At 51.5% G+C, this 141850-nt stretch overlaps 1 protein-coding gene across 1 annotated transcript; it reads right to left on the bottom strand.

The window, feature by feature from the left end:
* Positions 1-23311: 23311 nt before the first annotated feature.
* On the bottom strand, positions 23312-112533 carry NECTIN1 (nectin cell adhesion molecule 1). Its single transcript, XM_062508743.1, has 10 exons — positions 112452-112533; positions 71144-71494; positions 70093-70395; positions 69514-69631; positions 67602-67753; positions 38070-38217; positions 36086-36173; positions 35514-35624; positions 28736-28780; positions 23312-24335 (listed from the first exon to the last, which is right to left on the bottom strand). Exons 1-10 carry the CDS (start codon positions 112531-112533, stop codon positions 24117-24119), a joined length of 1617 nt encoding a protein of 538 aa, XP_062364727.1. The 3' UTR covers positions 23312-24116.
* Positions 112534-141850: the final 29317 nt, after the last annotated feature.

Genomic DNA, 141850 nt, shown 5'->3' with positions numbered 1-141850 from the left:
GGGTGTTTTTCCAATGCCTGGTGTGCTTCCCGCGTGTGTTAACCCTGCAGTTTTGATCACAGAATTGTAGAATTGTGGCACAGATTGGGATTGGATTGGAAAGGAGTTTATGATCCAAGCCCCATTCTGGCCTTAGACACTTCCAGGGATGGGGCAATGCCTGGCCACCCTCACAACAAAGAATTTTCCCCTAATATCTCATCTAAACCTGCTGTCTCTCAGACTGATGCTGCCTTACACGCAACTCTACCCCTGGTGCACTCAGTGGTGATCAGCAGGGTGAGGAAAGGAGAGAAATGTGCAGCCCTCGGGCTCTTGCAGCTATGGATTCCTATCCTTTCCCCAGCCAGGGAAGGTCCCATCCCAGCTCCTGGCAGTGGCACAGAGTGGCAGACAGCTCCTGGCCCTGTGCTCACTGCTAATGGGAACAGAGCAGGGAACGAGCGGCCGCAGGGCTTGGGAACACTTGGGCTGGAGCAGCCCAGTGAAATCGGAGCAGATGGCAGCATTAGCCCTGCAAAAGAGCAGCCTCTCGCTCTCTCTGCTCATCACTGGACCCCCATCCAGTCTCAGCCTTCCAATTTTCCAGCGAGCCTCTGACAGCTGCTCCAGGGGAAATTGCCGGGGTGAGAGGAGCGGAGCCCTCACCTCCTTTCATTACCCGCGAGCACCAACTCCCTTTGTCTTCCGAAGCAATTTCATAGCGGGTGCACAAACACGGAGCCATCAAAGGAGCCTTTCACAGGGCTGGCACGGGAGACAATGGGAAGCAGATACACCTCCATCAACAAAGGGCCGCATTTCCATTTTGATAACAAACGTGCTGGCTCCCTGTCGAACACCCGCGTCTTGTTTTCCCTCTGTTTTTTTCTCTCCTTCCCCCAGCCAGCCCCAGGATGTGGTGTACAATAGCATTTCCCTTCCCTCCCCTTGCCACTTGTTGTGCTGACAGATCTGATAGTCCTGCGTGCCACGCTCTGCCTTTCCTTCCAAACAGCAGAGGCAGAGAACAGCAGGCCTTGTTTTCCTCCCTTCCAGTGTTATCTCCCTCTTTCATGTTCTCATCACGGTGCCACCGCAGAGATGGGGCAGCAGAGATTCAGGAGCTGCCAGAAGGGTGTTTTCCTGTGTGTGTGTGAGTCCTTCTCCTGGGTGTGTGCACTGGAGCATTCCCAGGCTTGCACCAGAGCTGAGTGGGGCCGCTCAGGGTTGTTATTTTAGTCAGGGTTGTTATTTTAGCAGGATGCAAGGAGGGGAGGAAGGAGAACTGACACGGGGGTCCCAACCAGCTGACACCTGCCAGGTACAGGGATGCTGTTCCTTTAGGATCCCTAAAGGTGGCCCTAACAAAGACAAGCACCCCCCTATTGTAATTAGGGCAGCCACCCATTTCTGAATTATTAGCCTGTTTTACCTCTTCCCTAAAGTGATTATCTCAGGCAGATCTCAGCCGTGTTGAGGAGGTGAGCAATGTGGTTCCTCTTGATTTGGTGAGACTGGGAGAACCAGGCACTGAGTTTCCACCCCTCTGCCCACCTTGCCCTGTTGCTGCTCTGTGCTTGAGGTGTCTCCACCAAGACCAGCACCTTGTGCCAGTGTGCACTGGTGATACTGGTGTTGGATGTTGTGTTAGAGGGGAATTTTCAGGGACAGCCCTCCTGGTTCAGTGCTGGCTCCCAGGCCCTGCAATATCCACGTCCTCATGGCCAGGGGAAGTGTGAGAGCAGCTCCCAGATGGGGTCTCCTGGCAGAGGGATCCACCAGAGAGAAACTCCAAGCCAGTGGGGACAGGAGGAGGAGAAGTGGGAGAAATCCTGCTCTGAGCACTCAGACCCCAATCCAGCCCTGCCCCGATATGGCTGTGGAACAGCCCAGTCCATCTCAGCCACTGGGAATCCCAGGAAAGGCAGGAGAGGAACAGAGAGCTCCAGCTCCTTGTCCTTAGGGGCTCTCTGTGACAAAGCGCTGGCTGAGCACAGCTGGGAGAGGATCCCGAAACGTGGCTGCACAGATGTGGCACAGGTTCCTCCCTTTGCTGCTATCCTGTGGCAATCCCGGGAAGGGCTGCAGTGCCAGGAGCTGTCCACAGCCCTGGGACTCCCTCTCCTGTGTCTCAGTCTTTAACAAAAGCAAGCAGTAGCAACTCCCTCTGGTGATGTTGAACACCACAGGCACTCGCTGCTGGTCCTCAGACGTGGGTGGGTTTTACTCCCCAGAGCTTTTTAGGGTCATGATTTCATCGGCCACCGAGTGACAAAATTTTCAGCCTCAGCAGAGGAGCAGTTTCCTTATCAGGCTGATCCTGGGAGGATGAGCAGACACCTGGATTGCAGGAACTCCTGGTGCCAAAGCACAGAGCCGGGACTGGGAGAGGAACAGAGGTGAGAGATGAGGCTGATCTGGAACAAAAAAAAAGAGAGAAAGGGTGAAAGACAACCCGAGGAAACACAAAGTGAGGTGTGAAGAGGGTGAGGAAATACACAGGAGACCTTTTGAAAGGAATGGGAAACAGAAAAGGAAAGAAGCCTTGCATAGAGTGGATTGTTCGCCCAGATCAAAATGCCAGCTAAATTAGGATATTATAGGTCACTGAACCGGGATTGCACAATGGCTGAGTCTATAACAAAGGTTAAAACACGGAACAAAGACAAATAATGACAGAACCCAGAGCCAGTGACCATAAACTCCAACCAGAAAGGAGGGCAGCACACAGAGGATGTGGAAGTAGAAGAAATTGTTGTTTGCAATCAGTGCTCAGTGGGTAAGAATGAAAATAAAATGGCTTTGCAGAGCCAGAATCCTAGATGGGGACACAGAGGCAGCTTTGACAAGGTCTTTCAATAAAATTAATACACTTCAAGATAGGAATGAGAAGCTGACATCAGCTCACAGACAGACAGGAACATGTTTAAAATGTGCAATATATGAATGTCAGAATGAAGGAAAGAAGCCCTGGTTTCTCTGAGCTGTTCTGTGCAGCTGTCTGGGAATTCTTCTATCAAATCTTTGGTTGGAAAAGCACTATTTAGCTAAATTGTGGCTATTTGCATTGAAAAGGGCAGTTTTGCTAAACTTCTGGGTTAGAAAACATTCACAGAAAAGCACTGAAATTGTTGGAGTGTGCCAGTTCTTGCCTGATTTTCCAAGGAAATGGAGGTATGGGCTCATGCCACGTGTGGCATCAGTGAGAAAAGGCTTTTCTGTCCCCCTCCTACAACTCCTGAACCCTCAGAGAGGTTTTATTCAACTGTGACAAAGGGACAGGGGCTCTCAGTGTCATTAAACTCTGCGTAAGAGGGACTCATGAAGGGAAAATGCTGGGGAAGCTGCTGGGTTGTGACATGAAACACCAGCACCCATTTTCAGAGCTGGTTCCTCTCTTCTGTCCCCCACTGTCCTGCTTTGGTCCCTGGGCTCCCACACCCTCCAGCTGGGCCCAGAATCCCAGAAATCTTGACTTCTCCCTGATCTCATACAGAAACCATCCCTGCTCTCCCAGACAGGCAGCCCTCTAGGTGACTTTTGGGGTTGCTATGGCAGCAAAATTGATAACTCCCATCTAAAAAGGCAATTCAGTGTTGCAGAGGATGATCAGCAGCATCCATCACGCCCATACCCCATAGGTGCTGGGGTAAATGACCATCACAGCTGCTCAGATGTATTTTTCTCAAGTCCTTGTGGCTCTGTGCTGTCACTTGGGCCATCCCAGAATGTGGAAAGTGAGTGAAAGACACAACATTTTTGCCTTGCCACAGATGTCTTACTTCTCCTCAGATAGATCTGGGGAGAGGGTGGCTGCTGCTCTTTGGGGGATGCTTTGGGTGCTGTGTGCTCTGATAGATGCTCCCTCAGCTCCATATCTTGTTCTGCTGTGAGGCTGAGATAGCAAAGTCTTTGCCAGATTTCTTTAGGATCCTCTTTTTAATACCTCAGATCTGCCTGGCAGCCAGGGAGGTTGTACAAATCGGAGGAATGTGGGGATGCAGAGGATGGAAAAGGCAGGGCTTGTGGTCTGTGACATCAAACCAGTCTGTTATCTCTGTCTCCAGACTGAGGGCAGAGCTGGGAGCAATCCATCCTGCAACTGTCTGCAGCAGCTGGCTTCAGATCTGAACCTGTCAGCTCTCCCTGCTCCTGCAGGGACACGGAATTTGTCCCCTCAGGCTGTTCCTTTTCCCTGGCCCTTCCCACAGCCCCGGATCTGGGAGGCAAAGGTATGAGCACATGGCAAAGCTGAGAGCACAACCTGGCTGTGAAACCTCCTGGCTCCAAGGAATTCAGGTGACAACAGCATGGGGAAGACCCCGTTACTGCTCCAGACATTTCCAGGGTCACCATATCCCACCTTTTTTTTTTTTTTTTTTTACACAATCTTATCCCTGTGAAATAATGTTCAAATGTTCATTTTTGACAAATATATTCCAAGCAAACACTGCTGCTTTCCCCTCTGAAATTCCAGGCAAAAGGACAAGGATGAGATCCAGCTGCTTGTACTGCAGCGCTTGATAAATGCTGCCATTTTTACAGGGAGCACCAAGTACTTTATTGGTGTTAGTATGATCTACACAGGGTTAACAGGACCCCCAAAATCCCTCCATCACCATGCAAATAAAGACAGATTTGTTCTTGCATCTTATTTTATTAATGATTGTATCTCACTTTTCCTTTGAGCCTGAGATGTTGCAACAGAGAAGGGACCAGCCTCTGCAGCCCCCAGACCTGGGGAGCCCCTGTCCCCCTCCCTGGCATCAGGGCAATCACAGCAGTGCTGCTGAGCCTTGCTCTCCCTCCAATTCCCTTTTGACCTGCCTTTTTTTCTTCTTCTTCTTTTTTTAAGGCTGTTTCTCAGGGCTCTCTGAGCCTCACATTTCCTCAGCTTTGATTGTAGTGGCTGAGGTAGCAATAACAAGTGCAATTTTCGAGCTGTGTTTCATGGATGGCTTAGAATAAAACCCTGCATTAGCCTGAGCAGGCTCCAGAATGCTCTCAAAGCCACTGCTTGTCACACACACCGTGCCCTGCCTTCTGTCCCCTGCTGACAGGAGTGACACCATCAGCAGCACTGCCCAGAGCTGCTGGCTCCCACCCCCATCATCTTCCTCACTGGCCCTCCAAAGTGAGAAAACAGTTGATTTGTTGCTCCAGTGATGGAGATGAAGGCTCCTGCTCTCTGGTCCTCCATCCCACGTGGGTGTCAAACCCCCAGGTCCCTGTGCCAGGTGCCACAGAGTCCCTCCAGCGAGGCCATGAGCTCTAAATCATCACTTATGCCTCCGAGGATTCGCCAGCCCTCCTTTCTGATGGAAGGATAAGTAACCAGGACAAGCCCCAGGATGTTAAAGGCAGGCTCTCCTTCCCTCCCAGGACTCATCCATGCAGCTGCTGTCACCTTGCCTGCATTAATCCCAGCACTGGGAAATCTCTGCCTGGCTCACAGCTGTTTCATTCCTGGTTGGAGCAGCTGGGATTTGCAGCTCCATAAAAATCTCTGAGCACCCCCGGGGCCCTGAGCACCCTCATGAATAACAGCATTCAGTATGGAAATGATCTGCCTGGGCAGGGGAGCAGGCACAGCCCCTGGGCTGCCACTGGTGCCTCCTGGCTGAGCCACCTCATCCTCCTGGTGTCCCTGTCACCCCCACCAGGCATTCCTGGATGGAAAACTTCACCCGGCCCACAAGGATGAAGAGCAGCGCCTGTGGCAAGTGTCCAGGTTCATGACAGGGTGCAGAGGGAGGGGATAACACAGCCCCCAGTCCCTACCTTCACTGCCTGCCCACAGCCAGGCACAGCCCGGAGAGATTTCTCTGCCAGCCCTGCCACTCTCCCGCTGTTCCCAACACATCCAGCACAGCTCGTGCTGTTCCCAGTGACTCACTACCAAGATATCTGGTAAATACACACACACAAAAAAAATACCCTCTTGTCTCCCTGTGTTACCCTGAACCTGGGGAAAAAGCTCTGGGACAGAGCAGGTTCCAGTCCATTCCTTCCAACATGTCCTTGCTTCAGCAACTCAGGTTTCCTCTTTGTTCTCGAGTGGGTGCGCAGGGAAGGATTTATCCAGGACTCTATCAGGATTTATCCAGGACTCCCTGTCCAGGAGTCAGGGAAGCAGTGAGGTCTGCACTGCATTAAATTGACTTAGGAGGTGTGATGGTGCTGCTGCACAGCTGTGTTCTGCAGAAGGAAAAGTCTTGGGAGCAGAGAGAGAAGGGCTTTGTGTGGAGGAGCAGCAACAAAACCCAGAAAAAAATCAAGGCCGGTTCTATCCATGGCTTGTAAAGATTTCTGTGAAATTGAGACAGCTGGAGACACTGGTCACAAAGCCATGGAGCTGTCCCAGAGGGCTGGTCCCAGTATCAGAATGGTTTATCCAGGAAATCTGCCCGCCTTGGGATCAGGCAGCTGAGCCTGAGATTAACTGGCCCCAGGGCTGCCCGTGCCCTTTGCAACAGCCCTGGCACCACACCTGGCAGCCTTGGCACCTGGGACAGCAGGACAGGCTGCTGCTGGTGCCACCAGGTCACCCATTCTGTGCAGGAGAGGACCCACCAGCTGGAGAGGGGGTTTGGGCCAGATGGTGGCCAGGATTAGGGGTTTTTCAGGATGCATCAGAAACCTCGATGATCTAATATTGCTCCAGATGTGAAACGCCTTAATCCACGGGGAGGAGGTCTTTTTTTTTTTTTTTTTTTTTTTTTGGCGGGGGGGGAAGGGACAGCCCCTGCCAAATGCCTTCCTGGAAAGGAATTCTCTTGCCTGGCAGGGGGTGGTGGTCTGGGAGTGTATTAAAAAATGACAGAACATAGCTGGCTCCCCACTCTTCTGTGGCGAGCCACACACAGAACATCCCTGCACAGCAGCTCCCATACCCCTCCACTCAGTCATTCGGGTTAAGGGATTTTTTTAAAAATGCCTTTATTACAGGGATTATTATCGTAAGTAGGTTAAACCATCACTGACAATGCCAGCTACCCTGAGGAGAAAAAAAAAAAAGGTGACTTGGAGGCTGGTGATTTCAAGCAGCTGCCCACCTCCCCTCCCAACCCCACTCTGACTAATTCAGACCTCAGGCAGATGCCTTTTGGCTATGATCTCCAATGCGCGAAAAAAGCCTTATAAATAACTACCATTGTCCCGAGATTGCCATCTCTGCCTCTCCTTTGTTGCCCTCTCCTCGAGGCTCCCATTTGTGCTGAGGAGAAGCAGGGCAGGGCTGCTCTGAGCTCTCCTCTCTGAGCTTTTTCTCCCTCTCCACTGGGGTTTTCTGCAGCACAGAAAAAGGGGCTCAGATTTTGGTGTCTTCACTTCCCTCCTGCATGAATTTTATAATAATTTAATAATTTTCCCATGCTGATTTCACACCTGGGTTGGGTTCATCTCTGTGTTCCTGAATGCTCCTGAGTGAAGGAGGATTTTCCCATTCAGGAAAACATGTTCCTGAGCAGGGTTTGTAAATAAAGACTGAGAGCTCCACTTTGGGTTCCCAGCTGCACCCCCAGAGGTTTTCCCTGGGCCCCCCTGTGCCTGACATGTCCCTGCAACCCTCGGGACATTCATGTCCCTTTTAAGGACAAAGTGCAGTGAAACACCAACCCCAAATTGTGGATGTTGAAGGAAACTAAATGTAAAATTCTGTACCTGATCAGGGTGACAGCCAAACCTCTCCCTCCCAGGTTATTTGTGAGAGATTAGGCTGGGACAACATCCCTGATACAGAGGATTTCCTCTCTTAGATAATACACCCAACCACATAATTATTCCAAATGAACTTCATCCCTTCTGGAGGGGTTTGACACAGATGGAGACCCTGATTCCCTGCTCCCCTCTGGATACCAAGGAGCTGGGAGGGAGGATGGAGCTGGAATCTCCCAGCCTGATGGGGAAACACCAATGCCAGGGGGTATTTTCCAAGAATAGATAAGGGAAGCAGAGCATTCCCTGGAGCTGGTTTATGGTAGTTTTCACACTTACCAGCTGTTTGCACATGAAATTGTTTCACACGATTAGGCAGGTAACAGCACCTCTAAGCCCTGTGTCAAATATTATTACGCAATAAAATAAAACCCTGAGGGAAATCGTCTTGACACACACCCCTGATTTACACCCTGCACCGTGAAGATAATTACATTTCAGTGTAATATATAAAAGGCAGCAGAGGAAGCTGGTGGGGAAGGTGCAGATCTCTGCAGTACCTGCTCAGTCAAAAGTGTCTTGTTAGTCATTGTTTTACAGGAATCACAAAACCAGCTGGAACAAAGAGGGACTAACAGGCCTGATCCCCAGGGTGGCTGTGAGGAGGGCTGGAATTAGGGCTGATTGGGGAAGACAGCTCTTGCTGAACAGGTAACAGGGAAGGGGACCTTTTCCTGCCTCTTCATTTCCTAAACAAGTGTAGAACTCTTATTATCACAATCTTCTCATCCTTGTTCCCAACAAGAACAAACACGCGGCTGAAGGTGAAGCTGAAAATATATTTGGAGATGTATGGAGCTGGTAGAGAGAAGGGCCTGGAAGGATGGGTTTGGGAGGGAGTTTAATATCAGTGAAAAGGGAATGTATCCCTATTGTCCATTCCCTATTCCAGGATAAGGGCACTGGAAGCTTTGTGCATGGGGAGAAGTATTACATTCAGTGGTCACTAGACCTTATCTGCAGTGCATCTTCACCTTGCCTGAGTGCAGACAGATTTTCCTTCTTTCCCGGTTCAGGGGAAGGCTGAATTTCATAGGGAAATCCCAGGAAGGAGTGGCATTTAACCTGCCTCATTGCCAAAGTGATTGTGCTGCGAGTTCAAGAATTTTAACTTCTTTTTTCCTTCTCTTTCTTGGAGGCTGGTGAGACCAATCCTTTCAGGGGGTGAAAAAGGGACCTGAAGTCTCAGTCCCCGCCACTGTTCCTAGTAAGATAAATTGTGGCCTGAAAGTGCAGCTCTGAAAGTCTGTGGAATTCCCAGCTGAAGCCTGGGATGGGGACATTGGATCAGTTGAGGGGAGCAGGCTGGAAACTGGGATTTACTGGACTTTGCAGCACTGAATTGAGTTCTGGCCCACCTTCACATCTTTGCCTTTCTGCTTGTCTGAGCATGGGTGAAATCAACACTCAGTGATTAGAAAAAGAAGAGAAGAGAAAGAAATTAATTACTCCTAACAAACTTTTAAGATCATGGGTTCTGTCTTCTGAAAAGTCTCCAAATCCCCCTGAAAAGCCAGGTCCGTGCAGTGCACTTTGCATGCGAGCAGAGTCGAATTCTCTGCCTGATAAAAGCAGAAGGAAAGATAAAAAAGCCGGCAGGCAAATAGGATTAATTGTGTGTCAGAGGTGCCTAATTAGAAAGAATGATGGACTGGAAGGCAACACACAGGAGGCACGAGCCAGCCCAAGCTGCTCTCAGTGGCCCCTTCTGTTTCCAGGAGCAGCAGCTCTGGGCAGTGTAAATGCCCCAGCATCAGCAAGTCCCTTGTTCCCATCTGTCCCCTCCATCAGGGGTCTGGGAAGCCCTTCCCTGGCACCTCTCGTGTGCCAGCATGACCCTGGGACAATTTCATCCATCCACATGTTTATTTACCCCATCTACCTTTCCCCCGAAAAATCGATGTGTTGAAGGACTTGTATTTTTTCTCCCGTCTCCATTTCACGGCTTGTCCTTCTGAGCCTTCTCTCCTGCAAGGATTTTGAGCATCTGGAATGTCTGAGGCAAGTGTTTCTCCTCACTTTCAACCTCAGGGAGCCCTCAGGGTCTCTGGACAGAGAGTTGGCTTCGTTAGGATTTCTCTGTGCCCAGAAATGGAGCCATCCTGAATGGAAATGAATGGCCAGCAGTGTTGCACTGGAATTTTCCATAAAGAAGAGCAGCTGGAGGGGATCTGGTTATTACACGTGATAGGAGGGTGCCAGTCTCCTCTCCTGCTTGGAGGCTCAGAGAGCTTGAGTGGGACTAATTTCATTTCACCTAAAGCATTCAGCGAATCCTTTTCACCATGTAAAATCCATTGCAGTTTTCTCATTAATCCTCCAAAGTACAGACACTTACTCCAGGCCTAATCCCGCTCTGCTATTGTGTTTCTCTACTGCAGCCTTCCCTCATCAGCTTAACAAATTCCCTGATTTCAATAGAAGATCCAAAGCTGAACATGCTGGGCATTAAACTGAAACCTTCTCCCAAGGGCTGCTGCACCTTCCTCATTCCCCAGCCTGAGCAGGGATGAATCCTGAAAGAAGGCAGGAGAGGTGGAGGTCATGAGCTGTGACATTTAAATATTGCTTCTCCGAGCCCTTGTCAGGTGAGACAAAAAAATGTAAAGTGTCCCAGGCAAATTAGAATTGATCACAGCCAGGTTTGGGGGCGAGATTCTCCTCTTCTCTTTGTGTCTCTTCTGGGAATGATCCCAATTCATGCAGGGGAAATAGATGGAGAGTCCATGCTGGTGATAAGGAGCTGGATCTAATTAACAAGTTTGTCAAAGGGCTTTGTTGCAGAGGCTGGGCTCCTGCTGCCAGCACCCCCATCCATCAGTGCTGAGCATCCCTATCTATGCACAGACTGTGAGCAGTGCTGAGGAGCTGCTGAGCCCCAGCCCTGCTGCTGGACCAGCCACCCCCTCACACAGAGCTGCTCTTCCTCCAGACACTTGAATTTCTTCTCACTTTTGTGCCTGCTTTCTCTCCTGTGTGTTCATTTTGCTTTCATTCCCTCTCTCCTCTCCCTCCTTTCCTTTTGCTATTGGTTCAGGACCAAGATATTCCTTTCCCTTTGTGCATTACCTCTAAAACAGGGAATGCTGACCCCTCCATCTGCTTGGGGCACCTAAAGGAAAGGCTGAAAGATGGTTATAATAATATTTTCATCTCCAACTGCTCTGCTTTGCTCACCAGTGTCACTTGAACAGCTGTTTCCTTAATTTACACCATGAAATCCTGTTGTTTTCTCCCAGTCCAGGCCTCTCTCCAGTGTGAGTTGTAGCAGGGAAGTATTGCTTTATCTCCTGGGTGATTCCCTGACTGGGGTGGGGTTACAAAGGATTTCCAGCTAGGAAGAGCTCAAAAATCTCCCTGCTCTGGGTGTCTGTCAAGTTTTAGGCTGCAAAAGGCCTTCTCATGGCTTTTTATCTACAAACAAGTGACTGCAAATAAACACCTGCTATTCCCACAAACGTGACCTTTCCCAGCAATTCACCCACTCACAGCCCATTCCCCATTCCCTGCAGAGCTCAGGTGACCTCCACAGCTCAGTTTTCCTCCTTCTTCTGGCCCTGATTTTGCTCTGAGGATGCACCTAACACCTAAATAAGTTCCTGAGACACATCTGCCCCTAGACCCCCTCGACACTAATCCAGGCTGATGCCATTTGCTCTCTTCCCATTTATAAGGTCTGATTCCCATGTAAATGTTTCATTTGCTTCCGAAATTACTTTGATCTCTTCTGAATTTTTTATCTCTTTTTATTGCATCCTGGGATCATAATCCTGCTTTATGTCCTGCTATCTTTCGGAGAGGCCAAATGCCTGCTCTGCATTTGTTTTTCAGCCTGGCATTTTCACTGTGCAATTGGCTACATGAGCACACTTCTGAGGGAGAGATTCACAGTGGAAATTAAGCATAAAAGACTAAATGCTCCTGTTGAGCTGTGAGCTGTTGCGTTGCTTTGTTAAATTTTTAAGAGTATTTGGATGGAAATGGTCCCTCTTTTTGGTTTAGTTTTAACAAATCTCCTCGGAGAAACCATAGCAGCCTTCTGGAATGCGCAGGGAAGTCTTGTCTGTTTTAATAAAAGTGAGAAGGGGAATCAAAATAAACCCAGAAACAGTGATAGATTCTCTAAAATTAGCAACCTCACAGGCATCCTAGGAGAACTAACTCGGGAATGATGGTGTGACATGCACAGAAATGGGGGAGAGGCTTTTTGATCTCCTCAGCCAAGCTCCAGGCACGATGTTGGGTGGGAAAGCAATGTTCTGACTCGAGTCAAAGGTGTGATCTCCATGGAGTACAACCTGCAGCTCCTGAAGGAGCTCCTGCAGGCTGGGGAAATGGGCACTGTTGGCACAGAGCTTCAACCACGAAGAAAAGAAGTACAAGGAGCAAGAGGGGTGGGAGGGGGAGTGTGGGTGAAAAGCAGGCTTGGAGGAGATGAGCAGGGTGCAGAAGGGAGGTTTTGTTGTGGAAGAACAAGGTTCTCCATCTCCAGCACATTCTGGTTTGCAAAGTGAGCTCACCCAGCTTCTGAACAAAAAGAAAACAACAAGACCTGTCCATAAAGCCTGAATTTCCCAGCATTAAGTTGTTGTTGCCTCACATTTCCATTCAGGATCTCCTGTGGTTTATTCTCTTCCATCAGTGAGCTCCTTCTGCTGCCTTGGGTTCAGGAGGGGCAGTGATGATGAGGTGGTGCCCCTTGAATTTCCACATCCAGCCTCTGCTCAGCTGGCACCGAGGCACTCCTGGAACACAAAGCACAGGCCAGGCCTGGGGAATCCTAAAAGCAAAAGCCTGGCTTGATCAAACCCTGTTACACTTTAATCCTGGCTGCCTGCAGATCTCCCAAAAAGCAAAGTGCGGCCAACAAGACAATCATGGCCTGAGACACACGAGGCTGTCCCTGAATCAAGAGTTGGATGCTGATGCAACATTTAAAGAGAAATCACTTTTCCTCAGCTGGATAAAAATTCACTGGCAGATGGGGCTTGGTGCAGCCCCCTTTATTCCCTTCACCCCCTCCTTATCACTGCAGCAAGTGAGGTGTTTTCACTGTGAGTCCCAGAGTTATGGCTGTTATTAAGTTGGAATATTTTTATAGACTTCTCCACTTAGAATATACAGGCATGTTTACACACACAGCCCTTTTGCTTTAATTTAGTCCTCTCCTTCCCTGCACCCCATCAAGTAACTTCTAATAAATGACCAAATAAATGCATTCAGATAGTGCTGTAATGGAGAAAAATTCAGTGTCTAATGAAGAGATTGTTCCTACCCCAGGACTGTAAAGATGAATGATGATGGCTGTGGTTTGAAAACTCCTTTTAGTTTAAAATATTACTCCTTCGTAAGGAAAAAAAAAGAAAGCACAAAGGGGAAAAAAAAAAAAGCAACAAACCAACAAAACAATTCTGTATAGTTTTTACCAGTCAGGATCTGCTTGCACACAGAACAGAAACTGTCGCAGCCAAAATTGCTTCATATATCATAGGCCAGCACCAGGCAGATAATGGCAAAGCCAGTTCTGATCAGGGAGTGATTATTGCTCCATGCTCCGAGCACTGATGTGCAGACAACTGACTGCAGCTTGATTTCCTTCAACTGGATTGATCTTTCCAGGCTGAAATTAAGAATGTGATCACCCTGATGAGGTGTTGACCTGAAGGAAAATTCCTAAAAGGAGCCAGTCCTTCCTCTGTCACACTTAAATTTTCTGTGTGAAATAGGATTGTCTCTTTTCTGTAGCTCTGGGTGCTTAAAGGGAGGAAAAAAAAGGCTTTTTTGTCTTCCTGACCTGTTACTGACAGACATCAAATTATCTCAAGATCATCCTGAACCTGATAGAAATCTGAGATCAGACCAGTTACCAGATTGCAGAAACAGGAAGCAGAACAGAGGGAATTGTGATGAGATCATTTAGTTTGGTGTCATTTTGCTCTCCCCCAGCTCATCCAGCATGATCCTGGAGCACCCACACTTTCCCAGGCTGGGCGTGTTTGCTGATCCCACAGAATGTCCCTTTTCCCAACATTTTTGTCATTAGGAGTTTCAAAACGGGGACATTTCCTACAGGTACAGCACCAGCCAGACAGGATCTGCAGGAAAAAAATCACAGCACCATCAGCGATAAGAGCAACAATTAAATTCTGTCCACTACAAGAGCTGTGGCCACCTCTCCTCCTTGTTTATTTTAGGGTCTCAGAGAGGACAGAAAGTTGGGAGGATCCCAGGTTTGCCCACATCTGGCAATTCTCATGTGCCTGCTATTAACATTTCACTGCTGCAGAACAAGCCCCAAGCTGGGAAAGGCATCCAGTGGCCAAAGGATCAGAGGAGACAGCAAATAACACAAAGAGAAAAGCCTTGCACTGATGAATCCCCTGCTGCTGAGACAACAACAAGTCAAACTCCCACCTTTCATGGCTAAAGCAGCACATTAAAATTAATTGAATGAGCCTCAACATCCATGAAAAGGATGTTCTGTGTCTGTTCATCTGAATCCTTGCTTCCCTCTGATTTTTTTTTTTTTTTTTGGTGTGTCATGAATCCAAATTCAGGCTGTAAATTCTCCTTGTTGTAAAGCACAGTGAGACACAGACCCAGGATGTGCCAGAGTTTGTTATTGAGTTTGTAATATGCAATTGTGGTGATGATTATAATATCAGCAACTGGATTTCATCTGTCCCCACACATTGAAACAGGCGAGCTGAAATGAGCAGTGACAGGAAAATGGTCTTGTTTGCACATAAATCCTTTAATAACCAGCAATTTCAGCAAGAGAATAGTAGGAGAAAGAAGAAGTTGAAGGACAAAGAACTCACATATTAAATCCTATATTGAAGTTAAGTCTTAAAAAGCGTATCATTAAGGCTTTCAACATGACTTGAAGAGTGGTAAAATCAACCAAAAAGGGTTAATTCTCCCCTAAATTTCTCATCCAGCCACCACTGTTTGCATGCCTTTTAAGGCAGCCAGGAAATTACATTAATTTCTCTAATGTGTTCGGTGCCATAAGTTCTTTTTTTAATTACAATGATCAAAATATTGCTTAAAATTAAAGGCAGCTGCATTTGTTTCTGACGGATATCATAATTGCAATTGTAAATTGGGAAATGTAATGTTTCCTGGCGCTGCTGTGAGCAATGGCTCTGAAATCATTATAGATAGGTAGATATAAATAAACCAGGAGATCTGTGAAAATAAAGCAAAAGCAAGCTAAAAGGGTAATTAGCTGAGCGAATGGGAACAGAGGAATCCGGTGCTCAAACAAAAAAAAAATCTAAATATTCAGAGGAGCTCCGTGACTGTATTCGTATCGTGTTAGGAAAAAAAAGAAAAAAAAATTCCAAAAAGGAAAAGAAAAAAAGAAAAAGAATGAATTTGAACTTTGAAGGTTTTACTTTTGCTGTCTTTATAAATTCCTCCCCATGAATGAGAGCCCAATTCCTTTGGGGTTTTTCCTACCCCTGGGCTTGACCCGGAGCACTGCTCGAATCTTGTGCTGATCCCTGAGGATCTGCAGGTGGGAAAGTGGATTGTCCTGGGGCTCTGAGGCTGCTGCTGATGAAAAACCAAGTCATATCTTTAAACCGGCCCAGGGGAGGATCAGCTCCCCCTTTTCAGGGGATGTGAAGCCGTTTTTTTTGGGCTCCTTGCCCCAGGGCTATCCCAACCCAGGATGCTGCTGCACTCCGGGAGAAGGATGGAGCTGTGCAAGAGCTGAAAATACCCAGAAAAAGCCCTGGAGCAGCCAGCAAGGTGCAGCTGAGCCCTTTTGGTGTGCCTGAAAGCCCTTCCAGAACAGGAGCCAGTTGGGGATGGGTGTAAATCCAAAGGAATGCACTGTGCATCCATTTAGGTGTTACAGGGAAAAGAAAAATGAAGTTTTTTGGATCTGGGACCCGGGCAGCTGGGAAATGGCCAGCTCAGCAGCAACATTTATCAACAGGCCCTGAGATATAACAAGCAATCACACTCCAGCTGGTTTCCCATCAATAGGCAGGGATGGAATATTAGTAACTATTCCGTGGGATTTGGAAGGCAAACACTGAAAAAAAAAAAGAAAAAAAAAAAAGAGCAGTTGCAAACTGGAGAGCTCAGCCTTGTTTCCCTGCTCTGCTAAATTCCCTTCTCCAACAGCTCCAGGTGGTGCTGCCATGCTGGGAATGGTGGAGTGGACAGATGAGTCAGGGAGGAGAGAAACAGATGGGAAAGGGGAGCAGTCAACAGCTGTACAAACCCCTGGAACTTCCCCAGATGGAGCAGCTGACCACGGGGCTGGAATTGTTCCTAGCACAGGCAGGACACAGACATCCAACACTGGCTGGAGGATACTTCCTAGAGATAAAATTAGAGGCAGAGGAAACAGAAAAAAAAAATAAATAAAAATTAATAATTATAATAAAAGAGATGTGGAGCTCTGGCACTGTAGGACTGAACTTGGCTTTCAGTGTTTTGCCCACAAAATCTGCAAGCACAAGTAGAGCTGAAATCATTGAACATGTGCTGAAGAAATGCAGGTCCTTGCATGTGTGAGAAGGTACTTTGAGCTTAATTGGAGCTAAACCAAGCACCAGAATTTGACTATCCAGGCAAAATTCTGAGAAAAGCCAGTCCATCCCATAAAATTACCAACAAACTCTTTCCCTCTGCTCTGGGCGAGAGCAGAAGCCTGGAGACTTCTCGGGCTTCATTAAAGACATGGGGATCATTATTTTCCTTTTTCAGCTGGTGGAATCACCTCCTGAAAGGATCTTTTGGCAGCCGGAAAGGAACCTAACGAGGACAGTGAGCGATGGGAGGGCCTTTGTGGGTTCTATAAACACTATTGATTTTCACATTCACCCAGAAATGAATTAGATGCCAATTGTGTACGAGCTGAGCCCCTGTCTCCTGGACTGTGAGAACAGAACTGCAAAACATTGGGTGCCCCCGAGGAAGGAAAAGGTTGGGGAGGGAGTGCAGGGATTGAAAAGGTTGTCTCCAGTTTAGTCCCCTGCTATTGTCAGCCAGTGCCTTAGGAAAGGCCATTTCCCAGCTAATCAGGTTGATGTTAATCCGTAAGGAAATGGGTTTGAACTCCATGATCATACCTGCTTACTGCCTAATCTAAGAATTCCTTCCTAAAGAGGACCAGAAGAGAGAGAAAATGGTGGGTACTGAGTGAGTAAAGTGAAAATGGGCTCTCTGCTCCACAGGACTTTGCACTCGCACAAATATTTATTTATATATTATATCACCATGCTTGACAGATGACAAAATAGACATGCAGACATCCCCTCTGTGCCGGCCACAAGGAGCTTACCCTTCCAGAGGTTCAGATCTATTGTTCCAAACAGTCCTGCACCTCTGGGCGCTGCAGGGATGTGGAGGTCGCAGGCAGTGACAGGATGCTGTGACCCCAGAGCCCTGACAAATGACACAGCCCCGTGTCACAGAGCTCTAACCCATCATCACCACCGTGGAGAAGAGCTCAGACCCTGCAGATGGGGGTGGTTTAATCTTCTGCAGGGCTGTAACGACTCTGAACCCTGTGTCTAACATCACTCAGCGTGACTGCTTAATTACAGTAATTAGGGAGCGTGGTAGGAACCTGTGCAGTGTGAGAAGGAGGGACTGCACTCAGGAAATGTATTCCCTGTGGGTCGGGTCCATTGGGAAGTGATCCTGCCCATCCCTTCCAGCTCTGGGCTCAGCGCTGGGACTGGGAGCTGCTGAGCAGCCCCAGGCAGGGCTCGTGCAGCTTCTCCTCCCTCCACTCCCAGCTCGGGTTTTACTCTCCAAAATCAGGGAAAGATTACTCCTGCTTGCTCTTTAGGAGAAGGGCAGGTGCTGGTTAATTGGAGAGGTGTCCCTGGGAGGGGAGGAGGTGACACCATCACCCAGGAAAGTGGAGGTGCTCATCACCTCCAGGTCTCAGGGAGTGCAGGTGGGGTCCCTCAGCTGGGTAAGCACTCCAGCCTGGCAAAGACCTGTGGAGAACTGGCACACACCACTGCTGCCGCCCCAAAGGCATGGCCAGGATGACCTTTCCAGCCCGTGGCACTCGGAGGGATGGTTGGACACCATCAAAATCTCTCTGGAGAGCATCTCTGTCCTATTTCAGCCCCCCGAGCGTGCTGCCTTAGCTCAGGCAGAAAATCCTCTGTGTCCTGTGCTGGGAGCAGCTTCCAGAGGCTCAGGGCAGCTCTGCAGCAGACGTGGAGCTGGATGTCCTGATGAACAAACCTCTTCCCACACCACCAGCACATCCTGCTGCGCCTTGGATCACTCTGCCTCAGGTACTCCCAGTGCTGCTCCTGCTCTGCTCCTCACACCTGATCTCCCCTGAGCTGGAACAAACCACATTTCCCACCAGCAGTGCTGACCTTTCCAGTCCTCCCGGGGCTCAGAGCCACCTCCCTGCCTGCTGTGACACCCCTGTGGTGGCACACACGACTTTGGTCACACTTTAGCGGGTGCTAAAGGGGGACACGGATTAGAACCTGCCCCCAGCCAGGACAGAAATAATCCTGACCCAACAACACTGCACCGAGGAAGAACCCTGGCTCTGACTTAATGAACCGTAAATTCCAGCTTAATGAGTTTTATGCTGAGGAGAATAATTAATGTAATTAGTACTGATATGAAAATGATGGCACTCGAGCCTGGATTATGAGGAGGAGGGGAGGCTGGGGGTGGGAGGGAGCTTGGAGAAAGTTGATTCCGTCTATGGTTCTGCCAGAGGAGCAGGGCTGGATGCATTCTTGGCAGCCTTTAAAACCTCACCTCCCATCTGCCATAAAGGGGAAGAAAATAGAGCATGACAGTAGAGCGAAAAAAAAAAAAGAAAAAAGGAAAGCTCAGCCTGCCCCGTTTGCAGGATGTGAAATCTTCAGTGCAGCCCTTTCCTGTGCTGGCCTTGAATTTGCAGCTTCCCCACCCCACTCTGAACATCCTCCACCCTCCATGGGGCCCATTTTTTAGTTCTAGGACAAAATACCTTTATAAAGGTAATTAGATGGTAAAACAACAGCTTTTCGCCTTACACTACATAAGTATCAATTTACTTATCCTATGTAAGTGTTTTGATAGGTTTGATATATTTAGTGCAGCCCAAGAGCTGTATTTTAGTTTTATATGTATGAATAGATGCATAAATTTCTACACAACCATAAAACGACCCAGCAGGAAGTTTTCTGTTCTGACTGTGGCACTGATCAGACATTCAGCACTGGAGAGAGGGACCACAAAACCCAGTGCTGGCCCTGACAGCCACGAGGAAATAAAAGAGGAGCTGGAATGGATGTGTTTCCCAGCACCTCTGTTGGAGTGGGCAGCTTTCACCTGTGCAAGGTGTTTCTGATGCCACACTGGGTCTTTGTGGGACTTTTCAGCTCACGTGGACCACGTTTAAATGGGCACTGGCAGCAGTCTGTGGGCAAATGTTCTAAAAACTGCCATGCAGGAGGAAAATCCAGATTCTTCTCCACTTTCTGGGAAGTAAACACAGTCCTGGAGGGAGATGCTGGGATCCAGAAATACAGGATAAACCTGTCTTTGTGCAGACTGAGGAGAGCATTGCCAGCTCTGCTCCCACCATCCTGTGTGATATCCTGGCCCTGAGGAGAATTGTGTCTCTCCTTGATATTTCTGAGAAGAAGCCCAGAGAAACACTGGAGTTCTCAGCAGAATTGTGTCAGCTTCTCTCCCACAACCCGATCAACCCTTTCCAGTAATGAGAGCTTTGGCTGCTGCTGGTAGAGCTGCATTCAGACCCTCCACCCTCCCTCCATGAACCCCCCTGCCCCATTCCTCTGCCCCAAATCTGTGGCTAAATTATTCCAAAAGGCCTTTGTCCTGAGGCAGAGCCTCCAACCTCGTGCAGTGCAGCTTTGCTGCTAAAAAATATCCTGGGGCTTTTTCATTCCCAGAGCTAGTGCTAAAAAGTGCCATCAATAAATGGTTTATTGATCAATTGTGTCTGATAGGGAACCTGCTGAGGAAGTTCTGAGTGTTCAGCTGGATTGGGCTCACACCCAGCAGTGCAGGTTCAGTGTTTCCCTGCCTCTGGAACCAGGACTGAGTGTGCCTGCAGAAGGAGATCAGGCCACTGGCATGAGAAGTGGGCTGGAGAGGAGGAGGAACTCCCCTTTTCTTTCCCTAAATAGCTGCTGGCCCCAAGGACTGGCTGTTTGTGGCTGATTCTGTCCCACCCACGTGCAGTGGGAGGCTGGGAGGAGGATTCCCAAAGGGAGTGAAGTGAGACTGGCATCCCTTGAGCACAGTAACTGCTCTGGGGGCAGAGCCAAGGCAGGAGAGTGCAGCAGACTTCGCCTTGGAGGGCACTGAACTCTGCTCCTCCGCTTACCTTTGAGTCCTGTGTCCCCCGTGCTGCAGGCAGGCAAGGATGCAACAGGAAAAGTGGGTTATTCCAGTCCTGGGGAGCCTCTGGAACAGGCAGGAACTCCTGGGAGAAGGCAGGAGTGCCTGTGGGTGCATTTTGGGGGGTGCAGTGCAAGGGATGAGGGATGTGGAGGAGAACTCAGCAAGAAGGCAGCCCTGGGAGCAAGGCAGACATCAAACACCCCACACAGGTCCCACAGGCAGGACAGAAGTTGCTGTAACTCTTCAGCTCACTTTTATTTAAGTTCTGTGATCAGTCTTTTCCATCTGCAAGAGCTCTGGTGTCAGTGCCACCAACACATGGAACAGAACCCGTGACATTTCACCCTGGTAACAGGAAGAACAGCTCCATCTTAGAGGTCCTTTCAACCTAAATGTCCCTCTATCCTACAATACCAGTTCCTCCCATGCACTGCCAGCCCACTGGATCCCACTCCACCAGTTTCCAGTTGGACTTGTTCAGCAATCTACGCCCAACAATGCTGCTGGATGGCTCAGTCTCCAGAGCAGGGATCTTTTAAAGTCGATTGGCACCATGTCAGCAGGAGAACACGTCCCCTTGGCCCTGATTTCAGCACCTGCAAGCTCCCCCCAGGCGTGGGCAGCCTTATGGTGGAGCAAAGTGACGATTAAACCCGTGGCAGCAGGTGCAGGGAAGTTTGGAAAGAGCCATCGGGCAGACTCTGGGTGACAGCAGGAAAGGGAGCGAGGAGCAAGAGCCCTGAATCAGAACCATTTCCAAGCACAGATCTGTGAAACCAAAACAGTGGACTCGCTGTTTCTTACTTCATGGTTTTCCTTCAGGGTTTTCCCCCTTTTCTTAGGGTGCAAAGGAGTTTGGTGGCGTGTGGCGAGTCCCTCTTACCATTTTTTTTGAGATCAACCCAGCTCTTCAGGAGAGGCAGAGAGAACCAAGACATTCCTAGGCTAAATACCTGTGCTGGCATAAGTCAAACTACTGCTTTGAACTGAGGCTTCTCCTGGCTTTTACCTTTTTCAGGAGGATTGAAATCCTTCTGCTTTGCTGCAAGCCCAGTAAAACCCTTTGTGGCAGACTTCTGTGGGCAGCTCAGATTCAAAGCTGTGCAAGGCAAGCAGAGTTCTGTAATGCTGCAGTTTGTATCCCTGCCTTCCCCTTCCTCATCAAAGGATCTTCATCCCAGACATGGGCAGCAGAGAAAAGCACCTGCAATGTGTTCTCTGCCTCCTCTGGCAAGCAATCATTTTGTCTGGCTTCTTTCCTCTTGTATCTGAAGACCTGAACATATTCCATTTCTCATTTAAATTCCTGGATCTGTCTGAAACCACATCAGGTGAAGGCTCCAAATCAAGCCACAGAACAGGCAGAGCTCTGAAATTCCAGGCATGCAGGCAGGGAAGTTTGCAATGGATTTTTGCTTGTTTTTTCCTCATTGTCAGTGGTGCTGTGTTGATTCCAGGACATCAGAAACCCGCGGGGCTTCCAGCACCTCCTCACCTTTCCAAAGAGAGGGAGCAAAGGCAGATTTGGCAGATTCAGTGTGAGGTGAATGTGGTGGCAGTGCTTTCAGTTCAGAGCACACCCCAGTTTCCAGCTCTGTGTTAACCAGAAAGTACCCAAGGTGTGTTGGGGAGAAAACCAGAGAGAAAAATACATTTTCTGAATTGAGACATGGAGCACTGGAGTCCTTTGATGTGAGGGAACGACCAGCTCAATCCTCTGGAGACTGGCAGAGGAAACCTGAATCCAAATGATCCCAGAAAGGTTTACATCCGTCAGGACTGCAGGATGGGATTGAAAAGTTGTGTGGAGTGCTCTAGGGCTGTGTCTTGATGATACTCCCCCGATCCTTTGGGAATGAGGGTGCTCCATGCACCAGCACATGGCAGAGCTGCTGCTGCCCATTCCACCTCGGCCAAAAAAATGCTTCAAAAATTCCCCTTCGTCCACTCCTCAGCCAGCCGGGCACCCCCAGGTCACTCAGCTGGTGCACCCACCTGTCATTTAGTGTGAGGCCACCTCCCAGCAGGAAAACACCTCTCCAGGTGCAGAAATCCCCCCACAAACCTTGTCCTGGTGACCTGCCACCATCCCGTCTCGAGCACAAAGTGGCAGCGTGCACTGGGGAAGGGCTGGGAAGAGCTGGGGGTGTCTTTTGCCATTCAGGGGCCCGGGGGGATCCATGCACTTGGTGTCATCCCCTACAGGGCTGTGTTGCCCGACTGAGCAGGGTGTAAACTCCTCTCCCACATCCAGATGTGTTTGTCAGCCTGCAGGGATTCCACGAGGCAGAGCGACCCAGATGTGCTGCTGTGGGGAGGAGGAGGAGGAGGAGGAGGAGGGATAGGCAGGATGAGGTGACAGGACACAGCGAGGACAGAGAACAAGCTGCTGAGATCCAGATGGACAGAAGAGAACGTGTGCCTCAGCGCAGGTGGCAGGGCAGGAGCTGGCCTGGGACATCGGTGTGGTCACACCTCCCGGGACAGGGGCTCTCACCTGCTGGGAGTTTCGTTTCTCACCTGCACGAGCAGCACTGACAGGTTTTGGGTGCCTGGGCAGCAGGATAAGGGTGTGGTGCCCACCTCGCCCTCCCACATGCCCTCCGCTCAAGAATCCTCACTTTTTCCAGAGGGATTTTAGTGTCTGCGAAATGCCAAATTCTCAAGATGAGCCAAAGCAAAGGAAATGCCCTCTGGCCACAAAGCTTTTATCCCCTTGTTCAGAACCATCCGGGCAGTCCCCTGTTCCATGCCATGGGTGAAACAGATGGAAGTTATCCCTGAAACCAAGGATGTTCATTCCTTGTCCTCCTCTTCCTCTTCTTTGCTTTTATATACATTGAAGTGTATATCGATTTTTTTTTTCTCTAATACGAGTGAACACAAGTGTGATGTGGAGATAAATTCCCTTTTCTAAAACATTTTGTAGTCACAGGAATGTACACATTTGGATTTACACACCCACACACATTCCAATATCAAAATAAAGGTGTAGTCCCAAAACTAAGATGCTTTTATAAAAGTTAAAAGGCCAGATTCCTCTATTGGCTTTTATCCTTCATTAAGAGCAAGGAGATTACCTGAAATCCTAATTTATTCTTTATATTCTGCCTGAGTTAATTTTAAAATTCCAATCAACAGATGTGAGGAAGGGGGGGGGGGGGAAAGCTCGTGGGGGGCCATGTTAGGCTTTGAAAGGAAAATTAGGGAGAATGTTTTCCTTTATAATTATTTTCTCCTTTGGGTTTCAGGTTATCCGACCTGTTATTTAAAGGATGCTTTCTCCAAATGTGTTGACTCCGAAATGTGTCCCCTTTAAAGGACAAAATCCAAGAGATTGGGAGTGGGAGCAGGAAGGGAAAAGGACAAAAACAGACCGCCTAAACCAAGTCCTGATCTCTATTTTTGGGTTGGTTTTGAGCATCTTTCATTATAAGCATCTTATGATTTGGTTCAGCAATCTTGGCTGTTCAGCTCTTCACAAATGGGGATTTGCTATCCCCACTTCCAAGAGGGAAAAGGAGCAGGGAAGAAAAAAAAAAAAAACAAACGCCACAGCCTCAGATCTGAACACTGGCTGTGCTGTAAAACCTCACACAAGCTGCAGCGAGGGCTGTGAATAATCCACACCCGGCTACTCCGGTGCTAAGAGTGCAGGAATTGACACAGGGAATAAACCTAGGGACACTGGACTGGGTTGGGCACATCCCATCCACCACAGGGCAGCTGTCACCCACAGGCACATGCACACACAGAGCCAGGAGGAGAAAAGAAAGATGCAGGTACTGGAGAGGACGTGGGAGAAGGCAGAGTGTTCCCTTGAGCATTAGCAAAGCCAGGCAGACACTTGGAACTAATCATGGCAATTGCACCTGGATTTAAAAACCAATCAATAAAACGAGCGATGGCGAAGGGAGGGGGGCTGGAAGGCCTTGGCTGTTGAGCGACAGGAGAGGTGAAAACCATGAGTTTCTTCCTTTTTTTTTTTTTTTTTTTTTCTTTTTTGTTGTTTTTGGTTTTTTGGGTTTTTTTTTTTTTGCCGTGTTGACACTTTAAACATACTGTTCCTTAGGACAGATGTAAGGAGCCCGGGAGCCGGGAGGTGGGCAGCAGAAGGAGATGTCGGGATGGTGAGGATAAAGATCTTGTGGGAGGTCTGACAAGGGGGCATAGACATGAGGGATCTTCTCCAGATATCGATCTTCATGTGAGTAACAGCGGGTCAGGTAATCACTCGCATTCGATATCTCTGAGTGACACTTTCCAAAGTTCTGCAAGTAGAGACAAAAGTCAACGGGTGAAAACTCTGGGATCTCCGGCCAGAAAACACACACAGCTCTTCAGTTCCTTGCTGAGACACACAGGCAGCAAGCAGGATGGAATAATAACTCGTTTACCAAGCTCGAAAATGGAAACCCAGGTGATAAATCCTCACGCTGCAAAGTTTTTGTCTCACTCCCTGAAATACCCAGCTCGTTGATGAATATGTATGGATTGGGCATGGTTTGTCCCTTGTCTGTAAATACTCTGCTCTCTGGACAAAACAAGCAGCCAGAAAAAACAAAGGGCAGTTTATTTTCACGATCTCTAACTCTTTCCACACCTGAGTTTTGGAAAAGCACTGCTTGAAGGCATCATTAATCTAAGCCAGGCCTGTGCTCTTCCATTTAAAGGGCACCACTGTCCTACCAGGGCTTGGGATGCAAAATAAACTTATTGTTCCTGATGTTTGCAGGGAGACAGGAGTGCTGGGTTTTACCTGTGCCATCAGCTCCCCGGGTAGCCTCGGGGCTGCTTTTGTGAGTCAAATCAACTGCAGAAAGCATAAACCCACTTTCAAACCCAAGGCTGCTGCTGGTCCTGTGTGTTTTCCTCTGCCGGGGTGGGTGGGGATGCTTTGCTCTCCTGGGGTTGAGGGAGCATCTCTCCCACAGCCCAGGGCTGTGGCTCCCCAGAGGGTGGCAGCAGATGGGAAGAATTCCTCCCTTCTCCAAGACCCTTTCCTGCTCTGGAAACACTGCAGGATGACCCAAGCAGGATGGACATTTAGCCAGGATGCTTTTAAAACCAACCTGCTCTCAGGGGTGCTCACCAGGAAATAATTTCTTCTCCAAGAGGGAGCAAACAGTGATGGGAAATGCTTTGATGCTTGTGGTTTGAAGCAAGCAACTTGTCCTTAAGTCTTTCCTTGTTCCCTTTCAAAATCCCAGGAACAGTCAGTTTAGTGGAAAGGACAAGGGTTTGACCGTCAGGAGAAAATGCCTGAAGGAACAGAACAATCCACTCGGCTCATCTGCTGCCAGCTCCTGGATGAATATTTTACCAGGATGTTAAAAAAAAAAATCCTATATAAAACAAGGTGTCTACAATAATTTATTGGTGGCTCAGACCACTGGGAAAGGCACAAAGGCAATTTTGGGAAAAGCCTGGCTGAGCCCACCGAGGGAAAATTTGCCTGAGCCCCAGGAAAGCAGCAGCAATGCTGAGGTCAACCTCATTTTCATTTCCCTTCCATTGGCAAAACTGTTTATCTTCGAGATTAAGCTTTTAAAAGTCAGTAGTGGAGTTGCTGTGCTGGGTTCCTAAGTTTGGGTGGGCCATTCCCCCAGTTTTGTCCACTTTAGCCTTTTAGTTGCCAAGTGAAAATGTGGACAAGTGCAGCATTGGAGCTCTTTAACCAGAGGAACCCAAGGCAGGGCCATGACAAAGTCTCACTAACTCAACTTTAAATAAATGTTTGCTGTTCTTCGGACAGCCCCAGCTGATAACAAGAGGCAAAAAGGGGCTCACAGATAGGGAAAATGGGGTTGCAAAGTCCTCTCCCTGTACAATCTACTCTTAAGAACAATCACACACAACTGCAAAGGGGGAAAATCTGTATTTAGCTGTGCTCTCCTCCTGCATTATAGAGATCATTAATTTTCTGGGTTAAGCTAACCTGAAAGGGAAGTTGTCTTAATTACAGAAATTTAGTGAGACAAAGCAGGCAAGGGGGTTTCTTGTAATTTGTTATCAATTAAGTGGGAGGGGAAGTTTGTGTGCTTTTTGGGGATTTGCTAGTGCTGTGTGCAGGTTTGATGGACAGAAAGGTTTCCTGGGAGAGATGCTCAGTTAACATAAGTGGAAGTTGAGCTGGGTGTGATCAGGTGGCAGCGAAAGGGGCTGTAAGACACTCTTTTATGGGCTGACTGTGACAATATACGGGGTCAGGAAAGCATTTTTATTCCTTCTTATCTCCCAGTTAATGTGGCCACGAGCCAGGTGCCCATGCAGCATTGCCAAAAATCACCAAGTGCAGTTTTGTCAGCACTTCTGTTTGCACGGGTGAGTGCAAACAAATCCTTCTCTTCTTGCTGTTTTGTGCTCACTCCTCAAAGGTGGGGTCAGGGCAGGGCCAAAGGAAGAGAATTCCCTGTCTCCTTCTACCTTTCCTCAGCACCTGAACCAGGAATTGCTTTGCTCCTGCTTTGTTCCTTGAACTCATTTAGAGAGTGGCAAAAGGGAGGAGAACAAAACCAGCCTGGTGTTTTTTAACATATTTAGCAGCCGGTGCCCTTTGACTTCCTTCCCCAGTCCCACTGTGACTTTTCCCCAATCTAATTTATCTTTAACGAAGTTTGAAATGAAATTAGGGATAATGAACTAATTAAATTGAACTGGCACATGATTCTACCACCTTCCCCCACCTGACTTCTCCCACTTGCCTTTGTCTCCAGCATGACTCCATGCAATTCTTCATTATCTGGGTTACATCCTCTCCTCTCAGTTTTATTTCCAAGAGCTTGATTAAAGGGGATGTCAGCAATCTATCCATTTCAGACAGCCTGGCAGATTACCTTTAAACAGGCTTTATTTGATTGAATTAGGGAGCTTTCATTTCTGCCATGACTTTAACTCAACCCTTCTCCATCCTTCCACATCCAATTCCATCTTTTCTTCTATTTGCAGAACATCTCTTTGGGTAGCAGGAGTTGTGAGGCAGCTGACCATGTCCTGTACTTTTAATCATCTTGGAATAATGAGTTCTTACTGGCCTGAAAGTGAAAAACTACTTCTCAATGACCTGAGGATTTCTCTGCTATGATTTTTGGGAAATCTGAAGATTTTACAGGTGAGAGTTGGATGGGTAATGCTTTGCTCTGCTTGGCCAAGCTCATGGCAAGCACAGTTTTGCACTTATGGAATGTGTTCACCTGGGTTTTCCTGGCTGGGAAAAGCCACTTCTGCTCAAAACTGAAATTTTGGGCTTCTACTACCCTGACCTTCCTCATGTCGGTTTTGAACTTTGGGCTGCAGCACAGGTTCATGGCCAGGAAGAAGCAGCTCTGTTGAGTGGCAGCTTCACAAACTACTGTCACACTGTGGAGCAGCCAGTGCAGAGGATGTGGGGGAGACAGAAAATACACTGGGAACCAAAAAAAGAAATATTTCCTCCTGCTGTTGGGAGCCTCACATCCTCTCCTCCCCTGGGTCTGAACTCCTTACTTGGGGTATCCAAACTGGTTTTCCACTTCCAAGTATGGCCATGATTTTAGGTATCTCTGAGCAGGTTCCTGCTCTGCTTGATGCTTTATCTGTGAGGGAGTTCTTGGATAATCCCTGTCCTGAGTGAAGAACAAGCATTGATGTGTCAGGGATGAGCAGGAACCAGTGGTCCTGAGCGTGGGCCTCTGTGAGGACAAAACTGAGGGCAAGTGGGACAGAGGGACTCGCCTCTGGGTTCAGGAAATAAAAGGATTGAGCTGAAATTCCCAAAATACAGAGCAAGGACCTATGGTGAGGGATGCATTCAGACACATGCAAGTATCAACTATGCAAAAAACTTGCTCAGAATGTTGCATTCCTTCTCACAGCATGCTTTTCTCTTCCCCTGCTGCCTCTGGTACCTACCTGGTCTGTGTTCCTACAGCACCTCACACCATCAGTCATCCCAAACATTTCCCTCCTTGCTGTTTCTCTCCCAAATCCTCCTCTCCACCTTTTTGGAGACAAGGCAGGGGTGACATCCTCATTTAAAAATGCCAAACTAATATGGAACTACCTCTTTGCTTTATTTCTCCTGCAATTTGAAAATGGGAATCTGAACCCTGGTCACTGATTTGGTGTGCTCTTGATCCAAGTCTGATGGCTTCCAGCTATTCTTGCTGCAACAGGGACAAGAAATTCCCAAGCAAAACTGAGAGCTGGAGTGTGTGTGGGGTGGGGAGGTGGGGGGGGGGTGAAGGGGGAGGAAATAATTAAAAAAGCATAAAAAAATATAAATTGCCCTGTTCTGTGGTGTGTCTTAACAGGGAGATTACACCTTCAAAGCGCCATATGACTGGCTTTATTTTTACTTCAGAGAGACTGGGAGGATTTCCAAATTTGGATTTGGAGGATTACTGTCCTTTTGCTGACAATAAAATTCCCCACCCTGGGGAGGACGAGGCGAGACCTCCCAAGATGGATTAGGGAGCTCTTGCCTTGTTTGGAACGGTGGGAGCAGCCCAAGAATCTGTTGGGAATGGGAGGTGAAGACACGAGGGAGAGTGGCTGGTTTCAACCACCCCTTCCTCAGGGCTGGAATTCTCATCCCAGAGAGGATGCAGGAGGCTGGAAGTGCCTGGGAGTCCAGAGACAAACAAGCAAATGGAGAAAAGGAAAAAAAAAATCAAACCCATCCAAAACTTACTGTCCACTCTCGCTCGTTACGTCTACGAAGACCTTGATCCTCATTCTGGGAGCAGGAGTGGGTGAGACACCGCAAGAGAGAGAGGTTATGGATCTGCCCCAGCCCTGCAGAAACTCACCTAGCAGGGCTTTTGCTACAGCAGGGGAACTACAGGGCTGCTTCCAGCACGGGAAAAACCAGGGAGCACAGGGATAATAGAGGCAAACTGGAGCACACCTAGCACCCAGGTGTGTGTGTGCTGCACCCTCACCCACTGAGCTCCTCACCTCAGCGAGACACTGAACAGCATTGTCCAGGGGGCCTTTATAAAAATGCCATTTTCCTCCTGCTTATCCCCCTTCCCTTCCTTCCCAATGTCCTTTATCCTCTCCAAACTGTCCTTTTCTGTCCCCAAGCTGCCACTTCTCTCGAGCCTGCTCTGATCTACCTGAGGTGACCAGGAGGGATTCAAGGATCTGCAAAGCACCTCTCCATTTGCTGTCTGCCTTTTCTCCTCTCCTCTCCCTTCTCGTTCTTTAAATCCACAGGTCCTTCCTGCTGATGGAAAGGCAGCAAAATAAAGGGGAAGGAGCTAGGCAGAACCTGGAGTCACCACAGCCTCAGGAATGCACAGGAGTGAGGGAGAGCCTGGAGCCAAGGAAAGGGACACCAGTGGCATCTCCTAGCCCAAAAGCTCTTGTAATAATCCAGAAAAGGTGGGAAAGGAGAGATCTCTCCTTTCAGGGAGCTGGTGGCTTTAATAACAAAGAAAAAGCCGTAATTATGGGGCAAAGAAACATAGGAAGAACTGAAGTCACCCCAGTTTTAGTGTTTTTCCACTAAAAATTCATTATTCAAAGGGTTACTGAAGACGGTCCAGAACAACCAACTGAGTCCAAATCACTCCCTGCCACAGGACCTGAGCTTGAAAGAGTTTGGTGACACTTGAAAACATCAGGAGAGCAGGGCTCAGTCTGTGTTGAGTTTTGAGAAGGAGAACACCAAGGAAAATAATCTCTCCCTCTCTCCCAAGAATCCAAACTTGCCACCTGCACCGACCTCATGCCACGCCAGCCCTGTCATTGTCACATGCACAGTTCCTCTCTGCCTGTCCCTTATCCACAGAGTCTTTCAGCTGCAGGAACCTTTAGGTGTTCCCATATTCTCTCACATCCTCTCCCACCTTGTTCTTTCACACATGCACATATGCTCCATCTTCTCTAGAGTTACTTCCACATGCACGCAAGCCCTTCCTTTTTAAAGTTTTCCTTTCAATCATTCCCTTTTCCTTTCCCTCCCCTTCTTGTCCTGCCCTGGAAAAGCCCTTTAGCATCCCTGACTCGTGATTCTAGGTGCTGCAGAAATTCCCTGAACCAGAGCAGGAACTTCAAACCCACCCCGAGCAGGGGCTAAACCCCGGCTGTGCCACGAAGCCGTGACCCCTCTCCCCCTCTCCCACATGCCTGGCTGCAGAAAGCAAAGGGTAAACACAGCAAGAAGAGCATGCAAGGCAAGGCAAAAGCATTGTGGGCAGCACCCCCAAAAACCAGGGCAGCAGAGAGACAGAGAGAGAGAGAGAGAGAGAGAGAGAGAGAGAGCAGGCAGGGAGGGACAGACGGACGCAGAGGGAGCGCTCCACGGGGAGGGGGGAATTCAGAGAGGGTGGAGCAGTGACTTTGAGGGGTGCAGTGAGGAAGGCAGAGTGCCGTGTGTACCTTGAGGCCAGAATCTGAGGGGAAAGGGCCTAGAGTGACATGCGCTAGCGTAAGTTGGGCTGGATGGTTGCATACTCGACTAGGTCTCCGCCAGCATGGATGGAGGTCCGAGGGCTGGGTGACACGGCCAGAGCCGACGTGTCCAGCTCTGCATACTGGACATCACAGTCCTTGTTGCCAGGGTTCTGGAGAGAAGAGAGCAGCAAGGCGGTGGGGGGGACATGAGGGAGGAGTGAGGATAGAGGGTCCGTGCAGATGGTGAGGGGTGAGACAGGACGTGGGGAGTGAAGGGGAAGAAAGAAGAGAAGGGTGAGGAGGGAGGGGAGGAGGAAGAAAAAACAGTTAAAAAGGGGGAGGTAGGGAGGTAATGAATAATCAGTCAGGTAAAATCCCAAATCAAAGCAAAAGTCCCAAATGTGCTGGTCCCCCAAATGCAGAGCTGAGCGACCCAGCCCTGGCTGGCAGCACTCCCAGCCACTGCCCCTTTCACTGGGGCTGCTCCCAGCAGCATCTCCCTGCTCTGATCTTCCACTGAACCCCTCTGGGATCAGCATTTTCCTCAGCTGGGGCTGCATCAGTGACTTCAAACCTTATCGTGCACCTGAGCTGTCTGTTTTAACCCAAGAATTTGGGATTCGTTGCAAACTCAGGTTTGGGGAACGGGAGTGAAAAATCATTGGTTTGAAATTTGGATTTTGGGAAGGAGATACCCGGAGGGAATGGATTTAAAGCCAAAACTCCAAAGGCATGGCCTCAGGGGAATGACAGTGCTTGGCCACCGCTCTTGTTTTGCCCCAGTGGGGACTGTGGAGTTCTGAAGGGCCTCGTTTAACTCAAGGCTTGGCTGCACAGCTTGGCACCGAAGATTAACTTTTGTCATTGCAACAGCGTGTAAGAGATGCTAAAAGCACCCTCCTTTGGCATGGAAATATTTATGGGTATTCCTTCGCTAAGCAAGCTTATCAGCAAGGGCTGCATGAATGGAATATCATCCAATTTGTCTGATCATTCCTTCCCAGACATCCTTCATGCAGATAACAATGGGAGAAGCCTGGAAGGCAGGATGGCCCAGAGCTTGTGGCTCAGCAGGGAATGTGGATCATCAGGAGGAGCCTTGGTGCCAGCCAGCACCCTGTGAGTGGGATCCTGCCTTCTTGCCCCGTGGAGTTTCCTTAATCCTCACTTTTTGGGGCTGATTTCAGTGCCAGCGTTAGGCAGGCAGCTGAATGTCTCTGAGAGCAGAGAGTTGCCTCTTCCAAACAAAACAGCTTCCCAGGCTCCCTCTCCCCTTTCCAAAATGGCCGCACTGCATGGCAATGATGCAAAAGGTGTTTAATTTGAAACTGTTCCTCTCCTCTCTGCTTGGAAATGTCCTCAGCCACCTACCAGCTGTGGCTGAGCCGTTTTTAGAAGTTTATAGCCCCGTACTGAGCTGGTTGAGTGCCTGTTGCTGGAAGGGGCTGTTTACTCAGTGATTATCTCTGCCTGCTGCGCTGGCCTGTGCCAGGGCTTGGCTCCCTGATCCTGCCCCTCAGCCACAGGGATGAGGGGAATGATGGGGAACGGGGCTGCAGAAGCATTTCCAGTGGTCAGCAAAGCTGGAGCAGCGGAGGGCTGGAGGTCACCTCTGTCCTGCCCTTGGTGGCCAGATGGCAGCGGCGAGTTGTTGGCATGAAAGCTGCGCATCCTGTGGAGCCTCTGCTCCGTGTCTGGACCCAGAGTTTTGGACATTTAGGAAAATTAGCAATGCCAACTCCAGTCTCAGACCTAAATCAAGGCCTTGCAGAGCTCTGTCCCCCTGAATTTGTGTTTCAGGACCTCCCCTACTCCTGGAGGAAGCCACACTAAATTTTACCTCCTCATTCCTATCCTGTCTACTTCACCTCACTCCTCTCCTGCTTCCTTCCCACAGGAGGTGTTTTCTCCATGGATTTCCTTTGCTTTCTCCCACTCCTGGGCTCGCTCCTGCTCCTTGCTGCCTGTTTGGAGCAGAATTTATTACAATATCAATAATGTTCCTTGTATACAAGGCCCAGCACTGCCTCACGCAAGCGCTCGGTGTAAATCATCACCATCGGCACCCCGGTAATTGCCCTGCAAACCCAGAGAAATTATTTTGCTGTCTGCAGCAATGAAACTTCCCCTTCTACCTGTGCAAATGGGCCCTGCTGACACGGGCACTAATCACAGCTCTGCTCCTGCACTCGCTCGTGCCTCCACCTCTCTCTGGCTCCCGCTGCCTCTCACACGCGCACGGAGCATCCACCTGACACAAAAGCACCGGCAGAGCACGCCTGCCTTCACCCACGCACCTGAAACACACTCTCCATCCCCTTCCTGCTTCGATGTCCTCACTGTTACCCCAAAATTGCTCAGAGAACACTGCAGGCAGCCCTCACACCCACCCCTGCAGCCTCAAGTGTCCACACCGCTGTCCCTGGGCATTTCGGGGCTGTCAGCTCTGTTGGCTTTCCCACAGCCTGCAATACCTAAAAATACATATTCATTCCTAGTTCTGCTCCCTCCTGCAGGTATCCTGGCCCTGCAGACATGCCCCAGCCTCTCCCCTTGTCCTGGTCCCCTGCCAGCACACGTCCACACACACACACGTCCCTGCACACCCTCTTGGAGGTTCCTCCTCCACCTGCCTCTTTTCTCCTGGCACCTCTCCCCTTCCCCCCTCCCTCACTCTTTGCCATCTCTAATCACTCCCTGATTCCCATTCTAGTGCTGTGAAATCGTCAACCCCAGGCAGTGGCTTTCATGCTGCCTTGTGATAAATCTGGTTTATCCCAAATTACGAAGTTTTGCACAATTCATTTAAAGCTGAATGCACCCACCCCATTTCCCTGCAGAATCCGCTCCCTTCCACTCTCATCTTCTTCACTCCCCTCCCAAGCCAAATCTGCAGATGAAGTACAGGCAGAACAAGAATATCCTGCCTTTCTGCTGAGCCTTTCCCTCTCAAGGATCCCAGATCCACACCTGCATCTGCATTTTGAGCACGGTGGGAACAGGGCTGTACCAAAGTCAGGTTGGCAGGGACCAGGGATGTGCTTCCTTCCTCATCCTCCTGGTGACCCAACCCTCAGGTGAAGGATTGGGCAGGTCTTACTCCATCCCACAGTGGTTTTGGTAACCACTGCTGCTCCCTGGGGGTTCCCACTCCTCAGAATCCCACTGTGACATGAAAAGGAAGCATCTGCAGTGCTTTAAGGGTGAAAAAAAGTGATGCAAGCCACTTTTTTTCCCTGCAGGGAGGAAGGCAAAGCTTGTTCCTCTGCAAAGCGAGGCCGGACAACACAACCCACCCCTGGCCTGGCTGTGGCAGCACGTCCTGCCTGTGTGATCTGGGAAGAATCCAGCAAAATCAGCACTCCTAGGCAGCCAAGGATGCCCTTCTCTCCCTTGCCAGTCCCAAACTCGAGCAGCCAGCTGCCTGCCTGAAGGATGCAGCGGTTTAGCAAGGAATGGGAGCAGGCTGCATCCTGCTGCTGGGGCAGAGAGCCAGAGCACGGCGCAGGTACGTGCTGGGTGAACCTGACGCCTCTCCCGGGGGCTGCCAGGAAAGCTGGCCAGGGACTGGGCTCATCCACAGCTGTGCCACACCCGTGCCAAGAGCTGTGGCAGCAGCTGGAGTCCCCCAGACACCACGTCCTTGCTGCAGAGCCAGTTCTTCATGGGCCAAGTGAAACCAGAGCTCCACAGTCCATCACCTCCTGGCTGAATCAACGGGCGAGGAGCAGCCGGTGCCAGGCGTGGGACATGGAAATGCATCTTCTCCGGCCAGGATTGAGAGCAGCAAACTCTGTTCCCATGGTTACGGAGCAGCAACCCATCAGGCCCCATCTCACATCACTAACTCTGCCACTTAATTAACTGACTGCTCGTTATTTCCCAAAATGAGCTCCTCCATCCTCCTGCTTGCCTGAAATTCAGCTTTCAGATGCTTTTCAAGCAGTGGTCTCGCTCCAACATCCTGTGTTTCATTTGAAACTCAGCAAGGATTAGAAAGAGCTGGGGACCAGCCCCAGGACTGAGGGAGGGCTCCAAGGGGAAGTTTTCCTTTAGGGATGAAGTAAATAGGATCACATCCACCCAGCTCTGCACAGAACTGTGGCTTTTGATTTCCAACGCCCTTGGCGTCTGCCTGACTCCAGACCTGTGCCAGCTAAAGGTCACTGGGCCCTGTCCTTCCATTATCTGCACAGGAACACACATGGCAGGGTCACACTGGGATAACTGGGTTATAATTAGTGGTGTTCATAAAAATTACTCCAGTCTGGACTGATATTTATCCACTTTTCTCCAGCCAGGGAGTTCACTCTGCTGAGCACCGGGCTGGGTGTGCAGTGCTCTGAATTTGTGAGGAAGACTTTGGAGAGACCTGAAGGACTGACTTTGGGATATCTTGTCTCCTATGGATAAAAAACCAGAGCATCCCTATGCCAGGAGGTGAGGGAGGGAAAGGATGCTGTCCAAGGCTGGTTTTCTGTTTTTTATCATGAAAACCCCACTCTAATCTTACCTGATTTCTGTTCCCTACACCTTCATATCTAACATTTCCTCACTCCTTGCAAACCAGCCTTTCCCATGTGACTGCCAGCATCTCTCCTGACCCTTAATCTCTCCCCGCTGCTGCTGCCTCACATTAACATCTCCCCATCTGAGGCTGAACAAATCCACACGCCAGAAAAAAATATAAAAAGGGTTTAAAGAACTTGTTGTTGTCAAGTGAGAGTCAAACTCTGGCATGCTCTGCCCTGCAGATAATTGCTTTGTGAAACTCTCACTGCTGCTTCCCTCCTCTAACAGGAGCTCCTTGCAGGAGGTGAGGGGTGGCCAGGGTGGGGTAGGGGGACTGCAGGTAGAGAATTTGGGATGGGCAGGGCATTCTACCCATAAAGGCACAGCTCTGGGACCTACGGACAGCTGAATTAGGGTGAGCTGAGATCAGAGTGTGGAGGCTGCTTTCCTCCAGGATGGAATAATCCCGGGCTGTGGATGGTGGGATCTTGCTTTGTGTGGCAGGTGAGGCTGGGCTGAGGTGCCAGGCAGTGCCACTGTCACCCTGTGCTCCTTACCAGTTTGTCACTGTAGGGAGAGGGCTCGGGGGCTGCCATGTCATAGTAGGGAGTCTGCAGAGGGAACTTCTGGATCTCCTCCTCGTGTTTCATGTTGTCCAAGTGAACAACCTGGAGTAGAGGGGAGAGAAGAGGGATGAGAAGAGCAAGGGTTATCCACTGGGATAGCCCTCGGGGCAAGCTCTGCTTCAGGTGACAGCACAACCAAACACCAGCTCCTTCAGACTTCAATATCCACCAAAGGGACAGAACAGAATCCAAATTACAGCTTTTAATTAGTGCCAGACTCTGGGCATTCTTGGGGGACAAGTCACAGAGTCATAGAATCATAGAGTCATAGAACAGTTGAGGTTGGAAGGGACCTTAAAGATAATTTAGTTCGAACCTCCCACTAGACCAAGTTGCTCAGAGCCCCATCCAACCTGGCCTTGGAAAATCCTTACTTTCTGTCCCTTAACTCAATGCCAGGAAGGTCTTTGCTCTTGCAACTCCCATTTCCCAAAATCCAGCTACTGTGGGCACTGCCTGGAATCAGTTTTCCATGCCACAGGCAGGAATTTGCAGGTTTTTACCTGGATGTCTTCTGGAGTCAGGTGGCTTTTCATGTCCTGTTTCCTCTTTGGTGGAGGGGCAGGTTTGTGGGATGGAGGGAGGTCAATCCTGCAGGGAAAGAAGAGGCTGCTGAGTAGAAAGAAGGAGAAAATGTTCCGCTGCTTTGATGTGCCCGAGGATTTGATTGTGTTTGTCACCAGACTGCCAATACAATCACATAGATTATCCTCAGGAACTCCCCGGTGCCCTTTGTCTCACCCCAATTAGAGCTGTTAATGGAAATAAACTCCCTCCTAGCATTCTGCCCTTACTCCAGGCAAATCCCGGTGTCAGACTGCAGATCCCGAGGGTGCAGCTGGGACACCTGCTTGGGAATGGCTGCAAATCATCCCTTGGGAGGTGCTTTGTGCTATGGCTGTGAGGTACCACAAAGTGATAACGAGGTACTGGCAGCTCCTCTGGGACTGTAGCCCTGCCACGTCTTCCCAGGAGGAATCGGAATCCTCCTCATGGACATGAGCTCTGCCAGACAGGGACACTTATCCCTGACCCTCACCAAGGATCAGCTTTTACCCCAGAGCATAGGGACTGGCAGCCACGATAATCCCAGCCTAGAGCCTGTCTCTGCACATTCTGTTCACATGCACAGATGTGTCTAATCCTTTTACAAAACTTATTAAAACTCTGATCCACTAATTAGCCGGCTCCCCTCTCCTTTCTCTCCGTGCAGACTCCACCAGATCTGACGGAGATGGGCGCCTTCCCTTGGATTCCAGCGTGGGACCGGAATGTGCTGGTGGCAGGGAGGGCAGGACAGGTCCTGGGGCTCTGTAAAACATTGACTTCATGGCTCTGTAGAAAAGAAATGCTATTACCTTGGGGATCAGCCTCCACAATAGAGGCAGCACCTCTGCAGAGCTGGGCACGGCTGTGTTTCTATTCTCAGCTAAAGTGGCTCTTCCCTGAGCCTGGTGGAGGGCCATTGTGGGAAGTGGATTGTCAGAATGCATCTCGATCACAGGCCCGCTGCTGTTGATGCAATTTCACCTTGTGGTGCTGTTTTTTTTTTTTGTTTTTGTTTGTGTGCCTTTCTGCCTCTCCTGCTGCTTCCCCTGCTCCTCTCCCCTGCCTCTCCCGCTATCGCTATCCTCCAGTGCCCTCTCTCAAATGGGATTAAATGGAGCACAAAATGTGCCCAAGGTGTAACAACAATGAGGTGGGGGTGGGTGAATATAAAAGCAACCTCTGGGTGCTGGGCTTTTCGTGCGTCCCCTGCGAGGTGGGAAGGGAAGGGAAGGAGGGGGTGAAGAGCTGTTCAAGATAGAGCTGTTCAGCAGAGCCCAGGGTAGATGATCCTGAAGAGCATTATGCAGCTCCTGCTGCATAAAGTGATCTTCGCACCACTCAGTTCCCTGCCTGGGATCTCTGCTTCCCTGTGCTGGGCAGAGCAAAGCAAGTCCTGCCCAAGAGGAGCCCCTGTTGTGGCCTCTGTCCCTGCTGTTGACAGAATTTATGTCACCCATAGGCCCAAAACTGCAATGCTGGTGGAAGTGAACCCTTTCCAGACTCTTTGGGATGCATTCAGAGGTGCTCAGGGTCTCTCAGAAACCCCTCTCTGATGTGATGTGATGGATTGATCCAGGATGTGATTCAGTCTCATTCAGGAGCCTGAAGCCATTGAGAAAGAAGGAATAGGATCCTCTTCTACCCATGGAGGGGGACAGTGACACTGATCCTCTGCCTCAGGGACGTGCCACAGCAAGCCCAGCACCTGGGGGAGCATCCCTGAGCTCCAGCTTCCATTACAGCCTTGTGCTAAGAGCTCAGAAGCAGGAGAGAGCAGGATGGGAAGCCCCAAGGAAAGGGAAGCGGATCAGAGGAACGGGACAGAAAGAGCAGGAAAACAATTTGCTGCCAAGTTCTCCCGTTGTGCAGGCGGAGGAAGGGCCAGAGGTGCTGTCCCCCATGCCCACAGCCCGGCTGGGCAGTGGTTTTGTTACTCACAGGTCGGTGTCGGTGTCGGAGCGGCTCTTCTGCTGCCGCCGGTAGACGATGATGACGGTGATGGCCACGCCGATGATGAAGACGGCGGCGATGACGCCTCCCACGATCCCAATGATGCCTCCCGGGGCACTCTGAAGTAGTGGCTTGTCTGCAACGCACAGGGAAGCATTAGGGGAGAGGGTTAGAACACCAAAAATGCAGCTGGGGAGGCGCTGGTACCACCAGGAGAAAAGGGTGAGGGTGAATTCCGAAGCTTTCCCGAGCGTCCCTGTCCAGCGGCTCCATGGAGGGAGCCAGATCCTATTGAAATGCAGACCTCAGAGCTCAAAAGGAACAGAAATTGTGGTTACTATTGTGTCTCCAAGAGTTAAACACTTCCTCACTCCGCTCTGCAATTTCATCTCCAGGTGTTTATTCCTGGATCCGCTTTTCTGCCTTTGTTCAGGCCTCAAAGGAAGAAGGGTTTAGGGAGTAAAGATGCTTCCAAGCATTCATGTGGACCTGCTGCTTGATACTGTTGAAGTATTTTGAAAGCCTTCTGCTGGGTTTTTTGTCCCAGCATCCTCACTGAATTCCTGGTGCTGCTGGAATGTTCTTACAAGGAGCTAAGGAGAAATGCTCAATTGATGGAGGTGGAGCACAGGTTTGTGCACCCCAAATCATCCACCACACCCCAAGGAAAAAAAAAAAAAAAAAAAAAAAATGTCCTGAGTGCAGGATTTAGGGGCAGGAGTGAGATAGACCCAATCTTGCATTTCATCCCTGCTCTGTGACCTGGGCCAGCTCCTTGGTGACAAACACGGGCCTCAGCCAAAGGAAACCCATCCCAATGGGAAAGTGCTTTGAAACCTGCGATAAAAGGATTTAATTTGCTCTACCTTCCAACCTAATTAAACTTGAAAACTAGCTAATTGGTACTTTGTACTTACAACTCTGGCAGTGATGAAAGGAGGAGATAATTGGGATGGAGGAAGAAGAAGGAGGAGGAGGAGGAGGAGGAAGAAGAAAAGATATTCAGGGGAGGGGAGCAAGACAGAGATGGGGGAACGAGGGGCTTTGTAGAATTTGTCTGTCACATCCAATTTTTACACTTTTCTTATTAGTACAGTATTTTCCTGGCTACTGGCTGCTCTTAGAGAGCAGATTGAGCTAATGGATCTCATTCTACAACAATTTTGGCTTTGGGTACCAAAATCTCCCCTAAACTACCCATCCCTAAGGCCTTGCAATTAGGCCCCGTGCAGAGTAATAAAACGAAATGTATGTGGCTATAAAACATCTGCACACATTCCCAAACCACACAGGACGACGAATCCAGGACTTTTCAGGGTGAAGAACCTGCCTTTTACCCCCACTTCACCTCCATGGATGCAGCACTTGCTTATCCTGCAACCCCACGTGGCAGGTGCAGTCACAAATGGGCTGTTCTGGATCATTTCCAGGAGAGAAATCCCACATCTCCCCTCCCAGCCAGCCTTCCCCAGCTCTTAGATTTGCTGCTGTCATCCAGGAGTGAACTGAGGTGTGCAAACATCTCCCTGGGAGCTCGCCCTGCTCTGGAGGATCCCAAATTGCACAAAGCACTCGAGCTCCCATCCCCATGCTGAGGAATTTGCTCTGGGAATTGTTCTGAAGCCGAAGCCCCATTCCCTTTCCCACAAAATCCTGCTTTTCTCCTGCCAAACTTTTCCACCCTGGGGCATCCATCGGTCACATCCCACCCTCCTCCTGCCTTCCCCTGCTCCCTAATGAAGAGCTCTGAGCTGTGTCCCTGGTGGCAGGATGCTGGAGTCACCAGAACCCATGGTGGCAGCCACTTTTCTTCCTCTTCCCTCCTCCGTAAGCCACAACAACTTGTAAATAATATTTGTGCCTCCAGACAGCTCTCTCACAGCTGACATCTCTGCCATCAGAACCCCCCCAGCCCAGCACTGGGAATTGTGGCCATAAAGAATGTCCTAGTCATTTTGGCTGGGGCATTTCTGTGATGAATTGGCCCCTAATGGCTCTGGGGATGGCAGGGACTGAGCAGAGAACGAGCAGAGAACATCAGCCTCTTGCTGCTGCTGTAAATCAGGTGTGTGTGTGGTGGGGAGAGGGTGGGAGGATAAAGAGGGAACCTAAATAAATAAATAAATAAATAAATAAAATGGATCTCCAGGAGCTCAGGTGAGTAATAGCAGGAAGGGGCTGAGAAAATTTAAAGAGAAGGAAAATAGAGCAGAAGGGGGAGAGATGAAGGCAGGGCAGTGGGTAAGGGAGAAGGGGAGTGACAGAATGAAGGAGAACAAGGAGAATTACAGATATTTGGGATGTTTATGGGAGTCCCTCCTCCTTCCCTGTATGAACATCCCAGTGTCAGAGCCCATCCCAGAGCACCAAACCACCACCCAGCCCTGTGACACCAAACCCTGCCCCTAGACTGCAGCTCTCCTTGCTGAGGACAACCTGAGCCACTCCAAAGGGTTGGTCAGGGCTACGCAGGGGCCCAGGCAGGGAGATGTCAGAGGAGACAGCACTGATTGCTGGCAAGAAGAGGAAACCCCAGGAGGTGAGGAATATAAATGAAAGAAGGTCCTGACAGAGCTGGAAGGTGCCCAGATAGAAGAAATTGAGAATTAGAGAGAAATCTTCCTTTATGCTTGCTTTTCCCTCTTACTATTTTTTTTCCCCCTTTTAAACCTATTTTTTCATGTATATCCACTGTTTATTTCCCCCTGGGGAAGAGTTGTGGTTAGTACAGTTTGGAGGGCACCAGCAGGGCTTTTCTGGAGGGGAGGGTGGCTGCAAAAAGGGGCATTTCAAAAGAGGAGAACACCAGAAGATCACCTCAGGAGATGCCCAGAAGTTCCAGATGAGGATTCAGTTCCAGATGAGGATTCAGTTCCAGATGAGGATTCAGTTCCACTGACAGGGCTTTTGGGCAGCCCTGGGAAGTTGTTTGCAAGGCTTGTGAATCAGGATCAGAATAAATTGTCAGGACAGCTCAGGGGCTTCCAGACGGGAGTGGGAAAAGGCTTTGCCAATTAAGAATGCAAACCCCTGTGCTCTGTGTCACGCTTGAACAATTTAAAATTCTCAAATAAATAAATAAATAATAATAAAAAAAAGTTTGTGTGAAGCAGTTGGCAGTGAGGCAGGTACCAGAGAACCCAGAGGGGCTCAACAAACAGCTCAGCCTTATCTGGATGTCTGAGGGCTGCTGGGAAACTCCTCGTTCCTGCTGGAAGCTGAATTAATTCACAGTATTACAATTAAGGAGAAAAGAAGGGCGTCCCACCCCCAGTCTGTTTCAGAGCTGTTTTGTTCATTACTTTGTTCTCCCACGGCTCTTCTGGAGATGGAGGCAGGCACAGGAAGGGAGGGAAGTGGTTATGTCTGCACAAAGCATCATTCCCAGTCACCCGATGGATGGCGTGTGTGTGCCTTCCCAAAAGGAGCCGCCAGCACAGGAAGATCTTTGCACCAACCAGGCCGATCCAAGCATTGTGAGAGGTGCTGATCCCACGATTCAGCAGCCCCAGGGCTCAGTTAAACCACATTCCACCGCTGCCAGGTGCTCCCAGGGCAGGGAGGGATGCCCGCTAGACATGGCTGTGTATCCCAGCGGGATCCCAGCTCACGTGGGAATGATTTTAAAGAAAAATGGACATGTAGAGAACAAGCCAGGACAGGGATATGAATGCTTTTATGAACCTAAGCTAGGCTTGTAGCTTTGCCCTTGAAAAAGAAATAAGAACAGCTGTGGCCTCACAAGAAAACAAGGAGTGAGACAAGAAGAGCTAAAGGTGATATAGGTGAATGCTGAGGAACTCTAAAACCAACGAAAAGTAGAAAAGTCCACATGTTTGCCTCGTGCAAGGAGACTTCTACTAATGCTAAGTTGTGTGACCACGTGCAGGGGGAGAGAAATTGTGTTTTAGGGTTAGAAGAGAACAATAAAGCGACATTTTCTTGATTCATACTGAACCCTGCAGATTCATATTGAACCCTGTGATCTTCTCGGGCTCGGTCACAGCCCTGAGCTCATGGCACTGGCTGTGACAAACCCTTTGTGCCAGCAGCCCAAACAGCCTCGGGGCTGGTGGCTCTGGCTGTGACTCGCTGCCAAGAGCCAGGCCAGCGTTTCCCAGCAGAGGGACAAAGGGACAGAGCCATCCCAGTGGTGACACAGCTCAGCTGCGGGGAGCAGCAGTCAATAATCACCGAGGCACAGCGGGACAAGCAGCTTGCAGGAGAGTGAGAAAGATGTTCCCCAGGGCAGCGTGCAGCCAGGCAGGGATGGATCCACTGGAAAGCATCCAGGGAAGGCTGGGGTAGAGCGGGAAGGACTCGCTGGCTCTTGGTGTGGAGGGATTTGTGAGAGGAATGGGGACATGGACGTCTGTCACACTTTGGGAAGTGAGGTCTCTTTCCTCAGAGCTACTGGAGTGGCTGGGATGCTTACTGGGACATTTACTGGGAAACTTGCTGGGACATTTACTGGGATATTTACTGGGACACTTGCTGGGACATTTCCTGGGTCATTTGGATCATAAAGCAGTCTGGCTGCTCTTGGGATCAGGAATTGAGAGTGGGATATGCTCATCCCCACCAAGGGCCTGTGCCTGAGTGGGATTTGCTTTGTAAAGCTGGGCTCCCACAGCTCGTTCTGCACTTTGTGCATCCACAGTGACATCCTGAGCAGGTGGGGAGGAGCAGAGATGTGGGATGGAGTCTGGGCAGGCAGGAAGGCTTCATCTGGGGAGACAACTGGGTCTCACAGTGGTATTTTTTCTGTTCTATCTGCCCTGAATTCAGCTGCCCCAAGGAGACCCTGAGCCCCATCTCACTGCTGAGGCACTGGCCTGCATCCCCAGGTGAATCTGGGAGCTGGGCCAGTCTCGGGGCTGGTTTACAGCAGCTCTGAGTGGAGCTAATTTGTCCCAAGAGAGCTGCACACCCTTCTGTCTTTGCCTCCTCCTAAATCCAACCTGATCCCTCTTTGCTTCCCAGCAAACCACCAGAACAACACACACCACCTCTGATAAACCCTCTGCTGTGAGATCTGCCTGCGCCCATAACCACTTCCAGAGCAGAGTTCCCTTTCCATTTATCACCTCCCCACAGTGAACAAATCCCCATCTATTTCATGGCTGGCTGGCCAAGGCACTCAGCACGGGGCTGAGTTGACGTTGCTCAGCCATGGGAAGGGATTGGGATCCTTCTTTTTTGTGCTGGCAGCTCTGAAGCTCCTGTAGCAGCCAGCCTTGCTGGAATTAATGCAACCTCAGTGCTCCAGCCATCCCTGCTCACAGCATTTACAGCAAGGCACCCAGCCCCCAGCCAGTGCCAGCCCAGACTAAGCCTGTCCCCAGCCTGGATTGTCACCATGACCTGGAGGAAGGAGACATTTGCTGGACTCTTGCTGCCTGCTGGTCCTTTGAGCAAGACAATGAGCTCAGATGATGCATATTTATAATACACCCCACCTGACACATTCCAGGGAGCCTGAGACAAGTTCACAGAGCTAAATTAAACCGAGCTGAAAAGCTTGGCAGAACAAATACTTCCCCGGTTTGGTTCTGAAGGCAGGAGCAGGATTGGCTAATTTGAGACACGCTCCAGTAGAACACACACCCCCAGGCACAAGCTGGTCCCCAGCCTTGTTTCGATGCCTTTTGTTTGCAAAGGGTTAATGGGAAGCTGTTCCCAGGAGAGCCTGAGCCCGAGCTGGTGGAGCTGACAGGGCAAAGGGGAGGATAAACAGCGGGGCTTGCGAGGCACTGGGGGTTTGACAGGGATCTGAGGGAGGAGAGGTGGGGAGGGTTTCTCTGGGGGCCTCTCTCTGGGCTCTGTGCACTCAGTGAATCCCTTCCAGGGACAGCCAAGCATCCAGAGGATGAAAGGGATTAAGGAGGGCAAGACACTGCTGGGAAAGCTGCACCAGTGGCACTGGAGCATGAGTGAGTGAGGTTGAAATGCCCTGAGCCCTTCATTCCCTGGGTCCAGAACCTTCACAGCCCCTGCTTTGATCCTGGTTTGAAGGAGAGAGGAGAAGGGGAACACAGCAGCTCATTCTGCTCCCACCCAGGCCCCTTCAGACCCTGCTCCAGCTCAGACCCTTCCCTCAGTGCAGGTGGAGGCGACCAGGCTGCACTTCACTGGGAAATTCTGTCCTATGCGAACACAAACCCACATAAAATTCATGGTTTGCAGCACCACTTAACCCCTGGCGGGATCCAGACCCAGCTCTGTCAGCAAGTGCCGCTCATCTGGTGGCAGAAAGAGGGGCAGCTGGACCTCAGCTCAGGGAACAGGAGTGATTTGGTTAGGAAAGGTGCCTGGCAGGGTTTTCTGAGCAGGATGAGTGTTTGGGCTTCACTTGGAGGCAAAAACATCATGTTAGTAGTTCCCATGGGAGTGGTGTAACCCCAGCAAACTTCCACACGTGCTCAGGGGAAGAGTTTTCACCTGGGCAGGGTCTTTTTGATGTGATTTTCAATCAGATAATGAAGATAGTTCAGCTACAGGATGCATAGACCTTGAATGTCTTGCCAAGTTAGCAATGTACACATAGACATCCATCAACATCTTGATTTAACACATCCTTAAGGCTTGTTAGTTCCAGGAGGTCCTGGAGTAAGGGATGCTAACTGCTGTCTGTTCCACTGATACACAACATCATCTTCATTTACCACATCCTTAAAATTTGCTAGCTCCAGGATGTCCTTGGCTGAGGGACGCTGTCTGTTCCCCTGATTAACTCTCCTTTCTTCCTGATTAGGCTTGAAAGCCTACAAAGATCTGACGGCAGGGAACATCCTGGCTCGAGATAATCTTGACCTATTCCACATTTTGCAGCACAGCCAGCTAAAGGTTAAACACCAAAATGAAGGCAGAGCTGCTCTTCTGCCTCCATGCCCTGATATAAGTCAGATGGAATTTTCAGAGCCATCACAGCCTCTCCCATCGGGGTGTTTGTTGATGTAACTCTCACTTACACAATCAGCCACCACACAGGCGAGTGCCAAGGCATGGCTGCAATCCTGACAATGCCTCATTTCCCTGGAAATCCCCCTCTGCACAGGCTGGGCCCCCAAAATGTGCTGTTCACCTCCCACACGGTGCTGCTGGTCCCTGCAAAGGGGTGCTGGGAGTGTCCTGGTTTTATTGTGCGTTCAATGGGGGCAAAACCAGTGTCCCCAAGGGTGGCTAAACAAACAAATGCCCGGACCCCTCTGCATCGTCCTTCCTCTCCCTGCCACAGGTAGGAATCCCTCTGTCCCCTCTCCAATTTCCCTGCACTGAGATCTGGATATCCCCTGGGTGCTCAGCTCATTCCCAGCATGGCCATCCCCCTGTCTGGGTACTGATCACAGCATCCCTTGAAGATCCCTGACCACTTTCCTTCCCTCTGTCATTTTTGTCAGCCCAACTGGCACTTTGAGGCTTCCCAAGCTGCTCCCCAGCCTCTAATGAGGTTTTGGGAGAGCCTGGAAGTGCAATGTGTGGATCCAGCTCTCCCTGGGGTGCCTACTTTGAAGTGGACACTGGGATGTGCTTTGCTTTAGTGGGGATTTCACACACATTCCAGCCAGGGAATGGCTTTGCCATGCAAGGCTCTCTCCAGTAATGACCAGTTTGTCCCTCTCCCCCCCTCCCCTGCAGGAAGCACCATCCTTGGTTAAATAACATCTGGTTAAAGGGCTGCTGTCCGCAAAAACATGTCTGGAATGTGGCCCTAGCCCTTGGTGACCTCCCTTTTTATGCTGCCAGTGGCCACTACCAAGGATGGGGTTTGGATGCAGCAGTGGGAGCAGGGTGTTAACCCCGTGGGATCCAGCAGGCACGAGGATTCTGCAGAACTCTGGTGGGAACTCCACCACAGATTCCTCTTCCTGGGCTGGTTTGTATTCTCCGTGCCACCCTAGCAAGGAGGGGGCAGACACGACCTTGCTGCCACTAATCCACCCCAAACTCACCTGCCCTCTCCCCACCTTGCTTGGCCAGACCCCTCCTGCCTCCCACAGCTTGCAGGATGGAGAGCACCTCAGCCTGTTTTGGGGAAGAAGATGAGCCCTGGAGAAGAAGGGAAATGTTCTCCAGCGTTTCCTCTGCCTCACAGCCCTTAATTTTAGTTCTGCTTCATTTCCTTGCAGCTTGGCAGAGTAATGAACAATCAAATCCCTTTAGTAATTTATTTCTTCTGCCGCACAGTTTCGAGGAGGTGATGACACTTGAAATTGCCTCTCCTGGAGGGCTGGAGGGGCCGGATCCTGCAGCCCATTACACCAGAGTGTGCCCGTCCTGCTCTCAGCAGCCTGCCCAGAGCACAGCATGCTCCCAAACCCATGTTCAGCCAGAGATACAGCCCTGCTCCCTTGATGAGTCCATTAAGGTCACGCTATTACAAGCAGCCACCAGATGAATTCTGTCAGATAGAAGGCACAGGAACCGCAGCTCAGACTCTCATCATTTGTGTTAATAGAGTTAATTTGCTCGACAACCCCCAGCAGCACTCCTGGGGACGGTCTCGCTCTGCCTGGCCGTGTGCCCCCGGGCTGTGTTTGTCTCCTGTTGCTGTGGGGATGTGTTCTGGATGTCTCCAAAGGATGAGCTCACCTCCCGTTTGCATCCAGGGACCCAAGCGATGCACGGCAGGGTGAGGAGGAGCTGTCACCTGGTCAGAAGTGGCTGGGCAGGGAAAGGGGGACAGTCTTCTGTCCCCGGGAAGCTGCAGCAGCAAGGAGAGCTCCAGGCTGCTCCTCACACCCCTTTCCTTCTCTCCTGTCCCAAAATTGCTGCTCTCCTGAGAGCTGCAGCAATCCGGACCAAAAAGTGACTCTCCAGTCTCCTGGGATAGGGAGGGAGCTGCCAGATGTGTGAAGATGGAGTTGCTGGATGTTCCTGTGGCTCTGGTGCTGCTGCCTCCCCTCCTGGCCCTCATACACCTTCCAGGACTGTCACTGTCCCTGTCCTGGTGTCCCCAGCTGCCCCCACCCAACCCTGCTCCAAGAGAGGGACTTGACACAAGAAACATCTCCGACTTCACATTCCGGACCCTTTTCCTGATTTCTCCCTCCTGCTGATGGCATTGAAAGGCTTCTCACACACCTTCCCAGCTCACCCAACTTCTGAAATGATGGAAGCACCAAGAATTAGCCATGCAGCCTCTTTCAGCCTCATTTTTCAGCTTGGACACAGGGACCTTCCCCCTTCTCCAGTATGGATCAAATGGAAAGGCAGGAAAGGGAGCAAGGACAGCAGGGCTGAAGGACAGGCCATGGAGACAAAAGCCAGGCTCACCCTGGGGATACAACAAGAATAAACAAGATCCCTGCACTGTTCCATAGGCACTCCAGCAGGTGGGTATGTCCAAGAGGGCTGTAATGATTCAGAAAAGGCAGAAGACTTGAAAAACTGCTCGTGATTTGTCTCTGGAGACTGGCACATGTTTGTTTGTGGCTTCTGAGATGACAAAATATTTTCCCTGTGTTTAAGGATGACAAGGCTGAGGAGCTTGCTGGACCCCATCTCCTTGAATACTCCACTTATTATAAGCAAACAGAGGGTTTGAAAGACTCAGCTGAGGAGATTCCTAACTCACTGCTCTTGGTTTTTTTACTATTTGTTAAAATAGTTAAATTTGAGAAGGTTACATTCCAGCAGAATGGAGGAGGGCACAGAGAACGACTTGAATCCTACAGGGTGATTTCCTGGCACCACAGAAAAAGCAAACACATGCTCCAGTTAATAAAGAATTAAAAGGCAGGAATATAATCAATGCCAGTCTGTGAGGTTCATGGGAAATGGGCCTTGTCAGTCAAACACAATGTCATTTTTTTGCCTACTAAACCAGTCATGTCATCAAAGCAAGTGTAGAGACAGGATGGAAAATAGATTTAGAATGACTGACAGGATTTGGGAGTTGAACACAGAGGCTGCCAGAGCCGGTCAGTCACAAGGTCACCCCCTAACCCAGGACAAACCCTCCCAAACCTCCAGATCTCCTTCTCCCCACCCCAATCCCCTGCTGGGTATCAGCCTCTGGGTGATGATGATGATGATGCCGGATGCCAGGAGAGGGGAGGTGACCCTTCTGTGACACAGGGCCTTGAGGAAAGGACATCCTAGGGGTGGGACAGGGGTCTCAGAGCCCCTGTGGAGAGTGCAGAGCTGCCTGTGCACATCCCTCCTTCTGGGCACAGGCTCCAACACCCTCCTCTTCGCCTCCCCCCGTTCTGTTGCTCAGGTAACACTTTCAAGGCAGGTCCTCCAAGCAAATTTTTAGGTCAGTTATAATTGGAGAAGCTCACATGGAGCTATAAAACATCAGTTAATATGCTGGAACTATCTAGTTAAATGGCAATTATAAAACCCCATAAGCTTCTCAACTCAAATATATTAATAACATAATTAAACATTTACTGCTTATGCAAATTAAAAGTTCAGTTAATCGGACGTCAACGAAACCCCAGGAAGTGACCATTTAAGTAACTAATTTCTATTTAATTATGATTCCTCCCCATTGCAAAGCCCCCCATGCCATTATTCCTGGGCAGTGTTTACTCGAGCCACTCTGACTTGGCATTCCCACCCCATTCCCATTCCATTCATAACCCCAGACAGCTGCAGCATTCAGAGCACAGCTGGCAGCAGCTGGACTGGGCACACTGGGGGAATTCTGTGGGATGAGCTTTTTGGGGTGGGATCAGCTCCCTGGGTGGACAGATCTGTGTGCCAGCAGAAAGCCAGTGTCCATTGTTACGGTGACATGGCCACTGGGAGGACTGGGAGCTGCAGCAGTGAGGTGAGGCAGGAAAGGAAGCATTTATTCCTCGAGGAATGGAGGAATTTCCCCTGGTGAGCAGAGCCGTAGGGATGGAGTGCCTCCTCCCCTTCCCTCCCTCTCTCCCTCCAAGCCACGGGCAATCAGTTAAACCTGACAGGTGTGAAGTTGGCAAATTTCTTTTCCAAACCGTGAGGAAAAAAGGCTGGCAGGGGTTTGGGGGAGACAGGGAGATGAGGGAGAGGTGGAAACATTCCCACAGCCTCTCTCCATGGGACAAGCAGTGGCTCAGGGTGGGTGGAGGGAGGGAAGGTGCACCTGGGACTCAGGGGTGAGGCTGGAAAAGGACTTGAAAACCAAGAAAATCAGAACCCCACTTCTCTCACAGCTCCCTTGGATCCCTTAGGATTTGATCCCTAATCGCAGCCCGAGATTTAGCCGGTGCTGAGCTCCCCAGCAAACCACAGGACAGTGTCTTCTGCACAGAGGCAGGAAAAGACCATTCACTGTTCACATTCAAACCGTTTTCCTTCCAAAATTCCCAACCATTCAGACAAAACCCTCTGCCTGCTTCCTACCAGGACCCGGGTTTGGTGCAGCAGTTGTGAAATCTGTGGAGGAGGGAGCATCCCTAACTCACCTTGAGCCTGGCTTAGTCAGATGAGGCTGCATTCACCTCAGCTGCCGAGGTGAAGGGAGCAGCTCGGATGGCAGGTATCCATAAATCACTGCCTTTCAATAATTCAGCCCCTGGAGGGTGATACAACATTTTTAACCTACATTTCAGGTGAAAATATCAGCCTGGCTCTCTGATTTCTGCTCGCTAGGATGTGAAATTCCAGCAGTGCAACACACATCCATTTTTTATTCCTTTCTTTTAAATTTTTTTTTTATTTATTTATTTTTTTTTTTACAGGCTGAGCCTTGTTCTGCAAATACTCTCTAAAGCAAGGCTGCATCTAAACACGTCTGGGAAGGCTGTGAAATGCCTTGTTTGGAGGAGGAGGAGGAGGAGGAGGAGGAGGAGGAGGAGGGGGAGGAGGAGGAGGAGAAGAAAACCAGCCCCCCCTTGCCTTCTGCCAGGCACCACTGAGGGCATCTGAGGCTCAACAGCACTTCTGGTGTCACAGGTCCCTCAGCTGGAATCCATTTGCATAAAGCAATTTCCTCCAACAAATATGTTCACACAAATCAAACTCGAGATTGCAAATAATTTGAAAGTGAAAAACAAAGAAAAAAAAAGGAAACAAACCCAACCCTAATCAAACATATTTGTTGCTACAAGTAATTCAGCCTGTGAGAAACTGTGAGTTTCTCTTGGTTCCATTTATCCAGCAGTAGCTGGAGGAGATTTAATGGGCTCTGTGTGACCTTGAGTGCTCTGAGCTGAACTGGAGCAGGACTTGCCTCTCACCTCACAAGGAATTTGGGATTGAAGGTCACATATTTCAGCGACCTGAGCTGTTTCCAGTGCCCCCTCACTGGTTTAACACCTCCCAGTCCCCACCTTCTCTTCTGTCTGCTGGAGCCCTTTGGCTCCTGCACTTCCAGTTCTGATTCCGAGGATCCCTGGGAGATCGCCCTGGTTTTGGGTGTTGTGCAAGGTGTTAATCCCTGTTCCAAGGACATCGGGCAGCTTCCCTGGAAATTCCCTGATTACCCTGGGCTCTGTCTCACCACAAATCCTACTCCAACTCATTTGCTTGGGTGGAAATAAAGCCCCATTGCAGCCAGGCAAGCTGATGGAATGCACAGGATGGGAACCTGGCTCTGCACCTCCACCAGGGACATTCCAGCCCCGAATTCCACGTGCATCTCCCAGTTCCAGGGAGGTGAATCCCACTCTGCTCTGGACCACGCTCAGCACTGTGCACACAAAACTCTGGCTCCTCTCTTGGTGCCCTGATGCAACTCCTGCCTCGTCCCTCTGCTGATCCTCAGGGCTCTGCAGCCCCTTTTTGGGGATCTCCTGCCTCTTTTTGGGGCTCCCCTGCCTCTTTTTGGGGCTCTCCTGCAGAGCTGTGCCTTGGAGAAGGCATCCAAGCCACTCTGCCATTTTTCCATGGGCTGCAGGCACTGCTGGCACTCCCACCCCCAACGTGTTTCTGTTTGGTTCCAAAGAAACCCAATCCTTGGGGGCACTGCATGGGGGGCTGCTCCTGCTGCCTTCACCCCTCTGCAACCCGAGCTGCTGGGGAGAGGCCCCAGCCATGGGTTTTATCCATCATCACTGAACTCTAAAGGCCTGGCTGGGAAACCGCAGCAGCATTTCCCAGGGGCTCATCCCAGGCGAGACAGCCCCTCCTGTCCTTCTTCCCATCTTAGCCCCAGCTCTCCAGTGCTCCTTTTGTTCCTTCCCACCCCCAGACTTGGCTGAAGCGGCTGAGGCAGCTGCTGGGAGCTGGTTCTGTAGGAGCCGTGGTCACTCCTGAAGGAAAGCTGCACTTCCAGAAGTTTCCATGGCTAACAGGGGGAAATGAGAGGGGGAAAATGGGTGCCGAGATAGACGCAGCCCAGAGAGTGGGCACAAGTGCCCTTGGTCACCTTGAAGCCTGGCTTTTCCTCCTCTTTCACAAGGAAAGCATTCCTGGGAACCTCTCTAATGGCTCCCAAAGCAGAACGACTGAGACCTGGCTCTGTGAGCAGCACAGGAGTTTGGGGCTCTCCTGCCAGGCTGCACACAGGGCACTGATCACCAGCCCCGTGCCAGCCTCCTGCTGCCCTGGCACAAGCCCCAGGGACCAAACCACTCCTTCCCAGCCTAGCCCTGAGCATTCCCCTCTCCCTCCAGCTCAGATCCAAATTTGGGTCAGCATCCCTGTCCCTCTGTGCTGGGGAGCACCGGGGTTTGGGTCAGATTCAGGGTCAGCACATCACTGGGTGCAAAATCCCTTTCCCAGGGAGAATCCCACACCCCAGAGGAATGGCAGAGGAATTCTGACAGCGGTGCAAGGACAGCACTGACCCCTCTGATCTCCTGCCTGCCTTGATCTTTGGGAACAATTCTTCCTTTGTAGCCTCCGTTCACAGGAGAGCGAAGTGTCCTTCCCAAGGCAGGGAGCAGTGACAGGGACATGGGGATGTGCCCCGGCTCAGCTCACCCTGAGCACCCCTGAGCCTGCACAGAGTTTTGAAGCACCATTGCCATGGCAGGCACGTGTGGCAATAGGAAACATCCTGCAGTGTCCCTGCATCCTGGCCCTGACACCAGGCAATTCCACATTTCTAGGGAAATATTGACATTTTTCCAATAGCCTGTCCCATCTGCTGCAGCCAGCACTGAGAACTTCCTCAGCCACGGACACTGGCTTTAACTTTTCACGGATTTTTTTTGGATGGATTTTTCTGCCCTATGTTTTTCTAGCCATTTATTTTGAAGCTCAGGTTAACTTTGGACCTCGGCCAAGGAATGTCACTGTTTACATCAACAAAGGGAAGCCCTTCCAGCCTCCTTTAGCCTGTACTGGCTCTGCTGTCCGAGAATTCCACACACAACCACTCTGCCAGTGGCAAACCCAGTCATTCCCAGTCCACCTTCTCCAGCCCATTGCTGTTTTGGAGATTTCTTAACCCTTAACCTTCAGCCTTCAAGCAGCTCCCCTTCCAAAATACAAATACAAATAATTGGAATTTCCAAAAAATATTGCATGTCCTGGGATATTTCCAACCCAAACCATTGGAAAGGAGGTGCCATTCCTGCTGCTGTGACTCCCCTCCCAGGTCCCAGTCACTGAGTGCATGACGACGCAGCCACGGATGCCCCAAAAAAAGAGAAGAACTCTTTTTTTAAAATTCTTTATTTATAAAAAAGTACATTTTTTTTTTTCCACAGCTCAGCCACTATTGGTTTTTTTATACAAGTAAAAGGAAGGGTGATGCAACACCCCACCCACACAAATTATAACCATGAAAATACTCCCCCCCCCACCCACCCCAGGACTCAAAATGAACAAATTACAAAGGATGGAAAACAAAACAAAGTAAAACAAAATTTAAAAAACAAAACAAACAAACAAAAAAAAAAAAAACAAAAGCAAAACCAGAAAAAACCCAAACCAAACCAAAATCATAGAAGTCCATTACATTATTATTATTATTATTATTTTTATTTTTTTATTTTTTACAAAAGCACTTACAACACAGAATGCATAATTAAAAAAAAGAAAAGAAAATAAAAAATGTGGGGTTGGGGTTGTTTGTTTGTCTGCCTGTAGTTTTGATTCCACAATGATCATTACAGCCAAAGGACGAAGAAAAAGAGAGATAAAATCACTGGAGCTGAGGAATCATGTTTTTTTAAAAAAAGGGAGAAAGGCCAAAGAAATGAAAATCCAGATCTTACACCACCAGCAGAGTCTGCCAGTGGAGGATCTGACTCCGTGTGCTGCTTACATTCACCGAGAGGGGAATCACACCTGGAAAATCCCCCTGGCCCCAAATCCAAGCTCAGCCTCCTCTCTGAGGTTTGGCTTTCCTTGCCTTGCTGATGGGCTGAGCCCCCTGCTCTCCCCCAGCCCCTCTGCCCTTGCCCCACTCCTCACTCCGGGGTGAGTTTGGGAGGGATGGGAAGGACCCAAGACCTTCACACCCTCCCCCGTCCCAGGATTCCTCTGCTCATCCCAAGGAAAAGCTGGAACTGCAGCAGATTTCCGTGGGGATGAAGGTGATGGATGGAGGGCGGGGTGGGGAGGGTGAGGGGCTGTTTCACTCCTCATCGGTAGAGAACAGGCAGCAGCCACACGGTGCTGGCACTGTCCCCTGTCCCCACAGACCCAAAACTTCAGTGCTACAACAGCAGAGCTTGAGGGAAACTCCAAAGTGGATTTTAACCCTCTGGCAACCTGGGATCCCCCGATTTCCACACTGGGAAACCTCAGAGCCTGCAAGAACGACGCATCTGACCCCCACAAGGGAAATGGGGCTTTTCCCTCCATCTCATCTGGTACCCAAACCCCAAAAATCTGCGTGTGCGTGCGCGTGCTTGTGCACAGCAAAGGGAAACAGCCGAGCGCAGCAGCAGCCCCGTTCCAATCACAGCCCCTTCTCCAATTCCCTCGAGATCAATCTTTGGAATCTCTCTCTCCCTAACCCTCCGTGCTTTTTGCTGAACTGTTGTTGTGTTTCTTTTTGACTCAACATCAGGAAAATGGCTCCCTTTGTCCCTCATGTATTTGCAATCAATTTGGTGCAACCAGCTCAGTTCGTTGATTTATTTCACTACGAAATCTTCAGGTTTTTTTTTTTTTATTATTATTATTATTTCCCCACCCCTGCTTGAATGAAAATGATTTAACAGGGGAAGAAAATAAAACAAATCAACAAACCTGGTAATTAAATAAGGGAAAATAACATCACAAGGGTGAATTGCAATGAATAATCCTAGAGAAAAGCCCCAGCAGGGAAACAGCTGGGGTGTCTTTGTACATAAAGCACAGGCTCGTTGTGGGTTGTGACACAGACCTGTTTGCTTCTACAGCTCCCTGAATCCACACCGGGAAGGAAATGGGGGATTGGCCCAAATTCACCTGAATTTTGGGTCACTGATCTCTCTCTCACTGCCTGCTCAGCCTCCCCACCCACCCTGAGGTACCACAGGCTTTGGCATCCAGGATGAGGGCTCGGGAAAGGGAAAAGCACCACGCTGCTGTCTGTGTTCCCTCCTGGAGCAGGATCCCTGCGCAGGGAGGTGATGGATGAGGCACTGACACCCAGCCCCGAGCAGGTGAAGGCATTCCCCAGGCAGAAACACAGCCCAGGCACAGCCAGGGGGGCCACACCAGTTCGGGACTGGTGTGAAATGGGGCATTTCCATGAGAGCAGCAGCTCCCTAGCACCGAGGTGGAGGGGAGGAAGCCCGTGAGCACTTTCCCTCTCCCAGCTGGAAGGTCCCACTTGCTCTTTGCCAGGTCCCACAGAGGCATTTTCCACCTCCTTAGCACCTCTGATGAAAGTTGGGGGTGGAGAAGCAGGGGATTTTTCACTGGAGGCAGCCTGGGAGTCCCAGAGAGATGATCCAGCCCAATCCAGCCTGGCAGAACCTGCCCACTGCGGGAAACTGGGGCACAAAGGGACAAGTGACACCATCACCGGAGCAAAGAACAGCCCAGGCTGGCCCTGCTGCTGAGCCCTGCACAGTTCCAGCACATTCCCTCCCTGCAGAAGCCCTCAGGAGCAGGATGCACCTGGCTTCTTCACTTTGGCCTCTCTCCTGGGCCCATCCCTGCACTCAGGTAGGAACAGGCATCACTTTCTGCTTGATGATGGTGGAAAAACTCATCTAATTCCCTTCAAAGGCCCCCTCAGAGCAATTGAACCCAGAGAAGGCAGTGATGCTATTACTAGACCAAAACAGCTCTCAGATGAAGCATCAATCTGATTTTCTTCCCCCACACTTCTTTTTTCTTCCACCTTGCTATGGATTAATGGCTAATCACTTGGCTAATTACCACCCCAAGAGTCTCTTGACCATCTAACTGACCTTGCAAGGGACAGCAAGAAGCAAATGACAGCACAGAGGTGGCATTTCTCCATGGCTGCGGTGATAATTGCACCAGGGGAGCAATGCTGAAGAGCTCAAGGATGAGAGAAATGCAGCACTGAACCTTGAACTCACAGGGTGCCTCACTGCTGTGCCAGGCAATGCTGTCTAAGGATCTTCCACTCCAGGTTCTGGATGAAAAATGATCATTTGACCCCTTTTCTGAACCACTATGAGGAGGTAAGTGGCTGAGCTGAGTCCTAAATTTTGGCTGGTGCAAAAAGGGGAAGGAAAAAGTGCGGCAGCACAAAGGGAACTGTGTACAGGAATTGGAAATTCCACATTGCTTCACTCTCTCCTTTCCTTTCCCTGGATCCCACTGGGTTTTTGAGCCCTCACTCAGTGGTCAGTGTGTGAATGGGCAATAAATAAACCAAGGAGGCTACAGCTCCAAAAATGACACCTTTAAAGGCAAACTAATAACTCCCAAAGCAGATTTCTTGGGGTTCCTTTGGTGACCCCTGAATTTGGGAACAGCCATACAGCCCTGATCTCTCCCAAACCCTTCTGCCCCACGTGCCAGGCTTTGCAGCTTTGTTCTTTAGGACACAGAGCTGTGGGGTCAGTGTGGTGGGGAATTTGCCAGACCTGAGCAGTGGCCTCTGCCCGAACGTGAGGAATCGCTGCTGGGCCCTGCAGATTTTATAAAATATTGTTTTCTTCCCAAGCCAGCTCCTCACAGGGTGTAGCTGTGCTGGGGGAAACCTGCAGGGCAGAATCTGTGCCACTGATCTCACTCGGTACCTGCTGGTGCCTACCAGAGTTTGGTGTTGGAGGCACTGTCACTATCCTGTTCTGAGCCTGCCTGTGGGATTCAGATCTAAAGGATTATTCACTCGAGAGATGGAATTTGTTGGGAATTCTCCCTGCACCACACACTGTGCAGGCTCTGCCCTGGTCCAGATGACAGGCTCTCCCTTTGGGGGAATCAAAGCCCTGTGTGTGTGCTGCTGTGCCAAGGCTCTGGAGGGAAGTCATTCCCACCCCTAATCATCAGTAATCAGAGATTTGGAGAGATGTTAAGAGATTTTATTTCCTTTATTGGGGGCTTTCTTGCTAGCAGGGTGCTCTTGGTGGCATGGACGGACCTGGGACGGTTCAGCCTAAGGGATGATCCCTAGGGAATCTCTGCCTGCCCTGGCTCTGAGAGGACACAAAGCAGCCTTCCTGTGGCATGTGGCTGTCATGCCAGAAGCCAGGAAGCCTGAGGGGCTGGCAGGAACAGCAGAGAGATTACAGCCCTACAATTGGATTGCCCACTGCCCTACCCCACTAATGCAATCAGAGCGTGCTGGGGATGGCTCAGGCTGAGCTCCCTGTGCTCTGCACCGAGCACCTCACAGGAAAGGAAAACTTTGGAGGCTGCCTGGACCAGACATCTGACCTTGACTCATCTGTGTGGGTCTGCCTCTCCACCCTCGTCCCTTTTTGCAGCAGGATAACCGCTGTGGAACAAAACTCAGCGGGTAAAGCAGGAGGAAAATTAGTCCTGCTATTTTTAGATGTGCATGATAATACAGCTCAGAAAACTGGGGATTTCTTTTCAAACAAAAGATTTATTTATACATCAAATAAAAAAAAAAATCCACAAGAAGAAAAATAAGCCCCAACCCAGTGAATCTAATTTGGAGATGGTCGGTGTGAGACAGAGGGCCCTGAAGTCTGAAATCCCATTTATTCACAGAGCAGAGATAGCAGCAATCCAAACCTCCCCAGCACAACGCCGTGGCTCAAGGCAAGGAGGGCAAGATCAATACCCCAGGCTCAATCCCTCCTACCCTGTCTGCCAAGCCCGTGCTCAGGAGAGGGATGTGATATTGGAAAAGTGGTAATCAATGCCAGCTACGTGGTGCAGCCACGGGCTGGGGTTGTTGCTAGGAGAGAGAGAAAGAGAGAGAGAGAGAGGGAGAGAGAGAAGCACCCCCGTGCTCTGACCAAAATAAAAAATAAAGTGTAAACACATGACAATTAAGTCTTAGTGGTATAATGAAATAAAACTCAGGGGCTGGTCCTGCCCTGCCTGGGTGTGCAGAGCAGAGCTGAAGGCAGTGAATGTGTGGAAGCAAAGTGTCCTCAGTTGGTCCCTTCCCCAGTGGATGTGCCCCAGTGAACTGCTCTGTGGCTGGTACCAGCAACAACAACAGCAACAACAACAACAAAAAGAGCCAGCCTTTCTCTGAGCCATCACGGGGGCGGGGGGGGGAAAGTGTCAGCAATAAATACTCCTTTTCTTTCTTTTAAAAGAACACTCAAACAAAGACAGAAAAATGAAAAGCCAGGCAATAATAAATTGTAGGAGGAAAATGGCAGTTTTGTTTCCCTGCTCTGCTATCAGCCCCTGCACCTGGGGTTTGGTTAGGGTTTTTTTTTTTCCCCCCTTACTCCTCATTTTCCTTTTATTGAGTCATTAAAAACGGGGCGTGGTTCTCTCCAGGTGTGCAGCAGGCAATGGGAATGTCACCCAGACCCCACCAAAAAAAAAAAAAAGAAAAAGCGACTGGGGAAAAAAAAAAAACCCAAAATTCATTCACCTGATAATGGCACCTATGTTTCCATTGCCATAAAACTCTCCTGGCCTCTGTCCTACGGACAGCCCACCTGCCCCCCTCCCAAGGTTAAAAAACAAACAAAGAAGACAACATACAAACAAATTTCCAGTGTTTCAGGGGGGTGGGAGTGGGAGGAGGGAGCCTCGGGGAGGGAAGGGCACTCTGAGACATGAAGACACAAACAGAGTGTAATATACAGGCTGGGCAACAGTCGTTAAAGCAAAGAGTAACACCTAAGCCACCGACCAATACAAACACCACAGAAGGGGACGAAAGTCGTCGAAGAGAGAAATTAAAAAGCCAAACCAAAACAGAGAGAAAATAATTACCCGACCTCCCGCCCTCCCGCACGAGCCCTGCCCCACCCCCCCCCCCCCCAAAAAAAAGATCATTAAGCAAAGCTGCCCTCCCTCCCTGCTCGCCCCTGCTGGGAGCATCCAAAAAGTCTGTGCAGGGCAGCTGGGGCGTGCGTGGGTGTGCTGGGAGGGAAGCAGGGGAGGGAGGGCATCGCTCGTGAGCGTGTTCGTGAGCGTGTGTGTGTGTGTGTGTGTGTGTGTGTGTGTGTTTGAGTGCAGCAGAGGGGCGTGGAGCTACACGTACCACTCCTTTTTGGAAATAAAAGACCCGTCGTTCTGTGACACCATGTTCTCGGCCAGGTCGAGCTGCTCGGGGTCGTACTGGAAGCCGAGTGTCCTCTCGTCGTAAGGTTCGGGGTGGGCTTCGCCCTCATCCACGGTGAAGTAAGGCCTCTTGGCATCCTCCTCGTAGGCTTTGGGGCCGCCCAGCTTGCGCTCGCCTCCTGCATCCTCATCCTCGTCCTCGTAGGTGCTGCCGCCCAAGGGGCCCGGCTTCTTCTCGTCATCCGAGTCGTCGGGGTACTGCAGGTTCTGGGCCATGGGGGGGTGGTGCTGTGGGATGCCAGCCTTGCTGTAGCCGTTGCCGTACACGTGCTTCTTTGTGCTGTAGTCACCCTTGAAGGTGTGACGCCGGCGCCGGAGTACCACAAAGAGCACCACGGCCACCAGCAGGACCAGCGAGACGCCTCCCACTATGCCCCCAATCACCGGTGTGGGGATGTTCGGCTGCACCATGGATTTGTGATCATCGATTGGAGACGGGGTGTAGGGAAATTCTGGGTAGGAAAAGACAGATGGAAGGGGGAACAGTGTCAAACCATGCGGAAACGCGCCCTCCCTCCATGCTCTCATTGCCAGTTTGGGGCGAGGGGTGACGGGGTGGGAAGATGAGGGTAAGGAACAGGGAAGGGAAAAACTGGGGAAAGGGGAAGAGGGGTGTCCTCACAGGGATCAGCTCTGCCTCAGCGAGGGGAAGGTGCCGTGCCAAGCTGGCCAAGCCTCATGCAGGGGCCCAGCAGGCTGGAAGCAGTGATTTGCCCTCCCCAGCCCTCCAGGCGTGCTCAGATCCCACCAGCCCCGTGTCTTGAGTCCGGACGCGCTCCATTTTACCAGGTAACAGAATTCCAGTTTCCCAAAGAGTGCTCCTGACAGCGAGTGACATCCCAAAGCCCACCCGAGGTGGGCACCGAGCCGCTCAGAGGTGCCACCAGCTCTGCATCCCTCTCCTCACATCCCAGCCCAGAGCAGAACCAGCTGGGGCCAGAGGGCAGCAGCACCTTGGGATCCCCCACCCACCCACGGGTGCCCTGTGGCTGCCCCGAGCCCTGCTGGCTCCTGACCCCCTGTGCTGACCCTGCAAGCACAAGGACGCAGCTCTCCCACTGCTTCTTTCCCTTCCCTGGCCAACACAGTGCCACTCCTCCAGCTAATCTTGCTCCTACAGTTTCCCTGACCTATTTAAAATAAATAAATAAATAAATCAAATCCTCAAAAAGAGGCAGAGGAAAGAGATGAGAAAACAGCTCTCTTTTCTTTCATGCAGTTCAACACCTACACTTTGGCACAGATAAAGTTTGAGCCAGGACTTCAATCAACCTTCCTGGGCACAGTTACAGCCCCTGGCTGAGCTCAGAGCCTGTTGAACATGAGGTATTGAACACCACGTGCTTGTCTGAGCCCTTCACCTGCCTCCCCATTCAGGCAGCAGGTGCCTGGTTAATGCCCTGTGGCAGCTTTGTCTTTGCACATGAGACCTCTCCCAGTGCTTTTCGCACCCCCAAGTCCTGTCTGCCAACCCTGGAGCCTCCTGGCCTTCACTTTTCCCCCCCAACACCAAGGAGAGGTGCAGATCCAGCAGCAAACTCAGCATCCCTGAGGACGGGTGATGGGGAAAGAGGGGCTCAAAGGCAGCAGATTCCAAAGGGATGTGAGGCAGTGACTGTGCCTAACCCCCTTCGTGTCCCTGCTGGCACAGCTTAGCCCAGCCACTGAGGGAGAGGGGAGAAAAGAGCTTTCCCCACGTGAAGGCACGGAAACAGCTGCAGGTTTTGGACAAGGGCACTGAATTCGAGCAATTCCTGGTCTGAGCCATAAATGTTTGGGTTATTTTTTATTTTTTTTTGTGCCTGGAAGATGATTAATTCCTGCCTTTCCTGAAACATCAACCTGGCAACAGAGTGTTGGTTTCTGCAGACTTGCCTGGAGCGAAGCCTCCTGAGGCTGAACCCGCACAGAGAGGATCCCCCTGGGCAGAGTGGGCTGGGGGACAGATGGAGGGTTCCTGCTGCAGCCAGAATGAGGAGCAAGATGCTGTGCAGGCAGGAGCCAGCATTTTTTTTCCCCCAAAGACAGCCTTAGAGAAGCAGCAAGGACACGTCTTGCAGCCCGGGGAGTCGGGGTTGGGTTGTGGGAAGCCAAAGCCACGTGTTGCATCAACAGAAGGCCCGTCCCAGCCAGCTGGGTAATGCAGAACCTCTCTGCAGGGACACCAGGGACAGTCACGTCCATCCCCTCGTGGTCCTGCCTGCTGAGGGCTCAGCTTCAACCACTCGACATCTGCACTGCTCCCTCTGCCCCTGCCCAAGCCACCTCCCGGGGCTGCTCCTTGCTGTCCCAGCCTCTGTGGTGCCCAATTCCCAAATCTGTGCACAAAGCAGAGGAGCACCTGGAGGCTGAGTGGGAGCAGGGGATGCTCAGCAAGCTGGCTCAGTCCCCAGGGGCTTGATCTTTCATTTTCTCACAGCTCTGAAGCCTCCTCCCAACCTGCTGTTCCCTACAGCAAGGCTGACTCTGTGCGTGGCCCCACAGGTCCCAACACCCAACGTGAAAAGCCCCAGATGTGGTGTGCAAATCCCTCAAACCCCACTGATCCCTCAAACCCCACTGATCCCTCTGCCTCCCAGCTCTGGAGAGCAGATCTGAGAGGGGAAGTCTGTGCCTGATTTCTGAAGGAGCCTGGCCCACCCTCATTAACAGTCCAGCTCAGACACATGAAGAGAAAAGGGGGGACATTTTCCTACCTTTCTCAGGAAATACTTATTTTTTCCCTGCCCTTTGTGCTACCCACCCCTGATGTAGCACTTGCCACCTCCATGCCACCCCCCTGACACTGCCAACACCATGGACATGAGCAGGAACAAACACATCCATCCATCCATCCATCCATCCATCCATCCATCCATCCATCCATCCATCCATCCATCCCTCCATCCATCCCTGCTGGATTTCACACATTGCTCAGGCAAGGAACTATTTTCTCCCCTCATCCCATCCCCATCCTCCTCACCATGGCCCCGTTCCCATGCCAGAGAAAACAAACCCAGACTGTGGGAAGGGAAAAAGAAATGAAAGAAAGAAGGAAGACGGGGGAAGATCACACACCAGCAGCCCCAAATCACCCTCTCCTCACCCACAGAGCTTCCTCCCTCCTCATCCTCCCTCTGGAACTGGGACAGGGGGGGCTCTGGGGGTGTGTGGGTGACCCTGGGGCAGGGTCAGTGTGCGGGGACAAGGGGGTCTGGCCATTCCAGAGCCCGGCACTGCCACTGGATGGCGGCACAGCCCGGCGCTGGCTCCGGAGCAGGGTGGGACTGCTGCGACCCTCACCGGGCTGTCACTGCTGCTCCCGGCAAGGTGACAAGGTGTCCCGGCTCTGGCAGGTGGCGAACGGGGACCAGCGTGTCACCTGTCCCCGTATCCAGCATCCAGGTCCATTAACCACCGGGACATCTGCCAATCCCACCAACCAGGATCCACCCCTCTGCCCACCCCGTTTCGTGTCCGGGCTGCAAAGGGAGCAGCAGCAAGGAGAGAGGGGGAAGTGTGGGAAAAGGATCCCCTTTTTTTTGTGTCCAAGGGGGGCGTGAAATTTCTGGAAACCGGTGCGATGGCTGAGCGTGCTCGGGGGCCCCATGTGAAAAATCCATTAGGAAGAGTCTGGAGAGAATTAAAGCCGCTGTGAAAAGCAGCCTGGAGAAACAGGAGACAGCGGAGCCGAGGGAGGGGGAACAAGCCAGGCTTTAATGCCAGCGTGAAAAGCCTCCCCCCCGCCTGCCACCCCCCAGCCCTTATAAAAAGAGGGAGTGCTGTATGAATAGGAATTAAAGCAGCAACACTATCTGCCCGTGCCCAGCTCTGCCAGCTGTTGCATTCAGCCCAGCTTCCTGTCCCTGTGCCAGCAGCCGGACCTCTGGGACAGCAGCTGGGAGAGCAGGGAGACACGAGGTCACCCCGGGCTCAGCCTGGCACCTGGCCCAGCCCGCAGGTTCTCTTTGATCCCTTTGCAAGGCTCCAGGCATCTCCTGCCCTCTTCCTGCAGCACCCCAGGGCTCAACAGTGAGGCCACAAACTTCCCCAAACCTTCCCCATCACAAGGGTGGCTTCAAAAGTAGAGGTTTGGGAAAAAAAAAAATAAAAATCCCATCTTTCTCTTAATGGCTGTTTTCTCAATAAAAATGAGGCGCATGCAAATCATCCCACCTGTCCATCAATCCTTTATCTGCTGCTTTTTTGAACCTGCTGGCCAATTTTAGTGCTATGTGACAGAACGAGCTGAAATTATCCATATTAGAAAGCTCCTGGAGATGGATGGAATGGGATCCTTGGTAGACATGGGAGCTAAACCTCATTAGACATCAGAGAACCCAGAGGGACAGGAGGCTGCTCCCAGGGGCAGGAAGGGCCCAGATCAGAAAAAGGGTATTTTTAGACACCCAGTAATTCTTCTGTGATATGCAGATCCATGGGAAATCAGCTTTCAAAAGCTCTTCTGCTCATCTGCTGGGATATTTTAAAAGACTACTTCCTGTGGACATGTTTTTCCTTTAAGTCCCATTGCCATCCTTTTCCCCTCAATCCTAAGGACCAAGGGAAAAGCCAGCACCAGCCCAAATTCTCCCTGTAGCCACGGGCACTGAAGAAAATATCAAATTCCATGAGGAATTAGCTGTTGGACACATGTCAGCCCGAGCTCTTCCAGAGGAAGACTCTGGATTTCCTTCTACCTTGGAAAACCAAACATCCACACAATGTGAACAGCAGCTCCGGGGAGAATTCCAACTGTATTCCAACGTATTCATGGGGCTTCCCAGTTCCCAGATGGCCTCAGCAAATACAGAAACGACCTCGTAGGGTTTGTTTAGGAGCCAGATTGCTGATGGCAAACTTTCCCTGCCGGAACAGTCCATGCCAAATTATCCCAGGACTTTACTCCTGTGTTATGTACACGAGGGAAGATAAGGAGAAACCTCAGGACAAAGCTGCAATTTGAGAAGCCCAGAGCACTGCTGACCTTCTCGCTCCCCCCTGCACCTCTGCGTGTCCATCTCCAGCTTTCCAAGGGATCCTGCTTTCCTCTCCCTCCCAGGGGTTCCTGTAGGATGGGGGGGGGGGGGGGGGGGGGGGGGGGGGTGTGGAAAAACCACTGGCAACTAATCCAGAAGTTCAGCAGCTGCCCGTGGCGTTTCAGAGTGTGACAGCTTTCAGGCCAGATGCCAAACGTGTCTTAGGTTTTAATCTCTCTCTCAGGTCACCTATCCCCTGTCAATCAAGCCCTGCTCCTGAGGGGGATGCTGGCACAGATGCCACCAGACAGGATGCACAGCCACTCTGGGAGATTAGCATCAGACAGACCCCCCTTGGGGCTTGCTCCTCTTTGCCTCCCCCCTCCCAGCCCTACATCCTCCCACCTAAATCTGGCTTTGGGAGCACCTGCTGCAGGGTTTGGGATTTAGGGCTCCCCAGAAAGGGCTTTCCCAAGTGTGGTGCTCCGTGGTAGCAGCTCCAGTGATCCCCACAGGCTGTTTGCAGTGACCTTGCTGGGACGAGAGTGCTGCTGGTGTGTAAATAACTCCCTGCTGGAAGCCAAGAGAGCAGAGGGGGGGTCAGCAACCCCTGCCAGCTTTTCCTCCCCCCCCAGCCTGTAGCACATCCAAGGCCAGGGCTGCAAAGCTGCTGGCACAGGCTCTCCCTGCTCCCCCAGCTCTGTGAGTCTCCCTCAAAGGCCCATTTGCCATTTTTTTTCCCTTTCTCCTTGTGCTTCCTCTGGCTGGAACCAGTGCACGAGTGGGTGAATGTCTCCTGCACAGGGCCAGGGCATGCCAGAAAAGCCCATGGTCATGAATCCATGGATATTCCCACATGCAAATGCTTTATTCCTGCCCTGTGCAGCAGAACATCCCTGTGAATACAGGTTTGGGAAAACCATTCCCACGGCCAGGATGAAAATTGGGAGTCACAGGTATGAATGTCCCTGGGTAGGATAAAAATGGGATCACACACATGTGAATGTCCATGGGCAAGATAAAAATGGGATCACACACACGTTAATGTCCTTTGGGATCACATACATGTCAATGTCCATGACCAGGATGAAAATGGGATCACACCTGTGAATGTCCATGAGCAGGATGCAGATTGGGATCACACCTGTGAATGTCCATGGCCAGTTCTCTGTGCAGGACCACCACACACGTGTAGTCCATAAGCACAGCCTTTTATTCTGTCACCCACCCGCCCATAATAAATAGTTACATGTCACACTACATGGCTTGCCTACGACTGACAAAGGTCCTGCAAGGCAGGAGAAGCTATTATGGGAACAGATTGCTGGAATAAAATATTAAATTTCCACTTATCAATCTCTTTAATGCGCCATAACTCTCATAGAAGCATTCAGCCTTCTCCCTCTGAACAAATTGCCCTCCCCATCAGGGGGCTGAATCAGCCCTGCCCTCTTCCTCTCTGGGGCCTGGAGGGAAGATTTTGGGTGGCAAAAGGGGAGAGAACAGGGAGACAGAAGGGGGAAAAGCTGCTGCAGGGTTTTTTCTGCATCAGCCTTCTGTGTTGTGTTTTTTTTTCTCCCAAGGCTGGCTGCTCACTAGATTGAACTCCATTTATTGCATGCAGCTCTTGAAAGAGGTTTCGTGGTCCACTGACAATCCCTAAATTGCCTGCAAGACCCAAACAAATGTACCTGTAATAGCTGAGTGAGGAGGGCTGAGCCCTCCCCAGCACCGACCTAATCGCTCCTTAGGGAGAGCTGGATAAACATATTCAGATCCCATGAATTATTAAAGGATTTTTTTTTTTTTAAATGTGGTGCAGGCCTGGCCTGTGGGGTTGGCTGTTAATCCCTCCTAGCAGGGCAGCTGTGGGTGTGCCCTTCATTCCCTCTCATTTAACCTCAACCCCACAAGCAGGACCTTTGGGAACCAGCTGAGATTTCAGGCAGGCAGAACCAACCCAACCCCAGAAATCCTGCCAGCCCCCACTTCCTCTGCCAGCCCTGTGCTGGTGGAGCACGAGAACGATGCTCTACCAATCCTTTGTAAAAAAAACCAGGAAAAGAGACAATTCCAAATCCCAGAGGGCTGCCCCTGCACAGCCCCTTGTCTCTGGAAGAGCCTGTGCAGGTGAGCTTGTGCAGCCACCTTCAGTGCCACTGTGGTGCTCAGACACCTCAAAAACAGGCAGGAAACATGAAGAGAGGGCTGTGCCCAGTGTCCTGACACCTCCAATGGTATGGGGTGGCTGGACAGACAGAATGACAGCAAGAAACGGGCACAGAGGCTACGGAGAAATGGAAAGTGAGAACCTGTTACTCTCAAAGTCTTCTTCAGTCCCTATCCCACCTCCTTGTCTGCATCTGAGGGCTGAGCTTGGAGATTTTTAAGCTCTGCTCACTGTTTCAAACGTGCCCCAGCGTTCTGGACACTGTGGGGGATGGATTTCTATTGCCAAAGGGAGTCAGCTCAGTCTGTACCAGGCACTGCCCCAGGAACACTGAGGTGACAGCTCCCGTGGAACGGCCAGAGCTGATTTTGGCCATGACCTTGCCCTGGTTTTGGGTGGTTGGGTAGGGCTGGGCACAAAGGGCTTTGTTCTTCCAGTGCTTTTCCCTGGCAAAAGAAACAGCCCCCGGAGAAATGCAGGAACAACTCAGCAGGCAGGGATCCAGGACAGGAGGCGTGAATGAAAGGCCTGCTACAGTGATAATGATCATAAATAAATACCGGGTAATTAACATCTCATTAGCACATCCCATCCACTGACCTCCAAGCACTTGGATAGAGGAAGATTAGCCTGGTTTGCCCGAGTTACAGAGGGGGAGCTGAGGTGCTGAGGGTGCCAAACACAGAGTTATTGCTAATTTTAGCTGCCCCAGACTCGGCTCTGTGCTTGCTCAGCATTTACCTCCAGAGAAAGCTGGTGGAGGGGACTGGAGTTCCATCACTCTCAGGTCAGACAAGGACTGGGACGGCAGGAGAGGCTGTGCCTGCCTTGGACTGGACAGAGGAAGAGGTAACAGCCCTGGGAGCCTGTCCTGTGTTCCCCATGCCTTGGAAGCCCCCAGTGCACCTCATTCACCTCGTTGCCCATCCTGTCCCAGGTGTTTGCAGCCCAGAGCTCGCTGCAGTGTGGCTGTGCTCCACCTCACTGCTCCCAGGGGCACTTCCAGCCTTCCTGAGACCCACCAGTCACTGCCTGACTGCCCAAATTGCTCCTTTCACCCCAAAGGAATGGGATAAATCTCCTTTTCCTGCTCTCAAAGCATCCACAGCCACTTTTCCCCCTCGATGACATCTTACAATGTCACTCTGACTTTCAGAAATCAGGCTATTGCCTTATGTTATTTCTTCTCTTGAAGCTATTTCTTGACATGACTTTCTCTCGCTGACACTACCTAAGTTTACCCACATGTCTTTCCCTCCCTCCTGTGGCCACACAGCTCTGCAGGCCATCAGATTCCTTCTGTCTCCGGTGACATCACAGCATCACTTCCCACTGCCTGCATCCTGGGATATTATTCCTTCTTGGAGCCCAGACAAAGCTCCACAAGCACTCACAGGAATCTGTGGCAGGCAGGTGAGCGAGTTCACAGAGCTCAGATGAAGAATCATGAGAACTGCCCAACACCAGAAGTACCAAACACCATCCTGAACAAGTGACTCATCCATCTCCTGCCTTTCTGGCAGTCCACATCCTCCTCCTGCCCCTTGTTCTGATCAATATCTCCCTGATGTGTCTTTGCTGTTAACAATGATCTCCTGGAATCCCAAGCAGAAGACAAGGCGGGGAACAAATTGAATTGGTGTAAGAAAGGAAAAACCACGAGAGGAAAAGAGAAAAAAAAAATCCAAAACAAACCAGTGCAACACCAGTGCAAAGCCAAGAATTCCGCTGCCCCATCTGCATCACGAGATTCCCAACCCTGAAAGGAGACACTGGTGGTTGAGGAGATGGAACTGCTGGATGTCAGCTGCTCACACCTTTGTCTCCCTCCCCACCTTGTTTTCCATGTTCCAGGTGCTGTCCTACCTGTGACATTGACTTCCACCAAGCCCGAGCGTGTCCCGATGGCGTTGGTGGCCTCGCAGACGTAGGTGCCGGCCACGCTGTAGGACACGGGCCCTTTGAAGTAGATGGTGTTGTTCTGGATTTCCACGCTCCCTGGCAGGGTCCCGTTGGGCCTGGGGGGGACAGAGACCGTGGCTGACCCCAAAGGTGACACCCAGCAGCGTTTGCAGAGGTGACACCAAAGTTCTGGGGCTGTGCTTGCCCTCGGGCAGGTGCAGAAGCTGGAGAATCCCCATTAATGCAGGCAGGAAAGGGATACAACCTGATCCTGTTTTACCCCAATTTCCTGCCCATTTAACTCTCCTGATCAGCCAGTGTTAATTTTAACTCCAGGACAGCACTGTTGATTTAGAGCCCTGCCCCTGTCAGAACAGTCAGGTAAGTGTGGAACTGGAATAATGCAAAAGTAAACCCAGAGATACGGAAAATAAATGAACAAAGGCAGATGAAAAAATTAAAAATAAAAAATAAAGCCCCTGTGTGTTAGGAAAAGACACACATGGCCTGGTTATTCTTAATTACTGAAGCAAAGTAAAGTAATTACTTCTCTTAGGCAATTAAAAATTACTCAAGTAATTCCTTCCCCTCCTCCCAACCCAAATGTGCACATATTGTCAGCAATTTGTAAGAAACAAAAGGGAATAACGGGGGTATAATTAGGATTGTAAAGAAGTGCCTAGATGCATGTATTTTGCATGTCTACATATACACACATGTACAGAAAACACAGTTTTTCCAGCTGCATCAAGCCAATGATCCCAAAGCTGATGGAAAAACACCTTAACCGTGGTCCTATAGAGCCCTGAACCTACAAAAACAGAAGTGTGGTGTGGGATCTCCAGGAGGCTGCTGCCTCCTCTGACTGCTGCTCATCCCCATCCGAATGGGAGGAGAGGAAAAGCACTGCTGGGGTTTACATTCCAGGCAGGAGCAAAAACAGAGCAGCCCCCAGGAAGGGGAGGAGGCACAGGAAGAGCCTCAAGTGGCATTTCTTCTGCCTTGGGTGCATTTCTGCCTCTGAGGCTTTCCTGGAAAGGTTGTGAGGAACCCAGAGAGTCCCTTGGAGTTTAAGTCAGACTGACAGAACCAACAGATGGAAGAGAGCTGGGGATGGAGAACTAGGAAAAAAAGGCAAGAAAAACAATCCTCTTCAGACTTTCACTTTGAGCAGTTTGATCTGGAAAGTGGAATGAGAGAGAATGTGCTCCTTGCAAAGCCATGTTGAGAGCCTCTCTCCTGATGACAAATGCCAGCTGAAAAGAAGAAAGGATCCATTTGATCTTCCTCTTTTAAAGCTACATGAGTGCTTACAGAGAAGAAAGAGCAGCAGAGAACCACATCAGGTTGTATCAATTCCCACCTGACTGCCCAGACACCCCTCACTCACTTTTCAAGTCCCTTTTCCAAAAGCTGGAAACCTGAGGACAAGGAATTGTTGCTGTTTAATCTCAGTCACGTGAGGGGCTGCTGGAGATGATTCCGGGGAAAGGCTGCTCACACACAGACAATTTCTGTGTTATTTGTGCCCCTTCAAAGCAGGGAAATCCTGGGTTCTTTCCCAGCTCTGCTACTGAGGCACTTGGTGGTGCTGGGCATATGAATCACCTTGTCACATCCCAGCTGCCTCACGTCACCAGGGCAGAATATTATCCCAGTGAGGTGAGAACAGGAAGCTTTCCCTGGATATTGAGGCTGTGCTGTGCTGGCAGCCACCTTCAGCACAGGCACGGGCTGTACCTTGGAGTGACACCTGTAACACTGATGGGACTGGGCCCTGGGTGACCAGAGGGTGACTGAGGTGTCTGCAGAGACTCCTTGTCCCTGTTGGGAGGTGACATTTGCTGCTGGCAGCAGAGGCTCTGGGGACACTTACAGCTTCCACTCGTAGGTGTGAGCTGGGGGGTTGGCGTCAGATTTGCAGATCAGCTTCACATCCTTGCGGTTCAGGTACCAGTTGCCATCAAAGCCCTCAATGGTGACTTCTGGCTCATCTGCAGGGGTGGGGACAAAGGGAGGAGAGCAGGAGAGAGGAAAGGAAAGGGGAGGAAGTGAAATGGGAAAAGATGAGGGAACACAGGTGGGAAAAGGAGAGACATTAAAAGGAGAGGAAAGGGTTGTGAGAAAGGGGAGAAGATGAAATAGGAAGAAATGAGGGGGCAGGAGTGGGAGAAGGAGAGAGAACACAAGGAGGGAAAGGTGATGGGACAAGGCATGTGAGGGAGTGCAAAAGAGAGAGAAGGGGAGCAAAAGGAGCACGGCAGAGAAGGAAGGTAAGGAAAAGAGAAAACCCACGATTATTCCAAAGGATCCTTTCAGCTTTCACTCTCAAAAGCAAGACCGCAGCCCCTCCACCAGCCCGACAGCTCCCCCCACAAACCCCTCCGTTCCCAGAGCCTCTCCCCCAGCCAGCCCAGAGCAAGGAGCCCTCCCAGCTGTGCCCAGGCCCCCTTACACTGCACGTTGAGGGTGATGCTGTCGGTGAACCTCTCCAGCTGGTAGTTGACCACGCACACGAGCTGCTGCCGGTGCGCCTCGCGGCTCGGCACCAGCCGGTACCGGCTGATCACCGTCACGGTGCCGTTGCTGTTCCGGATCTCCTGGAACTCCGCTTCCCCTTTCAGCTTCGTTTCCCAGGTGACGGTGCTGGGGGGTTTCCCGTTGGAGGAGGTGCAGGTGGCTACCAAGATCTTTTCTGTCCTGCCAGATTTGGCGATTAGTGGCCTCTTGGTGCCCTCCATCCAATTGGTGGGCTTGGCTGCAGGGATTGCAGAGAGGAGGAGGAGAAAAGGGTGCGAAGAGATGGTTAGAGAAGCAATGCTGGTCTGTTTGCTACATCCCAAGAGCCATCTAACACCACTGAGGTGTGCAGAGCTTGTGCAGAGTCTGCAGCTGTGCAAATTGCCAGCAATAATTCCCATGTAATAATTGCTTTATGGCAGTGCCTATGCACCTTGCACCATCTACCTGCATCATTTATGGGTAACAGTAGTGGAGGTGCCCTAAATGCACAGATATATGGAAGTCAATCCTTTCCTCCCAGAGGTTTTCATCCCTGTGTTAGAAGGGAACTGAAATCGGAGAGAAAACGACTCATGCAGACCTTGGGTGAAGTCTGTTCACTCACAGCCCTGAGCCCCAGGGAACAGCTCTGCTTGAGTTTAGGATCAATCTGTTGTTTCTTCTCTCTGGACAGCCCCCAGCTCATTAAAACTCATCACTCCCACAGGGACCTGGTCACTGTTACTGCACCTGCATTGGGAGTGTAGGTGGAGGGGAAAGGGAAACTTGAGACCTGGAAGGAAGAAGAGGTGTGACAGCTCAGCTGTCTCAGAACCTCCTGCTCTGTTCTCCCTGCTCTTCACCTCTTCCCAGACAACTTAAAAATCCATCCCAGGTACAACGGACACCCCAAATTTGCCCTGAGCTCCCAGGATGTGAATCTGAGGTTCCTCCAGCTCTGTTGGACTGGAGGTTCACCCTACAGAGCCTGCCCAGAGCCTTACCCAGCACGGTGAGGTTCAGCTGCCCTTCCCGGTTGCCGGTCGGGAAAGTGGCAAACTCACAGATGTAAACCCCCTCATCCTCCAGCTCCAGCCGGGACAGCTGGATGGTGCCATCCTTGAAGGAAGGGTTCCGGAAAATCACCCGCTCCTTGTAGGGGGACAGGATGGACACGCCCATGGCGGGGTTGTAGATGGCCACATTCTGCTTGCTGCCGTTGGTGGCCTTCTGCCACGTCACCTGCGTGATCTTCACATTGGGCAGCGGGTTGGTGAAGCTGCAGTGCAGCACCACGTCCGTGCCGATGAACCCCGAGACGGAGTCATTGACCAAGACAGTCTGAGCTTGCAGCCCTGCAATGAAAAGGCAACACGTGAATATTTGGGTGCTTCCCAAAAGCAGTGTGGTTGTTGGGCATCAGGCTCAGGAGTTCCTCTATTTATTCCATTTGTTGTTTCTTATTGGCATGGCTGATACAAGAGTAATTTGTGGCTACAAGCACCTTCTGCATCCACCTTCAGCTTCATTCTTGGTCATAAACACCTTCCTCCCACTATGACCAGCCCAGCCTAGGGCTCATCATCATCATCATCATCATCATCATCATCACCCAAAGACACAAGGATGGATCAGTAACACCTTCCTCCCACTATGGCCAGCCCAGCCTAGGGCTCATCATCATCATCATCATCATCATCATCATCATCATCATCATCATCACCCAAAGACACAAGGATGGATCAGTAACACCTTCCTCCCACTATGGCCAGCCCAGCCTAGGGCTCATCATCATCATCATCACCCAAAGGCATAACTATGGATCAATAACACCTTCACCCTTTTGTCTTCAGCTCCTGATGACACTGAATCAGTTCTGGTAAATATGCAGGGCATGTGTGTCTGCAGGCATGTGAAAGCCCTGATGTTTATCAGCACAGCACATCCCAACATATGCTAACACACACTCAGACATCCATTTAATCCCATTGGAGCTGCAGCAGTAATTAAAGGATCTGCAAAGACAGCCCTCATTTCAGGGCAGCAATAATTCCCATATGAGAAAGGCTTTAAGGCCTCTACACCTTGTATGATCTCCCTGTATCATCCAGATCGTTTCTGTGGACTTTTTATAACCCCAGGAGTGGCTGAATTTAGGAACCTTACACCTTGATTCTGTGGCAGGTGCTCATGAAAAGTGGGAGCTGCAGTTCATGACAGCTCTTCTGTCTCAGTTGATTCCTCTGCTGACAGATGGAGAAAAATATCTCCCACCACAGTGACCCTGAAATTCATCTTTGCTGCCACTATGTCTTTTCCTAATCTGTGTGTTTAGAGATAATGCTCTGGTAATTACACAGCCAGTATTTGTATGATAAATACAATAGAGAGGCAAGGTGGTAAGAACGAGAAAAGCAGGTTTTGCTCCCTGCTTCTGGGAGAATCTGCAATTGGATGGATTCTGGGAGCCAGGGAGGAAAGGAAAGAAAGGGATAATAAAAAAAAAGAAAGATGCACAGAGAGTGAGAAACGTGAAAGAGTGATGGAACAGAGAGAGGGGCTGGGGAAAGAAAAATGCACAACAAGACAAACAAGACAGCACCTCCTAACAGAAATGTCACCCTACTCTGTTCTTCCAGGGATGAATGGCTCCCTGTCCAAGGCTAAAATGAACTCCTCAGTGCTGGTCCCCGTGGCAGATGTGCCCTGGGACTTCTCCAAGAGTCTCCTTCCTGCAGTTTCACACATACACAAGTGCAGGCAAACAGAACTCTCCTCTACCCACCCACACTCCACGTTTCCCCCTTGCTCCCTGCCTGCTGTTCCCAACCTTATCCCAATCCCCACACCTCACCCACACCTCTTCTTTCTCCCTTCTCCTTCCTGTGACCCTGAGGACAAGCCCCAACAACCCAGCCCGGCCACGAGACGCCACCAGCTGACCACAGCCATCAGCAGTTCTCACTGAAACTTGGCCTCCAGAGCTTTGTGTGAACTTGCCCCCTGCTCCCTGAGCCAAGCCCCACACCCCAGCACTGCTGTTGGATGCTCAGGAATGTTTTCCAGAGCTTCTTTCAGCCACAGCAAAGCGCTGGTGCCCTCATGTGCCTGCCACACGAAGCCACCGCATCCTCTGGGGCTGGCAGGGTTCCCTTCCCCTCCAGCACAGCCAGGGCCATTCCCCCCACAGTTTTCCCTTCGCAAAACAGAGGGTAGGGATGTCCCCACTCTGGGAAAGCCACATCTGGACCATGTTTCCCCTCTGGAGAAGGATGCCCCAGCAGCAGGACACTGAAGGACTTTAGTGCCACCAGTGCCCACAACATCCCACCTGACAAAACGAGGGCACAGGCTGGGTTTAGATGAGGTCACGCTGGGATCTCTGAGAAAAATGGGTGGACAGGGGAGGGGGAGACGTCTCCAGCATGCTGTGCAGCATATGCTGCTCCTTCCACCCCGGAGGTGAGCGAGCCTCTTGCAGCATTGCCCACACCCGCCGAGGTGAGGAACAGCTTTGCCAAGCAGTCTGGCTTGGAAGGCTCCAGAGCCTCCCAGAGCGTGTGGGAGCTTGCTGAGGAGCACTTCAATCACGTAGCCAGGGCCTTGGGAAGGGCCCAGCCTGGTGGGTGTGCTCCGCTCTCCCTCCTTCTCCCAGGGCTGGGGGAGTCATCAGCGCCTCTTGCTCCAAGGGCTCGTGCCCCCAGCAGCCATGCCGAGGGTTGGGGTGCTGGCTCTGCTCCCCACAAGAGCTGGCTGTGCTCCCCCTGACTCCCCGTGGGATCCCTTTGAACCAGAATTCCCACCCCAGCAAAGCTGAACACCAACGCAGAGAGGCGCGGCTGTTCCGCGGCTCCTCGCGGTGCCCGGCAGCAGCAGAGGAACCAAACTGCAGACAGGAGAGGGTGGAAGGCCACCAGCTCCTCCTCAGAGTCACCCCTGCAGGGCTGGCATTCCCTCGTGGCAGAGCACTGCCAGGCTGAAGGCTGCCACTGATGGGCAACCAAGATGTGCCCCTCAAATGAAAATAAAATCAATCAAGCTACAGCTGTTCCAGCAGGGAATGGGATGGATGGCACAGAGGAGGTCAGTCCAGTCCCTCACTCCATCCATCATTACTGTGCCCTTCCTTTATGCTGTGATTTCCCTGCAGATTAATGAACCGACCCTTTTAAAAATCAAGTTATTTATCTTGACCTTGAGCAGCAGCAACAATTCCCAGTTCTACCTTCCCCCTGGCATGGGATCCATGCATCATTACAGCTGGGCTTGGACATAAACTGGAGAAAAAGTGGATTTTGGAGCTGATAAACCTGATCCTGGACCTGGAATGGTCCTGCAGAACCCTCCTGTGCCCAGGTGTAAAGAACCAGACTTCTGGTCAGGGAAAAAGCTGGTGCCAGTTGAGTGAGGACAGCTTGCCAACAGCCAAATGCTGCCAAAGCTGGGATTCAGGCCCTTACACGCAGCAGCTTTGACAAAAACACATTCCAAACTTTCTCGAGGCTCCAGGGGAAAAAGGGAAAGAAAAAAAAAAAACAATCAACACCCGGCAGAAGAAATAACAAAACAAAACAAACAAAAAAATACCCTGAAAAACCCCAAACACAGCACGGAAATCGCGTTTCCTTTCCAGGTGACTGAACAACTCTTTTGTAAGACAGGAAAAACTTTTTCTGTTCCACTCCTCCAAGCCTTAAATCAGGAAAATAACGCACCCACTTCTGCTCCAGGAGCACTCACACCTCAGTGCAGCGATGAGGAAGGGGGACAGATGGAGCAATGGGGTTTGGAAAGTTGCTGGATCAGCTTCCCATCCTAAATCAGAAGCCAGAGGGCAAACTTGGCTGCTGCCACGCTCTGGGGAGCGCTTGTTTGCAAGGTGACTGAGCTGGGCTGGCGAGCCTTCCCTCGCCCCGTTACACACTCAATAATTCATCAGGGCAAATGCATAGATAATTGATGGCAATGAGCACGCACGGCCGGCAGAGGAGGAGAAAATAAAATCACTAATCAGCCTCTGGAGAGGTTTGAACATATTCAGCTGGATGTGTTGTGTGTGTGTGTGTGTGTGTGTGTGTGTGAAGTGCTGGGATTCACCGCGTTTCTCCTTTGCTGAACGACCCGTGTGGTTGGTAGGGCAGGGAAAAAGCTTGGGATGAATCCTGCTGTTTTCACACCCCAGATCTCCCAGTGCCCACCAATCCATGCTGACACCTCCCAGGGGCAGCTAGCACCCCAGCAAGGATTAGCTGGATAGGTTGCAGCTTGCCCATTTGCGTTTTATTCATTAGTTTTGTGGTGTTATTTTTTGTCAGGGACCAAGAAGGGCCCAGCCATGTGCCAAAGACTTGTTGGTGCCAAGAGCTCATTAGTGCAGACCTCGGAGATCCTCCTCCTCCACCTTGGTCTCTGAAGTGGTTTGTGTTGATGCCTTTCCCCACGATCCCAACCCCAGATATTCACCAAGGCCTCGGGGGCACCGTGCACAGCTCGGGGTGCCCGGGGGCACAGGGGCTGGGAGGGAAGGCCTGCACTCCCTGGTGTCAGGGGCAGAGCAGAGGTGGCAGTTCTTGTGGCTCTTGGACCTGAGAACCCTTTCTCCTAGAAGCCCAGGAGGTGCTGTTCCCACACTTGCAAACCAGGTGCTTGCTCCCCCGTACAGAAAGCTCTAGAAGTGATCTCCAGGCTCTGGGGGAGCTCTGTCACAACCTCACTCAATGCCTCTTTGTTAAGAGCCATGTGAAATCCACTCTGCTTTGCACAACCTTGCCTCTGCTGAGCCTCTCACCAGTTTCTCTCCCTCCTGTTCCCTGATACTCATCTTCCCCCAAGGGCACTGAAACAGCCCTTGGCAGGAGTGTGATGAGCCACCCTTTGGTGTGGCAATATCATGACTGATGCAGATGTCACAGGGATCGCTCCTGACAGCCTTAGTCACAGCAGCTGTGATCTTACAGAAGGACAAATCAGCACCTCGCACTTCAACCTGCAAAAAATCCCACAAAAAGCACCTAATTTTGTGATAGCACCGTGGCCATGGGCAGTGATGTCCCATCCGTGGTCCCATATCTCTCACGGACACTGCAAATTTACCATGAAGGTAAAGTGGGATGGAACAAGAGCCCAAAACCTTCCACTTGGTGGCACTTAAAAATTTCTCTCCTGGTGTTTCTGAACTCATCTTTCCAAAGAAAACGAGGTCTGAAACACAACTGTTGTGGGGCAGAGCCTCCGACAGCCCAAAGGAACATCCCAGGTATGCCAGGCAGGGTGGGAAACACAGGAAAGAAGATCCTAAATCCCAGCAGGGGAATTTCAGGTGGCAAGAAGCAAAGGTGTGAGGTGGCACTTGGCCAAGAGGTTGGGGTTAGTGCCTCTGCTCTTGCCAGGGAGGCTTTGCATTGATTGCCAGGTATTTAAATCAGGATTGTGCTGCTCTTCCAAGAGCACAGGGCCTGCCTCACCCTGCTGGGAGCTCATTGCAATGAAGGAGTGGGGTCTGGTGAGTCAGTGGGCTCCAGTGAGTCACCCCCAGGCCCTTCCTGTGGCAGCAGACTTTCACTGGAGGTCTCTCTGTCATCCACTGATTCACTCCTGCAGAGCTCCAGCACCACAGGGATTGTAAAACTTGAGTTTCCAATGCAAGGGGAGGGGGAGCCTTGGAAGATGAGAGAGATGTGGCAAGATTATAGCTCCAGGTGACATGGCTGCACATGAAAGGCCTGAGATAACACTGGGATGGGGTGGGGGCACCCCAAGAGAGAAACTGCACGCCCAGGCTTCCCTTCCCCCTTCCCAGTGGGAGCTGGGGGAGATTTATGGGAGCTGTCGGGAAATGGCAGCGTTGTACAATGGCCCGCCTGGCCCCCAGCCAAAGGAATCCTTCCCAGACAAGAAAGGACTGGGCTGGGCTTTGGCTTGCAAATGGGAAACACGGGGCCCTCTCCTCGAGGTCACTGGTTCAGACCCAGATCCAGCCCATGGCAGCAGAGCAGAGATGATTTTATCCCAGGACCAGTCAATGGCTTGTATTGAGCGAGGTCTCCAGTCAGGCCATCATTGGCTGCCTTTGGGGTTAAAGCCTTCTCCTGCCTGTGCAGGACTTCCTCTTTGGATAAATGGAGCACAAAGCAGCCTCAGGAGCCCCTTGAATGAAAGCTCTTCCCCAAAGGGCCTGATCCATGGATGCTCCAGTTACTCCCCGTTACACTTTGGGAAATCTGGTCACCGAGCCACCACGGGGACTCACACACAGGCCCCAAGCAAGAGCAAGGCCATGCTTTTCCCAGTGCTCCTCGTAGAAAGAGATGAAAGAAAAGAGGCCAGGGTAGGATGGATCATAGACTGAAGAGACAGAGATGACCACCAGTCTAGACCATGAGTTTTTCAACTTTGCAAACATCCCCAGGTGCATCCAGCCAGGAAAAGGGCTGCAAAGCAGAGGAGTGGGATGGGAACAGCAGCCTGCCTCCGTTCCCAGCTCTCCCTCCCTGCCGTTCCTTCCCTGGCTTTCTCACAGCTGCTTTGCTTCACCCCCCAAGTCACGGGGAGGGGAACATGCCCCATGGCAAAAGCAGGGAGGCTGGCAGAGCAGGGATCCTGCAGAAAGAGCTGACACAGCACTGGGAAAGGCCTTCCTGCAATAAAGCTCGGCTTGGAAAGCCCATGCTCAGCAACAAAGCACAAAGGCTCCCGTCCTGTCCCGTCCCCGCCGCGCAGCGCCCGGCCCGCCCCAGCTGCACGCAGCTAATGCTGGCACCCAGCTGCCAGCTCCCACACACCTGAGCACACACCTGGCTGCCCTGTGCCCCTGCCTGCTGTGCCCCACTGCTGGGCACTTGGCCCATTTTCCCCTCTCCTTTTAGGTTGGAAGTGACTCCAGCTCATTCCTCAGTTCTTTTCCCACTGAGTGTCTTTGCTCCTGCCTGGTTTCCCGACTCCAATCTCCTTTCTCCTGCCATTTCCACGTCACATCTTCTCTCCCCACTGCCTGTCTTCAGGATTGCCTCTCCAGCTGGTCAGTGCTTGTGCCTTGCTTTGTTTTGCCCTCCTTCCATTGCAGCCTTAAAAATCTTCCCATCCCTCTTGTGTGTCTCCACCATCACCACCACACCCCAGCCCACTCGCTCGCCTCTTCTCATCCCCAGCCACTGCTCCACCTGTGGATGCGTCCAGGATGACAATTCTGCACTAGGAAAAGCAGGCAGCTGGCCAGGCGAAGACAAAGAACCAAAAAAATCCAAGACTCCCCTCTGAAGTCATCTCATTGCCTGCCAGAAGGTAAAAACCGAAGTCTTTTTGCTTACCAATTCTAACCTGTAAGCAAAAGAAAGGGGACCACAAGCAGAGCCAATGCTTATTTGGTGGTTGGGTGGGGAAGAAAAGCTGGAAAATCAAGTGTGGAGGAAGGGAAAGAAGCTGGAGCTTTGAGAAGAGGGAAGCTAATTAAGCTGAGACTGTCCTGAGACCTTATCTCGATGGGCTGAGTCCCCAAATGCACACGAGTGTTTTCTCTGCTCTGCCTCTTTCTTGGACTTCCTTGTTGCCTTGGATGTTGTTCAAGGAGTTCTGGTCCAGTGCTAAATCTCCTCTCTATTGGAGCTCTCCAGGTGCTAAGGAGGAGGGATTTAATGAGGAGCTGTGAAGAGGGGATGAAGATAGTAACCCATGGAGAGCCTCATTTCCGAAACCAAGGAACTCGAGGCTGAAGAGATTCAGTAAAAACAAAAATAAACTTCATGGCGCAGAAAAATGAGAGAACACCAGATCCTTCCTTCCCTCGCTGGTCTGTGGGCTCGGAGCTGGAGCAGGAAATGGGGCAGCTCAGGGCTGGAGCAGGGAATGATTCACTCGCCTCCACAATGGGAACGGGACAAAGCCGAAACTCTGCTGACTCAGGCGCGACTCCAGAGCCAGGGTTAATAACTGGCAGCCTCCTCTGGCTGGCCCCATCAGCCAATTCCCTCCGTCCTCACTCAAACCGAGCCTCTTTCATCACCAGAGATGCCCGGTCACAGGAAATTATCAAACATCCAAACGCTGGTCTTCTGTCCAAAGCGTGGTGAAAAATTCATCCCTGCCAAACCACGCTGGTGCTGGCCAGCCCTGTAATTTTCATGGAGAAGATCAAAACTCCGACTTTTCTATAGCTGAAATGCATGTTTAACAGTCACAGCTTTCTGCCTGTGGTTTTGCTTTCCCCCCATTATCTCTCAGGATATAACATATTGCTGATATCTCACTATCTCCTAAAGTTAAAAAGAAATGTTTCCTCCTCTCCCGAGCAGGAATGCCACGCTCTGTTCTTCTGTAATTTGTTTCGAAAGATGGAAACAAGCAAGTTTTTTAGTTTTTTTTTTTGTTGTTGTTTTTTTTTTTTTTTTTTGGAACCAGGAGAATGTGATATATATTCTGGTGGCTGACAAGTAGGGAAAAGCTTTGCAAACAAGACAAATGCAAACATGGCACCAACAGATGCAATGGACAGAACCCTTCGCTGGCTCCCTGCCTGTGATTTCTCTTTTAATGTGTTTTTATCTTGCCCTAGAGATATCTCTGCAGGGAAGTGGGAAAGGTTCAGACCTCCCAACTTTCTCTGGGTTGTTTAAGGATTTCTGCCTGTGAACAACAGCCCAGAAAGAACAGTGAGTACAAATAGCCCCAAATGCAGTGCTCTGCTTGATTTCCAGCCTGCTGCTGCTCAGCTTTCTTATCACCAAGACCCCGTGCAAGGAATTTCTACAAATTTCACTTCTTCCCGAGTTTTAAGAACTCCACAGAGTTCAGACACAGCTCCTGCCGGGGCCCCATCTGCAGGAATCACTCTGCATATTTATGGAAAAAAGCTTTGCACCTTCAAAAGGCTTTTCAAACAGCAACTAATTAATCCTCCAACACCCTGAGAGGCAGGAAAGCGTTATTACCCCTGCTTTCAGGGGTGGGGAAATCAGAGGTGCTGAATGACAAAGAGATGTGCCCAAGGCCACCCAGGCAAGCACCGGCAATCTCACCTGGTTGGAGGCGGGGATGTGCAGAGGATGGTGGCAATTCTCACCTGAGGAAGCAGGGATGGAGGCATTGGTGGGGAGCCCCACAGCCCCACCCACCACTCATGCAAATGGCAAAGTCACCCTCATTTCCATGGCTGAGGAAACCGAGGGAGATGAAGTGGAAAATCCATTTAATAGGCAGAGCATGGAAAACTAAACATTTCCTAGTCAAGAGCTCCACTAAAGGTTCCCAAAATGTGGCTCACGTTTATTCCAACCATGAGTTAACTGCTTGCAACCAAATCTCTTGAGATTTTGTGCTAAGGACACGCCAGAAATAAGGAGAGACTTTGAGGTTGGGGGGGGGGGGGTGGGGTGGGGAATATCCCATTCACCCAAAAGCCAGCCTCACATTTCTGAAATATTCCACATTCTGAAAAAGAGTGAGGTTAGATAGATTTTAGGAAGAAATTCTTTACTCTGAGAGACTGGCACAGGTCGCCCAGAGAAGCTGTGGCAGCCCCATCCCTGGAAGTGGCCAAGGGTGGGTTGGATAGGGCTTGGAGCAACCTGGGATCATGAAAAGTGTCCCTGCCCATGGCAGGGGGTGAACTGGGACGATTCTGTGACCCTGTGCTGGGTGGAGATGCAGCTCTCACATCCATTAAGGTCCCAACCTCCATCCAGGCTGTCTGGGAATGATTGCTGGGCTTAGAGGGGCCTGCAAGAGCCAGAACTGTAAACAAGGGACAAGACCACCCATTAAAGGCAGGCTGAGCATGGCAAGGGGGGAGGAAAGCAGGGAGGGAGGGTCAGAGACCTCCCAGCACGGGTCACGCTCCCTGCCCCATCCTTTGGGGTGCCTGGGCTTTGCTTTCCTGGGAGACCAACACAGGCACAGCCACTCTTCCCTGTCCAGAAAGGTGAGAGCTGTCAGCAAGGGCTCAGAGAGACCAGGACAGAGGGCAAGGCAGGAGGAGCAGGGAATTCCGCAGATAAAAAGATGATTTATCCTGCTGAGAGGAGCTCACAAACTCCCATTTCCCCTTGGACACCTTTCAGTGGGAGCATTACTCCTTCTGCTGAGTTAACTGGGGACTTAAGACTCCAAAGTTGTATCTGCTTAGTGATTGTAATGCAATGAGGGACAAAGGAGAACTTCCAGGAAGAGAAATTAAAGATTTCTCCATGCCTGATTATCCCATCCTCCAACAAGGTGGTTTTGTGCTTCCAGGTAGCCCCAGGGAAGAGCTGGGCTGTGCTAGGACACTTAGGGGAATTTGATGACAAATGTGCCTCAGGAGGGGGAGTGACACCAGTGCTGAGAGCCTCAGTGCCCAGGGACAAAGGTGTCCCTTCAAGCACAACCCTCTACCCTGGGCTGCTTTTGGGGGCCTCTGTCACTTTTATCCCACATCTGCCTGAGCAGGAAGGTTGGGATCCCAACATCTCTGACAGGCGTGAATCCCTGTGGCAGGCTGGAATCTGTGGAAAACACACATTTGCCCTAAAACTGCTCCCGGAGTCTTGATTCACCAGAGACAAGCCAGGACCAAAAATCAATCAGCTCCCCATGGAGATCCATGAACAGGCAGCAGGATGGAGCAAGCCAAGGGCCAGCACCCCATTCCCAGCCTCGTGCTGGGGTTCTCAGGGTTAAACAGCTCAGCTGGCCTTAATTGACAGATTTTATTGACTTTCATGGTGATTTCATTGACTTTTGTTCAACTACATCAGCAGCAGGCTCCCCAGTTTCCTTCTCAGCCACGTGCAGAAGGGTGAGGATGCCAGATGGATTTTCCTGTGCCACTGGGGAGAGCTCCAGGGAGTCATCCTGGTTTCCCAAAGACCAGGAGGCCAGCTGCTCTCAGGGAACTCCTGTGTGCTTTGTCCCAGCTCAGACTGGATGCTGCCACAAAAATGGAAAGCATGCTATGAAAAAATAACCGGAGCTGGTGGAAAATTTTCCAGCACAGCATATTTTTCTGATGGAAAGTGTCACTTAGCCCAAGCCAAAACCATATAGTGGAACGTGCTGATTTTGGTGAAACTGGATTTAGGGGGGAGAAAAAAAAAAAAGAGAGAGAGAGGAAAAAATGCCCTTTTGATAAGTTTGATTTTTTTTTTTTCTTGAGGCCTCTCATTTCTTTTAAATGGCATTATGGTAAAACACTGACCAGGAGTGCAGCCAGGATGGGATGCTTTGCTTGCCGTGGAATGAGGACATTTTGGATGAAGGCAGGCCAAAGTTTTCTTTTGAAATTTCCTTTTCTGTGGAAGTTTTCAAATGACAGCCACAAAGCAGAAGGAGAACTCCCTCTGAAACGCCCCAAATCCCCACTCTGCCAGCCCATCCTGCCTTAGTCATCCCCAGAGCTGACCTTTCCAACAGCTCTCACCCCCAAACACAAATCACCTCCCTGTGTCTCTCCCCATCACACAGCCCACTCCAGGCTCTGATCCATCTGGATTCATCCTCTGCTGGGTCTCATCCCACCCTGTCCCTGGGTTAGGAGTTTTTTGAGGGGCTTGGGCCAGCCCCCCAAGCTGTGTGGGACTCGCAGCCCTGCTCCAGCACCTCTCCCTCTGGATTCTCTGTCTATTCCTCCTTCCTGACAGACGGATTTGCTCCCACCCTGCACCTGCCTGGTGTGCCCACCTCCTCCTCCTCCGTCTGCTGCTTGTGCCTTTCCACTCTCTAACAACTTCAGGGGAGGCTGGCTGAGAGAACTCCTGTTCTTTTCAGATTTTGGGGGCAAAAAAGAGGGAGAGAGAGGGAGAGAACACAAACAGACTATTACATTTTTTAGCAGACGTGACAATATGGACACAGTTCCTCCAGAACATTGTGCATATTTTAAGACAAACTTTACCCCAAAAATGTCAGCCAGTTCTCCTGGTGGGAGGAAGAATGAAGGAAAGAAAGGGTCCTCCAGGTTTCCAGCCAGAACTTTTATCTTGGGAAAGCTGGAAACTCCCAAGCACCTTCCCCAACACAGCACACTGCTTGCCTGCTGCCACCCCCGAGGATGGATGCTCCAAAATACCACATTTCTCACAGGAGCAGTTCTGTCCTCCATCAGGGGAGTGCCCAGGACGGGGAAATGGCTCTGGGAACAAAACACAGGAGGCAGAAGCAGGGAGGCCTGGAGAGGAGATGGGCTGAGCTTTGCCAAGAGAGGCTGTGGACTCTCCATCCCTGGAAGTGACCAAGGTGAGGTTAGGATTTAGAAGAAGCTGTCCTTGCCCATGGCAGGTTGAGGAATTAAATGGTTTTTGAGGTCCCTTCCAACCCGAAGCATGCTGTGACTCCATGCCTCGACCTCCCATGCCAGAACAATCACCCAGGCGAGGAGGAACTGTGCAGAAAGAGACAAAAGCTCCTCCAGAGGAGGATGGGACCAGCCTGGCTGCGGCTCCCCTTGGTGCTCCAGCACCTCTGGACGTGGCAGCTGGGCTGGGATTGCTCCCAGGCTGCACAGCAGCTCCAGTGTCACTCGTCTGCCATCCCTGCTTGAGCTAAGAACTGCTCAGAACCATCTTTACTTGTTGCTTAGGGACCAGAGTGACAGAGAGAACACAGCTGGATGCTTGGCTACCTAAGGAGATGGATGGGAAGTTATAAATAGCAAATGGCAAGAGGAAAGAGGACAGAAAGTCCCATTTCCAATTTGGTAAAAAACTGACCAGAATAGTAGTGGAGGAAGACTTCCAGAAATAAGCACACGGATATTAAATGAATGGAAAATGAATTAAAAGAGAAGACAGGGAAAAGAGACTAAAAGGAGATTCTGAACCTGTTGGAACAGTAATTGTCCCATCCTGGAAAAAGAGTTTATGTCACCTGTGTGCCACAAATCGTTACTGGAGGTAACTTCAGAGTGACAAGAGGCAGTGGAGAAGGAAGATAAGTCTGTAGATAAATGACATTAACCCCTGTTAGTGCAGAGCTTAGTGAGTTCAAAGGCTCAGTCTGCAGTGAAGGGTGGAGGTTTCAGGGACTGTGTCTGGCGTGTCTGCAGAAACTCTGAGAGAAGGCAGTAAATAAAACACAACTTTCTTCCAGGCTTGAGTTCCCCCTGTTTGTGATGCTGTCACAACACCAGGGCTGTGACAGCTACGGGAAACTCAGCAGATCAAGAAGGGGAAGAGGAGATCACGTGTGCCAAGGTGGGTTCTGCATCTGAGGTCATCCCGTGCCCTGACCCACAGGGACGGAGCAGAGCACAGAGCATGAGAAGGATGTGCCCCAGAGGAAAAGGAAGAGCCCTCATTTAGGGGAGAGACACACCTTCCTCAGGAGAGATCCCATCAGAGAGAAACAACAGCCCTGAAAAGGAAAATAACAGGTTCTGCTCAGGGTGAGCTGAGAGGGAGCCCAGTGTGATCCCCAGGGCTCTTCCCAGCCCTGTGGGCTATCCAGGCTCAACAAACACTCAGACAAGGACTGGGATATTTTGCTGTGGATGCCCCCAAGCCAAGGACTCAGACAGGGAAGCAACACAAAGCCCAAGAGGAAAAGGAAGAGGAAGTTTACTGCTGTCCTCAGAAAAGGCAGCGTGGCCTTTTCCTCTCAGAGCTTCCACATCCCTTGGGAAAGCACAAGAACTCATCTGCAAGTCTGCACAGAGCCCTTTGGGAGTCAGAACCTCGGGCCTGACAACTCAGTGGCAAAGTGTGAATCCAAAGTAATTGCACTGTTTGCTCTGGGAATACCCCAGATACACTTGGCATAACAGAGAAACACTCAGAATTCTCTCCTTGTAGGATCTACAAACCCCCTGTTCTTTCACATCCCTAGGATTTTCTCTTCTCCCATGCCTTCTTTCTTTCCATTGCCCTGATTTTAGAAAAAAGGCATTTGAGTTTCTGCCTTCACTCGCTGCCTGTGTAATGAAACCTTTTCATCCTCCAAACCTGCCTTGCAGAGGGGGGTTCTCCAGAGCAGACAGTGAGGGCAGGGTCCCCTGGGCATAAAGACAAACGATCTGCAGGCAGCTGCTGGGACTGCAGGGTTAAGCCATTTTAATTACCTGCAAGCAGAGCACCAGCCCAGGAATGGCCAATGTGCAAAGCAAGCCCTGCCATCCCAGGGGGCTGGGATGTCTCACCAGGCTCCTGCTGATCCTCTGCTAGATTAAATTCTTGGGTGAGAACTGCCTTACAGTTTTATGGCAGTGGGGATAACTTCCCTGCACCCATGCTTGGGTTGGGGCAATGCCTGTGATCCCAGAGCTGTGCCACTGCAAACCTCCCACCTGGATGACATCACTGAGAAATCCAAGGAACTTCAGCAGGGTTTGAAGTTGCTTCTTTTCCATTCCTAACACAGCAGAGAGGCAGATCGCTCATCTCTATCTGTCCCCATCCTACCAAGCCCTTCCCAACTCCCAGCAGTTCCCCGTGGTCCCCTCATATCCCTACATCTTCCTCAGGTGCCCACAGCAAACCCAAGGGAAGGAAAATGGTGTTTGGGAGTGTTTATATGTGGGCAGAGGGAAGGGAAGGATCAGCTCTTTCCCAAGGGACTCAGATGGGAGCCAGGGCTGAGCAGCAGCTCTTCCCAAGCAGGCACAGCCATTTGGGTCACCCTGGCTTTGTGTGAAGGCATCTGAGGCTATGGCGGGGCTCCTTCCCACCAGCAATTGTGCTGTCAAAAACTCCAGCACGTGCCTAGCTCCCCTCTGCCTCCTTCCCAAGCACTCACGGGGCAGCTCAAGCTGATCCAGATGTCCCCTCCCAGCTGGCAGTGGCTCTGCTGCACAGCCCTCAGTTCCCTGCCTCCATCCCTTCTCCCCCATGCCTGCAGCTCCTGGGAAAGCCACAGCTGGGTCCCACAGGACTCAGGGTCCCCAGTCCTCCCATTCCCCTTGCCCTGGCACAGGGAAAGCCGCACCCTGACCTCTTCCAGCTCCGACTTGCTTTCCCAAATTGGGCTGGTTTTGGGCAGGACGTGCCTGGACCTGCCGCCTCCTCCCCGAGCCTTTGAAGGCAGCCACGTAGGCAGCTGCACCCGCAGACTTTCGTGTGGAAAAGCCACAAATCCCTGAGTCACCTGGCTCCCGCCTGTGCAGGTTCCTGTTCCCTCTCTCGGTGGGACAGGCAGGCTCAGGACAACAGGACTCCCTTCCCAGTAACTCCTGGGAAGGCAGGCTTCTGTGCCAGCTTTGGGAGCAGGATTTTGGACCTCAGGGTGGGAGAAGGGGAGGCTTTTGTGCAGCCTGCTGTGAGAAAGGGGAAGGGGACAAGGGATGGGGATTCCTGGTGCCACAGCAGATAACCAGAGCAGGAGGAGAAGCCCCAAGTCAGGGGGGGCTGGTGTTCTTCAGCCTCAGCAAAGGAATCTGCCTGCTTGGGGGATTCTCTGTGCTCAGCACTGACCCATTTCCCCTTCCCAGAGAGTCCCTCTCAAACCCATTTCCATCCCATTCACCCCCTCTCCTTCTTCCCCCAGTGCTCCCCAGGGAGGGCTGAGGGTGAGCTGGGTGTGGGAAGGAGGCACCTGGCAGGCAGGGCACAGAGCAGGGTGTGTGCCCAGGGAACATCTGGGGGAAGAGGAAACACGTGCTGTATTCCAAGCACACACGGCTCCTTCCAGGGCTCAGAACAAAACACTCCTGGATTTCCGCAGCCCCGGCTCTGAATCCCTCACCAAGGCCATTTTCTCAGCCAAAGGGACAATGGAGACCTGACATAAACAATCCCATAGGATCAGCACATGGATACCCAGCCCGCCCCCACTGCTGCCTCACCTCCCCCTCAGCCGAGCTGAGGCCAGCAAGACACAATGTATAATTAGGTTAATGAGTTAAGCATGGATTTTAATTGGGATTCCCCGATTTACTGGTCTATCTCCTCCTTTTGTTTTACTGCTGGTGCAGGTTCCTAAAAGCTGCCCTTGCTAAAGGCCCTGATATTAGAAAGGTCTTACGGATCTTTAATTGTATTTAATCGTCGAGGTAATTAATGATCCTTGAGCAAAATGGAGATTTCATCTAGAGTAGTTCCAGTCTTGCCCTTCAGCATCTGTTGTGTCTGGGCACAGGAATTCTGCAGGCATGCAGGAGAGGGGTTCACACAGAGCGAGACAAAAGGATGGAAGAGAGAGGAGAGCGGTGGGAAGAGAAAGGGCTGGGGGGAAAGGAGCGCATTTGAAATGGAGAAGGAGCTGAGTGGAAGAGAGGGAAGTGGGGAAAGGGAAACAATGCCATTCCTTCTCCTCACAGACAGGAGCCATTCAATTCCAGAGCCTGGAATGTTGGCTCAGGGGGATGGCTGGCTGTTCCCTGTGTCCCCAAACTGGACAGCCTTGACCAGCACTCAGTGCTCAGACAACTCCCACGAGACAACCACCTGCTCCTGCTGCTCCCCTTCTCCATTCCTTGCTTCCCTCTGGCACCGTTTCACACCCCTTTTTTCTCAGGGAGACATTCCCAAAGTTCAAAACCTTGAGCTGGAACGGGAGAGAGGGGGAGTGATGGGCAGCAAGTCCCAGCACGTCCCCTCTCTCCCAAGCCACAAACCGTGCACCTCCCATCCCTGCTTCCAACCCCTCTGCTTCTCCCAGAGCACAAACAGAGCCTGTCCAACCAGAAACGGGGCTGCCTGCTCCAACTTGCCCCACAAAGGCAGATTTAGTGAGAAACGTCACAGGCAAAGCAGCAGGGACGTGGAATCAGTCCCTGTGTCTTGGGACGTAGCAGAGCTGTCCTGAGCCCAGGGATGTGCGAGCAGGGAGCTGAAGGGGCTGTGCTGGCTTGTTGAGGAATGTCCCCTGGCTCCCAGCCCCAGTGACAAGGGATGGTTCAGCCCAGGAAAAGCACTGCCCTTTCCTCCTCCAGCCCCAGAGAGGCTGAATGCAGGACAGTGGCACAAACTGCACATGAGATGGTGAACCCTGGTAGTGGCGTGGTATTTGGGACTGCACGAGTCCTCCCCAAAGGAAAAATCCAGCTGCCACATCAGATCCACCATTCTCATTCCTATTCTGGCGGGCTCTCTGTGCTAGAGCACGAGTGAAAGGTCCTGGCGTGGTGCTGGAATGAACCTGCTTTTATTCTGTCACTGTAAATGAGCCCCAGCGTGGTCCAGATTGGGCCCAGATAAGCTCTGTGAGTTGGGACTTGCACAGAGGAGCTGTAGGGCTGGGCTGGCATTTCCAACTGTCCACAAACTGAGTTGGGGCAGCCTGGAGCCAGGGTTAAGGGCTGGGAGCAGAGTTGCCCTTCACATCCTGAAAGCCCAGTTTTTCCTGGAAACCTGGGGTTCTGTTACCATGGGAAAGGCACCGTGCAGAGCCAGTCCTGACTGGGAATCTGCCCCTTCCCACTGTGGAACAAGCTGCTTTCCCAGGCAGGTTCCAGCTTGCTTGGGCCATCAGCTTGGTGGATCTCATTTCTGGTGTTTTCTTCTCCTTTACTGCCTCCTTATCTGCCCCAGGGCTTGAGAGAGGGCTGCCTCCTCCTTTAGAGCATTAGCAAACTCTGCCAAGTTTGCCCACTTGGAATATTTCATGCACAAGCCCTTCTTTCTCCCACGCTCCCTCCCCATCCACCTTCCCCATCCCACGTCCGGCTGTGGCTCCTGTGGCAGCTCCTGGTGCCTCCAGGTGCTGGCACAGTTCAGGTGGTGTCCCTGCTCCCTGGGCTTCACCCCTCCAGCCACAGCACCACGGAGCAAATGGCAACACGAGATACAGGGAGAGGCAGAGGAAGGAGTGACACCCAAAAATGAGGGACGTGGAGCGAGCCAGCACAGGGGGGACAGCAGGGGAGGAAGTCACAGGGACAGGCCTTAAAAAGGGGCATTGCAGTGGGGAATAAAGGGCTGGAAGATTGGGAAAGACTGTCTGGGTTTGGTCCTGCTCCCACAAAACCCTCACGCTGGCAGAGCGGGGTCCAGCCTCCCTCTCAAGGCTGATCTCCACAGCCCCTGTTCCTGGGAATGGCTAAGCTGATTGCAACAGCCCTGGAGATCTGCATCAAGCCTCTCCTCCCTCCCAGCACACAAGATCAGGCCGCCTGATTGTGTCATTTATTCCCCCGTAAACAAAGCAGCCAAAGGAGAAACCCAGCCCAGAAATGAGAAACCTTCCTGGAGACACAGCTGGGCCAGGCAGGAGGAGCTCAGGGATGGGGCTCCCTGGTCTGACCTCACTTGTGCTGGAGCTGCCTTGGGCTGGAGGCACAGCAACATCATCTACAGCCAGTGCCCAGGGGGCAAAGACCCCTGGTGGGGCCATCCTGCCCTACAGGACCCCCAAAAAAGCACCTGGAAGAGAACACAGCCAGCCCTTGTGCTTCAGGGCAGGAGCTGATCCTGGCTGGCCACAGCATGGAGGAGCTGCCCCTTCCAGGCATGTTCCCTGCTGTCCATCCTTCCCCGCTGCCATTACCAAGAACTTTCCCCTGGGCTGAACGGCAGGCCCGAGGTCCAAAACCAAAATCTGCAGCAGTGGGGCTCAGATCCTGCTGCCTGCTTGCAGGGGTTGTGTTATATCCCATCAGGGAGTGACTTCCAACAGCTCACACCCTCCTGTGGGGGTGCAGGCTGCTGGACTCCAGGATTCCTGCAGATCCCTTCCAGCTTGGGATATTCTGTGATTCCAGGATTGCTGTGCAGCTTGACTTGGTGAGCAGCAGGAACCCCAGAGGCACTGAGAACTGTCCCAGTGTCAGCAGGCCATTGTGTCCTGCCCTGGAGGAGATGCTGGGCAGTACCAGTATCCACAGAGCTGAAGCATCCTGAGGAGCAGGGGCTGGGCAGTGAAAACCTCAGCCCGTGTCCCAGCTCAGTGCACCACAGCCCCTCCAGTTGTTTTGGAGCTCCCCCCCAGCCAGGGCTGCCCCAAGGGGAACCTGGAGCTGTCCCTGGAGCTGCTCAGCCTGGCTGTGTTGCCTTCTCCTGGGGCTGGAGTGTGAGGCTGTGCCGGAGCTGCTCCCGAGGGTGATTTCCCTCTCGTGTCAAGCAGAGCAGCCAGCAAGGCACCGGCTCCGTGTCTCAGCTCTGCCTTCCCAGGAGGAAGAGGCAGAGTGGAAGGCTCAGAGGCAGCACACAGGCACCTGACTCACACTTCCTATGTCTTTTCCCTTTCTCCCACCCTCCCCACCACCTCTGGCTCTGCCTTTCTGGCACTTCTGCACACAACAGCATCGCTCTGCTGTGCAAGGAGGAGCAGCCTGACAAATTCACAGCAGCAAAATTCAGTGTACAGGGAGCCAGGGGTGTGGGAAGGGGATGGCAGGGGGGACTCACACTGCAGGAACACTTCCCTGTCACCCCTGCCTCGAAAGCTCTGCATTTCACAAACATGAGTGCGAAGGCTGGAAGCACCACAAAAGGAGTTTTTAGCCACAAAACAGCAAAAAGCCCCCACTGTCCTTTCTTGGCACTGCCAGATGGGGAAGGATCAGGCCAAAGCATGCACAGAGATTGTTTGAAAACTCTTGATCCACTGCCTTTGTTTTTTTTACAGGGGTGGAAACAGAGCAAGGGATTGGAGGGAGGCAGAGAAGTCACTGGCCGAATGCACAGCCTATGAAACCTTGCCAAGTCACTGAGAAACCTCTGAACCACTGCTCAAATAGATTTTAAATGGAGTCCCAGGCCTTCCTACACTGAGGGTGATGAAGAATAAAATGAACTGAGAGCTTTTAATGCACACACTGAGGACAAATTACTTTTTAATTGATAATGCCAGGAGCTGGAGCCAGGGGATTCATCAGCATCTTTTGGCACCTCTCAGGAGCGCAGGATTCCACCCAACACTTGTGTTAAATGCCACATTAACAGGAGTGCAAGAGGAGTGCAAGGACTCACTGCAGCTCAAAGAACTCCAGAAGCTGCTGCCAGAATTCATCTCTCAGAGTCGACCTATGGAGAGCAACTCCTGCAGTGCAGACAGCAGCTCCCAGCCAGGTCGTTTGGCTTGGATTGTCCCCTGCAACACCACAGCTGTCCCAGGACTGTCCCCTGCAACACCACAGCTGTCCCAGGACTGTCCCTGCAACACCACAGCTGTCCCAGGACTGTCCCCTGCAACACCACAGCTGTCCCAGGATTGTCCCCTGCAACACAACAGCTGTCCCAGGACTGTCCCCTGCAACACCACAGCTGTCCTAGGACTGTCCCTGCAACACCACAGCTGTCCTAGGACTGTCCCTGCAACACCACAGCTGTCCCAGGACTGTCCCCTGCAACACAACAGCTGTCCCAGGACTGTCCCCTGCAACACCACAGCTGTCCCAGGGCTGCTCTGGGCTCGGTGTTACCTGCAGTGAGCACAGGAGATGATGGTTCAGCTTCAGCCCAGTCATCCCTGTCCTGTCCCAGCCCCAGCTTTGGGAGGCTGGGATGTCCTTGTGCCCTGTCCACACTGGCTGTGTGTTCTGCTCTCCATTCCCCTCAGGAAGCTCTTCCCAGCCTTGCTGTCACAGTTATGTGGCTCCTGGGACCATGTGGGAACCCAGGCAAGGGGATAAATCTTGGAGAGACAGTAATTACTTCTGTCAGATTAATAAATTAATAAATCTCCCATTTATTCTCCAGATTTAATTTTCAACCTTGCATTTTCACTTCCTGTCATGCAAACACACCACGGAAAAATATGGGGAGGCACAAGAGAAGCAAGAAAGGGGAGAAGGAGGCTCCAAGAAACGGCCACCTTCCCCACTGTGAAGCTGCTAAGTACCTCCAAGCCACTGAAATGCCTCCTAAAGTTGCAGAAAGGTGAGAGGAGGAGGAGGAGAAACTCTGCCTGCACAGTGAGCAGCCCCCCTTGATGGAAAAACCCAGCTCACAGTGCAGATACCTTCATCTTGGCTCCCTGTCTGCACTCACTGCAAAGTCAATGAAGAGAAATTCCAATTTCTGCATAAGAAATCTACCTTGGGCTGGTTAAATCTGTAAGTGTCTATTTTTTCCCTTGGACATGAGGGAGTCTGGATGATTTGCTCCATTTTCCCGTTTTGTTTCAAAGCAGGGTCTTGCAGGGAACTCTCTCACTGACCTGGACAAGAGGGAGAGCTCATCCAGAGACTTCCCCAACCACTGCTAAAATCTCTTGTACAGGAAAACTCAGCCTCTGTTTGCTCATGGAGAACCCATTTCAGGAGAGCCTTTTCACTTCAGAAATGACTTCGGAAGTGTTGCTGTCCTTAGTGGGGGTCCTAACCAGGACAAGGGGAACAGACAAGGGGTCTTAACCAGGACAGCCACAAGGGGAACATCAGCTGAGCCTGTTGCCTCCTCCTTGGCACCACTGGTTCTTGCCCAAATTTCTGAGCAGAACTTGTCTTTCCTCTTCTCCCTTTGCAAATCCCCCCTCTGAGGAAGGTGACACCGGCTGTGATCAGATTTCAGACTCATCACTTAAAGATGATGGGTTTTGGCCCAATGCTCAGTCCAGCCTTGGTAAAATGATGCTCGGTCCCACCCCCTCCTGCCCTCTTGGACCACTCTGAGGCAAAGGCAGTGGAAGCCCAGCTGGGTTTGTTGCAGGGGAGGTGGAACTGCAAGGACCTGCCCCTGTTTCCCAGCTCAGCAGAACTCAAGTGGAGCAACCATGTAGAAATAATAGGAAGGGGAGGAAAATTAGGATCCTACTGTGGTCCATCAGGCCTTTTCCATTCCTTTCCCAGTCATACATCCCTGGATGATCCTGGATTCCCTGCCTTGCTTGCAATTTCTTGCTGGCAAACGCACAGGCAGGAGGACAAGAGGCTTCTCGCCAAGAAATAGGTGGTCAGAGCAGGAATATGAGCAGAGCCATTAGAGAAGCCGATAGTATCCACCTCTCCTGCTCAAAGCATTGCCCTCCTGTGCATCCCAGACAGCAGGACGCTCACCTGGGCAGGTGCAGGGCTAAGCCAGCGCTTTTCCTTGTTATTCTGGAGATGCAGGAGGCAAATCCCCCAAGGATGGCCGCAACCCATGGCCACATTCCGGGCACAGAAGGTAAGGACAGAAAAAAAAAAAAAAAAAAAAAAAAAAAAGCCAGAACAAAAGGCAGCAGCGGCTCCCTGCCCCCTCCCTGCAGATGTCACTAATCCGCCCGGGCAGGCAGTGTCACCCTGCGGGGGCACAGCGCTGTCCCCTCCCCAGCGCCCCGCACAAAGGGGGGGTCACTGGGGCCGGGGGCGGCTCATCCCCGCTCCGACGAGAGCAGGAACAAAGCGCCGGGGCCGGGAATTCAGCGCAACCAACAGCATTTCCATGCTAATGAGCGCTCCCGGTTCCATCCTGCCGCCCGTGGCAAATTGGAGCGAAAATCCAGGCTTGAGAGGATGCAACTTTTATGTCCGATGAGCGTCGCTGGGCTCCAACACCAATCCTCTCCCTCGGTTTATTTTTAATTGACTCCTACTAAGCCGGAGTGCATTTTCATCCGTTCCAAATGGAGCAGCTGTTGAAACTGAAAATCAGCAGCAGAAAGTGCGGACGTTTCTATTTTGCGGTGTTCACTCCTCAGCGCTCCATTTCCAAACCTCAGCAGCCTGCCCAGAACAAAGGATGCCTTGGTGCAGAGCATTAACCCTATCCTGAAACCTCCGAATCCCCATCCTTGCAACCCTCACATTCCGCTCTGGAACCCTCACATTCCATCCTGACACGGCTGCATTCTCATCCTGCATCCCTCGTCCCCATCCTGCACTCCTGACCTCCCCATCCTGTACCCCTTTACATCCCCATCCTGCAACCCCTATATCCCAAAACTGCAACCCCTGCATCCCAAACCTGCATCCCTGACCTCCCCATCCTGCATTCCTCCTGCCCCCATCCTGTACCACTCACATCCCCATCCCAAACCTTCTTATATCCCCATCCTGCATCTCTCATATCCCCATTTTGCAAAATCTGTATCCTCATCCTGCATCCCCATCTTCCATTCCTCACATCCTCATCCTTCATTCCTCAAATCCCCACCCTTCAACCCCTTCATCCTTATCCTGCAACCCCCATCTTGCATCCCTTCCATCCTCATCCCTCAAAACCTGCATCCCCAACCTGTATCCTTCACATCTCCATCCTGCAGCGCCAGGTCTCTGGATTATTATCCCTCCCTGGATCCTGCACCAGCAGTGACAATGTTCAGTGCAAGCTGAGCCTGGAGAAGCTCTGTCCCCCAGGCAGGGAGTGCTTCAATCAGCAGGGTCAGCACAGTTCTGTGCACAGCTGACCACACAGAAACCCCAGCACCTCACAGACAAGGCTTGGCAAGGCTCTGGGCCCTGGTGTGGACAGCTGGACTCCAGGAGCTCATCCCAAGGCTGGGATTTAGCAGGCAGGATGTAGGGATCAGGCGCCAGAGCTGACAAGCAGGGGCTTGGTCCTGCTCACAAATAAGCCGTGCCCTCCTCCACAAGGCAAACGCCAGCTGGCCAAGCCATGGCCGTCCCACTGCTCAGTCCCAAGGGATAATAATCCACAGACCTGGCACTACAGAACGCACTGGAGAGCCCTGGGCATTGCCAAATCCCTGCACCAAGCCAGAGTCAACATGGAAATGCTGCAAGTGGGAGCACCTGGGAAGCAGCCGGGGAGCTGGGACAGGATCCCTCAAGCAGGGATTGAGCTGTGGGGTCTGGCTGGCTCTGAGGACACCCCAAATTCACTCTCTGCAAAGAGGGGAACAGCCAGGGGCGTGTGCCAGTGCTTTTGCAGGTAGCCTGGCCATGGATCCAACTGCAGGTGCCTGCTGGACAGGTTTCTGTACATGGCAAGAGTTGCTAATGAGGGAATAAAAACTCAACTTCCCTCCCTCAGCAGTCTGCAACAGGGTTTCTACAGGAGCAGTTGTCCAGGCCTGGATCCCTAATCCCAACAAAGCCAGAGGGAAGCTAGACCCTGGTGTAGGAAGGATATCCTCCTCTCCTTGTCTTCCTTGGAGAGCAGAATCCAAACCCCAAGAAGGAGCAGGAGGAGGGGGAGTGGACACAGGTAACACTTTGCGGGTGCCTGTCAGCAGGGTTTGCTCTGTAAATAATATTTCACACCAGGGGCATGCTGAGTGCCAGTCAGTTCAGGTGCTTTGGCATGTATGAGGTTTGCTGGGAGCTGAGATGTTCAGAAAATCTGTCACTGGCCAGTGTGCTTCAATCTTAAAATAATTGATTAATTAAGAGCTGACCCTGAGCTTTATTTTTGAAGGTCTGTACCTAGCTCTAAATTCCAAAAAAGCCATTTTTATCTTTTGCCAACCAAACAAATCCAGCTTCAGACCTCTGATTAAATATTAACAACTTTGCACAGACCACAAGCAAGCTCCACAGCTATTTATTGCTCCAAAGGCAGCTGCAGCAAGAAACACAGAACAAAACAAACAAAAACCAGCCAGGAACGAACAGTGTCATCCACATCAACAAGTTTCCCTTGTGTGCTTGAGTCAGCTCAGAGCCAGGGGGCTCAGAGGCTCAGATTTTGGGGACCTGGTGCTGTTGGAGCTCTCCCAGCACCCCTTTCTGGAGTGCTCCTCACTTTGGATCTCACTGCAAAACCCCTGTGACGCCTGAAGAGCTCGGTCAGGGTGAACTGGTGACTGGCTGGATTTGTCAGCCTTTCATCCCCGCTTCCAAGCCTGGTCTTGGGCTGGCAGAGGCCTGGCAGTGACATTTAGGGACACGGGGATGAGGTGAGGGTGTGCAGGTGGCACTGAGCCCACCAGCAGCCACGGGGGTCAATGTTTGTCCCTGCACAGTCACAGCCAGAGCCAGGTGAGTGACACCACCAGAACCAAGGTCAAAACAACGTCCCCATGCCCAAAGTGTGACCCCTGCTTTGTACATCCCATACATCCATCAAAGCTTTTCCCCAGTATCATTCCATCCCCTGGAGCAACAGCACAAAAGGGGATTGTTCCCCATCATACTCCTAATCATAACTGGAAATAAAAAAGCAGCTGTGCCTGCGTTTGGGCGCTGGGCCAGGCTGGGATCCCCCTCCCCACCTGATTTCCCGGGCACGGGTTCAGGTTTCTGACGCACAGGATCAAATAACCCATCACTCAGGGCAAGATATTATCCCCTATTACCAATTCCATGCAAACAGCTCTGCTCTTCTCAGGATTAAAAGCCAATTAAAAAGCCTTGCTTTTCAAGGGGAGAGGAAGATGAGTGGAGGGATTTCTGTGGGGTTTTTGTTGGTGTCTGGCTGGTAGGAAATATCCCCCAGAAGAACTATTGATGAGTTCTTTTCGTATCACATTGATTTTGCTCAGAACCATTTGGGACTTGTGTCTCCAGAGGAAAAAAACAGAAACACAAAGAGGACAACAACAAAATCCCCACAAGCCATGTCCTAAAAAGGAAAAAGAAAGAAATTTTATTTGCAGGAGGATCAATGGTGTTTGCTGAAGTCAGCGATTGGTGTTTTGGGTTTCAAAGCTTTCTCAGGGCAAGGAAGCCTTACTCTCAAGGTGAAGAGCAAGCTCATAAATCTGGGAGAAGCTTCAAGCCCAGGATCTGCTGATTCCCCACTGCAGGGAGGGCAGAGCCAGCAGGAAAAGGGCATTTGCTCTGCAAACAAGGAGCAGGATGAGCGCTGGTAAATCGCTGCTCACGAGGGAACAGGTGACATTCAGCCCTGCTGCACTCAGATCTGGGATAAAGGGGAACACAAAGGTGACTTTAAGCCAGCTCTGCACTCACCGGGGCCATGTGAGCACCTGGCTCCTTATCTCAGCTCCCAGTGAGAGCCTCAGGTGGGAAATGCTGGGGAAACAAAGCTTGTCTTCAACACCTGACCCTGGCCCCAAAGCCTAAAATCATGGGATGGGTTGGAAGGGAACTTAAAGATCAAACTCCCACTCCCCTGCCAAGAGCAGGGACAACTTCCAGGTTGCTCCAAAGCCTATCCAACCTGAAATGCCTCCCATTGCCTCCTGCCCTGGGAGCAGACGTGTCCAGCAATGTGCTCAGGGCAGGGGGAAAGCCAGAAATGGGAAAAACTCCAGCTGGGACTGCAGCCAGCACAGCCAGACTCCACCACAAAAGTGAGAACACAGGGAGGACTCACCCCATCGACCCAGCTTCCCCGGATTTAGGAAGAACAAACAAAAAGCCTCATCATCAAAACCCCCCAGACTGCCTTTGCAGCAAGTGTCCTACCCCAAAGGATCCCTGGCTTTAGGATCACAGCATCATTAGGGTTGGAAAAGCCCCCCAAGAGCCCAATCTTTGCCCAAACACCCCCTTATCACTAAACCACAGAGCTTCTCCCAGCCTGTTCCTGCTGCCTCCCTGCCTCTCCCAGTTCATGCTGCTCCCAGCCCCAGCACCACCAGTTTGGAACCAGCTCCTGCCAGCCCTGCCACTCAGAGCAGCCTCTTGTGGCAGGGAAGGGGGAACTAGGGGTTTAGCACACCCACCCGCCTCAGCAGGCAGGTATGTGACCCCTCAAGGTCCTCTGCAGACCTGAATTGTTTCCTGTTTCTATCAGGATGCTAAACTAGCACAAAAACGTCTGTCTTTCTGTCAATCTGTCACTTCGCATTCGCTTCAAGTTTGTCTGTCAAACATTAGCCCAGATCTCGCTGTCAACGAGCAGATATTTATTTGTTGTTTCCTCTTATGTTTCCTTTATTTTTTTTTTCCAGGCCATTTCCACTTGAGATACACCCAGACAGGCAAAGCCATATGCACACAAATAGCAGGGCACCATTTTCACTCCATTCTAGACCTTTTTTACTGGAAAGACTGGGAGTAACTCGCTCTGACAAGTGACTCTTTGCATTAAAACCAAGCTGCCAGGCTCCTCTTGGGTACACACCTGGGCAAGGTGAGGGGATCTGGGCTGGGCAGAGATGATCTTGAAGGTCCTTCCAACCCAAAACAGTGTGGAATTCCATGAGAATGTCTCTGGGTCTGGGGGAAGAGACAGAGCCCCCTGTCAGAGCATCCTCAGTGCCTGCGGCCATGCCAGAGAGGCAGGAGAGCTCCCAGACCTCACCTGAACAGCTCTAGACCTCACCTGAACACATCCAGACCTCATCTGCACAGCCCAAACTCTCACCTGAACAGCTCTAGACCTCACCTGCACAGCCCAAACTCTCACCTGGCTGCCGCCACACACCTGGATGGAAGACCCAACCTTCAGGGGAAGGGAGAGGCAGAGAGCAGGAGGAACCTTGGGACAGCACAGCCCTAAGGGGGGACACAGAGAGGAACCAGAAGGATCCCCTCCCTCTCCTCTCCATTTCCACCTAGGATAAAAAAAATTTAAAAAAAAAAAAAGGAACATTTTTCCTGCCTGGATTCTTTTTCCCAGAGTCCCCCAGCCCATCTCAAGCCACCCCATCGCCATGGCAACGGGCCGAAGGAACAGATGGGGCTGGCAGGCAAATCCCCCTTGGAGGTGAATGCTCACATGGGGACAGCCTTGGGCACAGGGACAGGGACAGGGACAGGGACAGGGAGGTCACCCCTTGGCATCCCTTCCCTCATCCCCCCCAGACCTTGGTGGCACCTCGGGGTGGCTTTGCAGGAAGAAGAGACAGGGATGCTCCCCTCCCAAAGAGCCTGAGATCCACCTGGCTATGGGAAAATCCACATTTTCTCAGACATCTGGAGCATCTCCCTGCCCTCCTCCAGCAGACCTCACCCCTAAACCAGAGCATTGCACAACAGGATGGGCACAGGGGACAGAATTCCCATCCCTGGAGTGAGTGGGCACAGGGCTCAGCCGTCCCAGCTTTCCCAGACGGATTCATCCAACCAGACTGGGATGAGGAGCAGGGTGGGTGAAGATAAAACTCAGCCTCTAATCTCCCTGTGGATTAACCATCCACGTGGGGCCGTGGTGTGGGACTTTGGAGCAGGCAAACAACAGCTGAGCCCTCCTGGAGATGCCACAGCTCCTCTGGAATATCAGAGGGGAGCAGCCAGACCTGTCCTGGGCACCCAGAGAGAAGAGGGTGTTCTTTCTTTCCTTCTTTCTTTCTTTCTTTCACCTCATCTTTCACCTCATCTTTCCTCACCCTGTTTGCAAACCTGATGCAGCTTGTTGTGCTCAGCCCCAGAACTGGTTCCTTTTTTTTTTTTTTTTTTTTTGAGAAAACAGCAAGTGTGAAGCTACACTTCAAAGCCTCCAAAGCTGTCTGGGCCTGCACAGGTGAAGGACTCTGTGGGGAAACACAGGCTGAGGGCATCAATAAACTCAGCTGCAAGAAAAGGAAAGACACAAAGAAATGGCTGTTCCTTTAGGAACTTCAGCACAGGCTGCCTTAGATGCTGGAGCTCATTTTTTTCTAAAAAATCCAAAGCAACACCTGCTCTCCAGAGCCAGTTTTGGAGCTGTTACCACCATTATCCCAACTTCATTTACTGCACACTAACCCCTGTGGGTCATGGCTGCGTTCTGCAGCCCTGTCCCCATTCCCACAGGGGCCACACAGCTTTCCTTGTCCATGGGAGATTCTGGGGCTGGGAAGCAGCATTCCTCATGGCTCAGGAGCCAGAGGAGGCTGAGCTGGGGAAGCAGGGTGGGAGATGATGGGGCTGAGAGGAGAGCAGGGAGCCAAACTTCTCCCTTCTTCTCCCTTCTCCCTTCTCCCTTCCCTTCCCTTCCCTTCCCTTCCCTTCCCTTCCCTTCCCTTCCCTTCCCTTCCCTTCCCTTCCCTTCCCTTCCCTTCCCTTCCCTTCCCTTCCCTTCCCTTCCCTTCCCTTCCCTTCCCTTCCCTTCCCTTCCCTTCCCTTCCCTTCCCTTCCCTTCCCTTCCCTTCCCTCCCCTCCCCTCCCCTCCCCTCCCCTCCCCTCCCCTCCCCATGGCCCTGGCACACTCTCAGGGGTGCTGGGTGCTGGCCCGGGGGCCCAGCCTGGCCCAACCAGCTCCCAGCCCACACCCGTGGGAAGCTCAGGATCCCGTCCTGCCTCTCAGGTGTGGCCCTTGGCCCGCGGGCTCCCGCCCGGAGAACGCTCCGTGCCAGCTTGGGAAGGGCAGCAAAGCCTCCCAGGGTGGATGGCAACACCAGCATCTCTTTTTGGGGCTTCCTCTCCTTCACAGGGGGTTCCTAGGTGGTTTTATTTTCCCTTCTGGTGTCTGGAATGCCAGGGGTTTTCTGTGCAGAATGGGTTTTGGGTGCAGGAGCAGCACAGCCCAGCCTGCCCCACACCCTCCCCCTGCCCCACGAGCCCACCTCTTTCCTTCCCTCTGCTCCCTTTCCCGGATGAAAGCTGCCTCCCCTCCCTGTATTGCAAACATTATTCAGCTCTGAGATAAGAAGCTCTCCAGCAGCACTTTATTAATCCCACAGGAGGCAGAAAGAAGCAGAGTGAAAGGGTTCAGCGTGGCCAGGACAGAGACTAATGTTCCACAAAACACCTTAGCAAGAGAGAGCCGTGTCTTTTTTTCCCAGAAAGTCTCCTGGGCAGCTTGGTAATAATTAACAATTATCGAACTTTAAACCCTCCATCTCTCTCTGTGTGTCCTGGCCAGGATTCTGTAATCACTCCCCAGTCTGGAACACTCCCAGCCCGGGGTGCTGGGGTGCACTGGGGCTGCAGGGTGAGGAGGAGGAGGATGCAGACAGACTCCGTGGGCAGGCAGGAGGCAGCTGCTGACTCTGCTGCTTCCCTGCTTCTCCACCGAGCTTGGATGTGAACCTCCCTTCCTTCCTCCAATGAATCCTGCAGCTCTTTTGGCCACAGAATGAAGTGGCTCTTTGTGGCTCTTCCCAGGGAAGTTTCTCCCAGCCCCAGAATGCCATAGACTTGCATATGGCTGAAATCATCATCTACCCAGGAGAGAGACTCAGAGCTCTTGCAGCACAGAGACACTTGTTTAAACCCATCTGCTGTCTGAGGCAGCCACAAGCAGTGCCATGTGAGGCTCACACTGGGACAAACTGGGTGGCTCAGAGGGCCTGGGTTCCATCCCTCCCTGCTGGGAAGACCACAGAGTTTTGGAAATGCTTGCTCATGCAGCAAAGGGTGTTTCTGTTATCTGCATCCCTCCAAGGGGCAACCCAGGTGTCAGGAATCCTGCCCACAGCTACGTGGGGAGTTTTTGGGAAAAGCAAAACTCACTGCAGGTGTCTGGAGACTCTCACTGCTGTCATGGTGGGACAGATTCCTTCCTGCCTCAGCAGCCACGGCAGAGCCAAGGACAGGGCCCTGACAGTCATTCCTGCTGCATTGTCCAGCAAAGAGCCAGGGTGTGGGTGGGAAGGAGCAGGGAAGTGCAGAGATGTCCAGCCCACACCTCTCACCCACCTGCAACCCCTCTTCTGGAAACCAGAGGTGACCCAAATGCAAAACCAGCAGAGCAAGAAATCGAGAGACCTTTGGATTCAAGCAGGCAGGGAAGCCAAAGGGCCATGTCTACCCAAATCCATGATGTCAGCTCCACATCCCACACCCAGAGCAGCCACAAACTGGGCCCAGTGTTTGCACTGACAGAATATTTGTACATGGATCCGTGCAAAAGCATTTCCTGCCTTCTAAACTCCCTGGGCAAGGAGCCTCCTGCTTCTGGCTGCTGTGAAAAAAATGACCAAATAAAGAGGAGTCACCTTTCCCCCTGCTCTGCAAATGTCTCCTGCTTGGATCGGGGAGGATCAGGTGTGCAAAGCACCCTGCAGACACGGGGCAACGTGAGCAGAGCAGGGAGGGACAGCTCCCAGCAGCTCCTGACAAGGAAAGGCACACAGAGGTGAAGTGAGCTGGCCAAGGATATTCCAGAGAGCTTGTGGCAAAGCCAGGAAATGCTGCCAGCCCTTCTGAGCTCAGCCTGCCTTTGCCATCACCTCCAGGCCATTCTTTCCCTGTAAGTAAAAGCTGATTCACGCCTGGTAGGAGTCGGTGTGAGGCAGCAGATATTCCCATTTCCAGGGAGGTACTGTAAGGTACTCCGCGGGCATGGCTGCATTTGAAATGTCAAGAATACAAAAAAAATATATGTACTTAAGGAGAATGATTTGAGCCTTTTATTTCCAAAGTGAGCTTAGAGGCAGTGAAAGGTCTCAGATCAATACCAGCAAAACTGCAAATTGGAGTTCTCCCCTTTGCCACAGAGAGGGTACAGCTGAGCCAGCATCTGCACAAACAGCCTGCCCACAGCCCCTGCCAGCCTGCCTCAGCTCTGACCTTGAGGAGAGGGAAACTCCCCCTTCCCTTGCAGCCCTGGGCTTTTTTTCCCTGGATGCTGATTTATTTAACTTGGGTACATTCTGTCTAGGGAAGAACCTGAGTCTTGATAAACTCACTCCATGTGCACACGGAGGAGAAGCCTGCTTCATCCTGCAGCTGGAGAGAAAGCCCAAGGGGGTTTTGCAGCACAGATTTGGAGGTAAATCCAGAAGAGAGCTCAAGTGCCAGGCTGGCTGCGGCATTTTGGAAGGTGAAATGCAGTTGCCTGCTCAAGTGCCCCATTACAAACAGGCTTTTCTTCTCCTCCCTGCCCCACAGCTGTCCCTGTGCTCGGCCCCGTGCCCCAGGGACCCCTGGAAAGGTTGTCCCCATCCAGAGATGGGATCAATACAGCTGTCAGGCTCTGGCCACATTACCCCTGCTAATTGGAATTACAATAGGCAGACTGCAGCTTTCACTCCATCTCTCTGTCGCTTGTCATAATGTAATCAAAATCTCTCTCTCTCTTTATCACCCAGCGTGACAGGAGCAGAGGCAGCCAGGAGACTACAAATTCCTTCAGATCTCACTGGGGCTGGGGAGCTTTGCCACAGGGCTGGGGAAAGAACCCCTCAGTGCCAAACTGCAGCTTTTGGATGAGCAGGATAACAGGAGAAGACCCTGAACCCCCAAGGGGCTGGGAAAAGAACCCCTCAGTGCCAAACTGCAGCTTTTGGATGAGCAGGATAACAGGAGAAGACCCTGAACCCCCAAGGGGCTGGGAAAAGAACCCCTCAGTGCCAAACTGCAGCTTTTGGATGAGCAGGATAACAGGAGAAGACCCTGAACCCCCAAGGGGCTGGGAAAAGAACCCCTCAGTGCCAAACTGCAGCTTTTGGATGAGCAGGATAACAGGAGAAGACCCTGAACCCCCAAGGGGCTGGGAAAAGAACCCCTCAGTGCCAAACTGCAGCTTTTGGATGAGCAGGATAACAGGAGAAGACCCTGAACCCCCAAGGGGCTGGGCAGAGCAGGGAGAAGAGAGGAGATGCTGCGGGCAGGGGGTGCAGCACCAGGGTGTGACCAGAGGCAGCCACAGGTTGGTTGTGGAGGTGAGCAGAACCCAGGAAGGAGCCTCCCTCCTCTTCCTCACTGCCTCCTGCCATCCCAGGCTCCTGCCTCTCCCCAGCCACAGGTTCCCACCGGCTGCCAGAGCCAAAAGGGAGCAGGGGATCGCTGGATAAGGCACGAGGCAGTTTGGCACGGGGCACTGAGCACAGGAACAAAGCTCTGTGCTCACCCAGGAACCTGGGCACGTCTCACTCCCCCTGCTCTGAGGGCTTGGCCAATTTACAGACCCAGGGTGATCCATCCTGGGCAAGTGGTGCAGCATCAGTGATTTGTTGGTCATTATTAAACAGCGCTAATGCAGGGACTGAATTACCCAGAGGAGGGAGGGATCAGCAGCCTGGACGTACCCAGCTCCCCTGAGAGTGGCCATAAACAAAACTTAAATAATTAGAGTGCTTGGGTGGAGATGCAGCCTCTAAGTATTCTTAGGCTTGCGCAAATACGGGAAATAAATTCTTGGAAGGTGCCAGGCTGGATGGGGCAGAGGGAGGCTCATTTTCCAGATCACTTGAGAGCAGCCGTTATAAATCTCAGTGAAAGATGCACCTCCCCAGGCTGGCGATATTTTTAAACTCCGAGAGAGAGAGAGAGAGGGGGGGGGGGGGGAGAGGAAAACCACATTTTAGTATTTACACCACAGGCGAAATGGGTATTTAAAAATCAGGATACATTTTCCAAAGTCTGTTCCTGCCACACCAACAAATAAAGAATTTTCTTTCTATAGTGTGCTAGCTGGCAATATTAGCCCCAGAGAATTCACTGCTACCACCATCATTCTGTTGTGAGCTGAGAAATCAAACTCCCAGAAGGACTGGGGGAGTCAGGGGATAAAGGTTCTTTCACTGGCAAATTGCTACTCCAGCTCCCAACTGAATCAGCATCAAATGCAAATCCTTGGAATCCTGAGGGATGACTCCTGCTCTGTCCCTGGGATGATGTCCCAGGGGATGTCCCAGCCCTGGTGAGGCCACCTGGAGCTGGGAATCCATGGATCAGCATGGGCTGGATCACCAGGCCAGTTTTCCTTGCTGATCCTTCGCTGTGCTCCAGCTGGTCAGTGCTGGAATGGGCACACGTGAGCTGGTTTTTTGGGTGGACATCCAGGAAATCTTGTCAGGAGCTGATTGATCACAGGTTGAACGAGGCTGCCGGTGGCAGAACGTGAGAGTTCCCACCCTAGCTCTCCTGGAGAACCCCAAATAAGAACTGCCAAGGCACTACCTTTCCCTGCAGCCTTCCCTTTCCTCAGTCCTGCTCCTCATTCCCTCCTCGGGCACAGAGAACATTCCCCCTTTTACAACCTCTGCTCTGTTCAAGCCTTTCTCCCTCCCTCCCACCCCTCCCCAGGACTGCTGCCATCCTGAAAAGGATCCCATCCAGCTCCTATCAAAGGGATACACCAGCACACCCATCAGGCATCACAGAATCCAGCAAATCCCCAAACAAGCCTCCTGGAAAGATCAGAGCACTGTAATCACTCCCTGAACGAGGAGATCCCAACAAACCCTCCCCCACTTTCCCTGGGTTCTTGCTGAACCCGAGCACGAGGTAAATTTGGCAAAGCTCAGCCCCATCACTGGGAAAAGTCTCTCCAAAAAACTCACGCACAGAGAGCTCCTGGACTCTCCTGCTCCCACGGCAGCACCCAGATATTGGGAGGGCTGAACTGGAGTAAAGAGATCCAAGAATTGCCCTTTCCCCTCAGCACCTTGCACACAAAAATAAACTCACCATTCCCAAGGAAAATATCCAGCACTCCATCAAGCCTAGCAGAGCCAAGAGGGGTCCTGTATCCAATGGAAACTGGCAGCTGATATAAATTACAGCATGGCAGGGATGCTGCTATGCAACACATCCCTGATCCTCAATGGCCAGAAATGGGCACTGCCTTAGTTCTGCCCCACATCCAGAGATGTCCCTTCCTCCAGCACGCTCCCCAGACACTCTGGTGGTGCAGCTGACCAGGGGAAGAGCCCAAAGAGGCTCAGGAATGAGCAGCCTGTGCAGCTGGGCACCACCAAATCTGCTGCTGCCTCCTGTTCCAGCCCTTAAAACAACATTGTCTTGGCTACACGAGGAGACAGGCAAGAAAAATGAAATACAACCCTTCCAGAATGGGGGAGATCTTCTTCTTGTGTGTTCTTACAGCCCCTAAACTGACCTGGATTATCCATCCTTAACGTCTCCTCTAGTTCTGGCACCCCCAGGTTAGGAAAGCCGTCAGCACTGGTGGTAACAAGACTCTGGGCTTGCCTCCAAGGGGTCTCTGCTGATTGTGTAGCCCAAAAAAAGTCAGAGTGAAGCCCCTTGGATGCCTCTTCCTGAGAAAAATGTAGCCAGAGCTTGATGGAGTTAATTGTCCAGTGAAAAGTGTCCTCACTGCAGGCTTTGTACGGCGTTATGTCTAGGAGAGGCTTCAAGGCAAGGGGAACCTCCATGGAGGCCATGGGTTTGGATGAGGGGTGAGTTATGACTCCACAGAACTGATAACTCAGAACTGGTAACTCACAGCTGATAACTCATCTGGCACCAGGCTCATGCTGGGCTGCTCAAGGACAGGGCAGGGTTCATCCCTCCCTTGCTGCTCTCTCCTGCCACAGTTCCTCACAGAGCAGCAAAACCATCCCGTGTTAAGCTGTTCTGCACAGAAATCAGGAACAGAGTGACAGAAACTCTGACCTTTCTCCTCCCCTACTTCTCCTATTAAACTCTCCCCTGGGTCTGTGACTTCTGCCCATCAGGGACCATTTGTAACCCTTGGCTTTGCCAGGACACTCAGTACAACAACCTCTAATTACAGCCCTCTGCTCTTGAGTCACCCCAGCCTCTCATACACATCAGCATCAGACCCTGAGCCCACAGCCAGAACTCTGCCCCCAAACTGTGCCCTTGGGTGGTGAAAATGGTCAGTGGAAAGCTGCTCGAGCAGCATTTCCCTTGGCCCAGAGGCTGTCCTGCCAGGGGATAAGAAATGACACCTGGTTTTGCCAAATGTGAGAACCTCAGTGCAGAGCAGGCACCAGGTGAAATCCCTGGACCCACCTGACACAGCACCGCAGCAGCCTCACTGCCTGGAGCCTCACACAGAGCACTCAGGAAGCCACAGAGCACTTCATTCCAGCTCCCTCGGGTCCCTCACAGACAGGCCTTTGTGCTGGAATGGCTCTGGGAAGGCTGGATGCTAGCCCTGAGCTGCACGGACCCTCAGTCACTCCTGGCTGTGCCTCCTGATGCCTCTCTCCAGCACGGGGGGAGGGAAGGAGGGATGGATCTTCCACAAGAGAAGCAAAATAGCCTCAAAATCAGCCTGATTACAGGCAGGGAGAGAACTGCAGGGAAGAGAGGTGGAGGCTGAGTCCTCTTGCCTAACCAGGCTTGGGAGTACCTGCTGTGTCTCAGCCAGGTGGTCCATCTGGTGCCTGCCGCTGCTCCAAGGCACGGATGTGATTTGCAGGTCCTGGACCACATCTGGAGCATCCCTGCATGGTTGGGAGCAGATGGAAGCACTTTGCTGTTTCCTGCAGCTAAAAAGGCAAATAGGCTGGGATGGAGGACAGAAAACCCCTTCACTGTGCTTTAACTGCCAGGGAGGTGAATCCCACTGATCCTGCCTCTCTTAGGCTCTTCTCCCTGCGCACCTGGAGGCTGAAGTGCTGTCCACCAGTCCCCAACTGGTCTGGCTTAGAGCCAGGGAGGGCAGGCCTGCAGCAGACAGAGGCAGAGTTGGGTGGATAACGCTTAGAAATGCTTCCCTCTTGCATCACACCCAATAATGTCAAGGCAGGATTATAAACCTCCTGCAGGGACTGCTTGGTGGTGGGGGAATGGAGAGGAGATGGTTCATCAGGTTGGGTCAGTTCCTGCCATGCATCCCCAGCACCCCACAAAGCTGCTGACATGACAAGAGACCTCTGTGCCTCCCTAACCTGGGCCCTGCTGTCCCTCGGAGCTGGGGACAGCAAGGGACTGAAGCTGGCTCCCCTTTTCATGGCCAGGAGCTGCTCTTTGTGTGCCCTGGGAGTGCAGCAGAGCTCTGTGGGAAGGGCTGCCATCAGTGCCCAGAAGGGGACAAGCACTCCGTGGGCAGCAGGAGTTGAGCTCCACGCGTCCCCAGGTGCCCGTGGAGGGTGGGACACAGCACAGGGCACGGACAGTAACGTGGTGCTGCACAGGGCAGCAAATTTCACATCCCATTTCTCCGCGTGACAGAGGAGGGACGTTAAACCCAGTGTGGTGACAGAGGAGAAACTCCTTCTTCCCACGAGTGGCACTTCAGCATTTGAGCAATTTTCTTCTGCTACAGAGCCAAGGGTCTCCCCTTGAAATCCCTGTGTGTGTGTGTGCTGGGATGTGCCTCAACCCATCCTGGACTAATCCTTCACTGGGAGAAGGCAGGGAAAATGTGCAGCTGGGAGAACATCCATGGCTTAACAGTAGCCAGGAGGAAATGTATCTCATTTGTGACTTAAACAAATCTTTACCTGAAACTGTGGGTTCGGGAGCTCGGAATTCTCCGTGCTGGGATGGCTGAGCTCTGGTAATTAACACAAAGAGGTGTCTCCAGTGCAAACTGGGTCCCTGATCCAGTGGCTGGCGGCACCAGCTCACCCTTCAACAGAGCTGCCCTGATTTAATCTGACGTTATTTGAAAAAGCAAGATCTCCAGGGGCTGTGAGATTGGAGTACCTTTCTTTGTCCCTCCCTCATTTGTTTCTGCTTTTTTGCACTGATAAGCCTGGCTGGCCTGTGAAAGGGACTGAGCAAGAGCCATCAGCACCTCGGGCAAGGATCTTGTAAGACACAAACCCGTTCTCAGCAGCCCTGAGGACTGTGGCCAACCTCCTGAGCACTGGCCAACTCACCCCTGCTGCTCTCACACACAGCCCAACTCCAGCTCTTCCAAAAATTTATGGCTTGGAGCAAACCAGGTGGAAGGTGTCCCTGCCCAAGGCAGGGGGCTGGAAAGAGATGATCTTTAAGGCGCCTTCCAATCCAAATAATTCTGGATTCTGTGATTAAAATCCCTTTTTCCTGCAGTGCTTGCCCCCACCCCTGGCTGCTGGCAGTGCTGTGTAACTCCCCAGGGCACTGGAGGTGGGAAAGAGCCTCCCCCTGGCTCAGAGCAGCCACTTGCTGCTGTCCCCCCAGGCTGTCCCCAAACTCAGTGGCACTAGCAGAGGGCACGAGGTGCCAGTGGCAGCCGGGCCTGGGAAGCAGGTCAGGGACAACCGGCTCTTCTGGTTCCTTCCATGATTCAGCTGAGGTGTGAGCCCTGCTCAAAGGAGCCCCGTGGTGCCTCCCTATAAAGCCTGGCTTTTGTGGCTGGTCCAGCTGCGGCCCAGAGCAGGGGTGATGCAAGGAGAGACGTGCCAGGCTCTGCCAGCATCTCCTCGGCCACCAGCTCATCCCAAGCATTGGATGTGCTGCTGGAAGTGCCCCTGGCTGATGGGACTGGGCTGGGAGCTCCTGTCCGGTGACCACTGCTGGTCTGGGGGGGCAAAGAGCAACAGCCAGGGCTGTCCCTGGCTCTGCCATGGGGCAGACACCCTCCTGCTCGTGGGCTGAGCTGCCTCTCCCCCAGCCTGGTGCCTCACCCACGCTGACACACTCAGCAGTTCCTCAATTCACTCCGGGGTAAAACCCGACTGGTCGGTTTAAGTGAGGTTTAATGAGAAAAAAAAAATCAGCCAAAGACACGCTTTTGCTTCCCGAAATAGCCTGATGCTGCTGTTTGTGAGTTTTGGGAGGAGGCAGGTGGCGGGGGAAGAAAAAATAACAACCAAGAACTCAACCCAAAGGCTGAAGGAGACTCTGGCAACTTTTTTTTTTTTTTTTTTTTTTTTTTTTGCATTTTGGAAGCTATTTTGAGATATTAAAGCAGCTCTAAAAAGTACAAGACGGAGCAGATCCTGCAATGATACGCTTTGGCTCTTCCCAGCACTCCAGAGAGCTGTTGTACCTCCCCGAAACGAGCCCTCCCTCCAGCTGCAGCCAAGTTCAACCTCAGCCCTGCAGGTCACCACGGCTCACTCAATGCTCCTTTCAAGCACCGCGATGGAAAAACCCTGTGTCAAAGCAGCTCCAGCCATCTCTGCTGCTCTCCCCTGTGGAGCATCTCAAAGCACTTTGCAAAGTGTTGCCAGGCCCCTCTGGGAGATGAGGAGGTAGCCCAGCAATGGCAGAGAGGAATTTGTCTGCAGTTTGGGAGCAGAGGCCCAGATGTGCAGAGGCAGGACCAGGCACAGATGATGCCTCTGCTCTGTGTGGCTGCATCTCAAGCTGCAGGAGCTCCACGGCAGGGATAAACAGACAGATTGTTAAAGGCTTGTAAAGCATAAATTTAACTGCAAGTGTTCTTAAACCTCTGCAGATCAGCTGCCTGGGATCCCTCCTCCCCTTCCCCCACGGCTTTCCAGTAACCCCTGTTGATATCAATATCTTGAATGGAGCGTGAGTTGATACCTGGTTCCAAATGGATGGGCATGGAAGGCTGCAAGAACCATGAATTGAATCTGTTCTGGACGATTGAACTGCTCACATTAAAGATAATTTGTAAAGCAGATTTTTATACGAGACTCCTTACAGCTTTTACAGCGGCGGAACTTTTATTTCCTTATCAGAGGAAAAAAAAAAAAAAGAAGCTAACATTGTCTGAAAGGGGAGGTGGGTGGGAACAGAATGAAATGGCATTGATCAGCTGGACATGAAAGGTTTTCCAGAGAGCAGGCACTGCTCTGATCCTTCTCGGGTGTTGGGTATGAAACCACATTTTCCAACAAGTCCACAGCTACTAATTCACCTGTAGTAGAGGATCCTGAGATTCCTCTCCTTGTTAAGCAAGCTTGTCTGTATTCAAAGCTTAAACACAGCTTTATATATGTTTATATATATGATTTTGGCACAATGCATCATGAACTCGAGGAACTACATGCCTCAGGAAGGCATCCAGACCTGGGGGTCTGGTAAAGACTCTCTGCTTTGTGCATCACTGTGCTGGTCCTTCCCTGCAGCTCTGGGTCCAAATGAATGAATGAAATGAATGAATCAATATTTAATATACAGGATCAGACACTCCTGCAGCTGTGGGGCATCCACCACCGAACTGGTCGGGTCGAGAGCGTCGCCCACACAGGCTGCAGGGCACCGGTGCTCAGGGCCAGGGTTTGGGAAGGATTATCCTCCTGGAACACTGCGGAGCTGGCTCTACCCCGGCCTTGGCAAGGCACCACGAGATGCACCACTGCCTTATCCTGGCAGAGCTGTCAGCGGGACAGTGCAAGACAAACTGCCACGCTACTGCAGTGGCAGGAGATGAGCCCGCCTGGCTGCTGGCAGCACAGCCCGAAGAACAGCCAGAAATAGGAGATGTGCGGGGAAAAAGTCTCTCTTGGCAGGACAAGGTGAGATGCCAAGCTGTGTCAGGGTCACTGCGTGTCTCCTTGGTGAAAGCAATTCCCAGGGGAGCACAAAGTCCTTTTGGTTCAGGCAGCACAGTCACCACAACATTACTGCCCCTCCAGTGCCTTTCCCCGGGGTTGTGGGGAGGGGTTCGTTCCTGCACGGGGCTGCCCGGGGGGAGGATGAGGAGGGAAGGACGGGTGAAGAACAGCATGGAAAGTTCTGATACTCCTTGAGAGGAGCCGGAGCTCAGCCAGGCACCTGCCTGCAAGCGCAGAGGAGCGCAGGGAGCCCGAGGCTGTCCCTTCCGTCACCTCTTTTTGCAATGCACAGCAGATCCCTTTGTCCTGGGAACACCGAGGTACACCCAGCCCTGCTTTCTCATTGCCCTGTTAACCTTTTCCTTCTCACAGCCTCCCCGGCTTCTGGATCACCACCCCCTCCCATTTCATCTCTGTCCTCATCCATTTTAACCAGACCATCCAGTCGCTGTGATCTGTTGATCTCCCACGTCCTGATGTTATCACACCCCTCTCTTTGCCGGAGCCAGGGAACTCCGGGCCCTGGCATTTGCGCTGATGGCCCAGAGCTCGCTCACTGCGGCCACATCTCAGTCACAGCCCAGCCGGCCTGGCTGCTCCTCTGGGACGCTGCCCCAGCCTCAATACCGGAGGAGTGGACGCGATTCCACCCTGCCTTCACCGCAACTTCTCTCCAGCTGCAGATCCCAGCGCTGCTGCAGGCACAGGCTGGATCCACTCCTGTGCCCGCTGCCAGCGCTCCAGCCCCAGCCACCAGCAGCCGAGCCCCAAAAAGGCAAAACATCGGCTCCGTTTGCATCTCTCACTCCATTCACAAGCTGTAAACGCAGACTGCCGACCCCCTTTCCACGGCTCCGACTCCCGGAAAGCCCTCCAGGATGGCATTAACCCGTTCTGCACTGGAGCAGAATAAATGAGTCCCCGCAGGGCACTCGCCAAAGTGGGTCACTCTCCGCTTGCCAGCGCTGTGCTGAAGCCCGGGGCAGGTCCTAGCCCAGGGAAGGGACACACGGACTGCTCTGCCACCGCCCGGGTGGCTCCCACGAACTGGGGAACAGTCGCTGCACATCTCTGCCCGTTCCCCAGATGGATCAGAACCCAAGGGATGGATCGGAACCAAAGCGATGAATAAGATGCCATCAGGCAGCCAAGCTCAAAGGCTGCGAGAGGAAGCGCTGAAAGCTGGGAGCGGTCCAGCCCCTCCGCAAAAGAGCCCGTGGGAAGTGTGTGCGGAGGGGAGCGCCGATTTTGGGGATGCTGGAGAGACGAAACCCTCCATCTCTCCTCCCGAAACATCTGCGCTCCGTGCCCAGCCTCGTGGCTGCCTTTCCGGGGAAGCCTGGCTGCTGCGCCTCGCTAGACGCTGCTCGATCCAAAAAGCAAACAAACGGCCTCAGCTCGCAGGGCTCCGGAGCCCGCTGTCTGCAGCTGCTTCCAAAACAAACGAGCGTGTTGTTCCGAGGCGAGCCGGCGCTCAAACCGGCCCCGGCTCTCTCCCACCTTCGCACAGATGCTCCCACACCTGCTCCAGACCAGGGCGCGCACCCCAAAACGCCGATCCCACCCCTCCCCGCCGCTCCGCAGCCCTCCCCGCACCCCGTTTTCCCCCACGGGCACCTCGCAAATCTCCTCCGGGGCTGCCTCCAGCCCCGCAGCGCCCCGGCGGTGCCCAGCGCCCTCCGGGGACCGGCTCACCTGGTAGGAGCGCGGCTGCCAGGATGCAAACTCCGATAGTCCACCACGATGCACGGCAACTTGTCTGCAGCCGTGAAGCCATGAGAGTTCCTTAAGAGCGATGGGCAGGGGTCGGTCTGGCAGCGCCGCGGGGCCCCCCACCCTCCCAGCCCCCGGTGATGCTCAGGTCTGCTTGAAAAAAAATTCAAAAAAAAAAAAAAATTCAAAAAAAAAGAAAAAAAAAGATCGTAGGTGAGTGAGGACAAAGAGGTGGCGGGAGGGCGGGAGGGCTCCGAGGGGAGCTCCGCACATCCACGGGGCCCCTCTGGGCGGGCACGGGGCGCTCGGGCCGCGGGGCAGCGCGGGCGCTTCCTTCCGCAGAGCCCGGGTGAGTGACGAGGGAAGGGCGAAGAAAAGGGGGGGGGGGGGGGGGGTGGTTGGAAATACGATTAAAAAAAAAAAAAAAAAGGGGGGGGGAATTGAGAAAAAAAAAATTCAAGCAAAAGAAACCTCCGACAAAAAAGAAAGAAAAGAGGCAAAACAAATAAAGAGCAGCGAGGCAGAGCCCTCCGCGGGCTGCGGCGGTGCCGTGGCTCCGGCGGCGGGGCTCGGCAGCCCCCGCCCGCTGCCCGCCCTGCGCTGGGGCCCCGGCGGCGCTCAGGCGGTGCCGGTGCGGGGCCGGGCGCGGCGCTCCATGGCCGGGCGGGGGGCGCGGGGCCGGGCCGGCCGCGGGGCGGGGGTGCCCGGGTGCGGTGCCCGGGTGCGGTGCCCGGGTGCGGTGCCCGGTGCGGGGCTCGGCGGCCGCGCTCGCACTCACGCACACACTCGCGGGCGGGGCCCGCCCCGTGATGTCAGCGCTCGAAGAAGGAGGGCGCAGCGTTAACCCTTCGCCCGGCGGCTCCCGGGGATGCGCGGCGAGGGCGGGACGGGTGTCCGGGCTCGCCGCCCGCCCCTCCGGATGTTGGCAGCTGGCGGCAGCTGGGCTTTGTTCGCCGTGTCCGGCCTCGCCGCGCAGCCCAGGGCGCCTCGCCGTGGGCTGGCGGAGGTGCTCCTGCCTCGCCACCCGGGGCTCGTGGACTTGAGGATGTTCCTGAATTCCCTTCGGACGCCGGAGCGCCCCGGCCGCGGCTCTGGCGGTGCCCGACACCCGCCTTCCAGACCGAACATATTTTTTTTTTTTCGCCCTGCGCGATGTGAGATACGTGGAGCCTAAAGCGGCAATCCGAAAACGCCTGGGATGTGGATACCGCGGCGTTTTCCTGGGGCCTGCTGAAAGAAGGAGCTTGTTCCGGCCACCCTCTGTGTGCGCTGATAAGCGAGGGGATTCAGAACTGGCACGAGAGCTGATGCGCAGGAGGAGGGGGCAGCGGTTTCGCCGAGCTTTGTAGCAGCCTTTATTGTGTGGACGCAGACACAGCCTCTGTGGATCTCTCGCTAAGGAGGTGTTTAGCCTGCTAATGCCGGCTCCTGAGCTGCCCTGGCCTCTGCGAGGATGCTGAACCCCAAACAAAGATGTGAACAACAATGACAACAACCAACAACAAAGTCATGTTGATTTCAAGCTCCATTAGAACAACACGGGAACAAATCAATGCCTGGCAGGCAGAAAAGGACAGAATCAGTGGGGAAGGATACCACACATAGTGGGAAAAGGGAAAGGGGGGGCAGCCAGCGGCTATAAAAAGATACCCCTAAGGACCCCTTCAGCAGTCTCCTCCTCCTTTTAATTCCTTTAGAAGTTAATTCCTGTTCAAGGGAAGGATGGGCAGCTCTGTAACAAAGCGGATTAGCCAGATACAAGGTTTGTTCCGAAATAACAAAAGTTATTACGTAGTAATGAGGTTTAGTTAATAGATTCACAGGCTGTAAGGCCGCTGGGATTCCTTTGGACATCCTGCCTGTGGAGCTGAGGCTGCTGAACTGATGATTGCTGCCTCCTGCCTCTCCTCTAAAGCTGCAGACCTGAGCTCAGGAGTGCAACCCCCCATCCTTGCGGACAGGCAGGCTATGGAGAGTTCCCAGAGTCCTTGTTGCTGGTTGGTTTTCCTGCCCGTGGAGTGTTTATCTGTCTAATTTCAGTTTAAATCCATAAAATCTCATTATTTCCTTTCCCAACTCCATTAAAGAGATACCTCCGATGAGGCATTGTTCCCCTGGGCAGGTCTCTCTGAGTTACCATGGAGTTCCCCACATTAACAACTTCCAACTTACATTATTCCCAGTGTTACACTCGCCTTTCTCCCGTTTATTTTGTTGTCACCGCACCTGAGCTGATGTCCCTGAGATCTGTGGGGCAGCCACACCTCAACACTCCTCCTTTCAGCTCCCTGCATTTCAGGTGCGGGGGAGGAAATCACATTTCCTTTCAAGAATCTGGGGAGATTTGATAAAGCCTTGGGGCATTGGCCTCCCAAATCACAGACCTCAACCATGTGAGACAAAAATGTAAATCCATTTAGCAGCAGCAGCAGCAGCAGCAGCAGCAGTGGACCATTAGCCCTGGTGCATCAGGCCTGACTTACTGAGCCAGAATGTATTATTTTCCTGATCCTGCACAAGGCAAAACCCATCGCATTTGGCACAGTTCTGGCTGTTAACTTCTAAGATTTATTACACAGTGCCATGGGGCCCCTGTTCTGCAGCATTTTGTGAGTCCAAAATTTCCGTGAAGCCCAAGGGGACTTGTGCATGAGCAGGAGAGGCAGGAGCAGAATGCTTTGGTTTGGCAGTTTTTTGTTATTTCTAGGGGAGGAAGACCGTAATATGTAACATATTTAATTGCATCATACTTAATATTTTTTTTTTAATTTGGGGAGGTCTCTGTGTTCATGTCCTCTGAGGGGCTGGGGGAGCTGCCTTCTGCTTTGCTAGATCTGCTTAGTTTAGCCCATTTTTTACTGCCTTGTTCTACCCCTCACAACAGTGGGTTCCTAAAATTCATCCCAGACAGAGATGTGGAAAAGGAGCCCTGACTGTGCCTGCAATGATAAGACAGGGGATTTCAAGGTTCCTGCTGCAGGAACACAGGAACCACTGTGAGACTCAGAAATCCCTTCCGTAAATCTGTAAATGTGTTCCACTAGAAACAAAGAGAGAAGAAACCAACCCACCTAGTGCCTCAGACAGAGCTGGGCTGTGAGGAATCCCACCTTCCCCAAGGAAAATAATTTCTAATACTGCAGAATTTACCTTCTCTTCCATTTTAGGGGTGGTAAAAGTCTCATTTGAGCTGTCAAGGAGCCACCAAAACAGAGACCCAAAGCCTTTCCTGTGCAGCCCTGTGCAATCCAGTTTAGTCACAGACCCTGGAAGTGGTGTAGGAACTTGGCCCACACTGACATAAGTTGTCACGCCAATATTGCTCTTGAAAATTGCCATTAGAGCATGAAACAACATTTGGCTGGGGAAAAAAAATAAAAATAAAAATAAAAATAAAAAAAAAAAACAAACCAACAGGCTTGCAGTGTTTTGTCCTCCCAGCATTTTGGCGGTTCTGCCAGCACCGGGGTTTTCTGCTGATGCTGCCCTGTGAGGTAAGGTCTCCTCAGCAACCTGCTGCAGTGGGACCTCCCCAAACCCTTCCCACTGGAAAACGTGGTCTTTGGGCAGCGGGCAGGAGCTGAGATGGGCTTGGGATGGGGCTGGCACTGACACAACTCCTTTGGATGTGGGCTTGGTGAGGGCTCTGCACTGGCACAACTCCTGTGCATGGGATCTTCCCTGGCGAGCTGATGCACATCCTTCCCCAGGGTGGAACAGCTCCTGGAGTCAGGCTTGTCCAAATCTTCCCGAAGCAGCTCCTGTGTGCTGTGGAATGAGCACAAAACCAGGGTTGGGCTGATGGATGGCCCTCAGGGGAGCCAGGAATTCCCCCAGTGTCTTCCCGAGCAGTGGCCTCTTCCCAGTGGCTCCCTGCCGCTTGAAAGACTCAGTGGGGACAGGCACCTTCTTGGAGATTTCTACACTTGTAACTACCAGAAAGTCTTGGAAGGAGGGCAGGAGGAGGCGGGGGAAGGGATTGCTCTTTAAAGCATTCCTCGGCAGGGTTTTTCAGCTGCTTTTGTTTGCTGCAGAGTCCACAGCAGAGAGCTGTCACTCCGAGCTGGGAGCGCGTTTGACACTCCTGTCTCTGCCGTGTACCTGGTGTGTATTTGCTGCAGTGCTGATTACATTAACTCCTGTGTTTATAAACATTTGGAATCAGTGCAGAAGGCTGCGCTCGATGGAATTTTAAAGCCGGCATCAGTTTTATTTTTGCTTTTTCATCTGTAAACACACATAATGCGTCTGCAGCGCAGCCAGCGATGGGGGATCAGAGGTGCAAAGGGTTCCTGGAGCTGATTCCGAGACAGCTTCACTTCTGAGCTCTCCTGCTCCAGCCTCCTCCATGAGCTCCATGAACATGAACATGTACACACCACACAGGCACTGCACAGGCAGCTCACACTCCCTCAGACCTCCATGCACCATCCTATTTTAAAAGGCAATTCAGCACAGATAGTCGTTCCTGCTCTGCTGGTCTCTGGATAGGGCCGGCAGTTAGAGGAGGAATTAAGTCTGAACTGGGGAGAAAATTGCGTCCCAGTTAATGGGAGGTGATGTGAGCTGCGAGCAGGCTGCAAATAGCAGTGGGTCGTTTTTTTTTTTTTTCTGAGCCCCTCTGCTGAAGGGTTTGTAAGAGCCTCGCTGCTGTGGTGTCTGAGTGCCTTAACCCTGGCAATCCCCACAGCACCCCCTTGTGAGGCAGGAATTAAACCGTAATCCTCATTGTGCAGGGAGAAAAGAAACCCGGGGAGATTAGGAATCCCAGCCTTGCAGGGAGCAGGATGAGTTCTGCTACGGATTTCCAGTGGAAAGCAGCTGGAATTGCAAGGCTGGTGGGCTTGGGGGCACCCATGGTTTGGAAATGCCCTACAAAGGCTGGAGTGAGTGGTTTTCAATCCAGCCAGCCACACACTGGGGAGGAATTTGGGGTCTTGTTTTCAATCCAGCCAGCCACACACTGGGGAGGAATTTGGGGTCTTGTTTTCAATCCAGCCAGCCACACGCTGGGGAGGAATTTGGGCTGGAATGTGGGGTCTTGCTTGAGTAAGAGTGATGCAAGCAACAACCATGGCCAGCTCAGACCACTGGCCTGAGGTTTGGCCAGCAGTGCAGGGCGCTCCAGTGCTTTGTGTGAGCTGTGTCAGCCTGTTCCCATCAGCAGAGAATAATTCCATCATCAAAGCTATGAAATGCCCCAGAGAAGGAGCTGCTGTCTTCCCAGAAGGAGCTGCTACAGAGGAAGGGATGAAGAAGTCTCTCTTACATTCACACAAAGCACTGGGGATGGTGTGTGCGTGCCCATGGAGGACCAGGAGATGAGGCACAGCATCCACAGGGACCCTGTGGCACAGGGGAAGGGAAACCAGAGGAGAAATAAGGAATGAAGTCAGCAGAAACACTTCAAAGGGCATTGCTGATGAGGTCCGGTAAGGGGAATTCTCTCTGAGCTCCAAGGTCTGAACCGAGGCACGGACACAGCTTGTTCAGAGCCAGTTTCTGTATTAGAAAATGACATTTATTATTGAACAGCACTGTGCCCTGCCATCCCCAGGGCCTTGGCAGTGCCCATGCAAGGAAGGCAGGACACAGAGTCCCAAACCAGGCTGGGAGCAGCCTCCTGACGGAGGGTGTTAGGAGCTGCTGTGCAGCCATCCATGAGGGAGAGCTCACAGAGAGGATTTCTCCTGCCCTGGAAATTCACTGACACGCTCTGCTTTGGATTTGAATCGGGATCACGACTTGCTGCAAATTTACAAGTGGAAATAAGCCTTTTGCTTTTAGTGGTTGGACAAATAGGCTTCTCTTCCTGCATAAGCTCTTCTGGGGCCTGATCTCTGGGTCACAGGGGGCCTGTCTCATTTGCAGGCTGTCATGGCAGTGGCACAAAGAGGATGAGTTCGATGCTGTGGCAGCAGAGCTGCAGTGAGCTGTGCTCCTGCAGCCATCCCAGACGTGAGGGGCACATGGCCATCAGCAGGGTAAAGTCATTGTCACCCTCTGGAGACCTTGAAGTTGGACCACATCCATTCCAAGGTGTAATTCTGCAGCAACACCAATGCATTAAGCTTAGCAAATCCATGCCAGACATGGGAATTTTTGGTGTAATCCTGGAGTGAGCTGAGCACAATCAGTGCTGTGAACACAGAGCAGCCCCAGTGACAGGGAAGGGACTGCCCCACTCAGTCCTTGCCATTGTTCCTGAGGCACATCCAGCAAAGATTATCTTTCATCTTCCTTTCTTTTAGCCATGTCACTAATTTCTGACTGTCCCAAAAAACCAGGAGCCTCTGTCCCCATATACCAGGCCAGGTGGGACACAGGAATCAGCACATCCCAGAGATGCTTATCTATCATCCCTGAGGCTGCCAGCTTTGCTAAACAGAGATATGAATGCTAAAGGCTGAGTTTACCTTGTCTGCATCCATGGATCTCCTGTGGGGAGGCTCTGGAGCTTTCCTGTGCACGTTCCTCCTCCTGCCCAGGAAGGGAAGGGGTTTTACTCTGAACAATGCAGAGTGAGCCCAGAGTAATCCCCCTCCAGTCTGTTTTGCAAATGCCAACCGGGCCTGCCTGATGTCTATTCAGAGGGATTTTGCTGCAGTCTGAGGAGTTAGCAATGGGAATTTGGAGGGACTCCAAGGGGAATGTTTCTGTCAGCCTGGAGTCACTGCAGAGGGGGCAGTGGGGTGAGGTGACTGCTCTGTCCCAGAGCACAAACCTCTCCTCATGGGCCAGTTCCCTCCTCCTGGCTCCTTGTGGGATGATTGTTCTCCTTCATCCACGAGTTTCTGCTTTCTTCTGCAGATGCTGGAGGGTGGAGGTCACCTAGGAAATCGTGAAACCTTTCCAAAGGCTCTGGGAGGTTTTTCCCATCTCCCTGGGAGAGCTGCTGGCCTGGCAGTGAGGATGGATGCTCGTCCTCATGGCAAGGCCCCCCAAGCTTTCCACCAGCCAAAGAAACAGGCTCTGCTCCTAACTCCTACTTGCTGTTTGGGTTTATTTGTGATGGGAAAAAAAAAAATGTACTGAAAAAAAAATCAGCGGATCAATGGTACTTTAGAGCCTTCCCATGAGGAACAAGGCTTTGGGTTTTGGGGAGCCACATTTATTTGCCCTCCCTCCTAAGTGTGACTCTATTTCCATGTGCCATGAGCCCCTGCCACCCTGGGCACTCACTAAGAGCTGTAAAGTGACTTAATGAGTCATCCCTTCCCGAGCAGGGACAAAAAATGTCACATTAAATTTCTGTTTGCAAATTTTTCAAATGCCTGGCTCCAGCTCTCTGACACAAAATGATCTCACAGTGGAAACTGTCTGCAGGGCTGCATTTCCATGGGGTTTTGGTGGGGATTTGGTGACATTTGTGGGTTCCAAATCCCATTCTCATGGGGGGACAGCTAAACCAGCACCTACACAGAGTTTGGTGGTGGTCAAATTCAATGTTTCCTACATGTTTGTGGCAAGGAGAAAACTTTTAGCAGGAGGAAGAGACCCCTGAGTTGAGCCTGTATTTTTGTCATCTTTTTTCCCATGGAGTTTTCTGCGTTCAAGGCCAGGTTCGGGCTTGGTTATATTTTATTTCACCCTGATGCAAACAATTGGGATGAGAATTCAGATCTCCCGATGCCTGTCTATGGTATCTATTCTACCTCTCCAGATCTGAGGCTGAGCCTTCATCATCTCCTGCCTCAGTTTACCACCAAACACGGGAAGTTGGGAGGCCAAAAACCTTTCAGTCATTTAACTCAGAGCTGGGATAAATGAGTGACTGGTTTCCATCTGGAGCATTACGGGGATATTGGACCTCCGTGGTGAGTGTCTCAGGTGAAGTGTTGGAGATGGGTAACGGCAGGGACAAGCTGTTAAGGGCTTCTTTGCCCTTCTGTGGGCAGCAAAAATCTCTTTTCTCTTCGAAGATAACCTGAGAGGAGCAGGGCTGTGGGCTCACTCCATTCATCAAGTGATTCTTCGAAATGTATTTAAATACTTTTACAGCCTCTGTTAATGAAACTTTGGTGACCCGGGGGGGGGGCTCCTGAGGGAATCCATCTGCATCTAAGTGATGGAAAATGAACTCGTTAATGGCTGGGCCCTGCTTAGTCAATATAGGATATCGATCCCTGGTGATGAAGGGCTGGATGGGAAGGGGCTTGGCTAAATGGGCTTTATCCTGGGGCTGAGCAGGGCTGGGTGGGCAGTGATTGATGGAGGATAGCTTGGAAAACACCTCATTTTCCCTGCTAACTGCAGGGATTTAGGAGGGTCTGCCAAGCTGAGGTAGTGGTGCCTGCAGGACGTGGAAGGGCTGTTTGAGACCTGATTGCAAACTCTGTTTTCTGCTTCTGCACTGCCTGGCTCCAGGGGAGATCCTCACCCAACTTTGCCAGAAACTTTGGATGTCCCAGTTTCCCCCTCTGTGAAGGAGACGTGTCTCTCTCCCAAACCACTCAGCCCTGCTCCCAACAAATCAAATTTCCTCTTGTCACAGCTGGTTCAGCACCGGCAGGGAGATTAGATATGGATAAGGCAGGAGATAACGTCTGGCACCTCCAGGAATCCATGGAAAGCTGTGCTCTGGGGGCCTGGATCCCCTGGGAAGTGCTCGGAAGAGTTTGGAATGTTTCTCATTACCAGATGGGAGTTATTTGGGGAGAAGGGCTTGTCCTGGTCTTGTTTTTGGGTTAACAAATTCCCCTGAAGTCTTTTTCCTGTTGCCCATCACTGAGGGGAAATAAGGGAGAAAATCATACCTGGAAATTTGGGAATCTGCTGCAGGAAATGGGAATTCCCTGTGTGGCTGTGCCAACACATTGTACAGTGGGAAAGGAATGTGATGGGGGATGGATAACAGGTTAGAATAAAGAATAGGGAACAAAACCCATTTTTTTGGGGGTGCATTTTGGGTTCAATCCTCCTATAAACACTGCCAAAAAAAAAAAAAAAACCCAAACCAAAAACAAAAAAAAAAACCTTTTTGGGTCTTTTAAGAGCCCTGATCCAGCCTTTCATCTCTCCCACAGGGCAAAACATGGCCCAGGGAACTGGGAACAGAGCCCCAGACAGAGTAAATTGGTATCCATGGGGTGATGCTGATTTTCATTACAGGGAGATCAGAACTGCAGGGGCTGGCTGGGCTTCACTCAGGGTCCCTTTGCTCTGCCTCAGGGGGATCCCCCTCATTTAAAGGGATTGCAGGAAAGAAAGGCAAGTTTGGAAAAGTCAGCAGAACCTTTCTGGCTCTGAAGCAGCGTTGGATGCCTGCGAAGGGCTCTGGGATCTGCAGTGGGCAGAGCTGGGCAGTTTTATGGGGCTGGGATGGTGTTGTGGCCTGCAGGGATTCCCACATCCCCGGGGTCAGATCCTCAGCTGGTAAAAGCTGGGAGAACTGGGCTGGTTCATGGCCAGGGAATATCAGCTGCAGCAGGACCACATGAGAGCACTTGCTGAACACTCTGCTCCCTCTCCTCTCTCTCCACTTGCCTTCAGTCACTAAAATCTGCTTCATTAACAAACTCTCCCTAATCACTGCTCCTGAGCAGCCGAGCACTCTGCCCACTGGGGCTCTGCGTGGAGCTCCTTCCCAAGGATTTTTCCAGACAATAAAACACACACTTTAATGACTTTGCTTCTCCTTAGCCAGTTGTTGGAGGAGGTGGAGCAGCAGCTCTGCACAGTGGCTGAATGTTAGCTGGGAATCTGCTGACGTCCTGAGCAACCAGACATCTTCCTTCCCTGGAAAGGGGGTGGTCTTTTAGTGAAAAAAAAAAAAAAAAAAAAAAATTAAGTCAGTGAGTTGGTGGAGGTGATGTTTCAGCTTTTAGGGCTGTCATGGAAGAAGTATAAGGGTCTTTAAGGATTTCAATTTTGTACCTTCAAAGGAAAAACTCTTCCAGAAAATGCTAATCTGGAAGCAATTAGATTGAGGGAGGGAAAGATAGGCATGGAAAAGAGCAGGTCCAGGCCTGGAATGACGCTCAGGATTTGTGCTCAGCAGCGTCTGTCGATGCTGCCGCACCCCACGGGTGACAGAGCCCCTCTCCCAGCCCTGGATCCGACACTCAGAGCATCACCAGAGCTGTTCTATTCCCATCCTGGCGTGGAGCCACCTGCGTGAGACGTCAGAGTCTCCCCCTCACCGCCCCTTGCAGCAGCACCTTTGCCGTGGGGATCGGGGTGCTCTCAGTGCTGGGGGAGCAGCGCAGCCCAGCCCAGCCCAGCCAGCCTCACACCCCGTGGGCCGCTTGTTTTCCATCCTTCCCACCCTCCCGGTGATGAGGAGGCCTATTTTTCTCCCCTTCCATGCACAGAAATAGCTCCTGCTTGTCATAAATCACCTCGGCTGCAGATGGTGAGTCACTGGTTGATCAAAGGCGAGACCCTTTTCTGGGGCTGGAAGGAAGAGTGGATGCTTCAATAAATCATTAGGAATCAGCAGCAAAGAGTTTCCCTTGGGTCTGAGGAGAAAACCTCGCCGCCCCCACCTTTGTCCCCGTGCCCCTGGCATAAATCACGAATTTTAGTGTCATGAGTGGGGACACCTGATTTAGGATCCCTGTCACAGCCGTTCCGAGTGCTGGGCAGGGCTGTGCCGGCCTAACCATCAAACGTGGACAGCAGCAAGGGGACAGGCACTGTGCCAGGAGCAGGGAATGAGAAGGGACAGAGTGATGGCATGTGCCACTCACCGGCTGAAAGCGAGAGGAGAAACCTGGGATCAGCGTCAGGGGGCACGGGGGTGACAGGAGCTGGCCTGGAGGTGACAGCAGCGGGCAGGCAGGGGGAGGGGAAGTGCCAGCCTGTGACATAACTTGTCAGGATCCAGGATAACACATCGGGCACCTGTGGCAGGGTGGGAACGAGACCAGGAGTACCACAGTAGTGGGGAGAGGAGAAATCACCCCTCATCCCCCATCCCTCATCCTTACCCCTCATCCTTACCCTTCACCCTCATCCCTTACCCTTCACCCCTCATCCCCCATCCCTCATCCTTACCCCTCATTCCCCATCCCTCATCCCTCACCCTTCATCCCTCATCCTTACCCCTTACCCCTCATTCCCCATCCCTCATCCCCCATCCCTCATCCTTACCCCTCATCCTTACCCTTCACCCTCATCCCTTACCCTTCACCCCTCATCCCCCATCCCTCATCCTTACCCCTCATTCCCCATCCCTCATCCCTCACCCTTCATCCCTCATCCTTACCCCTTACCCCTCATTCCCCATCCCTCATTCCCCATCCCTCATCCCCCATCCCTCATCCTTACCCTTCACCCTCATCCTTACCCTTCACCCCTCATCCCCCATCCCCCATCCCTCATCCCTCATCCTCATCCCTCATCCTTACCCCTCATCCCCCATTGCTCACCCCTCATCCCAAACCTTTCCCCTGCCAGTCTCGTGGCTGCAGTGCCCTGTCCAGGACAGAGGATGGGTCACACCGGAGCAGAGGATGGTGTGAGAGCTGCCAGGGGGAAGGGACAGACCTGGAGTTGTTCCTGCACCCTGAACACTCATCCCTCTCCTGCGTGGCTCCAGCCAGCCTCTCCGGGAAGGAGGAGACATCAATGGCTCTTGAGGCAGAGACTCCGCAGAAAGCCGAGCAGATGAAGGGTTTGCCATCTGTGAACAAGTTGTTCTGATTGAATTAGAGAACATTTAACATTTACAGATAATTAGGAACAGCCACCCATTACAAAGGCAGCGGAGGGAAGGGGAGCTTTTGAAAGGAATTGGAAGCTCCTTGACACATCAGCCAGGGGAGCTTTTCAGACACAACTTCTGAGCCTTTCCAGATGCTTTGTGCTCCTTACATCCCCGAATCCTGGGAGCCAACAATTTCTCCCTGTCTCCCTTCTGTCCTCTCCATTACTTTTTAACTGCCTTTTGCCTTTTTCTCCCAGCCAGCACTCAGCCAGCTCCACTCTGGGAGGTTTTAGCAGGGTTTCCTCTTTGCTGCCATTCTGGGCCATCAGCTGTGAAGCAAAAAAGAAAGAAATTTGCTTTTCTGCTCCATTACTGTCCCAGTTCCTTTGGTCTGGAGTTGGGCTGTGCAGCCATGGGGAGGGACAGCCCTGAGCACAGAGGCTCCTGTGCTATCCTGACCTCTGCAGGAGAGACCTGGACCTAAAGCTGGTTAGTATTTTATTCAACCTCTATTACAGAGCAAGATAAATACCTTTATAATAGAAAAAAAATTGTAGATAAAACAAATAGTAAAATATGTAAAATACTCTCCTTTATGCTCAAAAATACATTCTCTTCTTTTAATCCCTTCACTTCCTTAATATGTTTTTACATCAACAATATTAAGAAAAGCACGTTATCCATCCTTTTCTTTTGAGCTCCAAAGAAGCTCAAATTCCCCAAAACACAAAAAGAGATGATTTCCATCCCAAATTTCCTCTGAAAAAGAACTGGCATTTCTCAAGCAGCTCGAGCAGTAATTGCCTCACAGCAGTGCTGGTAATTTCCCTGCATCTGCTGCAGAGAGATACCCAAGGGGTGAAGCCATAAAGCTGCAGCTGCCCTTTGGCTGGAAGGAGTCTCAGTGATGGTTTTTGGGCAGCACATCCAAGGCTCGGCCTCTGCTCCCAGAGCCAGGGACAATTCCAGGAGCTGAGCTGTGGATCCCAATGGGATTGCTGTTCCTTGCAGGGAAGAGAACCCAGCCAGGGAATGAATAGGTTCGTGTTAGCTGCTGTCCTCTTAGAAGGAAATGAACGTCTAGAGAAGTTCTGAATGCCCTGGAGGTGTTCAAATCCAGGATGGACAGAGCTTGGAGCAACCTGGGACAGTGGAAGGTGTCCCTACCCATGACAAGGTGCAGAACAAAATGATCTTTAAGCTCCCACCCAACCCAACCCAACCCATCCCATCCCATTCTGAGAGTCTGTGAAATGGCAAACCGAGGTTTTTCCCACCAAAAAATCTCGGGAATCCTGTCTGGGACACCGATACCGACACGGGCACAGCTCGTACCCCATCCCTGTCCCCCCGCTGGCCAGGCTGTCCCCAGCAGGCGATGCGCAGGACCCTGACAGACATCTAGTGGCATTTCCGATAACTACAGCACGTGTGAATGGCCAGGGGTGCCGAGGAGCTGCGGGCTCGGGGGCAGTGCAGGAATAAACATCAGCCCTGGGTCTGGGGAGCTCTGAACTCCCATCGTGGGCTCGGGAAAGGAGAAAGGGAGAAACCCGCGTTCCAGCAGGGCTGGATCACTGCAGGCTCACCCTGCACCACCCCGAACTGGTGACACTGATGGAGGCTGCTGGTGATGGGCACGGGCAGGGGATGGATGGTGGGAATGGGAATGGGTGGTGGGAATGGGGTGGATGGTGGGAATGGGGATGGGTGGTGGGAATGGGGATGGGTGGTGGGAATGGGGTGGATGGTGGGAATGGGGATGGGTGGTGGGAACAGGCAGAGGATGGATGGTGGGAACAGGGATGGGTGGTGGGAATGGGAATGGGTGGTGGGAATGGGGTGGATGGTGGGAATGGGGATGGGTGGTGGGAACAGGCAGAGGATGGATGGTAGGAACAGGGATGGGTGGTGGGAATGGGGATGGGTGGTGGGAATGGGGTGGATGGTGAGAACGGGGACGGGTGGTGGGAATGGGGATGGGTGGTGGGAACGGGCAGGGGATGGGTGGTGGGAACAGGCAGGGGATGGGTGGTGGGAACAGGGATGGGTGGTGGGAACGGGCAGGGGATGGGTGGTGTCCAACTCATCCCCGCCGCTCCCCGGGGCCGCTCCGCACGTGCCCGCACCCCGGCTGCGAGCATGAGAAAATGCCTCCAAGGGGGTGTCAGACGCAGTTAGAGTGAAACACGATATTTATAACAAAGTGTGGGGGAAGGTGTCACATCACATTTCGCTGATGCTCCGGCGCCCGAGACGCGGGGACGGCGCTGCGGAGCGGGGATGTGGGAATGGGAAGGACCAGCAGGCAGCGGCAGGAGTTGGATCTGCGAACGCCGATTCCTTGCTGGAGCTCACCCCGAGCAGGGTTTTCTCCGGGGCAGGAGGGCAGGACAGGCCTCCCGTGGGTGCTGGAATCGCCTGGCAGTGTCACTCGGCTCTGGGAGCCACCGTGTCTGGACCTGCTCTGCTTTCCCGTGGGGAAAAATAAACTCCAGGTATATCCAGTGACCTTAAACACTGCTCCGCTGTGGCTTTTCTGCATGGGCATGTCCCACTCGCTTGTGCGTCAGCTGCCTTTGGAGCGCAGCCTTGCTGATAAACCTCGCTTTACCAAACTGAGATTAAGTGCCTTAATCTCATGAATAAACAGTTCTTTGGAGAAAGCCGAGTCCCTGCACGCAGCTGGGATTGCACAATTCCCTCCCTGGAGTGCGGGGCTCTGAGAGTGCCCAGCTCTTCCCAAAGAAGCCAAGGCCAGGTCTCAGAGCTGCAGTTTCCCTGGATCCTGCGTGGAAATTCCCTCACACATTGCACGGGGAGTGGTGGGAGCTCCTACACACACACACAAACATTTTCCTGTGCATTCATCTCCTGCTCCTTCCCCCTGCCCTGGCAACGGCACAGTAGGATGTGGATGCAGTCAGCACAGCCATCCCAGCCTTCTCTCGGGGCTCACTGCCCGGGAAGAGCTTTTGGCAGGTGCCTTTTCCCCCTCCTCGAACACGGGAGCGTCTCCTGCCCACGGACAGGCAGAGCTGCTGCTCCTCCCGTGAAGGTCTGGTGGCAGCCGTGGGCTGTCCCCAAGGCAGATGGCTCTGTCCCCATGAGTCCAGGCTCAGGGAATGTGCACCCGAGCCCTTCCACCCCTCTCTGCCCTGTGCTCCCCTGTGACTGACTCAAATCCAGCCACGCTGCCCCACAACCCCTCGTGGGCCAGCTCAGCCTCTGCCCACTCAAACCCAGCCCAGCTCTTCCCCTTGTTTCTCCCCCATGCATTTGCTTTTTGGGAACCCAGGTGCTCAGTGCCTGCAGGGATCGATGTTCTCTCCCAGGGCGGTTTGAGGTCAGTTTGAGCATCACAGCTCTGTCCAGAAGTGGAGACCTCATCACCGCTGGCGTGTCGGTGCCAGCTTTGATTCTCCTGGGAGTGCCACTGACTGCTCTGACTGCAGTGCCAGCGTGGCTCGGGTGACCTTGGTCCCGTTGCTTGCCCTTCTGAGGCTGCTTGCAAGTGCCTGCAGCGCTGCAGCCACAGTGCCCGGGTAGGGATGGCAGTGGGGGCTGCAGGAGGGGTGCTGGGCTCTCCCTGCGAGGGAACATTCCCTGGGAAAGGCACCAGCTCCTGCCTGCTTTGCAAGGAGAAAGCAAATACTGGTTTTCCCAGGGAAATGCACACTTGACCTCAGCCTGAGCCAACCCTCAACTCTGTCAGGTTCCACTGTCAGCGGTGATCATCTGCAGGTGGAGGTGACATCAGCAGGCAGAGGTGACATCAGCACATTGATGAGAGATGCCCTTGTTAAGTTGTTGTTCAAGGCTGGGATCCTTCACTCCAGGCATGAAAAAGAGCCAGGAGAAAAGAGGGGTAAGAGCAAGGCTGGCATTTAAACCCCAGAGGGAAAGGCTGGAGCACTTTGACAGGTTTGGGCTGTGGTTAGTGATAAATTTTGGCAGCTTTGTGGAGGGAAAAGTGCTGGAAATGCTCAGGGAGAGCCTTTCAGGAGGTTGTAGACTGTGTTATTTTATAGGGGTGTGCTGGGTGCATTTTATTAGTGTTGTAGGGTCTGGATAACACATCCCTGTTAATCCCATGATCTGTAGGGTCTGGATAACACATCCCTGTTAATCCCATGATCTGTAGGGTCTGGATAACACATCCCTGTTATTTCTAGAGGAGGACCGCACAGGCCAACTGTGAGGATGCTGCAGTGTGACAACCCAGGGAAATCCAAGGCACAGGGAACATTTCCCAGTGGGGTCACGGAGGGACACAATGTTCAAGCACAGCCAGGGGTCCCTGCTGGCTCCCTGCGTGCCCCACAACGTGGGTGACACACGTGGTGAGGAGGCTGGCCACAGGTGTCACCTCCGTGTCACCCTGGCAGCCGTGTGCCACCGCAGAGCCCGCACACACCACACCTGAGTCACTGCTGGTGCCAAAACTCAGCCTTGGGTCCCGATGTGGGGGTGGCACTGTGGCTCCTGGGGGACACTGGGTGTCCCAGTGCCAGCCCAGCCCAGCACAAGCCCATGGCACATCCAGACCGTGGATGTGGCCACAGCTCTGCTCCCTGCACAACTGAAAGGAGGTCGTCCTCATCCTGCTCCATGCAGTGACTAAAGCAGCCTGGCATTTACCCAGGGTTTATTTGGACACTCCAGAGCCAGCTGCACACTTTTTTTTTTTTTCATTCGCTTTTTGTCTGACTTCATGCCCTTTTGGTGCTTGCTTATAAACTCGGCGTGGAGAAGGGACCAGCTCTCGCTGCTTCCAGGGGAAGGAGTCTCGTGCAACATCCACCAGAGGCAGACAGACTGAGAGGGAAGCAAGCTGAGAGAGAGAGAGAGAGAAGAAAAAAACAAACCTTCATGAATTATCTGTCCTGGAAACAGCGTGTTCTTTTTACAATTCCCTTTGACTGTTTAGGAAAGATTTATCCTCTCCTTTCTCTGACAGCAGTTTGCAGTGTTGCTGTTAAGTTCGGCCAGCCTGGATTAACTGTGCATCCTCAGTGTCTGATTAGCTCTATTTGCTGTGTTTTTATTGACCTATGCAAGAGGAAAATCTAGGTCAGGCCAGGCTGATGAGGCTGGAGCTGGCTCTGTAATATAAATCAGTACAAACGAGGCCATCCAGCCGCTGAGCCATCAAATCACGCTCTGGGGTGGGTCGCCTCCAAAGCGTCCAGGGGACATAATTAGGAACTTTCCCAAGCTGTCAGTCAGACAGGGAGCCTGCTTTGGAGGTGGAGGGCGGGGAGGGTTGTTTTAGGAGCTCCTGGTTTCTGGGTGAGGTGCATTTTATGAGCGAGTGGCTGAAGCGCAGGGACGGCTGCAAATAGAAACGGCCCCTGCCTGGCTGTGACTCTGTGTTTCTGTGCACAGAGGAGGGATGGAGACAGCTGAAGGAAGCCTGCAGGGCTGAAATGAGTTTTTCTATGGAAGCAGGAGAGGAGGGCAGAATTTTTTTCCCGGCTCCCTCTCTCACAGACCTTATTGATGTGTTTTGCCATGCACAGCCAAGGGGGAAGCAGTGAAGACTGTGTGCTCCTGGCAGTCCTGAATCTCCTCTAACATTGCCACTCCTGGTTTGGTTGGATCAGAGCGGGGATCAGCCTGTGACCCAATCTGCAGCTGTGTTAGTCACCCTGCTCTGGGGGGAAGAGAGGCGGCGATGTCTGTGACGGGCTGAGTTCAGCTGCCTCACAAAACCCCTCCACCGCTGGAAAAGCTTTTTGCAGGGAGACAAAGGTGTCTGGTGCTGGAAGTTTCCAGGCTGGGGAGCAGGGAGCAGCCTCAGCTGGTGCTGTCTGGGGTGTGTGATGTGCTGGGAGCGCGATGTCACACGGCATTAGCTTCACTCTCAGCAGGGCCGAGGCGCAGCCGCAGCTCAGGGGACCACAAAGCCAGCCTGGGCAGGGACAGGGGAGCAGGACAGCCATGCACAGGGGTCACACCCCAAAGTGGGCACCCAGAGAGGGGGTGCTGTGGGCACAGAGGGCTCTCCCTGCTCTGGGTTCCCTGCAGGGCTGTCTGAAGGTGCTGCTGGCTTGGCCACAGCTCAGCAGAGCAGGCGGCACGGGAGGCGAGCTCAGGTCAGCGTCACGTTGTGCTGCCAAGAGCCACGCATGTGATGGCCAGGCAGCTCCTGGGAGCAGGGAGGTGGCCCTGGAGAAGGTCACCTGGGTGGGGGAGCTGGAATCTGGTTGGGATCTGCTTTTGGAGGAGCAATGGTCTGGGCAGAGCTGTGCAGGGTGAGCTCAGGCCAGGGAGGAGAGCCGGGAGTGCTCAGAGTGCAGAGGGAGGCAGAGCTCCCACTGTCCGTGGGAGTCTCACAGGTCCAGAGTGAAACTGCAGTCCTTCCCCACCTGGAGGGCTCTGGAGGGATTTTGGAACGTGTGGAACAGGAGCACCTTCAGTGGGAGTGTCGGGAAATGCCCTTCAGGAGCAGGGAGAACGCACCAGCCTTTGTACAGCTCCACACCCAGGTACAGCAGGTGTCCCGTGCTCTTCTTCTGGGGAAATCTGGTCAGGACAAGAGGAGCATCAGCTTCGATGGAGAGAGAGAGAGAGAGAGAGAGAGACCTGCTGGAGATGCAAGGCATTCTCCACTGAGCCCATTCAGCCGAGTCCACTTCCAAGGGGATGCTTCCTTGGGTGATGCTGGGGGGATGCAGCCCCCGGAGCCGCCTGTCCTGCTGAGCGATGGCCAAAACCTCCCCGAGGCATTGACATTCCCTCCACACGCTGCTCCTGCCTCCCCTGCTTTATGGCTGTGATTTACTGACGTCACAGGCGCAGCATCACAGAATTGAATTTACGGGAGGCTGAATTTATGATTAGAGAAATTAACCCTTCGCCACTTTGTGCCTCCCCCAGCCCCTTCTGTGTGCGCCTCGCTCTGCTCTGCAGCACGACAGAGAGACCCCTTGGAAGACCTGGATTCCTGCAGGAGAGCTGCTCCCCTGGAATGAAGGGATCAGGGAAAGGGTTCTGTGGGAATCTGGGCATCCAAAGTTCCCGGGCTCTGCCCACAGATCTGCAAGCTGGCACTGCAGCCGCTCCATCGGGCTCCTGTCTGCTTGTTCCATGTTAACAGTCCTCTCCATAATGATGTATTCCCACTTCTGGGTGATTTCCAAAGCATTCCCAGCAGGTATTTCTCAGCCTCGCCATCCCCTGCCCCTCCCCTCCGAATTTCACCCTCTCTCCAGCTGAATTATTGGATAAACTACAACACACAGAAGCCAAACAAAGAAAGAAGGGGAACAGAAACGAGAGACAATTTACAGGTCACAAGCCAAACTCGCTACAGGACGCAGCAGCTCCGTGACTGAGTTTGTGGCTGGGGGTGTTGGAATTTCTCCATCCTCGGGAGCTAATTTGGGCTGTCCTCTGCTCCCTGCCTGGGGAGGAAATGGCTCCTGTACAGCAGGCACATGTCTGTGACAGATCTCTTGTAAACACCATAATAGCTCCGTGTCAGACAGGCTGAAGACATCTCTATCAGGTGCTCTGCCAAAGCCCCGGGGGAGTGGAGGACAGAGCGTGGTCAGCAGGGGTTTGTCAGGCACAGCCTGGCTGAGATTCGGAGCCCTGGCAGAGCCAAAGGCTGGGGCAGAGCTCTGGCTGCTGATAAATAAAAAAGGAGCTCTGTGTTGTACCTGCAGCATCTCACGGCAGAGCAGCTTTGCTCGGGTATTCTCATCAGAGGCACTAAAGAAAAGCTGATATCAAAACTGGAGCAGGTGGGAGAGCAGGTTGGAGAGAGGATTTCCTGCTCTCTGGGAAGGTCAAAGCCTTTTTCTTTTTTTTCCAAAATGAAAATCCTGGCGTTTTTCATCAATCATCAAAACCCTTTTTTATCCATGCTAGATCACAATGATTCATTTGAGCCTTTTTATACTTTTTTCCTACTCCTGCACATGCATTCACCACCCTTCCCTTCGTACGTACAGTCCCCAAAATCCGAGTTTCAAATCTGGAACCAGAGTGCTGCTGTTTCTTTTTCTCTGGGACTGCTGTTGAGTGAAGGGAATCTGTCTTGTTTTGAAATGAATGTTTTGGGATTTCTCTTTCTGCTGGAGGGTGAAACCAGAACAATTTCCGTGGGCATCAGCATTCCTCTGGTGATGTGATTTTTCCTTCTCCTCTTTCAGCCTCTGAAAACTCATACCCCTGTGCCTGTGAGTTCGTCCATCCATCCATCCATCCATCCATCCATCCATCCATCCATCCATCCATCCATCCATCTATCCATCCATCCATCTCCCCATTCCCATCCTTCCCTGTGCTCCAGAGCAGCCCCTGGCCATGCTGACACATCCTGAGCTGCAGAAATCCTGCTCGAGGTGGAGAAACCGCAGCAGCAGAAGGAGCCTTTACAGCAAGTAGTCAGTTTATTGATATTTTATTATGCTGTTTAGCAGGACCCTGGTGCCTGTAATAAAGCATTAAGGAAGTGTAGCAGCACATTCTCATTGATCCCGTTCAGTGCTGTGATATTTCTGGGAGGACCAGGGATAAAGAAAAGGAATAATTTTGCTCCCCTCCCCTGTGCTGAGTTGCTGATGGCAAAATGCCCTGGGAGCCTGAGGATTAGTTGGATTTAATGTGACCCCCAAGTGAGAAGTCGCAAACCCCATGGTAAGAAGGAGAAGCTTTGGGGGTTTTTGATCTGTAGAACTGCACAGTGAGGGATCTGGAGAAATCCATGGTGACTCAGGAGAGCTCAGATCTGCCCAGCCTGGCATTTCCTGGCTGGGGATGGAAATGCTCTGGGCTGGTCCAGGGAAGGGATGAGCTGGAAATCTCTCTGTGTGACAAAAATGTTTGAGGTCTTGTCTGCTCTGGGGGTTGTGGCTGCAGCCTGGCTGGGTTTCAGCACAGGGAACACTCCCTGAGCTCTGTACCTGGCACAGGTTCCTCTGACCCCCAAGAACACCAAAATTTGATCTGGCACCAAAACTGGGAAAAAACCCGCTCTCAACTGGAATTTATCTGCCACCAAAACCAAGAAAGAGACTCTTAGGTCAGAGCTCGAGGAAAGCTCAGCCTTGTGTTTGAGACCTCTCTGCCTCCCTTCTCCTCCTGGGCTGCGCTTTAAGAGCAAAACCTGCTCCCAGGTGAGCTCCAAAGGGAAGATTTTATTCCTGCATCCTTCCTGGAGCTGCTGGTTCTCAGCCCTGGGAAGAGCTCAGAGCCTCTGGCTCTGCTATCCGTATGCAGGAACATAATTCTGTCTGGAATGGAGGTTTTATTCCTGTAAACATTGTATTTATTATTAAAAGAATACATATATATAGGCTGGCGAATTCATATTGCACACAAAAAAAAAAAAGTCATAAAGCTCCCACTAAAGAGGCAGGAAAATGCTGTGAGGAGAACAAAGCAGGAATTTATCACTGGGTTTGGGCAATCTCAAAGCCAGGCATGGCATTGTAAATAAAATACACAACGCTCCCTTCACCACAAAGGTACCCTCAATCAGGGAAAAAAATACAAATAATTTGAGATCTGATCCGCTCCTCAATCAGGATGTGACTTATGCTCAGGAATCAGAGAGATAAAAAATGGGGGCAATTTCTAAATCCCACCAATCTCCAAATGCTGGGTCTTCAAGTGCTGTTGGAGAGAGGAGCTTTGGGAATTTGGAATGCCTCAAATTTTGAGGTTTAATCCCAGTTTTCTTGAATTCCAACACCCCACAGATGAAGGCAGCCAATATTGCTCATCTTTTCTGAACCAAGTTCCCCACACAAAACCTTTTATCTTTATGGGATGATTTAACTCTTGCCCTGCTTGGTGCAGGTTGAAAAAATTCCAGAATGGGTTTAAACCAAGAATTTAATGCCTAAGGTCCTTTTAAATGATCTCTCAGAGGGATTAAGGACAGCAAAGCTCATTAATATCAGGCTTTAATTTGCCACACTGGCTCCACACTGCTGCTGGTGGATTTGTGGGGCCTGCAAAGGAAGGTGAAATCTTTGTAGCCACTAAAACCACGGCGGCAGTGACTTGTGGAGATCCTGACGGGGTGTAAAATCCCTGGCTGTGGGAATTTCAGCCCTGGTTTAAAATACTGACCAGACAGAACCCGGCCCTGTGTGCCAGAGCCTCCCGACAATGCCGCAGTGCAGAATTATTTGGTGCCCTAATGCATCTGATAGTGTTTCAGAGCTATTTAAGTCCATCTTAACTCGTTCTTGATCCCTTAATTGTATCATTAGGAGCATTTCCAAATCAGTTCTGTAAAATATCTCGCTCCCGAGTCTGAGGAGAGCCATTATCCAAGTTTTGATCCATTTCCCTGATAAGACTGATTAAGTTTTAGTGAGGCACTGTGGATGCTGGAGAGAGCCTGAGCCTTTGGGTGACGACCACTTCAGGTGACATTCAGGTGTTGGTTTGTGAGGTTTTGAATGTTTTTTGTGGGGTTTTTTGGGGTTGTATCAGCCTGGTGGGGGTAACTCCTGGCGTGTATAGGTAATATTGGGGTTTTTTATCAAAATTCTCCCCCTGTGCCGTGGCTCAGGGAGCTGTGCAGGGCTGGGGTGGCCCAGAGGTGAGGGATGAGCAGCAGGAATGTCATTCCATCCCTCGTACAGCTGGGGGCTCCGAGGCACAGCAGCACCAGAGCTCTGCCCCGCTGACCAGTGCCTCGCTCCCTTCCCATCCCTGGTGCCCTGCACGATTGGGTCTGAGCTGGAATAAATCAATCTGCACCCTGCTGCCTCTCACCGCTGCAGTCCTCTGGCCTGTCCCCCTCAGCTCAGGGCTCCCCTGTGAACACCCACAAGAACTTTGCTGTTAGTGGCTAAATCTTCTTTTTTTTTTTTTTTTTTTTCTCTGCCTTCGCTCAGAGTTTGGGATTGAAGCACGAGAGGTGGATTTTCATTTGGGCTCGGCTGTTTGTTAACTCCTATCTGTAATACAGCGAGTTTTACAGCACTTCTAGCTAACAAGCCAAAAGCCAAAAGTGAGAAAATGTTTGCGGATCTCGCTAGGTGCAATGTCTTTTAAAAGCAAACAGCCTGGAAAGAGTCTCCAAATGTGATGGACTCCACAAACTGGGAGCACAGCATCCTCTGTCTGCAGGAGAATTTCAGATTCAAGCCGTTTCCTGCTTTCAAACAGCCACAGTGTCCACCAGCGATGGGAAATGTCCTGGTGTGGCGATGCCTGGTTTAGAGGGAAATTTGCTGCTGGGCTGGGGAGATTGTGTGCTCAGTTACAGAGCCTGAGCTGCTGTGAATGGGGCAGGGATGGACTGAGCAGGAGCTCTCTGTGCTGCCTGGTGGCTCCAATCCTCAGCTGAGGTCAGCCCTGGTTCATTCCTCTGCCAGGAGTTTATGATTTCTTTGTTATGGAGGTTCAATACCTATTGATTTTAAACTAAACTTTTTTTTTTTTTTTGGGTGGGGGTGAAATTTAATAAATTCACTTTATTGTTAGGGCTTTGATGTTATTTTCCATGTGATCAGCATAAAACTTTTCCCTTGATTCCACCACTACTGGTTTTTAAACCTTGAGGCCCTTCTCTCCTTCTCTCCTGATCAAAAGCTGGGCATGGGCTAAAGCTCATCTGAAGCTCAGGTCTAGGGGCCAATTTTTAAGTTATAATCCAGGAATTCAGCCCCACTCACTTTTTAACCCAAGCCTGTATTTTCCCAGGTATCTTCAGTTGGAATCAAGGAATTGAAAGTATTTTTAATGAGCATTAACAGATGGGAAATTTCAAGTGCTTGAGCATTGGCATCATGGTGTCATTTTGATAATAATTGTGGCCGTTCCCCAGGGATGTCTGGGAATCAGCTTGGCAAAGAGGGATCTTTTAAAGCAAACTTTCTCCACTTTGCAAACCTAAATGCGTTGTGAGACAGCAACTCCTGCCAGGCTTAAACACAGAAATCCATCAGAACAACAATGGGTGCTGTCAAAGGGAGCTGGGCAGGAATTTGGGATTTCTGGAGGATAAGAGACAGGAGCACAGGCACAAGGATTGTTCCAGGGAGGTTCAGGTGAATTCAGTGTGAGTAGTCCTTGGCCATGCAGCTGATCCCATTAATTGGGACAATTCAATTTTAAGTTTCCCTTGGGAAAATATTTTCTCCCATCTTCCGCAGGAATTTATTCTGTTAAAAAAAATTAAATTTATTAGGTTAAATTTATTCAGTTAAAAATCACCACCAGCTGCTACCAACCCTCTAGACTTTGACTGGCATTAGAGAAGGTGGTTTTGGTGGTAACAGTTTCAGGAATTCTTTTCCCAGATGTTTCAGCTAAAACCAAATTCCCCAAACCCTCATCACCTGGGCCATCACCTCTGCAGGAGATTTATTGAGCACCTCAAGCCTCTTCCCCCCTTTTGGGATGTTCTGCTCGAGCTGGGGCTTTTTGTTGGTTGCTTTATTTGGGGTTTTGGGGTTTTTTTTTTTTTTTTTTTGGTACTTTTTTTCGTTTGCAGTTACACCTCGATGTGGCTGTAGGTGCCAGGTGATTTTTCCATCTGCGCTCCCTGGACCTCAGAGCTGCAGAATAAAGTAGGAAAACTTTCTGTTGCTGCTTTTTGTGCCTTTCCCTCCAGCCTGGAGTGCCAGGGGAAGGAGGAAAAATTCTCTCTGGGGGAGATGAGTGTGTTTTAAAGAGCAGTGATATCTGTCAGTGAGACAGCAGCTGCTCTGGAATTCATTTCCAGCTCTGCCTCTTCCTCCTCTTGGCCCAGAAATGTTGACACAGCATTTTCTCTTTCTTGGGTTGTTTATTGAAGTTTTTTTGTTGTTGGTTTTTTTTTTTTTTTTTTTTTTAATGCTTTCATTCTGTCTAGGGGCTGCATTGAGAAAAGGACCAAAAAAAAAAAAAAAATGAGGAAAACCTCAGAGTCTGTGCAGCCCCTCGCTGGATTTGTCAGTGGTGGATGAGTTAATTTTACCCAGGCTGGACCACAGGACACCTAAGGGGAGCTGCTAAAATCCATCCAGAAGTGCCCATCTGTTAATTTGGTATTTGCAGCTCGTCCCTTGTGCTGCTCAGGAAGTTCAGACATCTGCAGGGCACTGAGGGTATCCCAGAGCAGCTTTTTGGGAGGTGCTGGAAGCAGCCAGGTCATCCCAGGGAAGAAATCTGTGGCTTTTATTGGTTGTAAAATATAAAAAAAAAAAAAAAAAAGGAGTTTTGGTATTCCCTTGGGAGCACCTGAGCCACTCTCTGTGACCAAAAACATTCCTGAGGATTTTTTTTTTTTTTCAAGTCCCTGTCCTGCTTTTTCACACCTGCTGCTCTCTGACCTTCCTGTGCCAGCCAGCACCTCATTTTTTGGGAGGCATTACCAGGGAAACTTGGCTGCTGTCTCTAATTATGGAGGGATTATTAATTATTCCTCAAACCAGGCTGAATTTACCAAAAGTAGGAATTTTGTCCTGGTGTGAGACCATTAGCAGTGAAAGATTAATGAGGGGAGCCACAGTTTTGGTGGGTGAATGTGAGCTGCTGAGGAGCATTTTGCATAACCTGGATATATCAAGATTTACCTCTGATTTAACAAAGATTGAGGAAAGATGAGTATTTGCTAAAAAAAAAATTAAATAAATAAAAAGGAGGAAAACTGCCACAAGCAGAGCAAAAAGCTGAAACTCGTGGGAGCAGCTTTTTGCAACTCCATCAATTGATGGTTCATTGTTTCCCCACTCTGCTAAGAAATATTTTAAAAGATGCTTTTTTTTTTTCTTTTTTTTTTTCTTTTGTTTTTTGTCTGGCCTGACGACGAGGGAGATGACAGTTCCGTGTGTCAGAAATTCCATGGAAAGGCTTCTCTTTGAGCACTTTTATATTTTTTTGGGCACCTGTCTTTTATTGCTGCAGCAAACCCCATCCTGAGAATTCCAGGAATGTTTCCTCACCTGCTCCAAATCGTTTGGAAACCTCAGGAATAGCTGAAGAAAACGCAGAAAGGTTTAAGTGTGAGCTGCTGGGTTTATCCAGGGTGATTCAAAACACTGCTTGCTTCAAGTTAGGAAAGTAAAACTTCCCTTAAAAAAAAAAAAAACAAAAAAACAAAAAACTTCCTTATTTCTGCAAAATTAGGGTGCCAAATTGTCACCTGGAACTCCTTTCTGGAGCAGAATCTGGGTTCAAAAGCTGTTGTTTTGGTGGAAATAAGTTGATTTATGCTAGCTGAAGATGTGTTTCTAAAACTGCTTAAAGCCTCGAGTTCCTCTCTCAGCATCCCTGCGAGATAAGGATTTACTGCAGCTGTTGGAAAAATGCAAATTTTTTTTTTTTTTTCCCTCTCCACAAAATATGTCTTCTCATAAAAATGCTTCTTTGGTGTGTGAAAATATTTCATGAGCATCTTTAAGGTTTTGATGGGAGATGGGATCTCAGAAAGCAAAATATATTTTCTTCTTTTTTATTTTTGAGCTTTCTTTTTTAGAATGCTGGGTTGATTTTTTGGGGGGGCTTTACTTTTCTCTTATGGTCTCATTTATTTACGTTTTCCCTGATGATAAAAAAGTGTGATAAATGAAAGCAGGCAAGTTTCTCATGCACACAGAAAATGGTGTTTGGGGAGAGTGAAGAAATTGCAGTATATTATGGTGTTTCAGGCAGCTCTGCCAGTGACAAGCTTCAGCTTAAAATAAGAAAATCCTGGGTTCAATTTTTATTTGGCAGATTTTTTTTTAGAAAAAAAAAAAAACAACAAACTTTTTTTCCTCAGCTCCTGCAAAGCAATCCATGCTTAAAGAGCAGAATCAATACCCAGGAAGGGTCAAGCAGCTTACAATTAATTACATGTGCGTTTTTCTGTCTGACAGTGCAATTCTTGGTTCTCATTTTTCACGTCAGCTTCTTCTGGGGGAGGAAAAAAACAAAATAAATAAAAGGAAAGAAAAGCAGGAATAGACAAAAAGACAGAGATTTACCAGTCAAGTGGAATGGAAAGGGAAGCTGACAGGTTTCCTAATGCTACATGCCCAGAACACAAAGGATTCCTCACTCTGCTCCTCTGGAAGTGCTTGACAATCCTTTGTGCTGTTCAGCTCCAGGATTCCCCACTAATTCCTTCAAAAACGTGCCCGAGATGCTCCCTGGCCTGGCAAGAATTATTCAGCAGATCAAAGGAGAGCAGCAGTGAATTGTTGGGATCTCTTCCCGGTTTTGTCACGATTGTGCCCAAATTCCCCCAGGCAAACCAATTCTTTTGGATTTTTTTCAGTTTTTTTTTTTTTTTTTTAAATATTATTATTTATTTATTGCTGTAGAGGCAGCTTTGGGAAGGGTGAGGATTTAAATCTACTGGGAACATTTCTGTTGGGGAGGGGTTTTCTCTCTGATGACCCAAATATACCACAAGTTTCAACCTCATTCAGCATTTTCCCAGGTCCAGCCGTGTTTGCAGGTGTTTTTAGAGGTCCCAACCATCTCCACTCAGCTGTGTCCAGCTGGGAGCTGCTGGTTTATCCAGGGATAAATCTTGGTTTGGTGATCCCAGTCCAGCAGCTGGAGCTGAGGTGGCAGGAGCTGTGTGAAGTTGGTGGGATGTTCCTCCAACCCTGGGGCAAGGTAAGGGAGGGGAAATTGCAAAAATCAAATAAAAAAAAAAATAAAAAATTGGATCAGGAGAAATCCGGGATTGTCTCCTGTAGTTCCCTGCTGTCACAGCCAAAACCCCCATGGAGATCTTGGCTGGAATCTCCCAGTGGAAAGCTCATGGATTAAAGGGAAGATTTGGGTCTGGGTCTGATCCAGGAGGGTTTTGGGGGCTGCTCCATCCCAGCCAAGTGTCTGGGAGGGCTCGGTGGCAAAATCTTCCACCCTTGTGAAGCTCAGGTGGATGTTTTCTGCACAGGATCATCCTGAAGGTTGTTTTTAGGCAGACCTCGTTTAGATTTGCATTTTCTGGGTGGGGGAAGACCAGAAGGAAATCTGGTTTTTTGCAGTGTATTAAATGCAGCCCCTCTTCAGGGCTCCTGGGGTTTCAGGGTTCCTCTGCAGCAGAAAGAGGAATCAGCACCATCAGCTTTTCTGCTTTTTCCCTTTTCCTCCCATCTTGAACTCACAGGAGAGGTTTGGTCATGGAAAAGTGGGGCTGGTGGGGTTTGGGGGATCATCTAATCCATCCCCTGATCCCTTCTCCAACTGATTGTATCACACTAACCCTGATGGAAGTCCCTAAAATCCACCTCCAACAAGGATTCCGTGCTCTCACCTGGCTGCTATTTACCCTCGGCATTAAAAGTCGATCCTAAGAAGAAATTCAAACCTCTCTTTTCCCATCTCCCCCTCTGCAGCTTCACCCTGTTTGCCCCTGTCCTGCCTCCCATGGCCTGAAGGATAATGGCCCTCTTCTCTTTTCAGAAAAACCTTTTACATGAGAGAAATTTGCTCTATCTCCAGTTCACAAAACTCTTCCCCAGGCTGGGAAAGGTCAGATGAAATTGCCTTTCTTTGAGGCTTGGCTTTCCTAAGCCTCCCATCCATCTCCTGGATGTGCTGGGTGTTGATACAGAGCCCGAGGTGAGCTTTTAGTCCACCACAATCCCACTAAACAATTGTATTCCCACGCCCTGCTGGGGCAGATGGCAAAAATCAGGACTCTGAAAGTGAGGATGAGTCCGTGCCTGTGTGGCAGAGGCACAAGCTGTTTGTTTTTCGTGGCAGAGCTGTTTGCTTTGGCTGGGGGAGGCACCTGCCACTGTCCCCAAGCTCTTCCCAGCTGTCTTTGGACACGGAATATTCCCCCTGGGATCTGCTCATGCCCTCTGAGGTTGGCACCAGCGCAGTTTATTCTCCCTGCCAGCCAAAGCTGGGTTGGAAATCAGAAGAATCCCTTGTCCCAGGAAACTCTGGGTCTGGTTTTACGCCTTGAGCTTCTCCACAGTGAGATGCAATCCCTGTCAGTGCTGACAGCTACAGCTTTCCATATTAGCTGGGAAAATATGCAGAAATAAACCACTCGTGCATCTCCTTCCCCGAGCCTGGCATGGCTCTCCTGTCATGTTTTCCCCCAGTACTTGATGTTTGCAAGTCTCTGCTTCGAGTCAGATCAGCTCCAGGAACAGAGCATACGAGAGCTACAACTTTCTTTCACTCCCTCCCCTCAGCCTGAGTGTTTAATTTGCTCCCGACTCTGCTTGAGCAATTTTTTGAGAGCACAGTTTATATTTGCCTATGCAAATCAGCTGAGCAAATATGCTGAGGAGCTCCAAAGATAGATCAGGATGTTTCAGCACATACCCAGCCCAAAGGAAAATCATCCCAGGCCATTTTGCTCTCTTTTAACCCTTCTGTTTACACTGATTTGGGGCTATTTTTTTGGCAGGGAGATGCCGTCCCACCTCTTGTGAGCCTGTGGTTCTGCAACAGGAGCGCACACAAGGTTGTGTGTTCAGAAATCAGTTGTCTTTCATGTCCTTTTATTGGAGAACAAGCAGTTCCAGGAGCTGCAGGAGTCACAGCCAGCTTCCCTTCAGTTCTGTGATTTATGGTGGAGTCTCTGGTGCCTCGTAAAATTCTGCTCTTCTGAGGCTCCGGGCATGGTTGGGGAGTTTATAAAAATCCTCTTCCCTCTGGGTGCTCTCTGAGCTGGGCCCAGCTGTTGTCTTGTCTTCAGGGGCAGGGAAAGAATTTGACCTTTCTCCTTGAATTCCTGCCAGTGGTTATAAAACAACAACAACAACAAAAAAAGGCATTTTCCTTGAAACTGGTGGATGGCTGAAATTGGCTCCAA

The sequence above is a fragment of the Cinclus cinclus genome, chromosome 25 (assembly GCF_963662255.1).
Source record: "Cinclus cinclus chromosome 25, bCinCin1.1, whole genome shotgun sequence".
NCBI lineage: Eukaryota > Metazoa > Chordata > Aves > Passeriformes > Cinclidae > Cinclus > Cinclus cinclus.
Note: the sequence above shows the minus strand (reverse complement) of the source record. Positions and strands in the feature narration are given on the sequence as shown.

Coding starts and splice junctions, on each gene's coding strand:
- NECTIN1 (XM_062508743.1), bottom strand. CDS start 112,533: ATGGCTTCACGGCTGCAGACAAGTTGCCGTGCATCGTGGTGGACTATC. Junction 38,218..67,601: donor GGTGGAAGTCAATGTCACAG/GTAGGACAGCAC, acceptor TGTGCGTTGCAG/ACAAGCCACTACTTCAGAGT. Junction 35,625..36,085: donor TGACTCCAGAAGACATCCAG/GTAAAAACCTGC, acceptor CCTCTACTCCAG/GTTGTTCACTTGGACAACAT.